General features: G+C 32.7%; 1 protein-coding gene across 1 annotated transcript; it reads left to right on the top strand.

Moving 5' to 3' along the window:
- Positions 1-52,834: 52,834 nt before the first annotated feature.
- On the top strand, positions 52,835-117,981 carry LOC118185590 (uncharacterized). The gene is made up of 3 exons (XM_035355476.2): positions 52,835-54,396; positions 85,052-85,224; positions 115,116-117,981. Exons 1-3 carry the CDS (start codon positions 53,853-53,855, stop codon positions 115,344-115,346), a joined length of 948 nt encoding a protein of 315 aa, XP_035211367.1. The 5' UTR covers positions 52,835-53,852; the 3' UTR covers positions 115,347-117,981.
- The last annotated feature ends 26,198 nt before the right edge of the window (positions 117,982-144,179 follow it).

A 144,179-nucleotide genomic window follows, 5' to 3' on the forward strand; every position in this document is an offset into this window, starting at 1 on the left:
CCGATCCCTTTTGCGTTTCTTATGAAAGATTCCGATTGAAACTTCATCATTGGGAAAAGGTTCTTTTCAGTCTTCTTGATAATTCAGCAGATAGAGATCAATCGGAATTAACGACTATATACCTACCAAAATGGAGAAGACGTATAAGATTTAAAAAATTCCAGAGACATATCAGAGAACACAGCAGGGAGTGAGGTCGAGGTTTTCTCATCCCTTTTCCTCTACCAACAACTACTCGAGAAGACCTTCATGACCGTTATTTTTATTGCCACCTTGCTGCAGACACACTGTATACATCTAAACATTCATGTCTTCTCCGGTATTTGAACCTGAGCCCAAGGAACGATACATCAGCCAAGAACACTAATAATTACATCTATCGGACGGCCACCAATAGAAAGGACAGGACAGGAACAAGTGTGTAAGGCACCATGACAACTCTGTAGGCAAAAGTGGCGTAGTACTACCACGCTATCTGTCTAGAGAAACTGGTATCCTCAGGGGCCCACAAGGGTCTTGCGTCAAGAGGTTATTGAAATTAAAATAAAGAAGAAGAAAAGAAGGTTTATACACCTACAGACATATTCCTAAAACATGTTCCAGGAGGAGAGAAGAGGACAACCAAATCTCCATATTTAAATTAAGTAAAATCAATTGCGAAACTTACTTTCTCATAGACTGCAAAAGTTGGCAGAGATTCCCCAAACCTGCACCAATCTTTCCGGTGAAGATTTGAATATTAGTTGAATCTTTATTTAGTCAGATAATCAGCAGATATAAGTTGAAGAGTGTGAAAAACTTAAATAATTTGTTGTACAGTCAATTTTAGAGCCCTTGGAAGATACTCGCTTGTCACAATATTTCACTCACATCGCAATTTCTTATCTGTTTTCAAATAAAGTCCCATCTCATGCCCATTAGTACAAGCTTTCTTTGATAACAAGATTTCGTAACTTACGCCATTGCAAATGGTTTCGTAGAAGACAATTCTCGAGTTTTAATGATTTTTTCAAAATGCGATGAAAAACAGAGAAATAACAGTTAACTCATATTCTTCTTTATAAAACCTTAATTGGTTCATTAAGGATTAATTGGGGTACATAAAGCCAAGGTGAAGATATCTTAAGTATACGCTCATCCACTATCGGCGATTATTTGGCGACTAGTTTTCGTTTATCTGTAATGGTCAACCAAAAAATACGTAACCACTTCATCTGATTGCATTAGAAAAATATACTTTTACAAGACTCGTTAAAATTTACTTCAATGGAGCAGTTATACTACTACCGCAAGTTTCTATGTAATCTGTTGCGTAAAATATCGCGTTATAACATTTATGCTAAGACTATAGAAGATCTTATATCTCCATTCTCACCAATAAATTAAATTTGTTCTTAAAATCCTCTTTTTCTCATTTTCTAAAATTTATCTTATGATGAAAACTATGCTATGACTTGACTATGGCTTTTATATTTAAACATTTGTTTATTAAAAACTAATTCTCGATTACTGAATTATACCATCTAACAAATTTTGTTCAACTTTATTGAATAATATTTGACAAACTGATTTTTTCTCATGAGTATAAAATTAAATTTACACATTACCAGTATATATATTTGTATATCAGCCAAAACAAGAACCATTCATTAACATTTGAAACTTTCTAGCAATGTATTATCTCATGTGAAAGAAAAACAGGGAAACACGAGATAAATGCAAAGGATCTATTTATTTTCCATTTAAGAGATAAAGTCGAGCACGTGCTCTTAATAGACCTTTTTTTCTCTCTCAAAGTGTTCGATCGGCCTTAAAACACCACAGCATTAAAGGACATTTCATTCTAATTAGGCGTGAACTCACAGTTTTTTTCCCGCACACTCGCCCTTGGATACACGTCATTAAATACTGGGAACAAAGAAACATTACTCTTTTGTTTTCCTCAACTAATGGAGCCTGAATTTTACAATACAAACTGGATTTCTGGATATCTTAAATCATGTATTAATAAGGCATTTGCCTCATTCCAGACGCTTAAACATTTTTGTAACGCGTAATGTAGTAATTGAACTTGAAATAACGCATTGCTCAAGAAATGATAATAGGTGTTTAATTGTATTTTGATTATAAAATATGTATTTTTTTCCAAGTTTTAAATTCTAATCTTATGACAGAGTGTAATGCAATAAAGAAATGATATAATGACTAAACTGGCATATTTTTTAAGAGCTGGGAGAGGGGGGGGAATGGAAATTGTTTAAAGACTTGTTTGTTATTTTAGTCGAGTCAAGTGCAGGTGATAAAATAAGTATGAGCAAAGAAACAAAAATAACAGATGAATAACTAGAATGTTCTAATTTTTATTATAAGAAGAAAGCCCGCTTAACGTGAATTCGATATTCCTTGTTTTCAATTAACGCGACTAGGTTAAATGATATCACGTCACGCTTTACGCAAGTGGCTAATTGACATGATTTGCTTTTAAGTCAGATTTGATTTAAAGATAATAAGTAAAATTTGATTGATTTAAATTTTTTACCACTGTTTTGCAGTGATGAATTTGTTTTAAATCTGGGTACAAATGAAATGAATTTAATTTACTAATTCAGAAGTCAAACAACAAAAATCAGCGTTATATTTACAAAATTTTCACACTGTGAAAAACTAATTAGTATTTATTCGGCGTGTTATTGTGTCTTAATTATGAATTTAATTTATTTGACAGTTATTTTTCTGATGTATAACACGTTCCGTATTTGTAGCCATAATATTAGACACCAGCAGATTTACACTGTTAAGCTTTTGCTTAAATTGCGTTTATTATATCAGGGCAAAGCACACTGGGTTTATCTGCCTAAAGGAAGAGATGCTTTCGTGCAAGACATTTTAAGAGAAACAGCTCGTATTTATGTAGCACTAAGAAAACCCCCGAAATACCTATGCAATCAGCTCTTTCGCTGAATCTGACGCAGTCAGAAAGTTGCTGGTGAAAACATCGCGGATGAAAACGTCGTGGGGAAAACAATACAAAGAGAAACATCACTGAACAAAACATCGTGGGAGAAAAGAAAGAACAGAAAGCATCCAAGAAGCACGGGAACGTCGCAGCGACGTTGCAAACTGGTTTCGGATGTCTTTGCAAAAACGTTGCAATATGTCGCCTTTAAGACGCCCAGATGTCTGCGAAACTCCACTGTTTTGCAACCGTTGCAAAGACGTGTTTATTACATCTTTGCAGATAAGGTTATGTTGGATAATAGACGTCGTTATTGCGTCTTTTTCACGTTATATTTTGGTTGTGAAAGCATCGTATCACGACGTCTTAACAACGCCTAAATGTTCGCAGAATTCAACTTTTTTTTGCAACAGTTGTGAAAACGTCGTTATGACGTCCCTGTGTTACACATTGATTTATGCAGAAAAATAAGCTTAATAATTAACGTATTTTCTTCTTTTTTTAAATTTTGTATTCCTTGTATTTTTCTAAAGTTTAAATATTTTATCATTACTTGAAAACCAGAAGATAATACAGTTTTTTCTCTTTAAACTAAATATGCATAATTGATAATAGCCTTAATTATTTTCAGTACTTTAAACTATATTTATTAAATAACTTAAATTCTAAGTTAAGATTATTTTAGATTTCATCATTTTTTTCTTCTTAATCATTTAGTATGTAAGTGAGAATAATTATGAAAGTGGTTATTATAAATATATAACATTAATAGTAGGTTTTAAGAAAATAAAACTCAATCAGACATAAATAAAAGTAAAGATATATACAAAAAAAAAAAAAAAAAGGAGTGGGTAAAAAAAAAGAGCGTTTCAGATTATAACAGACAGCATTATCACATTTATTTCTGTTAAATCTCAGAGACATTGAAAATTGCTCCCGTCGTGATAAATTAGGAAGTGGTTCTTAAGGTAGCATAATCAGTATTTTACCTGAATTTAAGTATAAATTTTTTCGCGTTTTATAGTAAAAAATATAACCATTAATTTCTATATCTCCAAGATATCCAAATGAAACACTGTATAAAGTAGTTAATAAATGTGATCAAAAGTTTTTCATACAAAAATATATCTAAATCTAATAACTAAAACAAACTTCCCATATTCACATCTAAAATGAAATAATAACCTAAAAACAACATACATGACAGCACTATTTAAGAAAAAACAGGAACTAGCAGTGCTTGAAAGTATAAATAACAGAAGGAAGGTAACAGAACTAAAATTTAGAATTAATAAAAATATTATTTACGCTTTTTAACTAGTAAGCATTTAAAAGTGCAATAATTATGAATTGCAGAATTTTCTAGTAATGTTGTTGTTTCTTAACACCATTTTTTTCGATCATATATATATGTATTTACTTATTATTAGTTTCTACATTTTAGAATAGTGGTAGTTTACAATGATCATTTCATGCACTTTTTATAATCAATAACTTTTCTTTTGATACTCTACAGAAATAATAGTAAGCTAAGTAAGTTAAAGTAAGCTCTTCGTTAAATAGCATACGATGAAATTTTTTGTTTCATTATGAATTTCTTTGTTATCACATGCACATAAAATGTAAGCGAAGAAAATAGAATATGCTTTATAAGTTAATAAAGAATATAGAAGTTAATAAAGGATAAAACCTAATTTCCAACATTCATTTATTGAAATAAGCTAATAGATATACATAACAGCAATATTTAAAAGAACGCGAATTACACAGTGCTTGGAAGAATAGCTACCAAACAACAAGTAATAAAACTGCAATTTGCAATCAATAAAAAAATATTTTGTGTTTTTCAATACTACACAATTAAATATGGCATAATTATAGATTACAATATTTCATAGTAATCCTGATGTTTCCTTAACACTATTTTTTCGATCATATGCGGAAAGTCTGAAAATCAACCTGTTCGTTTAATATGAGTGATATACGATATAGCACTTAGGACGTTATAACCGAATCCGTGTATCCAAATATTGCACCGCTGGATCACTGAAGATTGGAGAACACCACCATGTAAGTTTAACCACCAGAAACATAAAACACAAAAACAGAACACTATTTCACTATGCGGACGATTTTAGCACGTTGCATTGTACAACGCATTCACAAACAAAGTAAGCAGAAATTCGGCAGTACCACCATGATTTCTCCTCAATTCACAATAAACTGGCATCATTATATTCTTTTCCATCGTTCTCCTGCTGTATTGAAGCTCTACAGTACTTAATTCCGACGGTGAATTACAAAACCCTGAAGAAAACATTTCTAAAAATAAGATGGAGCCTGAAATTATTGAGCCGTTAACTAACTTGTTCGAATTTGGCAGCTAGCCGAAGCGTGCAAGCTTCGAGCTCAGAAGTTCGTTTATATAATCATCCAATAAATAATATGTACATGGAATGTCAATCTCTCGAACAGCCAGTTCAGTCTAAACTTTTCAGCGGTTTATACGATGGCATTAAACCTTTCGACGGTTCTTCTGATAATTTAATAGAATCTTTTTTAAATGGCATAGAAGAATTATTTCAACTGAATAGAATTACGAACAATTTTCACAAGATTATAATTACAAAAAAAAATGTTTATCGGACTCGCTAAAACATTTGTAATGACAATATCGCCAAATCGAGTGTAGCATACATTGGGATTAAACCAAGCATTTTTAAATGCATGGAGATGAACAAAAACGTAACAAACAGTTCATCAGAACTTTTATAGGTAATGAATTTCGTATTTTTGTTCACAGTTTCTCTAATTTTGATGCCAACATTTATTAGTAATTTATGAAAGCCATTAATTTTTTTTTTGTTTGTTTTCCATTGAAAGTGTTAATATTTATTTCTCCTTTTCCATTAATTTTTTCGTTCTGCCTCTCCTGACTGTCGGTGAGTTTTCCATCAGATATATTGGCCAACCGTTAAATATACATGGATATGCAACGTCATTTAACATTGGACGTTTTCTCAAAATTCTTAAAATGGCCCCATTTATAACCGTGAATATATCTTCACGCACAATCATATCTTCGCGAAAATTGTACTTTTTGCTGAGTATGCGGTAAAAATGTTTCATATTATGTCAGCATATTAATTCGAATAAATTCGTCGTTACCTCAAAAGTAATAAATAAAGTCATATTTCAGCAGTAAAATAATTGCTAACATGTGATTTGCATTGATTTCGGAAATATGATTTTTTAAAATATATAAAATTGCATAACTTACTTTATAGATTTGTTTCATTTTTAAATATTTTGCTATATTATTTATAAAAAAATATTTTAAGTATTAATCTTTTAGCAAAATTTTAACAATAATTTAGCACGTATTTTTAGTACTAATTAAATTTAACAAGTCAAGTATTTATATTAAATTTATATTTCATTAGATGAATCTAAATTAGATTAATATATTTAGATGAAATAAAGTAATGAAACATTGCAAAATAAATCTTATGCGGACTTCAGATTCTTGAAAGGACAGATTTAGTCTCTTTTCATTCTAAAAGTAACGCTGATGAACTATGAAAAAGATGCTAAAACGACCACGTCTAAAAGCAGTCATATCATGACGTTTCAGCGACGTCGACAAATTGCCAAGATGCAACGGCAAATATTTTGCGTCTTCGCAACGTAATGTAACACATTTAAAGTCTGAAAAAGTAAGATGTTATCACCATGTGATAATGTATAGAAGCTTTATTTTTCTACCACATTATTTTATGCTACGATGTTTTAAAAGGCTTTGAACCGCTTTATTTTTTACGACGATGTTTTATATCATGAAGTTTCATCCTTGCTTTCTTTTCTCCCGCGATGTTTTCTGTTTGCGTTGTTTTCTCCGAGACGTTTTCGTCAGCGGAGTTTTCGGCAAACTCTAGTCAAACTACCAGTATTCAGCGACCTTATCCTACTGGTTGCTGATAGGCCTTTAGATCCAGGTAATGTCAGAAAATCTATTAAAAATAAAAGGTAACTTTTATTACGAAGAGAGGTAGTACAAACATAATGGTTAAGGAGCTAATTTTGCCGTGAGAAAAAAAAATGAGCACTTTAGGCAGAAACTCTTTTATGAGGCTTAAAAGAATCAACATAAGTAACTCAAAGACCCGTAGTTTGACTCGCATACCAAATGTTGGCGGATCTTGCTACATAGATGTTTGCGTAGTTTTCCTCGTGAGTAAAATGTGATTACAAGACAATTACCTTTAGAAAACCTTCAAAGAAAGTCTCCATTTTTTAGGAAATTAACCTTTTCGATGCTTCACTGAATTCTAATCAGTCCACTCAGAAAAATAGCATAGATAATGTAAGCAAATGCAAACGATGATAAAGAAACGATGATGAAGGATATAAATTTGTGATTTTAACATGATACCAAAATTTATTAACTAGTCATGCAATCAACACCGTTATACAGAAAATGTATATCAGGAACGGCCGACAAATCAATTGCGAAAGGATACCTTTCCTATCGATCGCAGTCGATAGGAAAGGATTTCGATACACAAACGCAACTTAGTCGCGATTGATAGGAAAAAAACGGTCATAGCTGTTTTAGTATCATAGGACAACACAGCATTCGAGGCATGTGACAATGAGCCAGTAGTTAAAAGCTGGACTTTCATCAACAGTAGTTGAAGTTGATTAATTGATTTTTTGTCACCTGTCATCCACTCGCTGCTCAGCCCGCCGTTTAACGGGATCCTCGGAGAGTTCTTTCTTAATCCTTGGTCTCACAATACATAATACTGTTCGTATTATAAGTTCCTGTGCTCCTTGTTTAGTATTTAGTACCCATCATAGTGGTAACATTGTATTAGTAATTCTAGGAAAAGTATAGATTTTTCTTAATACTTCTGGTTGAAACAAATACTTCTTTCTATTTTTTAAATTAAAATTTTCTACTTGTATACTTATTTTGCTCTTTAGCACAGATTAAAATAAATAGTAAACCAAAAAACTAATCGAAGATTTATCATTTTCATCAAGAGTGGAAGCTTGATTATTTTTTACAGTGATGAAAGATAAATATTGTTACTTAATATACAATATCTCTGAAACCATTACTAAAAGCGGTAACAACCTGCAGCAGCATTTATTAGCTTCATGTAATAAATATCAAATATATTATCCACAAAATAGTGACTTGAGAAAAAATAAAATTAGAGATCTTAAGGTTTAATTAAGAGTTCATAAAACATGTTTTAAAAAGGCATGTTGAAATGAAGAGCAATTCAGAGTAAGCCATATTTTAGCAAAAAAAAAATGTAAACCATTTTCTGACCAGGAATTTATGAAAATAACTTGTCTGGAAATGTCATACTTGCTTTTTAATGATTTTAAGAACAAGGCTGATACTGTTCGTACAACTAAACATCTACAATACTGTAATACGGCGGATTAATGTAAGACAGATATGATGCCATTAATGGATGTTTTTGTTTTTATGTTCATTTCAATTAATGGATTAATAAAAATGGTAATGATGCCTTCTTGGAAGACATCCTAAGAGACACTGTCTTGTTTCACGTTACATATGGGTAATCTACCATGCACTTACGAAAACCATTCATGCGGCCAATCCGTTTGCCTGGGTTCGAATCCAAGCCGAATTCCAAGTATTCTGCGGTCTTAACCACTCGGCCACTGATGGGGCTCAAATCGTACGTTCAACAAAGAATTAATGTCCAATACACTATCAATGATATTTAAAAGATAACACTTAAATGGCGCATACAAAAAAGTAATAAAACTAGTTTGCTGTATCAACAATTTCCTGTTTACTGTATTATTAAAACAAATTTCGGAACTTAATACATTATAAAAATGCTTAAGAGTTAGGCAAACATTTTTCACCAAAAGTCGTAAAAGGATCGACTAGCCCTCCTATTTCTTTTTTCCTGTCAGTTGGCATGCTGCCAATGGCAAAGTGCTGAACATAAAACGAACTTGAAACATTAATCAGTTTGTTTTAGACAGAAATGTAAGTCAAGTATGTTAGCGATGATTTTAAATCAACGCAAGTCAATGATGTACTCGATAGAAAATCTAATTACTTAAATTCAGAAAAACAATAACATACACTCAGCACTGGTATGCATTAATTTCAAACATAACCTTACCCATCTTCATTCTTTGACCAAAATGTGCTGCCCGGCAAAGATATTTCTATTTAAAGTAACTACCTTTCCGAAAAAAAGTGCGCATACTCTATAATCTCAATGTCAGAGCTCATGCATCAGGAGCCGATTTGTGGAAGAATATACTCATTCAGATTAATTAACGTAACTGACGGGTACCTACAAACGTAATCCCATTCTGTGGTGACTCTTCTCATTGGCGTAGTAAGAACAGATAATATTGGGCAAAATAAAAATGAAGGAACATTCTCAAATAACTTTCTTATTAGAAGCTCAAAATATTTATTTTTATTTAGCAAGTAGAGACTCAGAATTTCAGACGAATAGATAAAAATGATGATACAATACATGTTGTCTGTAAAAGATCTCGTCATCCATCGATAAAACTCAAGAAATGAAGTATTAAAATTTCCCTCAAATAGAATTTTTTGGAAAAAATTAAACTAGATTATACATTTCACTGTCATCAAACACTACACTGCTGAAAGTGGAAAAGTGTTATACAGGTTACGAAAAGTGGGTCTTAAGATGACGTCTGAAGCTACTCTTTCATTGAACTTTATGCAATACTGTCATAATAAAAGAGAGAATTTCGACACGGTGGATTAAGCCACATTATGAGAATATAAAGATAAGATTATTGATCACCATTCAGATCTTCTTCGTAAAAGCTATTAAAGATATAAAACTACATTAACAATTACGTTGTGCATTGTAGCCGATATACCACCAATACACATATTAGAGAGAAAGACAGACAGACAAGTTGTGATGGAATATTATCAACATTGTCATGGAACATGCCTATAATGTTCCATATTCAACTTGTCATTTCTTTTCCTTTTTGACACTAACAACAAAACTACAAAACACAAGCTCCGTATGCACAGCATTCCTCAAAAAATATGAATCTTGTGGCAAAAATATGAAAAAATTTCAGCTCAGTAAATTAGTGTATCCAGAAATTTATACGAATTAATTAAAAATTAAGGGTCAAATAATAGGAAGTACATACATCTTATGCTAGACGCCAGATATAATCTATACTTGGAAAAGTCACCTCAACAGATTTTTCAAGCTGAAGTGACAAATAGCCGAACATTAATACAAGCAGTTTTCAACTATATATTTCTGTCTCCAATAATACAAGAAATCTGTAAATCACTTCAATCACAACATGAGAACTCTATGTCAAAATCTCTCATTTTCTCTCTCAGCAAAAACAGAATTTCCTCTGACTTCCTATTCAACCTTAATGAACATCGTGTCCACAAGAACGTGTGGTAAGAGTCCTTACCACATAAATTCCCAACCATTGATCATGCACATATATACTTACAATTATAAAAATGTTTTAAATAATTATTCATGTTGTGACATTTCTAAATATAAAGAAGTCAGCTTTGTAAAATTTACGAAATCTGATTTTTTATACGTTCCTGAGGTCCCTAAACTTGTATATCGGAAAATTTTGTACCCATTACAAAAAAATAAAACACAAAAAAATAAGACTTTCATACTATAATAAATTGGCCGAGATAATTTGATATAGGTCAGAGATCATACTCAAGAGCCATACACAAATCGAAGAGCGAAATATTTATATTTGTACGTAACTAAAATTAAATGTCACTTTAGAAAAATGTTTATGATGTTAAGAAAATAAGGAATAAACATTTTGATGCAGATTATTGTAAACAGTGTTGATCAATATAACTGTTTTCAAACTCGGATCTTAGTCGCAGAATGTTACAGAAATCGTGTTCTAGAAAACATCGGCAAGCTTCCGTATCAGCTCCTGACCAACTCGTAAAAATACATCCATTAATTAAAAATGAAAAATGTTTTTAATTTAATGAATTTTTGTATGATTACTAAATTATGATTCTCAAGTTAAAGATCAGCATGAGAATGTTAATAACATATTTGCAGATTTTGAAAATTTATGAATTACTTGTTTGAAAGTTTTCTCGACATACCAATTACAACAAAATTATAAATTAAAGGCACTAGTAAATCAGGGAGAATATCATGAATGACATTTAAGAGAGGAAAAATCAACCTCGAATTTTCCTAAGTTTTACTAACGTTTATTTTATTTTAAAACTGTACTATCACTTCTTATTTTCTACTTCCGGCCAGAATTAAATGCTTTAACTTGTTTATGCAAATTGTCTTGCTAACGCCCAGGTACTTAAGTTGTGGCTTTTTGCCGAGCGAGAGAGAGAAGGAGTTTTTAGGAAGCAAGCCGCTTGCCACTGTAGTTTTACGAGTTTTCACTCTGTTGCTGGTTGCCTTTAAGGCCAGAGGTTTAACCCTCTTGATATTTGCAGACGTATCGTAGTTTTAGCAGCTCAGCGTACTACATACGTACCTTTTTTAAATAAAGGCCAGTCTTAGTGCTAGGCATTTGTATACTAATTCAAAGTTAGCTTTTAGTTAGAGTTTTAGTTAGTAGTTTTTATATTCTTACGTTCAGACCACAAGTGGTTGGTCTCTGTATTCCGAAGTTCAGAAATACCTGTAAAGTATTGAAAATAAAGGGTTTCGTATACCCTTCCTGCTTGTGTTGTCTACTTCACACCTTCTTGAACATAGTTTGAATAAGCTCCCCGTTCCTATTCAGGATCATTCATGTTTCCAAAGCAAATCAAGAGAAACACAAGTCCTGACAACATAATACCCGGAGTGAAAACTAAAACCGCTCAATTTTGCATGTGCCATACAGAGGTGAGCTATTAATTATGCACAGGAGCTAACTGAGAGAAAAATTTAAGCAAGCACTAATTATGTACCCTATTAAATTCCATATGATTTCGATAATAAACTATCTTTTATATCGTCGAGCTAAGCAAGCTATTCTCATAAACGTGACCGTAAGACTAAAATAATATAAAAATTAGCCACTTTTACCTTCGGCGTATGTAATATACTATTAGATTTTTTGACTTCGTGAACTTGTATATTGCCTGTATGTATGCATCATATTGAATCGCTATGAATCTAAATGGTATATCACAAATTATGTAGTGCGTATCCTCAGATCTTTAAACCTCTGATTAAAATGTTTATTAACATATTAGAATGGCTCTTCATGTCCGTGTGAAATAACATACCTTAATTCATTATAATAGATTAGTATACCCAACACTAACTTAACCCTGCCCAATCATTTATGCATCGCTAAATCTATTTGGAACATTAGAGTGCCAGGGCTATACTTTGTCACTAATGGTAGAATTTGGGTGTTCTTCCATTTTCCATTTCCTGAGAAATGGTAGAGAAATACTATTTCAGGATGGCCAATGAAAACTTTTTTTTAAGGATGTGAAAAATTCCTAACTTGTTCATTTCTTACCTTTGCTTTTCGCTTTTGAGTAAACCTCACTGAATTTTCCGATTCCAGTGCAAGATCACCGCTGTGTCAGTCCACACAGTACGCTTAGGACCCCTTCCCGGAAGATCGCAGACTGATCCAGTTTTTCAAATTGGACGATTAAGCTCCGAATCGTGCAGTTATCGTCAAAATATATTGTGTTATAGTCAAAAATTAATCACACGGACATGATTTTACCTGAATTTGAATAATTGATCTTTCACTGGACTAGAGAAATTAAAGAGTTTTACTTATTGCTGGACATCATACGCAGCCATTTTAATCTCGAAGGTAGCGTGTCTAACCTACGATATATATCCTGAAAACAAACAGGTTACAAGTTTTACAAACTCTTAAATCAGGGGACATCCTTCTGGAATATCACATAATTTTGCTGAATTGTTGCTGGGTTTTTTTTTTCTATTGGAAAATGAGGAAACTACAGTACAAAAATTTGTGGCTTAATGTTAAAGCTGCTCACTGTTGAAGAAGCACGGTCTAAAGTCCATTTGGACGTATGTGAAAAATTGATTAACATAGCTAATAAACGTGGCTGATGAAATGGTAATGATAGCCTGAACCGTAGACACATCTTCCTGATTCTTTGACTCGTCTGAAGAAAACGGATCGTCGTGAACAGATGTACCGAACCTGGTGCATCTCCGTTTTTATATTAAAAAGTAGCTAAAATGTGTACTTAAATTGTCTCTTTATTAAACTTTGTAAGCAATATGCGTTATTTTTCGACTTTTTCATTTAAAATTTTTGAGAAAATGCTGATATTGTATTCAAATAACTTTTACAGGCAAATGGTTTCTACTTTAATATTTTATAAATCAATGAGCAACATACGGAAACATAACTAGAGAGTACGAAAAATCACAACAACGTTTTTTTTAAATGAAAATAACTAACATTCAAATAAGCAGAGCTATTTTCTCGATAACTTAGAACGAGTAAGGCAGTTTTAGCTGCCATGTCACAATGATAAATAGCTCCCCGTGGCAAAATTGCACATGCGCATCAAAGTCCCAATATCTTCCGTTCAAAATAGCCAGCCATTTCAAAGTAATCATCTTCCACACCCTTCTTTCGTCGCATTAAATACTCAGAAGTTCGATACTTAGTTTTATCATCAATCAGATCTTTAATTTAGACTTATCTGACTCATTTGATCTCAGAGTGAGGTATTCCAGAAGCTGCATATCATTTCAGTAAAACATATTCTAAAACAATTTAGAAACATATACCCAACCTTCCAAGTAGTAAAGATTTTGATTTTTGATGGATGTTCTGACAACAATATTTCTCAAATGATCGCCTAGATTGCTTCTGATGATAATGTTTATGCAAATGCTTTTGTATTTGTACCAAGAATCTCCACAGAGGACACTTCCAGTAATCATTCGTTGCTTATAAATCGCCTAAATTATTGTAATTAAGGCTTTTAAAAGCCCTATATCATGATTAATTCTCCCATTTTATTTGAAAAATTATAATGAGTTTATACTATAGAGGACTGCAAACGACAACACTGCGGTTTCGACATAAAAGGATTTATTATTCATATGCTTGAAGACGCTAGATGTTCACTGCAGAAGCATGCAACTAGAAAACATTATGGATAGTCTCTTGAAGATCTCTGATTGCAACATATATTTTAAATATATTTGGCCATTAAATATATTTGGAATATAGAGTATATAAACAAGAGATTGTAATTTTTTATTGGATATGCAATTCTTGTTTCTGGATAACAATCTATTGAAACTGAAGATCATTCTTTGGGTATTTAAGAATGTATTACTCTATATTGAAAATGGCAACATTTTTGTTTCGACAGAGGTACTTATTATTTAAAGTCAATAGTTTTTCATTGCAAAAACATATAATTAGAAGAATAAATATGCATAGATTCTTTTTTTAAATTCCAATAGTATAAAAGTACCGCAGAAAATAAAATATAGAATAGATGTTATCTTCACTCGCAGTAAAAAATTTTCATCATTGAAATTTATGTTATGCACGAAACTTTGATTTGCTTACTGTGAATAATGACTAATTGCAGTAGGAAATGAGAAAATGCAAATTAGCTAAACGTTAAAAAATATTGAAAGAATTAATGGCAAAATTAAAATTTTAAATGAAAATTTAAAATAGAATTACAGCATAAAGCTGAAACTAAATGCAAAATCAATTCAATTCAACTTCTTCAATTTAGTGCGATGAGCAATAGATTAATAATTTATACAAATTTTTAAATATGTATCGAAGAATAAGGAACAAAAATGTATGGCATGGAAAAAACTGCAAAGAAATAAATATATGAAATAGTAACGGAAATTTTTAAAAAGGCTAACTATAAAACTAAAATTTAAAAAAAATCAAAATCTTTAATCCTTCTAAAGGTTTCATATTGCTTATTTTTAATTGCATAATTCTCGTACATATGTATGAAGTATTTTAATTATTAGACCAAAAGGGACGTTAGTCCCGAGTGAGATATTAGTTTGAAACTTCATTTTGCGTTGAATAACTAAAAACGGCGTATCAGTTTTCAAATTGTTGCCACCAAAATCGAATCGCCCTGCATTATATTAAAAGAAATTAAATAATAAAGAATAAGTATGCGATGTATGCCATAATGTTTCCCTTTGTGAAAAAACAACGGTACCTAGGGCTATCAAATTTTGAATAACGTAGTCTTCTATTCACACATGGACACCTGGAACCCCGCATTTTGAATTTCGAATTTGTTTTTTTACTGATTTCATATTCTGTAAAATTTTAACACATTTCTGATTAACAATTTCAATGATTTCAAAGACAGCAGTGACACCACTGTACTGAATAAAACTTTTTTAGCTCCAGCGCTCGAGACTGTCTGTCGGAAATTTTTAAAGGTATGTTGTTTTTAAATATTCTGTTATTTTGCTGTTGAATCGAATTTTATTTGGCGTAAGCACCAAGAACATTATACTTAATAATTAAAGTAAACATACAAAACGTTAATCATAAAAAGGCAAAAAAAAAAAAAAATAGTTTTGTAAAGTCATCTTCGTAAGAAATCTGAACACTGATATGATGAACTGAAAGACTGGAAAAAAAAAGAAAAGTGTATGCCAACACTGAATTCTGCATCGGGAATTCTAAACCTATACTGCCTGCTAAGTTGCCTCTAAAATTTTTGTAATTGTTCTGTTTTAAATGGCATAAATGCGAAGAAAAGGTGCTTAAAGCTAGAAAAGAAAAAAAAAGGTGGTTAGTAGGCGTGAGTATGACTGTTAAACTAGGAGCTCAGCGAGAACGAAAGAACCATAAGAAACCTTTTTGGGCGGCCATCAAAATCTGAAATCTCTCATTTTTTTATTTAAAATTTGTTTACTAAATACATTAAATATCTGCACAAGGAAGTGTTAATTAGAGGAATGAGATATCAAATAAGTTTTCAGTAGGATCCTGAAGATTTACGTGTGCTAATTGCTGAACACAACAATTTTAAGAAAAACTTTCGATCTCGCGTCTCATGTCAAAGTTTAACACCTGGAAAGTAACAAAAACAAGTAAATCTGAAGTATAGACATGTGACCAAAACAATGAAATGAATTTCTTTTATTAGAAAAACTATTTACTGGCTCATATACTGAAAACGAAATTGAAGGTGCATGGGTTTGCAACACTTTAACATGATGGCGAGTGACTAAAAATACTTCCTGTTTATTTAAATATATGATAGCGCGTAAGTAAGTAATTATTGCAATATTAATTTTTATATATTATGGTGTTTTAATATTAAACATTACTATATTTTAATTGTCTGTTTTACTTGATGATTTCGCAGTCTTTTTTGTTTATTTATTTCTTCATTTCAGGCTACACACTTTTAAACTCTATTCTAAGGCAAACGTTTTAGAACGAATATTCCTTAAATAGTAATAAACTTATTTCTCAAGCTTCAAGATTCCCGTCCAAAAATTCTCGAAATTCTAAGAAACATTGTAAAGCTAAAAGGATTTTTAATAAATAAAAAAACAACCATAGGACGCTGGCTGCTATTCACTTTCAAACAGAAAATTTAACGTTATGCATTAATATACAATTATTTCATGTGTTATTTATAAAAATAGTTTTCTATAGGAAATTATTAAAAAAGTTATTGAAATTATTTTTCATTCTTCAGCTGCTATTAAGCTGGAGGCTGTCAAGAAAATCAATCAAATTCAAAGTTCATGTACAATGAAACTATTACGAAAACGTTTCAGGTCTCTAATACGTACAGGGTGCTTTTGAAAGATTCTTTTACGTGTGTTGCCAAATAGGAAAATTAAATATGCGGACTAACAATAAACAAGATGGGGTCAAAATTAGCACAACATTTGAAAACGAGCCTTTGCTTTTAAAAATCCAGAGATTAGTATGTGTTACATCGTCTCCTTTCTTCCTTGTGCTTTCCACCTGCTGTTGACTTGTCAATCATATTTTAGAAGCAGGTGAAGAGAAAATTAATTTTGCTTTTTTTTTTTTTTTTTTTCTCTGGCCAAAGACGGCAAAGCTTTTAGAACTGGCCTGTGTAAAATTTCAAAAAATATGTATCTTGATTTCGCTAGATTGCCCCCTTCTTGAGTCAAAGAAAACTATTTTCTACATTTATAAGCTTTTATTTAACTTACTCATGGCGTCTATTGTTATGGTCAAAAGTTTGTCATCAATTTTTAAACTATTTCCTGATAAGCTATCGAGCTCAAATTTTGTACACAAACTATTTTTCTGATAATAATACAGTGGTGAATAATTTATTCATTGTTAAATTCGGATTTATTTAATTTAATGTTGCTATGATTTTCGGTACCTATCTTTATTTAACGAACAAACTAAGTCGATTTTTTAGCTGTTTTACGTCCATTACTTTAAAATTTCAACATCTAAAAATGTACCTTCTCTGCTGTAAAGTTTTGAAGTTTTCACAGGGCCATTTCCCATAGTTAAAAAAAAACTTTGTGACGGCTTTGAATAGAAGGAGAAATTGCGTTTCATCTTTTAGCATCGTAGGATCTGCTTGGAATTTCGAAGTTACTATGTCAACCTGTCTATTGTACGTCACCCTGTTTTTCTTACTTCTGTACAGATTTCTCCGTCATTGGTTTTATTTATGTGTTTATTTACCCTATCTCCTGTTAGAAAGAATTATAAAGAAATTGAGCTTACTATAGGAGTCTTCTATTTTATGAATGCTGTTTCTTCCCCTCCTTTCTTTGTAGACAGATGAGACACTTATTATCAATGAGGAAATGAATTTGCAATTCATTTCCTTTTATAAATCTAAAAATAGCAGTGTTGAAGACTGATCAGCATTTAAAATTTAAGGGAGATGTTGGAAATAAAAGTGTGATTATTCATATCGAAAGCAAATTATTCATTTGAATAGCTTCATTGTTAACGTATAATTGAAATAAAAATAAAAAACATGATGCACTTTTATAAAATAAGCTTTCTGTTAAAATTGATAAAATAATTAATGAAGTAAAAGAAGAAAAATAATTTATCATCTAGTTTAAATAGAATAAGAAATTACACAATTATCTTTACAAAATTTGTCTATAATTTTATAACACGGATAATAAAAGCCTCACGAAATCTAATAATTCAAATGCATTGTCAAATGTACAAGCCATTATCTTAATAAATTTGTCAAGAGCACTCAACGCTTTTATTGTTCATGATATAAAATTATAGATAAATTTTGTAGAGAATGAGTATTGAAACATTAAACAGTTGCAGAATCATTAAAATAAATTTAAGTCTGTGTAAAATAATAATTAATGATTTAAAAAATGTTTTATTAAAAAGATATTATTAGAAACTGTTTTTAAAGCGCTTTTAATTATGGATTAATTAACCTGAATAAAAATCATAATTATGCCAAAGTGAGAAATCACAAATAAAAAAACGATACAATTATAATTCGGCTTAAATTATTATAAATGGTTAAATTAAAAATGATTTGTTAGAATTAAAATTATTTGGTCTTAATCATTTTGTTAAAATTAAAAATTATTTGGTCTTAATCATTTTGTTAAAATTAAAAATTATTTGGTCTTAATCATTTTGTTAAAAAAACGTTGCCATATGTTTAATCATAATTTTGGAATGAACTGGAAAATATCTCTAGAATCCACTGCATATGATTTCATTAACATCAGCAAAGATTTTTGTTGCTGAGTTTTTACGGCTAGGTCTGAAACTGTAAGTAAACACTCCGTGCACTTCAAGCAGCACAGCTTCACGCAACAATGCTTATGATCAGCGATAAAATAAAATAAATTCAATGCATTTCTTGTTTACAACGATGAAAAAGGTGAGAAACGGTCGGGTTTTGGCTAATCCTGGGCTTGCTCAGATAATGGGAAACTCCCTATCAAAATGGCGGACTGAGTACAGTATCACTACTGACAAGTGTATCATGGGTTCAAAACCACTATTATTCCAAAATAACAAAAAAAAAAAAAAAAAAAAGAAAGAAAGAAAATCTGAAAACTTTAAGATTTTAAATTACATCCAAAGGGGCGTTTTTTTAACATTTTGTTCTGTTTAGTTATTAAATATCACGTTCTTCGCACTTAAACCATAAAATTTAATTCAATAGCAATATCGCAAAATAGTTTTAAATTGAGCATATCTTTAGAATTTCCGATACGCAGTCTCGCGCGCTGGAAATAAAAAATGTTGTTTCTGTACAACGTTGCCATTGTTCGCTTTGAAATCCTCGAGTTTGTTAATCAAAAATTCTTTAAAATTTTACAAACTATGATTTTAAATTTTGGCTTCCACATGCTCATATTCGCAGCAGGATTATGTCATTCAAAATTCGATGCTTCTATGTGTTTTAGCACAAAGCGAGAAATATACATACATTTATGCAGATTTTTCATTATTTAATTTCTTCAAATATAATGCAAGACTCCAACATTTGGTGGTAACAATTTGAAAAGTAAAACGTACATTTATAATGAGCCAATGCAAAATCGCAAAACGAAAGCAATAGTCCTTCAGGGACAAAGCCCCTTTGGACTAATAAAGTGAGTTTCCGATAAAACGAACATAAAATTTCATGATGCATTTCTGGTTTTACACTGCACGCTTGAGCGACTTAACTGATTTATCCAGAAGTCCGTAATATATCACCTGTAGCAATCGACTTTCTACGTAACAAAGTAATCGCCATCTGCCTATCATATCTGCGAAATTTTAATACATACGTGCGACTTGGGATATCACTAATAAGGGAAAGGTAGACATAAAGTATAAAACAGATTAAGTTGCACTCATAAATAGCTCATCAATTCCCCAGTGGTTAAAAGCTCTAAATAGTAGTAGTTCGATCCGGGTTCAAACCTCTGCGAACTGGCTGACTGCTGTTTGAACAAACCTATTGCTACGAGCCAGTTTTCCTTAGAAAGTCTTCTCCAAAAGCATTATTTTTCTTAGGCCTTTGTGTATATTGTCGTATTCAAATAATGCAACTTAATCTGAATTGATAGTAAAATGTTGTATTTTGCATATGCTGTTTCGATATGTATATCAGTACATGTATAGTCATATAGGATGACACACGATTACGTGTATTCATTAATTGTCATCTTCTGCATTATTGCGCCAGTGTTTCATTTCTTTTAATGTATAAGTGTTTATTGTTTGCCTATCTCATTAACCCCTTAGACCAATATACATATGTATCCAATGTACCTATACCACCAATGTACCTATGTATGAAACTTTTTATTAATTGTATACTGAAGCATATATATGCACACGCCCTTGTTTGGCCACGTCAATACCACATATTCTCCATTAATATATTTCCGATGCAGCCCTTTCAGGAAGTCGCCAGGGTTGTGTTGTTCTAAATAGGTGCAGGTACCGGACGACACCCGATTTGTCATATTAAGCCGTCCGGGTGTCCGGGCCCTGCATTCACCTGTCACCTGTATATCAGTACAAAACAGAGAGTTTTATAAATGGTGATACAAAATTATTTTACTGTGAAACGTTTAATACACCTTTATAATTATAGTGATCCTAGAACTGCAGGTCTATTAGTCCAAGGATAAAGGTTCCTCTGTGCATGTTAAAGTAAGTTACATAGATTTGAAGTAGATAGATTTCTAAATGAATAACTAATTACTCAATAATTAGTGATAAGTTTGAGCAGAATTTACTTCTTTGCGGCAGAATTTACTTTTTTATCAAGTAAAACATATGACATTTTTCAAATGATGACCCCGCTACACTACACACTCTGCCCAGTAGCGTCAGAAGCTAACGTAGTTAACATGTAGCCAGGCATACTGTACTACACGTGGATATGGTCATTTTTGGTTCCAACAAGATAGGGCAACCGTCAGAGTATGAACAAATATTTTGCGACAAGCATTTCCAAAAGATTAATTTCTAGTTATAATGAATGACATCTCTTGGTGGCCTTGATTGTAAGATATGATACGTGCTGATTTTATGTTATGAGGGTACAGCAAGAAGCTTCTTGAACGCATCATAAGAAACAAATATTCCACGGAAAGTTCGAACTGAAGAACTGTATGAGAGATGCTGTCCCTTGGTGACATAATTTCATGAAACATAGGTATAGATTAAGAGTCTAGGACACCAGAATTTCACCATGAGCTGTACAGATAAAGCCCGCAATAACTGTGAAACTCCGCCCCAGTTTCGATGCAGAACATCTCAGGGGGACAGTCCGAGGATCTCATACTCTTCTTCACCTATCACTAAACCACACGAGAGGTCTTTCGGCTCGCCAGTATTTTGACTGCTTATATGTCGCACAGAAGCACTTAAAAGCATCCATGAATCTAACCCGGGCTTATAACTACGGTAGTCAGCGTCGATAACCGCTATGCCAATTAAGGAGGCTTTCGTTAATGGACACCACTTGGATAAGCAAGTTTTAATTGAGCCTATCGTTTGACAAAGCATACATTAAAACTTTGGGTGATAAAGGGCATTCATATAACTACTCTTTAACATAAAAAATAATAAATAAAACGCAATTAAAATTATCTTACTCATACGCTATGAAATATGCCACATTCTGTATTTCCATTTGCTCATATTTAATGAGAAGTAGGATGTTGACTGTATTATCAATAGAATTCTTAATAATCACAAATTCAAAAAGTTTACAATATAGGCACTAAGTTAAATAATTTTGCCTCTCTAAACTAAAGTTTTCTGAATTTTTTTAAGTTCTCTAGATCAGTACTACTAGATAATATTCACTAAGTTGTGAGCAATAATTCTGAGGGGTGTAGTTTAGATTTATGATATTTCCAATTTACAATGGGCTTATTAAGACGTAATACCATCTTTAACTCGTGTACTTTATTCATGTTTTTAACATTACGTTGTGTCTGTAAAAGAAATAAAAAAATCTTTAAAAACCTTCTTTTAAATACAATGGAATATTTATACTAAATGATTGATGAATCTTATAATTAAAGCGGTTCGCCAAGCGTAACTTCTGCTAAAATTATTCCATCTGACACATTCGAGGAACCATAGTCAGTCTAAGCCATAAAATAAATAATAGATTACGGTTAAGAAAATTAAAACATGTTAAAAAAATGAAACAAACAAATGGGAAAACACCACCAGATCGTTCCGTGAAGCAAATTTCTCATCCCTCTAAACAATTTAGAATCCGAGCAAGTGACAAAAGAGAGAAAAAAAAAAAGAAAGCGTTCCTTTTTGTTCACCTATTACTTCAATCGCCAGCTGCATTACACATGCTAATGACCCTATTAAAGCCATTGAAAACAGTAGGTCCTGGAACGACTTCTCTTTCAGTCTGCCTCATGAACTCTTTTTCTTCCTAATTTCATTCGACGTTGCTTTTTCTTTTTCATCATCGTTTTATTACCATTCTTTAAGTCTGTTCTTCCTTAAACTCTTCTTTACAAACCTGTCAGGTGAAACAGGGATCGTGCGCAAATTGAAAATGAGCTATAAAAGTTTTATTTAGTAAAATATTTACATTTTTAAACCTAAAATTTGTTAATCTATCAAGCATATTAATCTACTACGTACCTTTTTATATAATTTTAAAGCAATAGACATTGAAACTGTTTTGGTCAATAGCAATTAAGTGGGGTACGTAAACGAGCATTTATATGCAAATACTTTGTCATTCTTAACACTTTAGTTTAAGATAATTGCATCCACATAAAATAATTGAAAAAACAACGAAGTATATGTTATTATTGTTTTTATATGTGCAGAACATAAGAAAAATGCAAGCAATAAACCACAATAAAACCTCTTCAATTATTTCAGAATGAGTGATGATTAATTTAATGATGTGAAGAATGACCTTAAATAATTATCATTAAGATAAAATAAAAAGCTGTTATTTTTAAAACGCAGTAATGACAATAGCTGTAGTTTGTTGCATGTACCTTGAAATACATATTGTCATCACCGAAAAAAAACTGGCGTTATACTGTTATACTTTTTCGTCATCTGTTAAAAAATATTCTTTGAAACTTTTAAATAATCAAGTTTTTTAATATCACATATATAAATGCATCATTTTATTGTTATGCAGTATTTAAGTGTTATTTGATAATAATAATAATAAAAAAAAAGATTTAAAATTACGTAAAACTTTTAACGTGTTAATGGATAGCTTAGAAATGAAATAGCTCTTTGTTTTATTAGTTTACGTTACTCTGTACAGTTAATCTGCATGTTATTGTATATTAACTCCTATTATTGATTCTATGCAGTTATATTATTACTTTTTTTCCAGTTTATTTCTATACAGTTTCAGTGCAATCTGTTAGTTTTTATGATAGGTACCCCAAAAGCTGATTTTTCAATTTTTTATTGCACCATTTACTACATTATTATTGTTCTTGTTGTCAACGGGTGTCGCACTCAATGGTATTTGCCAAAGGAAGGGATGTCCCATGAAGGGCTTACAAGAGAAACTGGCTCGTATCCACATTTCACATGGGGAAAACCACGAAAACGCCCATGCAGCCAGCCTGTTTGCTGGGATTCGAAACCAGGACCGAACTACCAGCGTTCAGCGACTTCACCTCTCCTCCACTGGATAAATTACACATCTTTCTTCTCTGTGATAACCCAATAAATTTTACTATGCGCATTTAAAATGCAAAATGAGAATTACTGAATTTTCACTCTTTGACGGTTGCGAGATTAAACAATTTTTTCTTCCCGAATGTGCACAGTAGCCCACCAGCGGCCGAGCGGTAAAAGCCGCTGAACACTGGTAGTTCGTTCCGGGTTTTGAGTCCCGGCGGCGCAATGGGAGACCACACATTGAGTTGAACACTGTTAAGCGAATTCCGCTTACTGCGCATGCCTGATGGTGTACATTTGGCGCGGGGCGAAATATTGGCGACTAAGAAACCCTACGCTAGCTTATTCGTGATTTCCATGGCTGTCGAGTGATTTGTACAGCTGCAATGTTGTAGAACTTTGTTTATTAGATATTTTAACCTCCATAACGATTGCACTTGCGTATTTTTCTTTATTTTAGTTTGTCAATAACAGTGCATTTAATATTTGTTAACGTACGTTGTGCGGCGTAATAATTCGTTATTTAGATGTAATTTGTTTACATGTTATAATTCAGTAATTGTAAACTGGATTTTCTCGCTAAGTTTGTTAACGTATATTCCGCTTTCGTTTTCTTATTTCAAAGAATTAAATAAACAGCATTAAGGAAAAGTAAAATTTCTTCAATGTTATGTACAAACACTTGCTATATTCCTCCGCGTTTCTTTACGTATGTACGAATGGAACGTATGATAAATCCTGTATTTAAGCTGACTTCCTTTACCCATTTTTTTCACTCTTTAGTCGAATTTATACTTGATCGTATCATTCAACTTTCCAGCTGTTGGAGCAGTTCAGGAAAAAAAATCTTATTTTAACACAGTAATTACTTTACACTGCACATATACTCTACGAAGACTTAAACGCCAAATTTGTTTACAATCAGATGGCGGTTCATCTACCATATACCGTATTTATCTTCTTTTCAAATTGCGCCAACATAATAATTACGCCAAATTTTTTTCTGGGCATACGCAGTATGCGACATTCGTTTAACACTGTTCAATTCAATGTGCGGTCTGCCATTACGCGTCCCGGCGAACGGGCTGGCTGCATGGGCGTTTTCGTGGTTTTCTCCATGTGCAACGTGGATACGAGCCAGTTTCCCTTAAAAAGACCTCCACGGGGCATCCCTCCCTTTCCGTGTAGTGCCTAAGGGCGGAGCACGTAATAAGTAAAAAAATGTGCACAGTATCTATCAGGCGTTAATTTCTAATACCAGCTGTGTTCATTTGTACCTACTGCGGTGAGTAGCTGGGATGAAAGATGAGAAAGTTGATGACTATCAAAAAATCAAAAAATTATTTTAAACAAATTTAAACCTGTGTAACCAGAAGTGAATCCTAATGACCTAATGAGTAATCCTAAAGTGTGAAAAATTACGAGGTCTTTGAAACGCTTGATAGTAATTCTTTTGATTTATGGCGGAAAAGTTTTATACTCTGCTTTATAAATATACAAAATGCGGAAGATTTTGTAAAATTGTTTAATGCAAATTGTCAAAATATCAATAACAAGAAAGCCTCGGGCATCGATGGAATCTGCAACCAAATCGTTAAACGTATCCACCATTCCAACTCCGACATAAGTTTACAGTTTTGCAACAAATGCCTCGAATTTAACGCCTTCCCGAAATATCTTAAAACTGGAGGACAAATCTGACAAATCTTCCCGTTCTTAAAGAAAAAAAAAAAAAAAAAAGCAAAAGAAATCGCTCGACAGTCTAAATGCTTATTGCCCAATAAATCTGATTCCTGCTCTGGAAGGCTGTGTTGTTGGAAACCTAATGTACCACTTTCATTATAAAGACTACAGTAATTTTTTTTTTTTTTTTTTTTTTTTTTTTTTTTTTTTTTTTTTTTTTTTTTTTTTTAAAAGCAGAAGACATGCGCCCTCTCCGGGACTTGAGCCTGGACCTCTCGAATACATGCCGAATGTGCTATTGTCACACCAAGAAAGCATGCTGGAAGTATTGAGGAAATACCTAATATACCCCCCTTTAAAAGTGAGACTAGGGGTTAGGGGAGCCAATCTCCAAATCTTGGTGGTGTCCTCAAATCTTGGCAGCGTCCGATCTAAAATGTTGTGTCCACCATCTTTTAGATCGGATGCCATTTGAAGAAACACTAGTTTTTTTTTTTTTTTTTTAAATGTGAGAGGTGAAAAATGAGCAATGCTCTCCCCAGAACTCAACCTCGATCTCTCGTATACGCGCCGAGTGTGCTACCATTACAGCACGAAGGCATGCTGCGAGGAAGGAGAAAATAACATTATACACTTTCTTTTAAAGTGCGGTTTCTCAAAATAAACAACTCGGAACTCTTATACGGTTAATAGAAGTGCGAGCGTTTGTTGCTGTAGCTTCCCTGTGTGAAATAAAGCATTTCACTAAAATGCGTCACTCATTGGCCTCTCTGCATGAACACCGCTCCCACTGCATAATCTAAGGCGTCTGCTGAAATTTTTAAGTTTTTATCGTCTTCTGGAAATTTTAACACGGGGGTTTTCATTAGGACCTTCTCTTTATTTTTTTATTTTTTATTTTTTTTTTTTTTTTTTATTTTTTTTTTTTGTATTTGTTTTAATTTTTCAAACGCCGTATTGGCGGTATTGGTCAAGTAAACCGGGTTTTCCTTCTCTTTGATTGTAACACTGGTTCGGCTATTTGAGCAAAGTCTTCAATGAAAGTCCATGAATATGAACACATAGCTAAGATGGGTTTTTTCCCCAATATTTGGCATAGGGTGGTTTTTAATCGCAATTATTTTTTAATCTTCTGTTTCTATGCCTTTGCCGGATGTTTTTTATCTTAAGTAACGAAGTTATGGAGCAGCGAACTTACATTTGGCGGCATTATTTTTAATCCGGATTCATTTAGGAGCGAAATTACTTCACGTAAACCCTTAATATGCTGGTCAGTTGTCTCAGTTGTTATTGTTATATCGCCTAAATAAATGAAAGATTGTTTTCTTAAGGTAGCAAAATTATATCCATTGCACGTTTCAAAGTGGCAGTGTCCCCCCCCCGCATTATTCAAACGGTATTCTCGAATTCGAAACTTGCCAGCTGTTAGCTGAATGCATTGACTACTACGAAGACTCATAGAAGGAGTGAATTAGTTGTTTTCGACATGTCTCTCAAAAATTATGCTTGTTGCATCAACCAAATAGCGCTTTTGAGTACAAGTGAAAAGAATCAACCTAATAAAATTAAGTTTGGTTGTTGATGATTTAAATATATTTGTTTATTAGGGTTACAAGTTAAATTATACATAATCAGACCAGAGCTGTTATTCCATTCTGAGCATAAATAAGAAGGATGAGTTCCTCCTCTATCCACATGCTCAAAGATTCCTCAGCTCCACAGAAGCTATCAGAGGCAATTGAAGGGCGTTGCTCGAGGAGTTACAATGTGTTCGAAAGGCAATAAGTAGCAGCATCAGGCGGACTATCTGATATGCATCTGGTCGCACCCTAAATCTCAGTAATTGCGACACTATTAAAAAATAGCAAGAAACTTGAACGAATCGGTGATTGGTCGCTTAATACCTAAGCTTTTATCGAGGAGTAATGTCATTATTTTGAAGCTATTTGGAAAACCGTACTTAGCAATTAAAGGAATTGCTTGTTACTTTTTTTATATGCGAGAATCAAAATTCTTTCATTTAAAGTGTAGATCTGCATAAGTTCAAAATATTTTCCTGCTTCTGTCATTAATGAGCCGCCTAAAGAGTTTTTAATGCAGATAAGTTATTAAAAATGTCAATATCTAATAACTAGTGTGATCCGGAACATTATGCGTTTTGTTTATTTTTTTTTTTTTGTGATAAATTCAAATGAGTAGTACAAAAAACATGAAATAATTTCATTGAATCACATAAGCACCATTTTGTTTTATGGCTTTCTGCCATCTATCCAGCAGCTAAAAATTTCCTTTTTCAAAACAATAATTATTATTATTTATTTAATTTATCTTAATTAATTATTATTAATTTTATCTGTAAAGAAATTACCAAGGCACTATTTGACAGTCTCCAAAGAAATTAACTCCGGACCATTCAGTGAATTTTGAAGTGACTTGAAAAGACAAAACTCCAAGGGGGTAAAGTGTAGTGAATATATGGGAGGTTATACAAAACATCCTATCATGCTCAATAAGTCTTTATTAGACATTCATCGAAATGTGGTGCCGAGTATTGTCATAATGGAAGACAGCACTTGACAATTGATCAGTTCTGTGCGGTTTTCTTCGATTTATGCTTTTAAAAATGTCATTTGGAATTAATATTTCTCCAAATTTATTGGCTGATTTGTTGGCAACAATTCGTAGTATACAATTCCTTTGTAACCCAAATGCATTTTGTTTTGGATGCAGCCCTCTATCAGCATTACTAAAAGAAGGTATTTTGGTTTACCCCCTTTATTGTACAGTATCTAGTTCTATCTCCAGTAGTGAGCTATCTCAGGAAAGGAACTCCTTTATTTCTTTTCAGCAAAAGAAACGCATGGTAAAACTCGAGCAAGTAAATTCTGCTCTGTTAAAATATGTGAAACCTAAACGTTGTAGCAGCTTACGCACCCATTCTTCTTTAAATGACCATGTAACTGTAGTTTTTGAAATATTTGTTCTGTCGAATAGCTCCTGATCCGCATAATATGGATTTTCAGATAGGTTCTTGTTTGCTGAGAAGGGATGTCCAAATCGGATACCATCTTTGAGGCTAAAATTTCCTCGTTTAAACTTTCAAAACCGTCATCGAACTGAGTTAACAGAAACAACACTCTGTCCATATAAATCGCAAATTTTATCATTGGTTTAACTAACACTATTCCTCTTTTGAATTATGAGAGCATAATTTGACAAAATTAAAAATTAACCTTTGGGTTCTGTATACTTAGCACTGCACTGAAACAAAAATGATGCTGTAAGAGACCATATTTAAACATTCACTTAGATCAAGACCTCTCCTTATTAGAATAACAAAATAAGTAGAAGAAAAATCTTTTAATAACATATATTTATATATTCATGTTGTAGAGGCATTAGGTATTTTTGGAAGCAGGAAAGATGAAAAATTAGCAACCGCTTTCGCCGGGAATCGAACCACGGACCTCTGGAATACCGGCCCAGTGTGCAGAACCACTACACCACGAAGACACGCTAGGAAAGTTGGAGAAAAACCTTATATACTCCCCTTTTTAAAGGCCAACTGGGGTTTTTAGGAGACCCAATCGCCAAATCCTGGATGTGGAGAGTCATCATTCACAACTCTTTTAGTTCGGGCGCCACTAGAGACACATTAAGTATTTTTGAAAGCAGGAAAGATGAAAAATTAGCAACCGCCTTCGCCGGGAATCGAACCACGGACCTCTGGAATACCGGCCCAGAGTGCAGAACCACTACACCACGAAGGCACGCTAGGAAAGTGGGAGAAATACCTTATAATGTATATTTTATATTTATATATTCATGTATATTTATATTTGTATATTCTTGTATATTTGACATTTGTATTTTCATGTATATTTATATTCATTTATGTATTCTTACATATTTATATATCCACATGTTCATACATGAAAATATATTTCGAAACCAAAGAAAAGTGTCACAATTATTAGGGCAATATTGCATCATCAGATGTAAACTTTCTGTTATTTACAAATGCATGTAGAAAATTGCACTCACAGAAGGAAATTTGAAAAGAATTAAATAAAGTACACTAAATATTTGAATACTTTTTTTACATTTATCTATAAGGAAATTTAAAAAGGCCTTTCAAAGATATCTGATAGTTCAAATGTTTGAAAATACATTTATAGTAGTTAATTATTTACCGACTTTACACTTTCGCTATTCGGCATTGATTGGAGATATAGCTCTAATTCCTTCAGGAAATAATAAACAATATGTCATTTGGGATAACTTTTTAGATGATGATTTAAGCGTATAAAAATTTCTTTCGGTTATTGCAAATCTTATTAAATGCAACAGTAGAAGAAAATAATATAATCTTAATTCAGTATTTGTTTATGAATAAGCAGACGATGTTTTATACACTTGGCAATTGCTTTGAAGTTTAAATGATGAAGTATTTTTGACCTTTGAGTGCAAAAAAAATGTTTACTAAAATGCATTTCATAATTATTTTTAGAAATGTTAGTAAACAGAGATCACTGAAACATATTAGCTTAAGTCGAAAGATTGTAAGAAAATTTTTAAAAACTGGATGCTGAGGAATAGGAGAGGCTGAGTTTCATTTCAGAATATGAGAATAATGCAAGCATAATAAAAAAATTTTTACATTCCGTTCACTTTGAAGAAATAAAACATACTGTTATTTAAACTTTATTTCCATTTAATTCCCCCTTCCTTGTTTATTAATTGAAATGGAAACGAAAATAAGTTTATTTAATTTCCGCACCTCTGAATCTGCGTCATTGTAGAGCTCATATTCTTTTTATTTATTCTCGTTTAATACTATAGTGGACTAAATTTATAAAATGACAATTCATTAATGGAAAATATCAATGGGACACAGCGAAATTGAAAATCTAAAATCTAAATCTTCCTTAACTCATGTTGTAATTTCTTGTACGAAGTAAAGAAAGTATTGTAATCGCGAAATATTTCTGGTATCTTATTTCAAGGAAAATATCTATTTTGACCTCTTTCGAAACCATTCGAACGAAGTTTTTCCTTGACATCTGCATGTACGGACAGAATAAATGCCATTTTTGTTTTCAAAACGGATTGTAAAATGGATTTAAAATGGCCTCAGAAGAAATGATACGTGTCTTTATGTACGTGCATACCTACGTATGTATCTTGCATAACCCAAAAACGAGTCGTCTTAGAACAATATAGGAACGTACAGACGCCGCGATAAAAATCCCTTTTGAATTCATTTTAAATCCATTTTGGGGAAAAAAAAGTCCTTTATTCTGTCCGTACGTCCAGACGTCACTCAAGAAACGATCAAAATCGATATTTCCGTTGCTATATGATACCCAAAATATTTCGTACAAAGACTAGTAACTAGTAACTTGGAAAATGTACTAAGTTGTTCTAGAACGTTAGTATCGTTTGCGTATATCTCCCGCGCACCTGGATAGCCCTGTCGCATCTGCATTACATCGTTAAACTCGAGTACGAAATAGCCTAATTATTTTGTCTGTTTACGTTAACGTTTAAAGTCAGTATCGGTAATTATCAAGTTTTTTAATGCAATAAATGTTCGACCTTGTAAAATTTATCTTCAGATAAGTGAAACTTACGAAGAGAACGTGATGAGTGAAGATTTGGTACGAAAGTGTGTTAGGATGTTTAACGAAGGATGGGAAAATGTCCACGACGAGGAGCGTAGTGGACGCCCGTCGTTGATCACTTATGAATTGGTGCTCTGCATTAACGAAAAAGTTTATTCCAATAGCTGATTCGTGATTTCTGACTTTTCAATGCATTTTCAAAACATTTTACGTTCTTTATTACGTGAAAATATGATTGCACATTTATTTACGCAACAAAAAACTGTGTCTCGTTGGGTGCCGAAAACACCGCCGGTCGTTCAAAAGCGGAACGACAGCCTTGGAATTTTTGCAACGTTATGTAATAGAAGGAAATATTTTTTTAAAAGGATTGTCACAGGCAATAAAGCATGGATTTCTTACGAGACACCTATAACGAAACGACAGCCACTAGAATGGCGGCATCCTGGTTTCCCGAAACCCAGCAAAGCAAAATCACCGAATTCTTCAAGAAAAGTTATGTGCACTGTGTTTTGGCACTGTCAAAGAATTTTACTAGTGGATTGGATGGAATGAGGCACAAAAATCAAAGCTACAGCTAACTGTGAGACACTGAAGAAATTATGGCGCGGGATACAGGACAAAAGGCGTGGACTACTGACTCCTGACATTGTGTTCTTGCATAGCATACTGCAAGCATTATAATGACGCTGCTTGATTCATTTCACTGGGAACAGTTCTGTAACTCTTCTCATAGTCCGGACTTATCTCCAGTCGACTTCCATTAGTTTTCTCGTCTTGAGAAATTCCTTGCTGGCAGTACTTTGCAAGCTATGAAGAGATCAAAGTAAATGTCCAGAACAGGTTCAGATTACAGGCAGCCGAATTCTACGAAGGGGACATATTCCAATTAGTACCAGGATATGACACATGCCTTAATTTCTATGGTCTATGTCGAAAAGTAGTTTAAAGTGTGTAGATGTCTCTGTAATAAAAGACAAATAAAAAATTGCTAATCTTTTTTAATACCCAGAAGGTACATACTTAGGAAGGAGTTTGTATATTGCACAAGTCACAGAGAAAAAAATCATAGTAGATACCAAAACTTCAGAATAAACAAAATTGCCCAAATTTAATAAATGTGTAGTTGTTAAAAATAAAATTCCAAAATATTTTTTAAAATTTAGATTAAGGAATAAATAGTTAGCAAAATAAATAAAGGGGAATTATTTTTTAATAGCTAAAACATACCATTTTTCTCTTTTTTTAAACATATCTTTCAGTATCTTTAAAACATAACTTTTCTGAAATTTTACAGCTGTTAATATTATTTTGTACAACTTAATGTTTTATCGCATAGTTTCGATGAAATCTATATTTGAATTCATGTCGTTGTTTCAATATATTCCCAGCTTAAACAGTTCGTTTATAGAAAGGGATGTAAGTTTTAGAACTTTTCTTTTTTTCCCTGCTCTTCCTTTCCCCCTTTCTTTTTCAATTTATTTTTCTCTTCTTGCTCTAAATTTCGTTAGAATATAAATTTCTATGATAACAGTATATTTTATTCCTTAACCGCATAATTTTGGAAGGACGTAAAATGCTTTAAAGCAATACACACATAGTATCCAAAACATCTGTGTATCGACCCTTAGGGAGCATTATATTTCTTTTGGCTGGAAAGAAATACAACGAAATGTGTTGTGATCGAGAAAGTTCTTTAACGACTCCATGGGAAATTGTTTTTCCCCTCACCTTTCTGTAAAAGCGGACAGTGAACCTTTTTCTTTTACAGCAGTATTCTTTTTTTTAATTCCGTGAAAATAAAAGGACTAGAAAGACATTAACTATCATTTAAAACCCAGACGATAATGCTCGCTCTGATTTAATTGCCACAAACTTCTCGCATTCACTAGCAATTATATGCAGATTAAGTTATTGTTCCATTTGATAAATTATTATGAAAGACAAGACTATTTTGAAGGAAAAAATAGCGTAAAAATGGAGTTATCAAATTACAGGTCGGAAGGCCGCCATTTTTGTTGGTAAACATTCACTTTGCCTAGTAGAGGAGGAGTTGTCAATTTTTTTTTTCGGCAATCAGCATTAAAGAATCGTTAGCAGACGATAACAAACGACGCTATGTGGTGTTGCGAAATAAACTAGCACGGATACTTCGAATACTTCTTTTGTCATTTAAAGCCTAGGCTCTTTTTTTTTAATCTCTTGTCACGCGCAACAGGTTTTAATTTTCACGGATAATTGATGAAGGTTCGATTTCAGTTTTTTTTTTTTTTTTCCATAATTTCTTTGCCTGTGTTATTGATTTGATTCGTAGTCGCTTAGACTTAGCGTGACTAGAAGTAATGCCCGATACAATTATGCTGCCGTTGATATTTAAAAATATATAGTTTACGGCCGCACGTAAAGGAAATAAAGCAATTATTCCATTGAAACAAGTGTAATTATCGGATTTAGGAGCGGAAAATTACATCAAATTATTTAATGCCTGTCAACTCGAAAACTCCGTATTGAATTTTCGGTAGTGAAGTACCTAAAATAATAATGCAGTTCTTCTTTCTTTCCCTTGGGAAAAGTAAAATATTTAAAATAACATTAAATGATATCGCAGGTGATGTATTTCCTTTTTTCCTTTTAACTTTAAATGATACCTTTAAAATCGCTATTTTGATATATAATGAGAAGTTAATCAAACGTAAAAGTTATACGAGGGCTATCCAGAAAGTAGATTACGTTTTGGAATAAAAAAATAAACAAAGTATAGGAAACAAATTTTATTATATACAGATGAAAGCCACACTCAAATACTACTTTTCTACATAGTCACCATACAAATTAAGGCATTTATCGTAGCGATGTACGAGCTTGGAAATTCCTTCGTCGAAAAATTCGGCCGCCTGCGCCTTCAACCACTTCGTTACCTCTCCTTGCAGCTGTGCGTCGTCATCAAAACGCTGCATAGCCAGCCACTTCTTCATTGCTGGGAATAGGTGGAAGTCGCTCGGTGCCAGGTCGGGACTGTACGGCGGATGAGGAAACAACTCCCACTTAAAAGATTCAAGAACTTTACGAGTGACATTTGCCGTGTGGGGCCGGGCGTTGTCGTGAATCAACAAGATCTTAGAGCTCAACATTCCTCTGCGCTTGTTTTGAATTGCTCTTCTGAGTTTTTGGAGAGTTTGGCAATACCTTTGAGAGTTTATTGTAGTGCCTCTTTCCAGGAAGTCCACCAAAATTACACCTTTTCTGTCCCAAAAAACAGTCGCCATCATCTTCCTTGCCGACATTGTTTGCATGCATTTCTTGGGTTTTTGGGGAGAACTTGTGTGCCCCCACTGCATTGATTGCAATTTCGTTTCACAGTTCACATGTTTCACCCATGTTTCGTCACCAGTAACGATGCGATCGAGTAAAGAGTCACCATCCTTATGGTAAGCGTCCAAAAAGTTCAACGCTGCAGCCATTCGCTGATTTTTGTGGTCCTCTGTCAAGATTTTTGGAATCCATCTTGCACAAAACTTGTGGTAACCAAGCTTCTCGCTGATGATTTCGTGCAACAAACTTCGCGAAATTTGTGGAAAACTCAAAGAAAGTTCCGTTATTGTGAAATTTCGATTTTCACGGACTTTAGCATCGACTTTTTCGAGAAGTTCGGCGGTCACTATGCTGGGTCTCCCACTTCGATCTTCGTCGTGAACATTGGTTCGGCCATTTTGAAATCTTATGACCCACTGACGCACTCCACCTTCAGTGATAATGTTGTCCCCATACACTTCACGAAGCTGCCGATAGATTTCTATCGGTTTACAGTTTTTTGCAGTCAGAAACCTTATTACTGAGCGCACCTCGCAGCTCGCGGGATTTTCAATTAACGCAGACATTTCAAACCGTCACAGTATCTGAACGGAGCACAGCACGAACCTCTCACTAGCACGGCTAGATGCAGACTGAGCTGCGCAACGCTCTGACCCCAAGATGGCCGCGCTAGCCCCGCCCCTAGCGGACACAGACGGAAACGTAATCTACTTCCTGGATGGCCCTCGTAATTATAAATTTTAGGAAAACCTTACACTAGAGCAGATGACCCATTTTATAATTTCAAGCGACCCAATTAAATTCCGAAAACGAAGTGTAATATATAAAAGTAAATTACAGCACATAAATATGAAACGAAAAACATGAAAATAATCAGTTGAAAATATATAATAGCAGTAACAATTTTGTTTGATTGCAAAGTTGCAATAACGAATATGCAATTTTAAAAATTGTGATATAATTCCAAAGAGAATTTGATAAATTTGGCAACAGCAATCCATAATCCATAGTTCTAAAAAACTGGCTTTGCCAATTTATCCACATTCGGTTTTGCGAGCAAATGTTTTCACACATGAAATTTATTTGAAGTCAGAATAGGAGCATCTTAATTACAGAAAAAAAAATATTTGCATTCATCTTAAGACGAATAACTATAAGATTAAGACTCCATGTTTGACTAAATTGACATCGGACGTTCAGCATAAGGGAAGCCATCGATATCGGAGAGAAAAATAAAGTTCATTCATTTATATTTGTTTTCATAATAATTAGAATTAGAATTTAATTTTTTGTGTTTAAAGTGTATTTCATTACTTGGTCAATAAAATTTATCCTGTTATTCACCAAAAGAGACCCTTTTAAAGTGAAAATACCACTAACCAGAAACATCTTAATACATACATTTTGGTTGATTTTGACCCACAACCCAAAAAAAGTTACCGAAGCCTGCATAAGCCTATGTTCAGATTCATTTCATTAGCCACTTGAATCTCCCTGATTAATCTGTAAAATTTATTTAATGTTTGGCTCAGTGCCGACTCAAAATATTATCAACTCGACTTTGATAATTCTATTCGCATTTCAGCCTTAAAAGGAAGGTTCAAATATTATATTCCTAATTGAACCCGACAAATATATCTTCGTTTCATTTTTTAACACAATCTGACTCCATTTTATAAATATTTTTTATAAATTTTATAAATGAAAGAAGGTAAAGTCAGTGTCTTCAACTACATACACTTTTTTAATAGTAGTTTGTCTTGTAGGATACCACAGTACCTATAAACAATATTTCAAAACCATTCTGGTTTAAATTGTATTCCTTATTTGTTTACAAACATATAAGAGTAAAGAAACTGAGATCACTGAGCCGTTTAACAGAATGGATATATATATACATATATTTATATACTTTGGTACGGCCGATTGCAACCAAAATAGGTGTTGCACACCTACATGTTATAGCAGTCCTACATAGAAAATTTCAACGTTCTGAGGCTATTCATTTTTTAGTTATGAGAGATACATACATACGTACCTACAGACGCCGCGAAAAAATCTCTTCTGAATCTATTTTAAATCAGTTTTATAATTCGTTTGGCGAAAAAGAGTCCTTCATGCTATCCTTAGGTATATATGTCAAGCAAAAGCATCTGTAACTTGCATTCGATAGCGGTCGAAATGGATATTTTCGTGGAAATATTGTATCAGGAATTTTTCGTGATTACAAAATTTCCTTTAGTTAAGGAAATAATAAAGTATAAGTAGTGAATTAGTTAAGGGAATAATAAAGCATTTATGTTCGTCATCAAATCTTTTCGTAACTGTTTTGCAATATCCTTTTCTCCAAGTATACAGCTACCTGCTTAAAGAAGCATCATATAATTGCAGCAAACCTCGATAACATCGGCTATCTACCGATTACATCCCTGTAGAAATTTTGTGGCAAAATTCTGTATTCCTACAAAAATTTTACCGAAGTTTCTTCCATTGCTGGCAAAGTTCCAAGCGCATAATTTAAAACGAAGGCAAAAAGTATCATGGTTTTTTTATAAAATCCGTTGGAACTTGGAATAAGACAAAACGCGTAGGAAAATGGCGACATTGCTTGGATGAAGGATAGTTCTAAGAATGGTTACCTGAAGAATGGTTATGCTCATGGTTGACAGAGTTTGGCACATTCTGAAATTTCGGCGATTTCTACTAAAGTTGTTGCGATAACATGTAAGTACGATCATCTGCTGTGACATAGAACTTCATTTGGTGCATCTGCCTTGGATATTAAGTTTCGTTTTATGAGCATTTATGTGAGTAACGCACATTTAGCACATTCTTTTTAAAAAGTGGCCGTATTTATAATGTTTCTCCTTTGCTTTATTTAAGGCCAAATATAAATTCAAAAGTACATTTATTACAGTCCCATGAAATGAATTTTTCTACCTTCTAATGACATAAATGAATTGGAAATGATAGATTGTGTTGTTAAGAATGTATCAGTGACGTTTTAAAGCAAACAATGAATTTATTTTTACACGAAGGAATTTATTTTCCATGAATTTATTTTTCCTTAATTCTTCTATGAATTTATTTTTCCTTTATGATACAAACAGCACTCGTGCATGCAGTTAGATATCAATCATTCATACCTCCGAGTCTAGTACGTGTCGTATCTTCTCAAAACAAAAAGAAGGATGGGAAGAGACAGATGTGTTTACTGTTGCAAATGTGGAAAGGGTAGAATAAATCAGCAGTTCTATATTCAGTAGGAAGGAAAGTATTCAGCAATGTTGTTGTTAGTGTGAACCGTACAATAATTCAGCAATGCTGTTGTTAGGGTGAACCGCAATACTTAGCATTAGTAAAGTCGAGATCCTCGGACATTCGGATTTGTTCGGGACAATACTACATTTTAATGCAGTATCAGACTTTAGTCTATGCCCCGAAAATGTTCCGCATTCCGTAAATTTTTATGTATTTTGTAAATACAGTAGACATGACTGTTATTGACTTTCCATACAGTCATGAAAATGTTTACTGCGGGATCATGAGTACGTTGAGGAATTAAATAAGTTGCCTAAGTTGCCTTGTACGAGTGTGTGTGTGTGTGTGTGTGTGTGATTATGGCAAAGCCGCGAGGGCTATCTGCCTAAGGGGAGGGATGCCTTCGTGGAGGATTTTCTAAGGGAAACTGGCTCGTATACACGTTACACATGGGGAAAACCACGAAAACGCCCATGCAGCCAGCCCATTCGCGGGATTCGAAACTCGGACTAAACTACCAGTGTTCAGCGACTTTACCGCTCGGCCGCTGGTGGGCCCTGCCTTGTACGAAGTAAAGGAAGTTTAACTTTCAGGCATCATATTTCAACGGAAATATCTGTACATCTGTACTGACCGTGACATCTGTACTGACGAACAGAATAAAGGACTCTTTTTTTTTCCGAAACGGATTGTAAAATGGATTTAAAATGTATTCAAGAAGGATTTTTCTTAATGTCTCTACGTATCTAAAAACGTATGTATGTATAAATGTATCTCGCATATCTCAAAAACAATTAGCCGTAGAACGATGAAATTTTGTATGTGGGACTGCTATAACATCTGATTGGACACCTCCTATTTTTATTGCAATCGGATGTTCTAAATATATATATATATATATATCCTCCCTCTTACCCGTATTAAAAGTCCATACTCGCTCTCTATTTTCGCAATCGTTGGTCGTAGTCATATACTTCCAGTCATAGAAGTGTTTAAATGACAAAAATAGTCGTGATTTGGCAATGTCAAGTTTTTTTTTTTTTTTTTTTTTTTTTTAAAGTTAGTTTGGACTAACAATGAAAACTAACTACATATGTAACAACAATTTATATATATATAGTTATTCTAATAATAAATATCTAACGATATTTAATATCAGTTTAGTCTTGTAAATATGTAACAATATTTAATACAGTTTATTGCTCTTCTAAAATGTATATTTAATAGGCCGTATAAGGAAGTCTCATGTCCACATCAGATTTTTTTAGATATTCAATTTAGGTAAGATTACTAGACGTCCGGAAGATTTCAAAGTAGGAGATGTGAAGATTATGGATTTGAGATCAGGGTCATGTGAACGTTAGGTCGCATTTCGGAATTTATAATTCCGTCTGAGTTTTTGTCAAGGATTGAAAAATATCCAGGATCAATGAGACTGACCGCACTTATAAAAGGTCAATTTCTCAGGTCATCAAAAAATATTTTCTACTAAAGGATTTTTCCAACAATGAACAATATTTGGTCACCAAAAAGAAGCCAGTTATAAAGGATCAGTAATAAAACACTATTACATGAAAGCGAGTTCGAAGTATTGACACTTACGTATTAACGCAACCCTCTTGGCGATTTTTATGGATGAAAATGTAAATATTACTGATCGGGTCTAGCAATTTTCGCCACATTTCTTAAAAAAGATTTGAAAGCTGTCGATATTTATCATAAGTCGGCAAACATAGCAATTTAAAATCCAAATTTTACTTATTAAATCAAATTGATTAATTGATTCATTAAAAAGAAAAGTGCTTATATTTTTTGCGAAATCTTTTCGTAATATTTACCGTTGTTCTTCTTCCCATGTACACAGCGATCTATTTTCCCTTAAAAGAAATATAGCAGAGTTTCAGAAACTTAGCATTGCGCAGGATCTAAGCATTGCACATTGGATATCTACCAACGCATTTCATTATTGTTCTCTTTAGCTATTTAGTGTCAAACTGCTACCGCAGCTTCTTTCTTTACCGGCAAATTATACAAGCGCATATTATAAAATTGAGCTGAAGACAAAAAACGTCACACTTTATCTATGAAAACCATTGGAACTTGGTATAGAAAAAAAAAAAAAAAAGAGAGAGAGAGAAGAAGAAGAAGAACGCTTACGAAAAGGAAAACGTTGCTTATCTGAAGGACTGCTAATGAGCATGGTTGCCTGAAGAATGTTTGGGAGCAAGGTTCACCGTTTGGCTCTATCTGAAAATTTTCTGACTTCTTCTAAGGTTGTAGAGTCATTAGGTTAATTGGAAGCAGAAAAGATGAAAAATATGCAACCGCCTTCGCAGGAATCGAACCACGGACCTCTGGAATACCGGCCCAGCATGCTACCGTTACACCACGAAGGCACGCTAGGAAAGTGGGAGAAATACCTTATATACTCCCCTTTTTAAAGGGCGACTAGGGTTTTAGGGAACCTAGTCGCCAAATCCTGGGTGCGGAGAATCATCATCCACAACCCTTTTAGTTCGGGCGCCACTTGTAGAGTCATTAGGATTTTTTAGAAGACCGGAGAGATGAAAAATCACCAACCGCCTCCGCCGAAAATCGAACCACGGACCTCTGGAATACCGGCCCCGTGTGCAGAACCACTACACCACGAAGGCACGCTAGGAAAGTGGGAGAAATACCTTATAATGTGGTTGCGATAACACGTAGGTACCGAAATATTCATGTAGTATGAACATATAGAATTCAACAAAGTGTTTCTAAAAGAAATATTAGCTAATGGAAGGTAAAGCAAGAGTGGAACTAGAAAAAAATTCAGCCAAACATATCAAATTTAGAGTAGAAATGCTGCAAAAGCGATGCAGTCCAGGCTTTAATATCTTGAATATTTTGTTGTTATTTCTGCAAAGTTTACTTTTATCTCTTTACACCAACTTTTATTGTTAATCAGGCTTATGCAGCATACATGTAAGAGCCTTTATACTTACTGAAATGAATTGCTCATGGATTTTTCTGGACATGGACACACGCAGAAAATTTCTGAGGACAACTGGGCACAAATAATTGTATCAACAAGTTTTATTTAATTCTTAAATTGGAAATTTACAAGCAAATTATAGACTATAGTATTACATCAATTGAAAAAACACTTATGAGTTTTGTATATACTTTTCATGCATCAATACAATTAGCCATTTCTTACTGGTTTCAGCAGAGAGAATGAAGTTAAACCAAAAGTACGAGTAACTCATTCTGGATTGGGTTTTCATCTTACACACGTCGCATTCCCGTTCTCGCTTGCTGTCCTGCCGAGATATCGCCCCTTATCTCTTAGTGATTAATTGCATTGCGTTAATAATGCAAAAAGGCAAAAACGTGATCGAGAATACTGTTCCGAATCAGCAGTATCTACAACTATTGCTTTATGCACATATGTCTCAACCTCATCTAGATTATTATAGTTAAATATTCTGCAGTCATTACACACACACATGCATATATCTTTCATCTTAAAAAGGATTAACCTGAGATTAAGATGTTTCATTGAATTTAGATTAGAAAGCATATAAAATCGAATGCAAAATTATTGAATTTAAGTATACTACGAGTATTACAAGTTGTTGAAGATGCTGCTGCTGATCTCTCCTAAAAGATTACAGAAATGTACGGTAGGAGATTGATTTACTTAAACTACTCTAGAAAAGGAAGATATTGACCAAAAAGAAAAGAAAATCAAGAAGGCACCCTTTCGTTTAACGAGTATCTTAATAAGCCGGATGAATGTTTTTTAAATTACTGAACACAGTTTATGATGTAAGGTTTTTTTTTTTTTTTTTTTTTTTTTTTTTTTTTGCAATGTTTTTCTTACTTTGTTTAGTGAAATGTACTACCATACTTATGTTACTGTATTTTGTTAGCAAGTTAAAACAATGAAGTCATAATCTGGCAAGCAATAACTGACATAGTTGATTTACTTTTGTTTTAAATTATTTTAATAAAGGAAGTGATATAAGAAAAAAAATCAAATAATCAGACTTCACTAGATAATTCAGTAATATCCACATCAATTTAATAGATATTTTTAGTGAATACTTTTAAAATTGCTGAATAAAATTTATAATGTAAATTTTCGGCCGCTTTACAGCATAAGACCCATTTTTCGTATTTTAAAATATTATTATGTTACACTTAAGGTACTTCAGATAATTAAAATAATTTGTTTTTCCGAAATTTGTGTGACACATTATTCGATGCTTAATTTGTAACGTTCGTTATGTTAATGTAACCAGGTAGTATGATTTAAATCTTTACTGTCACTTCGTGTATGATTTAAATCTTTATTGTCACTTCGTGTATACGAGCCAGTTGCCCTTAGAAAGTCCTCCACAAAGGTATTCCTCCCATTGGGCAGATAGCCCTAGCGTGCTTTGCCGTATTCTCAATACACACCACACTTTACTGTCACTTCAAATCAACTTTGAGAGTATTTAAAGTGAGGTTTTCGATTGTAAGAGAGAGTGTGCTTCTTCCCCACTCAATTACTAGGTTTCGCTTGCTCTGATAAGATTATAATTCATTGGATTTGCGTTATAGTTGCAGTCATTTAAATTTTACGCCGGTGAGAGGTTTTTAGCCAACTTCGCGTTAAATCAATTGTGTAATCCTTGGCTACTAGAATTGGTTTTAAATTTGAAATTCACTGTTACTTTAAGGTACATTATAGGGTACTTCTCGGGCTATCTTAGCGATCCTTCGTGGTGCAGTGGTCTGCACGCTCAGTGCGTAATTGAGAGGACCGTGGTTCGATTCCCGGCGAAGGCATTGCATATTTTTCATCTTGCCTGCTTCCAAAAAAATACCTAATATCTCTACAGTGGCGCCCGAACTAAAAGGGTGTTGGATGATGATTCTCCTCACCGAGGATTTGGCGATTGGGTCCCCTAAAAATTGCAGTCGCCCTTTAAAAGGGGGAGTATATAAGGTATTTCTCCCGCCTTTTTAACAAGCCTTCGTGGTCAGTGCGTAATTGAAAGGTCCGCAGTTCGATTCCAAGCTGGTGCTAATTTTTCATCTTGCCCGCTTCCAAAAATACCTAATGTCTCTACAGCATGGTCAAAGTGGTGGTTGAATTGTATACTGTTTATGATGAAGTTCTGATTTAATAAAAAGATTTGATTTTAAACCTTCTTAAGACTCTGCAGTTTTTTATCAGATACAGCAATAATTCGCTTAAGTCTGTTAGGAGTTTGGATTTAGTTTATGCTACTACGTTAGGAGTTTGGACTTAGTTTATGCTATTATGTTAGGAGTTTGGACTTTCTACCAAAGAATACCAAACTCTAAACCGTCTTTGCAACAAATTTCTAATTTTGTTAAAAAATTGTTAATACACTGATAACATTTCTACTTCTTTATTTTTCTTCAACAAATTTGAAGAGCATTGAATAAGGTACATGCATTATACAAACTGATACTCATCTTTTCTAAAGCGACCAATTCTACAATAAATCAAAACTGTCTAAGATCGTGGGCGGTCATCTTAGAAAAGCTGCACTATATGCTCAAGCATTTTCACAAATTTATTATACCTTGTCGTTTTTTATTCTTGGAGGATCTGAAAATGGGGAATCGAATTATTACACTAAGTTCAAAATCAAATTGACTACAAGGTCAAAATCAGAAATATCCTGATTGATTGTCTTGCTCCAATGTAATTCAAATATTAGCTTCGCTAGATTACTCGGGGGAATATCCCCAATAATCCCTCCTAATTGCAAGAATTCCTTTTTAAGGCGAGAAAGCATCTAAAGATTATCATTACCCGTAGAGTGAAACCAATCGGTGTAATACGTCCTATTAGAAAATAACCTAAGAACCATTAACCTATTGATGGTTCCCCAAAGGAATTATCTGTGGTTGTATCTAATCTTAAACGCATATCAGAATGATAATAGAGACGTAAGATTTCGTCAAAATAATTCAAGATACTGCTTTAAAAAATGATATTGGAAGTGTATTATGATCTCATCGATTAAAAAAAAGTTAAGATACGATAAAAATCTTAATAGATGTTGAAGTAATAAATTTTGTATTGAAGTAGAGGAACGTATTAAATGACTTCTGCTGCTGATTTTGACAGTTATTAACAAAAGTAGTTTTTGTAAGGAAGCACATAAAAATTTCACATTTCAGATTTTGAGTTGTCTTCTCCTAAATAAACATGCATTTCATTTTGTGGTTGATTTTTTTTAAAGCTAAAATTACTAATTTGTCTGTACCTCAATACTCAAAGTCAGTAAAAGTATTCAATTCCGTTTAAGCGATGATGGCATAACATGAATATTTAATGACCCAGTAAATCACTTTAAACCTTGAATTCTAAAAAACGAAGATTACCTCAAAGGAGCTGCAACAGTATAAGTAGTTAAAATTTATCTTAAGTCGGTGCGACATCACTGTGAAACAAGCATGCACCACTTTTCAAAATAAATGCATAAAAGTTCTTTCTTCTACCATCATCGAAAGAAATCTCAAAAGCAACAATTTATGTGAAAATTTAGTTTGTAGCATTATCGAAATGTTCTTCAGTTCGATTTAATCACAATCCATCATCAAAGAGCAATAAATATTACGAAAAGTAGTGAAACATATTTTTTAATATTTTAAAAACCACTAGAATAATAATAAGCAAGGTGGAATTCGTATAATAATATACCAGTTAGAGCCTGTGCATTCTATTTATTCTATTCCCACATATTACAGGGCTTAATTTCTAAAAGTAGAAGTGCCGGAGCCCTATGAAAGACCACCACGAAAGAGGAACAAGGCTAAATAAACAAAATGACTATTAAAATCATTAATAATTTTAAAATTAAACAGTTAATGAGTATCAAATTAATTAACTATTTAATTGTTATTAATAATTAATATTAATTTATTATTAGTTAACTTGTAATTATTGTTTAATTAATTCAAAATTTATTATTAATTTATTATTATTTATTAAAGATTAAAGTAATTAAATAATTAAAATTAAATAAAATGTAAATAGATAAATTAAATTTTAATAAGCGTAAGATAAATTAAAATTTAATAAGCGATTTTTTATGTAATTTTATTGCTAAAAATAAAATTTTCTAGATCAAATCTCTACTAAAATAATTATTACGTCACGTAAAAAAGCGCCGGAGCCTTCTTGTTTAGGGCTCCGGTACGCTCCGACTAGAATTAGAATATATCCCGAAAACTAAGAAGTACCGGAGGGTTACAGCCGAAAACATCGCAGACGAAAACGTCGCGTAGAAAACAACACAAGGCGAAAACGTCGTGCTACAAAACATTGTGGGAGAAAGCATCGCAAAGAGAAAACATCGCAGTTCTAAAACATCGTGGTACAAAACATCGTCGTCGAAAATAAAGCGGTTCAAAAACTTCGCAGTTTAGAAACATCGTCGTCGAAAATATCGTTGTAAAAAATAAAGTATCTAGAAATCATCGCATGACGATAACATCGTAGACATGCTTTTTTCAGGCTTTGATAAATGTAAATAGATATTCCCGTAATGATTTTTGTGGGCAAGATGGAAAGAAGGATAATTTTTACTTTCATATTTTTTATTAATCAATACATTTTTGCTGAGAAAATAAAAAGGAAACTTAAGCATAGAAAATTAATGCAACTAATAGCACTTAATAGAATTTTAAACCGACATAGTTAACTAACAAAGGCCATTAATAAATTATTTTTTATAAAGTTCTTACTGGTAATTTTCATGAAAAGTATAATCTATAAGATGCATTTAATTTTCTATGCTTAAGTTTCCTTCTTACTTTTTCAGAAAAAATTTTGTTAGTTAATAAAAAAATGTGAAAGTAAAAATTATCCTTCTTTACATCTTGCGCTCACAAATCACTATCGGAATATCCATTTACAATTATTAAAACCTGAAAAAAGTATGCCTGCGATGTTATCGTCATGCGATGATTTCTAGATACTTTATTTTTTACAACGATATTTTCGACGACGATGTTTTTAAACTGAGAAGTTTTTGAACTGCTTTATTTTCGACGACGATGTTTTGTACCGCGATGTTTTGGAACTGCGATGTTTTCTCTTTGTGACGTTTTCTCCCACGATGTTTTGTAGCACGACGTTTTCGCCTTGCGTTGTTTTCTCCGCGACGTTTTCGTCCGCGATGTTTTTGCCGCGATGTTATCGGCGGACACCGTACCGGAGCCGGGCTCCGATGGGCTCCGGCACAATTTTTAAGCTCTGATTAGAGCATATAGAAATAGAATATATTAATTAGACTTATAATAATACGATTAACGTTTTAATTTTTTATTATTAGCATATAGAAATAGAATATATGAATTAGACTTATAATAATACGATTAACGTTTTAATTCTTTATTATTCGTATTGAAAATAATGAGTTTAATTATTTCTGAATAATAAAATTTATCCAGTTAAGAAAAAGCGCAAAATAAATGAAATAAATCTGAAAGGTTTCAGATTTTAACAGTCGCCTAGAAGGGTTTGTTAAGTTTTCTCACGCTCTTGTGTTAAGCTCTCTACCAATGTACTGTTACACTCACTCACACTAACACATTTTGTTCTTGGCTTAAGAGCTTTAAGAGCTTATTTAGCTTTAAGAGCTTTCATTTTTTTAAGTTTTTGCTTTTCTAGCTTTTTACTAAAGCTTTTTAGCTTTAGTGAGTGTGAATTTCTTCTTCCCACTTACGCCATACACAATTCAACAGCAAAATCACAAAAATTTTGAAAATAGCATAGTAGTATACATTTAGAATTCCCGATGCAGCGTTAAGTATCGGCATACATTTTTCTGTTCTCCTTCGATCTTTTTTCATTTCATCGTATGAATGTTCAGTTTTCTTACTAAGATGGCTTTAGAAAACTTTTTTTTAAATTTTATTTTTAACATTTTGTGGGTTTATTTATTAAATATCATGTTTTTTGCATTTGCACTTTATCAAATTCCATTCAACAGCAAAATCGCAAAATATTTTTAAAAAAGCATATCTTTAGAAGTTTCTATAGACAGTTTAGCGCACTGTAAGTAAAAATGTTTTATTCCGTACAGTGCGTTGCCACTAATCACTTTGAAATTGTTGAGTTTGTTAATCAGAAAAATTCGTTAAAGTTTTCCAAAATATAAAATAGGTAATAAAACAAATTCGAAATTCAAAACTCGGTTTTCCAGGGGCCCATGTCCGGATGGAGGACTACGTTATTCAGAATTTGATAACTCTAGGTACCGTTGTTTCTTCACAATGCGAGAAACATTCATACATTCATGCAGATTCTTCAGTATTTAATTTCTTTGAATATAATACATGGCGTTAATATTTGGTGGCAAAATTTGGAAAAGTGATACAACGCTTTTAATTATTCAACACAAAATAACTTTTCGAGACTAAAAACTCTTCTGGGCTAACGGTGTTTTGAGCTAAAATTATAGATTTGACATCTGCATATGTAAGAAATTCTTTAAAGAAATTAAAGTTTAGACTACCTTCGAGCAAATTTATTACACTAGTAACCGAAAGTCAGTGATATATTTATTATTACAGTTTCAGCCCGAATCTCGTATTAACTAAATTGTCATAAGAAGTCCTGGGTAATTCGGTAAACAATATTTCACCATGCTTAAATTAATCTCATTTGCTACGCATTATGCAAGTGATAAACTGTTATTTTTTTTAATTTAAAAAAAAATGAGACTTCTAACCCCAATAGACCTCAGCTAGTTGATGTCGGTTGATATTAAATCAGTGATACAAGGCAAAGTTATGCGTTTGCAGTAAAATAAAAGAAAACTGCTAATTTTTATGAACTTATATAAAGAGAAATTTTATTTATATAAATAATAATCATTCAAAAATATTTGTAAGATCCAAATCTATGAAATCTAGAAAACATTTAAAGATCTTAAGAAATTTGAAGATCTTAAAATTTTATGTTACTTTCTCACCTATTTTATACAAGAAACTTGGACATAAAATTCTCGAAAATGTTCAGTTACCCTAGTTTTTTCCACTCGAATTTCTCAATGCCAATAACAAGCTTTAAAATTCTTTCAAGAAAGCCCAATAAAGGAAATAAATGCTAACTTTATCTGACAAATATTTTATTATAAATTTCTACGCATTATTAATAATAATTTATAAGTTAATCTGTTGTAAAACATTTCCTTTTCAGACAATATCAGAATTTGATTTTTCTAATCCGTCGATATCTACACCTTAATATCTGAGATGGCTCCAGTGAATAAATTAAATTTATTCTTTATAATATACTATCTTTTAAACTTAGAGCGCTGGTGATGCCATATTTTAAAATTAAAAAGTAAATAAATAGCAATTGAAAGCTCTAGTTTCTGAGTACGTTTGTGTAATAACCTAACAAAAAAAAGTTAACGACGAAAATTTTTAAAAATTAGAAAATAAATGTAAAACCATAAAGGCATAGAAAATTATTATAATTCTATACTAATTTTGTAAATCATATACAATTAGATTAATTTTACTAATTAGCATTATTACTCTCATTAAATCTGCCAAATGTTCGTAAAAGTTTTCAGTTGCATATATAAGCAGACTTTAATTTATATAATATAGATACATTATTAAACAAAATCTGATGTGTACACCACATGACTTCCTTGTACGGAATATTAAATTATACGCATTTTTTCTTGCATTTTATTTAAACTTATCTGATTGAATTAAATCTACTTCGTCGATAACGCATAAACCACAATAGAATAAATGCAATCTTTAAAATTTACTATATTTGTTTACCATAAGGACACTCTGACGCTAAGTTCCCTTAACAGCGTTACATTTCATTCAGAATGCACAAAATTTATATTATCTGAAGAATTATCTAATCGTTGCCACATGTTCTATTCAAATAAATGTAAAGCGATGTATAAAAAAAATTAAACGAACAAAAAAAAAAAAAAAAGAAAGAAAGAAAGAAAGAAAGAAACAGTTTTTCACAGGTAATTCAGTATTTCTCATTCAATTAATTCAATCTTCAGTTCGCAACAAGGCAAAAATAATAAAACTGAAAATATCTGTACCGAAAATTATGAAGTAAATCTTAAACACTTATTTGATCGAATAAATTGCAGAATGGATTAAACATGATTTAATTCGCAATAATAAAAGAAGGCGCTATCTTTGTTATTTCGAAGCTTACTTTCTCTAGATTGGCAACAAATTTATATTCTGCTGTTTCAAATGTCAATAAATATGGCCACCTTGGTTAAAATAATTAGGCTTAGCGGCATATAAACGACTTTTAAATTGTTGGTAATTGTAAAAATATTCCATGCAGATTTACTAAAGGCATAAAAACCTTAACCGCAAGATAAGAACAACATAATTCAATCATTTTTAAAGCAAAAAGTGCACAATTTACAAACATATAAGAATAAAGAAACTGAGATTACTGAGCCAAGTAACAGAGTGGATATTAATATACATATATTTTTATACTTTTGGCTCGATCGATTGCAACCAAAATATGAGGTACACATTTACATATTATAGCAATCTCATATACAAAATTTCAACGTTCCGAGGCTACTCGTTTTTGAGTTATGCGAGATACATACATACGTACGTACAGACACCACGAAAAATTCTCTTCAGAATTCATTTTAAATCAGTTTTATATATATATATATATATATATATATATATATATATATATTTTTTTTTTTTTTTTTTTTTTTTTGGTGGAAAAGAGTCTTTTATTCTATCCTTACGTACATATGTCACGCAAAAACGTCGTTAAATTGCATTCGATAGCGGTCAAAATGGATATTTTCGTTGAAATACGATGCATGAAAATTTTCGCGATTACAATACTTCCTTTTTACTTCGTAGAAGGAAGTAAAAAGGAGAATAATGAAATTTGAAAATATGAACTATTTAACCTTAGCGGACGACTTTTTATTAAACAACTGCAGTAGTGTAGAACAAATTTTAGGCGGAAAGAAAAATGGAGCTAACGAGCGTACATTACCGCACTGAGATTTTCTATGGTTTTAAAGTGGGGTTATGTCAAGAAGAATGTGTTCAACTTCTATAATTAGCATTTGGAAATGAAGGACTATGTCGTAGTACTGTGTTCAGATGGTTTACAGAATTTTATAGAGGTCGCAGCCTCTCTTCAAGATGAAGAACACAGGAAAGCCATTGTCAATAGTAATCTCGGATAATGTGTTTGTCATACGGAAAATGAAAATCGATGATAATCATTCCCATAATTAACTGAGCACCAAAAAGAAGAGTTCCAGAATCACTAAAGAAACCCTTAAATTAGTTGAAGATGGTGGTCACAGCATTATTTCTAAAATCGTAACTGGTCATGGAATGTACATATCATTTTTTGACGTTTCAACACGTAAAGAAGGTAAATTATGAGTCTTTCAACACGTAAAGAAAGCAAATTATGAATCTTTCAAGTAAACAAAGTAAATTTTTTCTTTGAACATTGTAAGATTTATCTTAATTTTTCTAACAGTTAATTTTTAGTTAAAAGTTATTTTCCTATCTTCCTGAATTCCAGCTTATAACTTCCGGCCAGAACGTATTTTCAGAATTGCGGTTGAATGCAAGTGAGGAGAAGAAGTATTCAACTGCGAAGTTCTACTGACTTCGTCAGAGAGCCAGAGATTCTGACTAGCGCGCGTTTGCCTTTTTAGGCTACTCTCTCTCTCTCTTAAGCTATTATTACGCTCAGCCGTACTTTAGGCCCTTGATAGCTTCACAGTTAGTTAGCGTTAAGAGACCAACTATGTTAGAATTTTGATAGCTTTAGCTATATCTTTTTATTTAAGTTTTATTGATTATTATTATTGAGTTCAAACCCAAGTGGAGGCTTTATTGTAACTCCAAGCTGGAGTCGATTATTAATCTTTATTTGGAATAATAAAGGGTAATTAACCCTTCTCGAGTTTCTGCTCTCTGTCTACTGAACTAAAGTGATTTTTCGCTTACCTGTTCTTAAGGCTCCTCAACTTAAGCTGTAGATTAAAACATAGGAATCTTACGAGGTGATCCCACGCCCCCAATGGTGAAAAATAAGGAACTATATAAAAACGTAATGCATGCCTTTTTCTTCAGAAGTACAGAACTGGTCAAAGTCATCAAGCTGGAAGGACAGATGACAGTCACAGCTAACTGTTACACCACTGTCTTTTAGAAATTCTTCATGAAGTGAATGTTACAGGAGCATACCATGACAATGCATCATCTCATTCAGCAAGATTGACAGTTGAGTTTCTTGAATAAAACACTTCAAAGGTATGGAATATCCCCCCTATTCATCCGATCCAGCTATATGTGGCTTTGGACCGCTTTTTAATCTTAAAAAGAACTTACGTGGACGTCGTTTTCCTACCGAAAATGAGATTGATGATGCTATAAATGTTTGTTTTCTGCGATTCCCAGAAATAAATAGCTTGAGGAAATTAATCTTTGGAAAATTCCCCTACAGAAGTGCATTGATGCTAAAGGAGACTACTTTGAACACTCCTAAAATTTCGTAAGTACAATTTTAAAAATTCATGTGTATCTGAAAAATTTCAGAGTGACCCTCGCGTGTATGACATAGCTTCTAAACATATGCCGATGTGTTTCTTTTGAAATGTTTGTGATTTTGGTGTTGAATTGTATATAGCATAAGTGCGAAGAAAACGCTGCTTAATGAACCAAAAATGAACCAACAAATAAAAAAAATTAAAAAAAAAAAAAAAAAGACTTTAGATTTCAGATTTTATATTGCTCCCAAAGAAACTTTACCCCCTCCCATTTACACGCACATACACGTTTTGTGAGCATTTAGGCTAAAAATATTTACAAACAGCATATCCTTAGAATTTCCGATAGACAGTCTGGCGCGTTGGAGATAAAAGTGTCTTATTCCTCGCCACTGTTCGCTCTGAAATCTTTGAGTATTTTATTCAAAAAGTCTTTTAAGTTTTACAAAATATAATATAAAATATAATAAAACAAGTTCAAAATTCATAATTCGGACTTCCAGGTGCCCATGTTTGGTTTGAGGACTACGTTATTCAAAATTTGATGGCTTTAGGTACCGTTGTTTTTTTACAATGTGAAAAACATACATTCATGAAAATTCTTCATTAAATTTCTTTAAATATAATAAAGGGCGATAATATTTGGCGGCAAGAATTTAAAAAATGATACGCCTTTTATAGTGAAACGCCACAAAATGCAGTTTTGAGGCAAGTAGCCCTTTTGAGCTAACATTCCTTTGGACTAATAAATGAATAAAAAAAAGAAAAAGAAAAAATCTGAAAGCTTTCGGGTTTTATAGTGTAGAGATATTAGGATTATTTTTAAACAGGAGATATGAAAAATATGCAATGCCTTCGCCGGAAATCGAACCTGGACCTCAAGGAAAACAACTATGCTATATTAACAATTATTTTTTTATATTAACAATTATTTGCAATTGTATTATAATATTAACAGTTAATTGACCATTTAACTCAGTTGTACTAAAATCTCATTCTTTAAGTTAGTATAATCTTTATATTTATTTGATAAAACACGATATTAAGAGTTAGAGATTTACTAAGTTCAGTAGAGATCATACATAAAATTAAGTAAAAATATGTCTTAGATTGGAAATCGACATTGCGGAAATATTTGTTGATTTTAAGGAAATCGGGCGACGAAGTCCCTATTTTCTTCAAAAAGCAAAAAGGTAATTTTGACTCGAAATTGATACAGTCATTTTTTTATAAAATAAATTCTAAAAATTAGGAAGATTTTTACTTTATTTCAGACTTGACATAGCGTGCGTCTCTTCAGTCATTGGTTTCTATAGTTAAAATTACTTTAGAAAAAATTATCATTTTTGCAAAAGAAAAGGAAACTTTTCGAAAGCGTAGAATAAACGGAATTTTATATTATTTCAGAAAATGCTTTATGGTGCTCCTCTCTTTTTTTAACACTTCCTGAACAAGAAACTAAATACTGAAAGTTTACAAAAGTAATTATACGAACAAACTACTGTAATATCTTACACAATTTATATTACAGTCATCGGAGTTAATTACTTCCTCTAAATCCTGTTCTACCTGGTGACCGCAACGCTTATTACCTTTCACCATAGCAATCATTACCACCTAAGGTCATTCTTCTACGAAAGTGCTCTGAATCAGTTTGCTTTCTTTCGTACAGATGGCGCCACACAATCCATTTTCGAAACCATGGGCAAGTGAATTATTCATCGGCTGACTCTCTTCACTTGTTGCTTTTCGCAGCTTGGGTTCATCTACCAATCGCGCCTGGGGAAAAGCAGTTAACTTTTCGCCTTTCAATCGCGCCTGCGTCGAAGATTTCACGCACTTGGCAGAACTTTTCTTCCCGCGGTTACCGTTACTTCACCGGCTCATAGAGACGCGGACCTGCGCTGCTACTCGTGCGCAAGGATTTTTTTCTCGCTGGCGGTGAGTTCGGATTTTTTAAAAAATATGTCTGCACTGAAATAATGAATGCCGAAATTACTGGTTGCTATATTTTAAGTAACAAATTTAGAAGATATTTTAGAGACTAAAAAAAAAAAAAAAAAAAAAAAACAAGCTAGTCTTAGCTATAAATTGTTTTAACATCTTGGAAATCCTTCATCTGCATACAAGTTGATATATGTAATTATGTTGGAGCATCATATATGCTGCAGCGCTATTAAAGTTGAAGGATACAGAAAGAACAGCATTTTCTAATTTCATTCTGAGTTAATTTTTCATGCTTCGTGAATAAAAGCCGTGAAAAGGAAATTTTATCCACTTGAAGAACTTTCGCTTTTTTTTAAACCAAGAACATGTAAGGAAATTTGAGATTTTATAAAAGTATCCAAATTCTAAGGGAAAAACATATCAGAGTTTTATCTTCATGCACATTTAGGTGGCATATGAAAATTTAGCGCGTTTGGAAAATTGAGAATATTCCTTGAAATTCCTGTGGTAGAAACTTCAGCAGTGGAAGCATTATCAAAATTCGGTAGAAGCAGCAAGTTTATTTGACATACGTGTTACTTTCCATTACGAAAATGATATTTTTTCCTCCTGAATTTACAGAATCCAATTTGACGCCCTAAGGATTAATCTTCCATGAAATTCTCTGTATATGTTATCCTTGTTCAAACACAAACTACGAAGTGAAGCATATAAAATAGCCATAAATTTAATTCAGTGTTTTCTGTTCTGAGCTATACTCTCGGGAACTTGCTGTGGTAACCAGACAGAGAAGGAACATTGTCGATGAGAGGTGATCTGAAGACCAGCATGATGCCAGTGGCTCCAGCAGCCATGTTGCCTCCACATAGAACGACCTCTTCTAGTAAACCCAAATTGGGTTTTTCCATAGAGTCTATTGTTGGCCTTCAAGCAACAACCAGGAACAAGGGTTCTGCCTCTCCTGAAGATGATGATCGATGTTCTGATGGTGAAGTGACAACCATCACTCCGCCACCAGCTCATACTCATAATAAAATGCCAACATCAAGTAGTCCTCCTTATTATAGGACTTCTAGTGAGGACATTTATTCCAATTACAGTCACTACTGCCCCCCAAGGGTTCTGCCAACAAGAACCTCGGACTATACTCATAGAGGTGATCTTGTGCAACCTCAAGCAAGCGGGCCTCTTGCTTATCCTTCTGTGATGTCTCACTATGGTTCAGCATTGTCTTTAGGCCACTGCCATGGACAGTACCCATTAGCTTCATATCTGGTCAACAGAGACTATCCTGCATATCCCTGGGTGATGGCAAGACAACCCAGGATTTTACCATACAGGCCGCAAGGTAAGCTCAAAAATGTTTTATTTTGATTTTGAATGGTATCACAAAACTATAGCTTGTAATTTATATATTTTTAATTAACAGTTCGTGTGCTGAACTAAGTTTTCAGGACTCAGAATAATTAATCCTTAGCTCAATATCTTCGTACATAATAGCAGTTAAAATCAACAGTAGCACGTGTTTATCTATAAGAATAGTAAAAATGATACTCTGTCGGTTTTAGCTACGTTGTCGGCTAGTCTTTGCGCATGTGCATCATTCTCTTGTTTCCTTCTGTTTTATTTACTCTTAAATTTCAAGATATAAGATTCTAAGTTGCTTCTGATATCTTAATTATCTTGAAAGAAAGCGGAAGTAAATGTAAATTCAGCCTTTGGAAATAACGGGCCTTTAAATGCGTTTCTCTCGAAACAAGAGGTTTGCCGATTCGCAGTTCTGGCGACAATGGATTTTCGATTCTAGGGAGGGTTGAGAGGAGAATGTTATAAAAATTAAGTGTTTAAAGTTCGTAAAAGAAAAGCAACATTTCTGAAATCAAATCCCCTAACTCAAGTGTCGTAAACAAGAAAGGGAAAAGTATTCTAATCCGCAAACCGAAAGCTGATAAAAGTACGTGTGTTACGAATGTGACTACCAAAATTTGCAAATTTTTCTTGCTGTAAATTGCAGTAAGTCTTCTTAAAATCTCTTGAAATAAATTATTTATTTATTTTGAGTTTTCTTGGAATAAATTTAATTTACTATTCAATTAAAGTTATGAATTATTTTGAATACAAGATTCAATTACTCATGGGTAAGGTTTTGCACTTAATTACAGCATGCTTCTTCGAATGTAATAAATTACTTATGTACGTTAAGAAAGTAAAATTGATATATATGTACTTTATAGAACTGTAAGTGAACTATAGTAGTGTTACTAGTTTATTAAAGGGACTAAACGTTAAAGTGAACGCTTTAATCAAATGATTGAGATCGGTAGGTATCGTGTTAAGGTCTTGTAAACAGGTTTAGTCATATATTGACTCTGCTCTAAACTTTTAATCTGATACCGAAAATAGATTTCCATCGTATAAATAAACCTTTTTTAAAATTATCTAAATAAATACATTTGAAATGTTACTAAATGTACTTTACTCTTATTCATAATGTATTATTTTCAGAGTTGCTTCGAAAAACATTTTTTCTTTCCCCTATTTGTGCATTTATCTGTGTATTGCACAAAGTCATCATTCGGTTTTTGTTGCTTACGGTAAATTATAAAAATGAGTATCACAATATTTCATATTATGAAAAATCATAGCATTTCATTTTTCAAAGTAATAAATAAAACATAGGAAGTAAATTCTAACGAATTTTTAAGCAACTGAATTCGGAAATCATTATTTATATAAATGTAAAGTATTACAACTTTTGAATTGTACATTCATTTATGATCCGCGTTTTGCCACAGCTGGTTTTATGATAATATCTTTACAATTTTTGGTATTCATAAGGCATTGGCATTCCTTGAATGAATAACTCTTTAATAGCAAGATTGTTAGTTAATTTTTTTTAATATCTGGGAGAACTTAATGTTTTGAAGAATTTAAATACACATCTCCTTTTGCGTTTATCTTGTTCTTTCAAATACATTCAATTATTAGATAAATTATTGACAAATCCTAAGTTAAAATTTCGCTTTCTAAATGTCCTTTATACAATCGGTAAAAATTAAACAATCTTTCGAAACAGAAACGCACTCGATGAAACGAAAACCATTTTAAAATTTGTTTGGAAAAAAACTTTGCTTTTTCTGATATTCTGATTATTTGCGATCTGAAAGCATTTATTATCGCTTTACCATGAAATGAAAACATATCTTTTACACTTGACTTAGGACCAAATATCTCATTTGGTGTTAAAAGGAACTTCTTGGATCATTTTTACAGACAAATAAATATATAAGTAAATATTGCAAAATCGAGGAACTGCTAAACTTTCTGTTTCAGAACTGTTACTACGCATCAAATTTGAGCAGTTCTGAAGTTTTTTTTCACGAGAGCAAGGGGCTAAATTTATGAGCAATTGTAAAAGACTCTGTGTTTGTTTAAAAATACTATGAATCTTCCTATACTGCCCACTTCTCCTACACACGTGTGAAAGCGACCAATAATTCTTAGACTGTAAATAAATATCGACATTAAATATATCCTTTTTAAAGTTACCACTTCCACACAAGATCAGAAGTTACTGGAATCGCTAGGCTGTCTTAGGGAGATTTCTTTCTTTTCATATTTTACGAATATGTAAAAAAAGAATCACATATATAAATAAAATCAAGAAAAAAAGAAAAGAAAATCTGAAAGGTTCCAGATTTTAAATTACCTCCAAAGAGGTGTTTTTTTAACGTTTTGTGTGTTACCTTTATTTATTACATATCATGTTCTTTACACTTAAACCATAAAATTTAATTCAATAGCAATATCGCATAATAATTTAAAAATGAGCATATCTTAAGATCGAATCCGATATCTTGTATCGGAAATTCTTAATTTCCGATACACAGTCTCTCGCGCTTGGAGATAAAAATGTTTCTTTCCGTAGTGTTGCCATTGCTCGCTTTGAAATCGTTGAGTTTGTTAATCAAAAATTCGTTAAAGTTTGAAATAGATAATAAAACAAATTCGAAATTCAAAATTCAAGCTTCCAAGTGCCCATGTTCGGTTGGAGGACTACGTTATTCAAAATTGGATGGCTCTATGTACCATTGTTTTTTCACAATGCGAGAAACATAGTTTCTTTAAATATAATACATGGTAAATATAATACATGATAATATAATACATAGCTGATGGCAACAGTTTGAAAAGTGAACCAATGCAAAAGGTGAAAGGGCGCAAAATACCGTTTCGAGATTAATAGCCCTCTGGGTCTAACGCCCCTTTGGAGTAATAAATCAGATGTATTGCAATTCTGCCTTAATATATATAGTTTCTCTGTTATGAGGATTAAGAAAACATCAATGAAATAAATTAAATGCTTCTTCTTGGGTTAATAAGAAAACATTTTTAGTATATTTGTACAGACATACAACAGCTTAATTACGTCTAAAATATATCTTTCTGCAATATTATTATTCGAGACACCAGATCCGGTAAAAAGGAATTTTCATTGGAGCATTTTATATTCTCCGAATAAAAATTCGAATTTTAACTAAGAATTCTGTTTTGCTTTTTTAACCTGAATCTACAAAACCTTAACCAAGTACTAATTTTGTTTTTATTTTCCCTTAAATTTCATTGCTGGGAAAATTTACCCATTTTAAAATAATTTTAATATTTTATTATTTTAAAAATTAACTAATGTTACTTTTTGTTCCTTTTCTTATATGACATTTAAAGTATAATTTTCTCTTAGTGTTTTAAATTTCTTAAATTCAGAACACCGCAGTGGTTTCCACTTTTAAAATTAAACGAAAATTTGGGAAAGTTACTGTTATTTTTCATTCGCCATGTGGCCATGGTTTTCATAAATAAAAGTTCTTTGTCGCTAAGTAAAATTCCATTAGCCTAGATATCTGCTGTATAAATTAGGCTTAGAATTTCTTCATCGTAAACAGTAACTCAAATTTTTATCCAATTTAAAAAATTCTCCAAATACTACTCAGAAATGAAAAATATATATATATATCACTTCATTTTCTCTCTCTCTCTCTTTTTTTTTTTTTTTTTACTTTCTCGTTCTTTAATATCAAAACACTTAATTGAATTGAAGAAATGTTACTTTATAAAATATTGCTTTCTAACTAGTGAATAGTATTTTTCGCTTCCAGATTGTAATATCTTTTATAAATAAATACTTGCAGTTTTCCAAAATTCCTAGAGGATTAAATAGAAACGTTTAAAACTGCTCTTTTACATTCTTTCTGAAGTACTTGTCATTTTTCAATCATCATAATTGAAGCAGTTGTGATGTTTTCCTTTTACCCTATTGCCGAGAAATAACATAATTTTCATTATGTGCTGCATTAAACTGATAAAGCTGTAATTTTTAAGTCGAACTAACATTTACATAACTCTGCCTTTTCTCGCAAATTATGCTAAAAACTGTACCATATTTATTTTTCCCACACCCATCTTATTTTTCCACTTACAGTTTTAATGGCTAAATTGAGCATTTATAATGGTAACTCAAAAGCGAAATAAATGCATGTATAGATAGAATCCTAGCATTTATACTGAAACTCATTGTTTAGCAAACATATAAAGAAAGCAATGAATTTCTAAATAAGAAGCTTCTAACTAGAAAAAGTTTAACTTTGCATTTTTGATGTTTTCTTAAATGGCAGCGGGGAAAAAACATTATTTCGTTATTTCCTATATTGTTGTGTCTTATCTTGCAAGCAAATGTATTTTGTACTGTAGAAATGATGCACCTTTAAAATTTACTGAATTCTGTTTTGTTAATTTAAATTTTAAAGATTAAAAATAAAGTCTAAAAAGTTTTAAAAGAGATAAATGTATGTGAAATAACATCCAAAAATAGAAATCTCTCTTTCGCAAACTGTTTCAGCTTGCTAAAAATGATCGAATGGGTAAGCCCATCATCCAGCAGTATCTAAAGCTGAAAGTTACTGTGCAATGTCGAAAGGGTCCATCTTTGTTTACACTTACTACTTGCGGACCAAACTAAATGTTCGTTTCTCTCTTATTTATGACGTAAGTAAGATACATTTCTTGCCGAAAATATTTCACATTAGATACATAATTTAGAATATTTTGACTTAATTAATAAACCAACCAACCACCTGTTAAATTTACTAATATGCTCCGGATTTTCATAGAATAACCCCAATTATCAATTTGTTTTTAAATTGTTTTATTAAGCACGATTTTTATTCGCAATTATGCCTTTCTATCGCACTTTATCGATGAAAATTTTCAAGGTACCTGATATAAGTCTCACCATCGTTCTTAAACATTGCCTGAAGATGATACTGCCTATGGACAACCGAAACAACATTTGTATGTGAATTATTGGTACATGTCCATCATCATCTAACTTCGCTTTGTATTGCCAGTGACGTTAGATGGATTACAAGACAAACTCTGGAGTGAGAGTTCATTACTCTATTTTCGCTTTAAGTTAAAATTAAAAGAGACGCCATGTAAGATGGATGATACACCATTCTTGCAGAATTATCATTTAAGTCAATACTTGCGTTATGCGACGGTTAAGTAATAATCGCATTCCGTAACGAGCTTTCTAAGTTTTGACGTGGGTTGTTCAGAAAGTAGAGCCTATATTCTGGACTTCGAGGTTCGCCATGTCTGATAGACAAAAATACATTAAAAAATATCATCCGTTAAATTTTTCTAATCTTCCGATAAATCCATGTAATTCTGCATTAATTGTGCTCCTGTACATTATAAATTCAATGAAAAACAGAATTTTTAAATAATACCTGCAGAGTTTTGCATCACGTCGTATTCTGAGTGTTGGACCGAACTTATTTTATGGGTATGTTTGTAATTTTTCTCATGTATTTAACATAAATACAAAAGACATTTCTCTCAGAATCATTCAAAGAAGTTAATTTGAGTTACCTTAAATATAGTTTCAAATGGCTACCCATTATTTTTAAGGCATTCCTTATGTTATTTTAGAAGGCATCCCTCTCCTTAGGCAAAAAGCACTTTTATGCTTTCCGTATCACAATAACCTTACCTAATCTCCGAAGTTATCTTTTATTTTCGGCATCAATATGATATGAAATTAGCTTATTTCCCGATTGGTTTTTATAAAAATATAAATAGTTAAAATTCGTTACTTTCAAAGGTATGTCAGTTTAAAAAATTCAGAGGAGAATATATGGCCGCTACATGTTTGGGGAGATGGAATTCCGTGCTAAGTGTAATGCTAAGTGCTTTGTGATTTTAGGAGTATATTCACTATTCTTTTTATAATAGCAGCTGCATAACACTTAATAACCAACCATAATTTACTAGGGGATAATATCTTACTTGATTACAGAATGTGGGGATTTATTTAAGTTACTTAGCACTGAATTTTATTTTGAAGCAAACTTTCCTATTACTCTTGCTTTCAATCCCATATTTTTTTGCCAAAATGTAAATGAGTGTATTCAAATGAGGTAGAAAGAAGTTAGTATTTAAGAGACGATTTTGCAAGGTGAGTTTTGTGTGTTCTGCATGCCTTAAGACCACGTTGTTATCTTTGATTTCCTCGTGATTAGATCCCTGTAACGCTGAGCGCTTTTCCCATTGAGCTTGTTTACGCCGACTTCTGCGAGTCAGAGCCTGGCTGCGAGTTAGGTAATTTGTGAAAAGCCTTTAGGTTAACTTAATTCTAATCTATTTTAAGCTACTTGTAACCTTGAGTGTCTTACCAAAAGTGTTGACGTTTGCGAGCACTAGTCGGTAACATTTGTGAATAACTTCAATTTAATAAAGGTTTCTTTACACCCTTTTTCTGGACTTTGTCGTACTTAAGGATAATTTCTTACATAGTCTGTTAACGTTTAGTTAGATTATGCTAACTAAGAATACGAGACGTTATAAGATAACGAAGAGGAAAGGCAGAATACTAGCAATAAAAACAATATATATTAAAAGGTATGAATTTTTAATACAATTATCATACTGAAGATTCATTAAAATAAAACTAATAGAAAAATCTTTTTTAATTGATTCATGAATGAAAATTAAAGAAAAGTTTTACTGTAGGAGAAAAGAAGGAAAATATCTTACTAAATTTCGCCTTGGATTAGAGCTTATAGCGAACAAACGAATATAACGAATGATTTTACTTAAGTTTCCATCTCAATGTCTTCTCCGTTAAACCGATTTACTGAGCCATATAATTCTTTATAACTCATCCTATTTAATCAAATGTGTACCCATTTATCTTAACGTGGTTTATTATTTTTATATTCTCTACTACTACGAAATTAAATATTATAAAAAATTTTATTGCTTTAGTTTCGATTTAAATGTCACGTTTTCGCCATTTTAAATTCATTTGGTCTTTTTTTTTTTTTTTTTTGTGATGATGTAAATGTTTATACGAGATATTAATTTTTACTTCCTTGCACGAAGTAAAAAAGAAGTATTGTAATCGCGAAAATTTCAAGCAGCATATTTCAACAAAAATATTCATTTTGACCGCTATCGAATGCAATTTAAGGATGTTTTTGCGTGATATCTGTACGTAAGGACAGAATAAAAGACTTGTTTCCTCTAAAAAAATTATTAAACTGCTTTAAAATTAATTCTGAAGAGAATTTTTCGTGGCGTCTGTACGAACGTATGTACGTACGTACGTACGTATCTCGCATAACTCAAAAACGAGTAGCCTCAAGAACGTTGAAATTTTGTATATAGGACTGCTATAACATGTAGATGTGCACCTCGTATTTTGGTTACAATCGAGGTACCAAACGTATATAAATATATTTATATATATATCCACTCTGTTACCCGGCTCAGTGATCTCAGTTTCTTTACTCTTATATGTTTGTAAATTGTACATTTTTTGCTTTAAAAATGATTGTATTATGTTGTTCTTATCTTCCGGTTAAGGTCTTTATACCTTTAGTAAATCTGTCTGCAGTATTTTTAGAATTATCAACAATTTTGAAGTTGTCTAAGTGCCGCTAAGCCTTTTTTTTATTGCAGCCATTGATGTTTACATTTGAAACAGGAGACTAGTGGATTTGTTGCCAATCTAGAGAAACTTAGCTTCGCAACAACAAAGATAACTCATTCGTTTATTATTGCCAATTAAATCATGCTTAATCCTTTCTGAAATATCTATATTAAAATTTATTTTGAGTTTTTATGTATTTTTGCCTTCTCGCGAAGTGAGAACTGAATTAATCGAATGAGAAATACTCAATCGTCTGTGAAAAACTGTTTCTTTTTTGTTTTGTTTGCTTAATTTCTTTTATACATCATTCTAGCTTTATTATAGTATTTGAATAGAACATGTGGCAACGATTAGATAATTCTATTCTTTAAATGATATAAATTTTGTGCGTTATGAGTTATGAACGAAATATAATACTGTTAAGTAAATCTAGCGCCAGAGTGTCGCTATGGTAAACACATACTAGAGTGAATTTTAAAGAATGCATTTATTCTATTGTGGTTTATGCACTGTCGGCGAAGAAGACTTAATTCAATCCAATAAGTTTAAATGAAATGCAAGAAAAAATGCGTATAATTTAATATTCCGTACAAGGAAGTCATGTGGCGTACACATCAGATTTTTTTTCTTCAGTTTCCTTTCCTTAGTCTCTCTGAACATTTTTTTCGGAGGACTGAGGGTTAAATTGCATATTTATTTATATGTTTTACTGTATTTTATTTATTCATTTTTGAATGGATTATCTCTTCCTATTGCAGCCATTCCTTCGCAAGTTGTTGCAAATTACATACTTAATTCTTTTCATAAAGTTTCATTTAGTTCACTCATGATGTTTGTCGCATTGTGAAAAGTTTGCCATCAATTTTAACCTACTCCATGATAAACTATTGACTTCGAATTTTGTACACAGACTGTTTTGGGGTGATTATGCAATGTGATGAATGGATTTTCTTCAAAATTCGATTAACGTTTTTTAATTTAATGTTTAAACAATATTTCATGATTCAAAAAGTGTGATTGAGACTTGAAAAAAAAAAAAAAAAAAAGAGAGAGAGAGAAAAGAAAAACATACATTTAAGAAAATCGTTTATATCATATAGTTAAATGAGAGCAATATACTAAATAATTAATTTACAAAGTTCACCTGCAATTTTATATCACTCATAAACATGTAGGCATCTAAATAAGAAATCTAAATTTACACTGTCAAAGGTATGTGTAATTTTTAAATTTATGAAGAGCATTAATCTCTTATAGACAAGATTGCTGCAAAAAACTTGGTAATTTGAAAATTGTTTAAATTAAGTAATGGTTTCCGAAGTTATTCAAAAGAAATCATTATAAATGGGAAATGTATGAGAATTGCGTTTGTTTTTAAATTCCTAGCTTATAGTCTGCATATAAAAAAGACAGCCTTTGGTCTAATAACTAAATTGCATACTTAGTACGCAGGATGTAATTCGAGCTTTGATTGCTGCTTTAGCTAGTTGATTAATGAGGTGGAAGTTTATTATTTATTATTCACATAAGTGTTTTAAAAGTATTTGTTTTTAAATTCTTACCTTACTCCGCATTAAAAAAAATCAACGGTCTGTGATTAAATAAATTAGCAACTTGTGTGTTTTGAGCTTTGATGCCTGCTTTAGGTAATTAATTTGTTGGATGTTTTATTATTCCAACGAAAGATTAGAGTGAAAAAGATGTTAAAAACTCTTGTTTATTGCTTGTATTTCAGAAATTCCACTTAAAGTGGTTTTGTGATTGCGTTTCAGTATTTTTTAATTACATCCATTTAATCTAAAACCCTTAATTTTAATTGTTAGCTTTAAATCTCCGTTATTAATCTCAGGACGGCTAGGGGTAAGTTGGGCTTTCACTTTCATTCAATCGAGATAATTCTTGCATTTTATAAATGCTTTATTATTACAGTAAATATATACATATATACATATCATTATGGAACATGCTTAACCTTAATCACATTCCCTCGCTTCCCGTTTCTCGATTGATATCGTGCGCCCCCTATCAACGGCTTTTCTACAATGCCATCTATCGGCTGATAACATAATGTATGCAAGTGTTTCTTCAAACTTGGATCCCTTGCACTTTCCAATTTAGACAAAGCATACAAGCGCTATTTGCCGTAATAAATTTTGAAGAGTTAGGGTATAGAAACGGTGAATGATTATATCGCTCTTTACCTCTCAGCCATCTGTAGAGAGGATTTGAGGATCGACAGGTTTTAAGTACGCCCAAAAGCATGTACAGTCATCTTTTGCTAATTACTATACCGTACGAAGCGACAGTCGAAGTTGTGTAAGAAACTGGAAGTATTCGAAAATAGTGTATTTAACTCCGATCTATTTTATTTTAATGTTTTTCTTTGTCGATGCTGCCATTGTTTTTATATCAAATATTATTTGGCAGAGTTTAACTAATAATTGTCGCTTCTGTATTCAGACGGCCATCAGCGGCCTAGCGGATAAGGTCATTGAGCACTGGTAGTTCCAGCTGGATTAAAATTCATGCAAAAGAACTGGCTGTATGGATCTTCTCATGGATTTCCTCATGCGTAACGTGAATAAGCGCCAATTTCTCTTAGAAAGGCTTCCACGAAGATATCCCTTTACTTAAACAGGTAGCCATTGCGGGCTTAGCCTTAGTCGTTTATATCTTACCTTCTTTACTTACACTTCTCTTGAAGGGTACCATTGCAAAACGTACCATTTTCTATAATGGAGTGAAAGAAAAGAATTAGTATCGTGAAATTGACTCATTCAGTTGGAATTTAAGAGAAGTAAAGTGCAGAATCAGGTCAGCTCTGTTGTGCCTAGATCTTCGAAAGGCATTCAATTCCCTCTGGTGGCCGGAGATTCTAGGGACACTGAAAGTCCACCTATTCAGATAACATCTACGAAATATTTCAAGATTACTTCAGCAACAAATGCAACGTAATTATAACTAATAACCGCACTACTGAAAAAGTACAAATCAGGGATTATTCGCAGGGCTCATGTCTAAGCGTAGACTTTTGGAATCTGGTGTTTAACAAAATCATAAAGCACAAATCTCCCCAACGCTCTAAATATATCGCTTTCGATGCGGCTTTTGTCATGAGTGGTAGCTTCAGAGACGAGGTACAAAGAAATGTAAACAATACTCCAGAAATTTTCAACTCTGTTTGTAAACAGCTGAAACTAATAATTTCTCAAAAAAACTTCCGAGCCCTAATTATCCACAAACCCTCACAAAAGATAACAAGACTTACAAGATTCGAAATCGCAGTAAACAAAACAAAAATAGTTACCTCCCTAAAACACCACGGCGTTATCACTCATAAAAAGCTTAACTTTGTAGACCATCTAGAACAGCGGTCGCCAACCGATGGTCCATAATAACTTTTTGCTGGTCCGCAGAAAAATTGGGACATTATTTATATTTTTATGAAGATTCAGTTTAAAAAATGACGAGTAACAAAACCTATTATGGAATATAGATTGTACTTTTTTTTTTAATTTTAGCTACTGCTTTTAGCGAAATTCCTTCTGAATTTAGCGTTTTTTAACTACTTTTGCAGGTGTATCTAGCGACAATTGAAAGTGAGTGTTGGCATCCATGGATATGCTGCTGTTATAATATTAGCGCAAACTGGAATTCTCTTTCCTTTTGAATTACGAACAGTCGTTAATAACACAGTTTTTCTCCGTATCAGTGATGGATTTTTTGGCTGAAACTTGATGGAATTATAAACAAGAATGCAGATGGTTCATCCGCATTCTTGTTTATAATTGCATCGCTAGAAGTTTCCGTTTTTGTTTTGTCTAACTGGTGATCGATGGTGCCATTGCTGAGTAAGCGATGATTATTATGTTTATAATAATTAAAAATTGGTGGCATAGCACTATCAGTTTATTGATATTGCTTTGCGTTTGCCAATTTGTTCTTGCTTTTCGTGAAGTTCCTCTTCAGTGATACGGAAATGTGATGCTTTCTGTACAAGAAGTTAAGATTTTTGTACTTTTCATGCAATTTTTCAATGTGAACGAAATGTATGTAGTTTGCTTATTATTAGTGTATAAATGTATTTGCCTTTATTTTAATTCATATTAGTGGTCCGCCAAATATAAAATTATATATGTAGTGGTCCATGAAGTTCTAAGGGTTGACGACCGTTGATCTAGAAGGTAAAAGAAATCTGCCTAGACTTGAACTCGACAACTGTGAAAATGTTCCACTTAGATCAGCAAATTAGCATATTCCAGGCGGAATCAATAGCGTTCCTGCAAGCAAAAAAATACAAAATCAGGAACTCTCTAAAAGCATCACATATCTTCATAGACAGCGATGCACGCCATAGTAAACCGGCACCACAGATCAAAATTAATCCGAGAGCTTACAGAAGGAACTTCAACATCATAAAAACAACACTTCTTTGTCTCCTAATTGAAAAAATGCAGGGAGAAAAGATGATGAGAGGCTGACATCGTAGGGGTAAAAATGAGCAAAACTTATCAGTCCCATGCCTGGCTCTCACCTCAAGAAACTCATAACTAACGAATCTAATGCTGAATAGCAGAACTGGTGGGACAACGCCGAACCAGGGAGAAGGATCTATTAACTGTTCCTAAAAGTATGCACTGGACCCAGTTCAGTAACAAGAGAAATAACGTGGTTAATATCGTGGAAAGGTCCCTTTCCAACGTACTTTTATGAAAGTAACTTTTTTACGTCAGATCAGTGTACATGTGGAGAAATAGGGTAACCCCAAACGTTACTTATTTAATTGCTCCCTGACAGCTGAACATGATCTAAAAATTCCGAACTCAAAAAGTTAATAAATCCTCAGTAGAAAATCCTCAATGGGTAATCATCGAGGATTTTCTACTGAACTTTCGTGGAACCCAAGTTCAGAAATATATCTTTAGAACGATGGCTTGCTGAATTCGATATCAATAATGAATCAACCACCGTGGATGCCACTCCTCTCATCGCAGTATCTCTGGCGGATCCCATAGCCATCTTCCACAAAGCCCATGCCAAGACGTCGTTTCTAGAGCGTTTTTATGATAGATTAACTGTTGCATAATCTACTCAGTGTAGTTAGTATCCTTCGCATAACTGTATTTTTTGCGAATTTAATAGTGACCTTTCACCGAACCCCAGATGGCAAGCATTGTTTAATGACAAAAAGATATATGTTCTAATGAAAAAGTATAATTTAGTTACATACATGTTTATTGCTGATTTGGGATATTTGTTAATTGATTGATTTTATTGGAGATTTTGAACTCTAACCGATCTTAAACTGGAAAAGATGCACTCCAATGCTAAATTTTAAATAAGGCAAAAAATAAACTTGATTTAGTGCAGGTTTTTTGATAGAATTTTATTGTGTATCTTGAAAAAAAAAATATCTGTTTCTGATTAAAAGTGACCTGTAGGTTCTGATCACATTCGATATCGATTGCATTTTGTTCAAAATCTATGCCAAATTCAGGTTTCCTCCCCGCCTTTTTCAACCCAATTTTAAATCTAACTGATCTGTTTGAATGACATCTAAGAATGCAAAGACTTTAGTAGCTGAAGACTTTTATCTGCGATGAACTTGCTTCGTATGATTGAAAGCTGCAAAATCGATGCCAAAATATTTAGTATTTAGATATTATTTAAAATAATTACAATTACTAATTACTCTCAACCTGGAAGGGAAAAAAACTGAAATAAATTAGATACAAAACCTATGATTCGAATAATTGGGATTGTGACGGCCGAAATGGTAATCAGAATGTTTTCAGCTTATTCGGAGAAGCATATTCAAGTGCCCTTCCGTCACCATTACCATAATAAGGGTTAAATTAACTACCCGCACATACCTATTCTCAGTTATCGTGCTCACGATTAGGCACTTAGGTCTGACTAATTGCTCACCGAGTGATGACTGTTGAGCATCTTCTGTGAAAGAACTAACTATTGCGGTATGATTGTTCCTTGACATATACATCACAATTTATGTGCCTATCGGAGAAGCTGAGTGAGGTTTAAACTTGTTTGATAGGGGATTTTCTAGAGAATGCCGAATGCCTTACGTCTGCATACTGGAGGATGACTTTTAATACTTGCTCATTTTGCAAAGTTTTCTCCTCCCATTTTAGAAGCCTAGCTGTAATAACACGACGCATGCTTTTTTTTAATTTTTTTTTTTTTTACCTTTTTGGAAATGATTTTCAGGTGACAGCTTGCTCCAGTGGATATGCAAAGCGAGATCACTTTTTCACGCATGAAAAGCTAAAAATTACTTATAGGGTGAAAACTGGTGGTTTTCGCGCCTTTTTTAGAAAGATTCCCACACTATCGATATTTATTTATCGGAAGTCGATAAACATTATCAGCATATCAAAAGAAAACTTACTTTAGCAATTTAGAATGCAAATTTTAATTAATAAGGATAACATGATACATTAAAAAATTAAACACTTACATTCTTCTTCAAATCTTTCTGTAATTTATTTACACTGTTCTTCTCCTGAAGTACACATCGATCTGTTTTTTGCTTAAAAAATATCAGAGAACTGAGACTCAGATTCCTGCAGCCCTCGGCAACAGCAGCTACCTAATAAGAGCATTTCTTCATTGTTGCCTTTAGAATATTTTCAAGAAAATTCTGTACTCTTGAAGAAATTTTACCGCAGGTTCTTCCATTGCTGGCAAATTTTACAAGCTCATATTTTAATATTAATTTTAAGGCAAAAAAAATATCATGATTTGTTCATAAAAACCACTAGAACTTTGAATACAATAAAAAAGAATGCATACGAAAATGGCGGCGTTGCTATACAGAAGGATTGTTATAAGCATAGTTGGCGGAAGAATAGATATGCACTTGGTTGCCTGAGTTTGACACATTCTGAAGACTGGGCCACTTCTACTAAGGTGGTTGCGTTAATACGTAAGTTTTTTCATATGTTTCAAGCTCTATATAGCGTTAATTTTCGAGATAAGAATATGCCATTTTCGATATATTTTTCATGAGCTCATAGCAAGAGTTTCATGAATTCGTAGATTATTTTTAACGACCTCATAGCAAATGGAAACAAGCTGAGGAAGCTTACGTGAGTAGTCAGCAAGCAGAAAAAAGAAGAGGCCTTTATATAACAATGCAGTTATTATTTGTGTAATAAAAACAAAATGTGTCTTCACAGGACGTGCTTTTATGTAAAATTATAGAAACCATTCGGCATTTTATTTTGAAGCAGGAGACTTGAAAAATGTGCAATAACCTCGCCGGAATTCGAACTTGGGACCTGTAAACTGTTAGCCGGACATGCTTTTCATTTACGCCAAAAGGGCACGCGATGAGAAGGGAGAAAATGCCTTACAAATAGCATCAGTCAAAGTTAGAAAAATATGCCCTTAATATTATATATGTATCATAAAGAAAAATTTAGTAACTTTTTTTTTAATTCCTGAAAATTTGGGTACATTAATTTTTCCATTTTTACAAAAATGTTAATTTCTTGTCTGATTTTTAAAGAAAATGCTGCAAATAATACTTTTTCACTACAATCGGAAGCATAAATGCGTATGTGCGATCAAAACCTTTGTATTTACATAACAGAAATATTATGTGTCATTATTATAATTTTTATTTCTTCATTTCCTCAATATAACTTTTAATGAGAGAAAACATATTATTCAATAATAAATGCAGAAAAAACTGCAGCTACGATATTACTATACTGAGCTCTAAACTACTAGCTACTAAAAAAGCCAATTCCTGTATTCTCAAAATATACTTGATATTCTACTTAGCACCCGTTGTGTACTCCTTATAATGAAGAAAGCATTCCTGCAGAACGCTAATTAGACATGCACTATCTATTGCCAGATAAGAATTAATGCCCTTTTTTGCTCTGAATATATTTCAATCGTATCCACAAAGTAGCTTGATATATCCTCCTCTGTTTGTTTTCCTCGTGAGTTAAGTTAATAAGGGCCACTTTTCTGAAATTCCTTGAGGAATATATCTATTTGACAGTAGGTTGTTCTGGAGGTTGACAGCAGATTCTATGATAAAACTGCTACCTAACAGTTCTTTAATCGCAAATCAAATAGAGCTATTTCTAGCTTCATTTCTTTCACATTTCGCTTTTTCCTCGAAAACAACCGGAAAATGATTATTAACGAAATATTCCAAAAATTTCTTAATGAAATATTTTATATCTTTTACATAATAAATTATAATTATATAATTTTTCTAAATAATTTTTTACACAAATCGAATGCCTTGAAACAGAATATTCATTGTAGAATACCTTGAATACAGAATACTCGAATACTTCTTATAGATTTAACCCCTTAATTAACTTAATTTCTTGATCCCTTCTACCACACACAGGCGAGTTATTGGCCGTCTATGATACCGAAATAACAGCTGAATCAGAGGAAGGTTTAAAACAATACTTTGCGTGATTTCAGTTAGCAGATAGGTGACCTTAAATTTCAAATTAAATATATGCTGGAGACTACAGTTCAAACTGCTTAACAAACCTTGGCTCAAATTCTAACTAAGGCGCCACTGAATTCGGCTAACAAAATGGCTAACGCCGATACATAATTTGCCTTGCTGAAGAGAAAATAATACCTCGCTGCCGCAGACTTGCTCTCTACACTTTCAAGAATTCTTAAATGTATGTACAGTGTACTCTGAATTATCTGGGGTAATGCTGGGGAAGTACGTCACGGAATAATTGAAAAAGACGGCTAATATAAATTATCAGTTATCATGAATATTGTATGTGTTAGTTTCTTAAAAAAAGACAATAACTTTTGAGGCGTTTAAATATTTGTCGAATTTTACTGCGTATTTTTCGAAGGGCTATTTTTTTACTGTATTCGAATCCCTTTGGTCGACGAAGTCGAAAGTGTCTGGTCGACCAAAGAGTTTCAACGAAAGTCATTGCTGTCTCGGGACTAATATAATTGTTAGTATCTTCTTCGCTTGTATTTTCGTTATCACATAAAAATATGCACAAGAATGCGCATAAAACAAAATAATCGCAGTGATCAACCGAAATGATGCCTTCGACTCTGCACATGCAGAAGGAATTGTTACGAGGTAGTCGTTGAAACTAAACCTAAAGACGCAATTCAGCGGTTTTTAGACAATGCCTGGAATTGCGCTTTCTTATTTCTTACACACTTTCACTCACAGCGTTAAGTTTGCGTACATGGGCACCGTCATGCACGGAAAATTCGCAAACCTGATAATCCGTCTCCGGATAATCGAGAGTCAATTGTATTTCCTTTACATTCTGGTGAGAGATTGTAGAAACATTAGGTTTCTTTGAAAGCAGGCAAGATGAAAAATTAGCAACGCCTTCGCCGGGAATCGAACCACGGACCTCTGGAATACTCGCCTAGCGGGCAGACCACCACACCACGAAGGCATGTCAAGAAGGCGGGAGAAATACCTTATAAGATAACGAAAAGAAAAAGTAATAGTATAATTTAAAATCATAAGATAATTAACATAAAATATCTTACACCTGTTGTCTCAGCCTGGTCGCTCCAAGGTCATTTCCGAAGATTAATAAGCATTATTATGACAAGAAAAGTTTAAATATTTTAATGATTTGGAGTCCAGTTTTACATTACTTTAATTACCATTAAAAAATAAACGTGAGTAATATCCCATAAAAGCTACAAATTAAGCTAATTAATTTACACTGCGATTTAAAGCTTATCCAAAGGTTTGAAGATACAGATTAGGGTCCACCAGCGGCCGAGCGGTAAAGTCGCTGAACACTGGTAGTTCGTTCCGAGGTTCGAATCCCGCGAACGGGCTGGCTGCATGGGCGTTTTCGTGGTTTTCCCCATGTGTGACATGTATACGAGCCAGTTCCCTTAGAAAGTCCTCCCCGAAGGCATTCCTATCCTTAGGCAGAGAGCCCTCGAGGCTTTGGCATAATCACACACACACACACACAGAGAAGATACAGATTAGCTTTTTTTCTTAATTGCCAAAAGCTTAACACCCTCAATTATGAAATTTTCCTATTAGAATAAACGCTTTGTTTCGGAATGCATTTGTATGTTAACTCCCCACCCCCACACACAAACACACAGTTGAAAATAAATATGTTTAAAAGAAAAGGAACCAGACTGACCGATGAGACCGAATCGCGATAAAGATACAGCATACTCTCGATTATCCGGTTTGCGGATTTTCGAGGCGGCGCGGTGTGGATGCAGGCACACTTAACTCTAGAGTAAAATATAAAACACGCACACATCTGACAATGGAAAAAGGATCTTTTTAGTTCTAAAATAAGATATTAATTTAGTTGTGAAGAAGTCAAGGCAATAGGTGAAACTGCATGCCAAAAATAATTTTAAATATAGAATTCTTTGACTATGTCGGTAGAGAAAACATCAAGGAATGATTCGATGGCGATTCAATTGAGCCGAGCTTTCAGTGCTTGAATGATGCAGATATCGTTTCCAATGTCCCACGAACAGACGAGGCAGGGAATGATATTTAAAATACAAGCGAAAAAGATACTGAAAAATTACATTAATACCGAGACAACAATGATTTCTCTAAATTCGTTAAACATTGTAGATCAAAGGAAATACGAATACAGTGATAAAATAGCACTTCGAAAAATTAAAAATACGCAGAAAAATTCGGTAAATATACAAACACTCTCAAGAACAAAGTAAAATTACTGATTTTTTAAAAGAAATAAACACGTACAATATGCATGCAAATCGATAATTTGGATTATCTGTGACCTACTTTACCGCCATTAAACCGAACAGTCGAGAGTACACTGTAGTTTCTAGTAATTTTTCTCCAAGGTTAAAAACTTTATCAAAACCAGAATGCCATGATCGCTTGTAGCTGAAAGTTGTAGCAAGAATAATATTATAATTATTTGTATACACCTACATATATTTGTTTTTCTATTCAGTCTCAAAATTTAATATTTAGACACCAATGCATTTGAAATGCAAAATATAACCGAGTAAAATTTCCTAGAGATGTCAACATTTTTCAGATTTCAGACAAGAAATAAATCAATTGGAATTTTCTTCCTTTGAGTTGTAATAATTATTATTGTTTATACATGTTTCAATAAATATTTAGTAAATAAAATATAAAATTTAGTTTAGTTTTCTTAAAAAAAACCTTTTCATTTTGGTTAAAACGATCGGCCCGTTATCTGCATTGAAATCGTGCATTCGGCCAACAAGCTATTTTAGTTTGACACTAACTACAGTGGCAGAAATATTCAAATGCTTTTTTGCCTAGTATATGCATTGCAATTTGCAAAACAATTTCTTTTAAATAGCTTTCTGTGTATATATGTGTAGATTAGATATTTTTAAGGTTAAAAAAGGTCCCGCGAGCCCCAGAATTTTCCTGGCATGGAAGCAATTCGAGAACAACGTCTTTGCCGCATGGGTTAATTTTGCAGACGCTTTTTTTTTTATTCTCTCACTAGCTAAACTGTCGAGAAGCGCTAGGGAACGGCTCCTGCATAGTAATTGCTACTCGGGTCGGCCATCTGTTGCGTGTATCAATAATCTCCTGCAGAATCCTTACGTGAAATATCCGGGCTCTGTTTGTTTGCTGACAGATGCCTCCCCTCCCTGGACAACACCTGTTGACAACATATCAGTCCCGGGCATTATTAAGTCTCCATTAAACGAATAAACAGGTTGAGTACGAATCGTGACAAACTAATATGGATTTTTTGCTCTGCCTTACCGTGGTCTTCAAGATCGGAGCTGAAAGTCCAAGAATTGTTGAAGGAAAGAAAAGAAATTACCGTCCTTCTGCTTGCTTTCTCCGTCATCTTATCGAACATCTGATCTTTATGTAAATATTCAAACGTTTTTATTGTGTCACAAATCTCCTATAAAAGAGAAATAATTCACGTTTGAGGTTGGTATTTTACGTAGCGCTGTAGATTTTGCAGGTGCGTTGGAGACAGAGATAGTAATCAGAAGTTGACAAAAGTTAAGTTATTAGCTTAATATATTTAATATTTTTATTAATTTTGCATGTTGTAGTCAACTGTCAATGCAAACTAAGTTCTAATTCCGAGAAACAGAATCAGATTTCTATCACTAGCGTTAGTTTATGCTGCGATGCGGGTTGGAACTATTTGTAAAAAGAAAGAATTAATTAGAAAGAATTAACGGTAACCCTTTCATTCTTTCTCTGTATTCTAAAAATAATAATATCTTTTCTGGACTGCGCCATTTATTGATTAATATATATCGCATAGTTGGCGTAACGCTAATGACGTAGTTCATTCGGAGCCTAAATTCTGAGAACTGGAACCTTTCTAACCTGATAGACTGCCATACTGTATAAATGCACACTTTAGCTGCAGCTTCTGTGCTCTTAGATGCTATTTCGTTATGCTCTCTTCCTACTGCAATAATATCAAAAATGTAAATGTTCTGGAAATAGCCACGATTAGATGTCAAGTAAATTTTGGTCACATATGTCAATTGAAATAAAAATGAATATTTAATATTACTTGGCTGCCAAGTTTCCTAATCACTATGGATTCAGCATTTTAATATATATATATATATTACAGATCAGAAATCTGAAAAAATTTTCGATAATTAATAATGATTATTAATGTCGAACTAATTGTTAACCAGTTAATTAAATGATAAAGAAAGAAGTAACCTGAGCAGAATTAATGTCTATTATAGTGACAAAATTATTAACTGGAAAGCATAAGGTTACACAGTATATTCCAAAAACTTTTAAATGGGAGCTGAAATAAAATAAAGCAAAAATAAAATCCCCAGAATATTAAATAATAATTTAAAACTCTTCCGCAGTTCAAACTTCCAATTCAAACTGCATAAATAATTATGCTTGAAGAAGTGATAATTCTATGTAAGAATTAATATATTATCTTGCAGTATATAACATATTATTTTGCAATCACTAGCTGGATGTGTTAACCCTTCCGTCGAGAGAAGTCGAAAGGGGGGATGTGATATTTATTCCTTATATTTTGTCCAACTTAAGGAGGTACTGGTGAGAGGCATGCGACGCAGTCTGCCAAGTGCTGCCTAGTTATTGCCTACTGCATTTTAATTCAAGCACTACTATAAAGAATATTAAGATCTTCGCAACGAGAAATATGCAAGGAAAAAGGCCGTCGCTAGAAGTCGAACCACGGATCCTCATTTGCTAGCTGGACGAGCTAACCATTTGTACCATGAAAACACGCAAGAAGAAATTCAATGAATTCAATTCATGAAAGCATGCAATAATTCCTTAAAAACGGCAACAAACAATCGTTTAACTCCTTCTTTTAATCGCTTTTCGCTTAATTTTGTATACTCATGCAATGAGGCATGAGACGCAGTCCATGTCTCATTATATCATGCCCATTATATCATTTTATATACCCATGTAACTAAATATCACAAAAACACCTTAACTGGTAGAAAAATATACATATTTAATTTCAGTGACAGAAAGACTACTAGATTCGCATGTTTTAACTCTGCATTACACCGCCAAGATGCCATCTGTTCTAGATGAGTCACATAAACAAGCATAAAAAATTACATACATAGATTCTGAAGTGTTTCACGGCAACGGTATTACAAACTGAGCAAAATCAACGTTATTAATCAATATCATTAATTTGAGTTGTGCAATACCAGCTCATACTATTACGCATATTTTTAATTAGAACATCCTGCTTGTCATAGATATTTCCTAGTATCACTCTATGCAAATGGGCATTAGAAATTAACATAAAAGAGTGCTTAAGAACAAATTTGAATGTGCATAGGAACTATGATACAATACACGGGAAATAAAGAAAAAGTATAATACAAAATGCATAACAATACATATACAAAATAAAATTCATAATAGCATACATATACCTATATAATAACATGCAAGTGCATACACAATGATACAAAATATGCAAATTACATAACGTATATAATATTACGTAAAACAAAATACATATTAATGCTTTATAAAATGTATTAATACAAAATGCATAAAATTAGATAAATAGTGCGAGAAGATACTTTTCTTATAGGTCACAGTTTTTACTGACGATGCGAAATTCTAGAATAGATGTCGAAGCACAGTAATTAATAGCTTTATCAGCCCTAAGCTGTGCAGCTTTATTAAAGAGCGTATTCTTTGTCCAAGCCATCCAGTATTCAGGAGCCAATAATTTGATATGATGCTCCCGAGTTAAAGAACATTCGAATGTTTAGTGATCAGGGTTGCTGAGCTCGCCACCGTGGCAGGTGTCTTGCGTCACTATACCCAAATCGGCGTAGATAGGACAGAAAGAACTCAAAAGCATCTCTCACTCAACCTTTTGAGTAAGAGATGCTTTTGAGTGATCGATTTTTATGTAGCATGAGTCGTGAAATAGCAATTTGTTGGCATATTTTGAGCAATTATTGGCATGTAATTTTGAGGTTTGTGAGTTAGCAGTGCTGTCTTAACTTTTGGCGTCAGCTGATGGATACGCTTGCCTGTCGCAGCTGAGTTCAGCGTTCCTGTCACTACGCAAGAAGGTATTTGCGAGTGGGACTGTATCAGAAATGTGACTGAAAATAAAACGGGATGCTCCGAAACGGATGGATCATTGGCAGCATTCTTCGCAATGATATTTGTTTGCTCATTTCCCAGTTTTAACTCTAGAGGTAACATGATGAAATTTGTTACATTTTATTACACAGCAAGCAAATTTTAAAGGGCTAAAACTTTGAAAAGTGGAAATTAATTTAGCATAGATGCCAAAAATTTTAAGCCATAACATAATGCTAATTAAACTAATCTAAATGGATAAAATAAAACATGATATTTTTGTAAAATATGCGAGAAGTATTACCAAGAATAAAACAATTATATTAAAAAAATTAAGAAAATCTGAAAGGTTTCAGATTTCAAATTACGTCCAAAGGGGCGTTTTTTTTAACATTTTAAGTCAGAGCTTTATTTATTAAATATCACGTTCTTCACACTTAAACCATAAAACTCGGTTCAAGAATAAGCAATATTGCAAAATAACTTTAAATTGAGCATATCTTTATAATTTCCGATACAAAGTCTCACGTCCTGGAGATAAAAATGTTTTTTTCTGTACAACGTTGCCATTGCTCGGTTTGAAATCCTCGAGTTTATTTATCAAAAATTTGTTAAACTTTTACAAAATATTAAATCGATAATAAAACAAATTCCAGATTTCAAATTTGGACTTCCAAATGCTCATATTCGCAGTAGGATTACGTCATTCAAAAGTGGATCGTTCTAGGTACCGTTGTTTTATCACAGTGCGAGAACAATACATACATTTATGCAGATTCTTCATTATTTAATTTCTTCAAATAAAATACAGGACGATAATATTTGATGGCAACAGTTTGAAAAGTGAAACGCACATTCAGAATGATTCGACGCAAAATTGCAAAACGAAAACAATAGTCCCTCTGGGACAAAGCCCCTTTGGACTAAATATTAGCAAAAGTCAGTGATAAATATACCACTTTTGTAATTAATTTTTAATGGAAATTGGAAGAAAAAAGAGGCTAACAACAACAACAATTATAGAATCCACTGTATTTTTTTAACTTATTCTAAATTTACAGCAAGAAAGCTGCCAATAAACAAATCATACCGTCGTTTTAACGAAACATTTTTATCGTTAGTGACAGCCTAATGCTTAAATGTGAAAGAAAATGTTCAAAATAGTTATTTCAGTTGCTTAAAATACACGGAGGGTAAATTCACAAAAGTTTTAAAAACTATTTAAAAACTAGGCGATATTTTTCTCTCTAAAGTTATTTAAATTAAATGTCAATCAAAAGGAATAATAATTTCTGATAAACCGACTTTCAAAAGTGATTAGCATCAATTACAGAAAAATTATAAGAAAATTTTGCATTTGCATTTAAGAGAATGAGTTTAAAAAATTACCTATATTCGAATTCCTTGCTCAACGTCATATCTGCAGTTATGTTTTACTCTTAAGCGCTCAAGAGGATAAACTAAAAAATATTCTAACCCGCTTTAGTAATAGCATAAATGATAATTAGATAATAAGTTAATTTTAAATCAAGGACATAATAAAAACTTCAGATTAATATTTTTTTTCCTAGTTGTTAACTGTGAGGAAAGTACTTCTCAAACATATTGGGTACAAAAAAATAAACAAATAAAACTCATTTTCTTTGTATCTCTGAGTCACATGAACTGTTTTAACAGCAGCAACGAATGATAATTGAACATCCTTATCCTGTATGATTCACTCACTAAAGAACGCTCACAATTTAAACATTCCTTGATGTCAAAATGAAAAATGGTTTTGCATTCCTTTTTTAAATTAAGATATCTATCTCAAATTAGAGAAAGAGGGCTGCTGAACTAATTAAATAATGTAATGAGGAAAGTCAAGACTTAAATGTCTTTCTTCGTGCTTTTGTCGACATTAATTATAAGAGAAAAACATTCTTTTTCATAAGTGCAAATAGTTTTTTTTTCACCTCTTAATTTTCTTTTACGCGCACTTTTATTTTTTGAACGAAATGTATTTAAAACAATCGAATTTTCATGTGCAGTGACTTTATCAAATTTTCATATGTAGGTTTCTTTCTTTTCTTCTTTTCTTTTTTTCTTTTTAGCCCAAAGAGGCAATTTGACCAGAGGAGCTATTAATTTCGTTTTGGTATTTTGCGTTGTGCTTCACTTTTCAAATTGATGCCACCAAATATTATCGCCCTGTATTATATTTAAAGAAATTAAATAATGAAGAATCTGCATAAATTTATGTTTTTCGCATTGTGATAAAACAACGGTACCTAGAGACATCACATTTTGTATAACGTAGACCTGCACTCGAATATGGGCATCTGGAAACCCAAATTTGGAATTTGTTTTATTATCTACTAGCAGCTACGTGGCCAGCCTTCGTCTGACTTTTAAATGTACCGTAAAACTGCCTGAAGGAAATACTAAACGTTAAATTTAAAAACTGCACAGAATTTTACTCTGCAGAACAACTTCATAAAAAAAAATTTTAAATAAATGCATTACATATAACAAAATGACAATTAAATAAGGAATATCCCTTAATACAAATATTAATTATCCTAATAAATAAATTAAACACAGCTTCCCGATGCCTTCTCTCAACAAACGTCCAGTATCCAAGAGAGACATTAAATTTAAAAACTGCACAGAATTGTTGCCCTCATTTTTCCAAGTGGCAACAGTGATGATTTTCAACAGTCATCAGTCCAGTATACAATTGAATGAAAAACTGTTGCCAAAACCCCATTTCTATAAGAATGAATCTATTCAAAATGATGCGATAAAATAAAAAAAAAAAATCTGATTCTAATTCTGAAAAAAATCGCTTGGAGGTGCACTGGCTCTTGTCTAGATGCACCTATATACCAAATTGCGTAGCCCTGGGTCTATCAGCTTGCGCAAACGAAAGACACACAGACTCTTTCTTTTATTATGTGTAGAGATTTCATATTTTGTAAAACTTTAACGAATTTTTGATTAACAAACTGAGCTATTTCAAAAAGAGCAATGGCAACACTGTAAAAAAAAAATTAATCTTCAGCCTGCGAGACTGTGTATCAGAAATTCTGAAGGTACACTCTTTTTAAATTATTTTGTTATATGGCTGTTGAGCAGATTCAGATTTGTATTTATTTTCTTCCATGTAATTCATATAATGAATTTCGTATTTACTTAATCAGTTTGCAGATTTGAACCTCGCTTTGTAGGAAATATAGTAGTGAATAATTTAGTATGATTATCAAATATTTGTAAATATTATCAAGCGAACAAATAATGAGGAAGTATGTGCGTTCCTCATTCTGTAGAAAGACGATGACACCTACAGCCATCACATTTTGAATATACTTAATCTTGCACCCGAACATGTACATTTCAAAGCCCTGAATTTAGTATTTTGAATTTTTTAAAATTTCTTTAATATTATAGTGGAATTTAATGAATTTTATACTTAAAAGGATTGACAAAATTAATGCATATGTTATTTCAGCATGGGCGCTATATAAGGATGCAGTGTCTTTTATGAGAGCGAGTACGAAAGATTAATTTTAAAATACTAGCTTTATTATATTCTATTTAAAATTATGATACAACTTTTATCAAAATAGCATCCTAAAAATTTAAACATTAATCCGTAAAGTATTATCTACCTCCTTAACTCTTACGTTCGTCGTATAATTGGAAGCACATCTGGTTAGCAATGCGAACGTTCGGACTCCGAATCCTGAGGATGACATTGTTCATTTTTTAGGTGACTCTACAAACCATTGCGAAACGGATGTCTTGGTACACCCGTTTTTTTTTTCCTCAAAAAAATAAAAATATGTAGAAAATTGCTTAGTGTGTCCTTTGTGTACTGACATAATAACAGTATAAAAGTATTATTTGACTTTATATTCCTAATTTCATTTGCAAATAAATTCTGCTTTGCGTTTTATGAAACAAAAAAAAATCACTTAGGAAACTGCTAAAACAACTATGTGCAATGATTATCTTCTACCTATAGCATCATTAACTGAAGAAATATTATCAAAATATGCACAAGCGCTGTTTCTGATTAATAAGCTTTGAAACTTTGGATTGCTTCTTAAATGGTCATAGATTATTAAATCTTTCTTACCTTATTAGTAAATAGTATGAACATGAGTATTTATTTCGCATTTTATAGAAGGAATTCATTTATATGGTGGTTTTGGGAATCACAATGCGAACAATAGAAACCTATATCATTATATGAGAGGACAACAGCGGCCAAAAGTTAAAAATCACTGGTTAGTGGAACAGATTTCAAATCCATATATCCAATCCGATACAGAATCAAATCCCGAAAAACGGGCTTCATGCATGGGAATTTTTTTTTTTTTTTTTTTTCATTTGTAACGTAGATAGGAGAATGTTCTCCACGAAGGCGTTCCTCTTAGTTACGCAGATAGCCTTTGTGTGTTTTGCCCATAATCTAAATGATTTTAATTCATACATAGTTGCATACCTTTTTTATGGTGAATTAGCGTTTCTCATTAATTTTTTTAAATGCATTTACATTCTTTTCTGTTTCAAAGTTTTTTTTTATTATTTTTTATTTATTTATTTGTGTGTATTTTTTTTTCTAAAATTAGTCGGTATTTAAGTTCTTTAAATTAAGGACTATTTTATTTTAAAGATTTAAAATTATTCAAAACCAGATTTATTATAAACGGGCATTTGTATAATAAATGTTTGCTTTCGTTAAAGTTTGGCAGACTATGAAAATAGCTTTTGAGTATCTACTTGTAATGCTGTACATTTACAACACTGCGTATCAGATATATTGCCCTATAACCCGCAAATTGCTTATTTGCGAATAGCAACATTTTGTTTTTGTAGTTGGTAACATAATTATCGTTTTCTTGCCATCACCTTGAAGTGTTACGTAATTATGTGTGTTGTTGGTATCATAATTTTGGTTTGTAACGTTTAAACATTGCAATAAAAGGCCTTTTTGTGGAAAACTTCTTTTGATTTTTCATGAAAAGCTCCATATTTGACCTATTCAGTGACAGAAATATCTTTAGCTCAGTCTTTCTATTTTTCATGATGTGTAACGCTTCAAGATATTTCTCATTTACGCCGCCTTGCAAAGGTCTTTTTCTATAAGAGGCGTTGTAAATTCATTCATCCTAAGTTCTTTCATTTACGTATTAAAGAAATTGTTTAATTTATGTATTAAATTTAAGTTCTTTAATTTATGCATTAAACTACGCAATACTTAATATAAAGCAATATGTGACTATAAAGCTTAATACTTTATATATTATCTGATGTAATCCATAACGCACTCAACTAGGCCAAAGTCTAACGCACTTTACTGATATTTTTACAAATATTTGCAGCTTTATTGTGCTTAGAAAATATGTTTCATACACTTTATATTATAAACCGCAGTACAGTACAGAATCGTCATCTTGAGATGCCACAAAGAGCTTGCAACTATTATAACAACGAGTTTTTGCAATTCTATTCTTTTTATGGCTCTTTTATGGCTATATAATCAAATTCCAAATAAAAATTGTTACAAACTTAGGATTGCAAAATCTTGTGAAAAGTTAAGATTCCAAAAGTCATAGTTTCTTAGTAAATTTGCCACATCTGCTGTTTTTGAATCAGAGGCCAAGGACATCTCAATTTAGCTTAAGCTGTAATAAAATTCTCTTCTGTATTATTTATAGCCTTCCAGTTTATCTTTAATTATGATCCTCACCAAGCTATGATTTTTACTTTTTAATCTGACATTGAAATCATGAAATATGCGTAGCGTTAGCAACCCATTAATCTCGCTCAGAATCATATTTCTCAATCTTGAATTGGTCATAAAAACCAGCAGCAGTTACTCTGATAGTAAATCATTTAAAAGCGAGGCAAATTAACTGTGAAGTTTTGATTTTTAATGATAATACCAACTGCGAAATATATGATAATTGGCATAGCAGGATTACTATATAATATACAGGATGTTATTTCAAATAGTAAAATCACTTGAATTGGTAAGTAGTGAACATGAAAGTTAATGAATTTGAAAGACCTAAGAAGGAAAAGTTTTATTTTACACTGTATTTTTTCCATTAGAGCAAGGGTAGTCAACCTTTTTATACTTACCGCCTACTTTGTAGATAGTAAAATTTCCTTCCCGCCCACCGGTTTCGCAGTCACTTAGTTTAGCTTAAATGCAAAGTAATTTTTTGAGTGAAGGCTTAGTAAAAATATATATATTTTTAAATTTATCCATTGATTATAAGAGACATAAAATTTGTGTCCGCACAGCTAGCCGAGACATCGGTTCAAGTGAAACTGGGAAACCTTCTGTGGTAAGATGTAATAATCCCTTGCTTTGGTAAGATGTAATAATCCCATTATACCCTCTATAGTCACAGAACAACACCTAAGAGAAGTGGCAGAGCCTTATAAAAATATGGAAACTGGAAAGAGCTGAGCACGAGAGAACGGACTTTCAACATCGGATAGACAAAATCCTCTACCAACTACCATTAAAGCTTAAATCGCCCACTGGCTATCCCTGTACTAGGACTATAAATAATTTATGTTTATAATATTGTTACGAATTTTGTATATGTGTAAGTAGTTTAAGTCTTTTCTAGCCTCTCGAATAAACTGGCGCGGTTAGTACAGCGGCCTTTTTATCCAAACGGGTATGAGTTGCAATTAACTCAATTAGCTTTTTAATTTTCTTTCTGGTGCGCTTAGTTTGACTAATCTTCTGCGCTGAGTGAATTTACGTAATGTGAATCAGGAGTTAAATTAAGCTTAACTTTTAGATAAATTTTAATTAGTTACAAGGTCGTAAAAACTTTTAGTAGCACAGAATAAAAAAATCAGTGCGCAGAATTAAAATGTTGTATATATTTTTACATTTTAGTTACACAGAATTAAAACTTTTATTAAATAATCTTTGTAAAAAAATAACGATGAGATAAACATTTTCTGTGCCTGAGTTAGTGAAAACAAATGAGGGGGAAAATTTTTATATTACATAATAATATATAAAAATTTGTAAAATATGTATAAAAATTTGTAAGATATAAATTAAATGAATTATTTGACATGCTTTAAACATGTGAAATTTGTGCCTTATATTAAAGATATTTAAATAATAACTGGAATATATCTATGAGTAGAAACAAAAACTTGTTTTGTTCGCTACCAAGGTTATCCAAGTGCGATTTAAATTTTTTTATGTGAAACATAAGCTGAAGAAAATCTGAGTTAAAATAACACGTCGAATGACAATTATTAGAAGATATAAGGTAGCAAGAATCAGTGTAATATTCGTAAATTTGTAGAATTATTTCGTTTGTAGAATTATTAAGTTTAAATATAGAAACTTCTTCTTCAGTTGCAGAAGTGCAAATAGTTTGCAGTGCTGCAGAAGTTTTGCACCTTGCAGCTGAAGGAAGTTCTATATTTAAACCCTCGAAACTAGTCCTTCAAATTTACAAATATTACACTGACTCTGCAATAAACTAAAAATTTATACAGATTTTCAATGGCAACAGCTTTTAAAACTATATTCCCTTGGACATCCATAGACAAAATTTCATTCATGTGTTGTGTTTCATTGAAGTGCTGTATGGAATTGAAGTTCTGTATGTATTTATTGCACGAACTTTTACATGCTCGATGGTTTTCTTTAAGTCTGAAATAGTTATCAAAACGCTATTATTGTTTACATTAATTTTATTATAAGTCCAAATTACTATTAACTACATTCCCTAATTGATTGACCTGCAAGAACAAATCTAATTAATCCATGCACAGTAAGAGGACCATAAAATAAAGTTTTTTCTTTTGCATTTCCTTAATAGGAATTTACTTTTGCTATACCTAAACGTGAACATTTAACAAAGAATTCTACAAAAAACTTTCGTTTATCTCAGTTATGCTCGGTTATAAATATGTAAGGTAATATGCTGGATTATAGTGTTTATATGAATGCCATTAAATTTAATGACTCACTGTATATGTATCAAATATTGTCTTCTGGCTGATTCATACTCTTTTTTATATCTGTATTTAATTCAATGAAGTTGTATTTAGTTCAGTATCGCTTGTCGAGATTTGTTTTCTGTAGACCATGGCATATTTTTGGGCATTTGAAAGCGTCTCGGACAATGAAACGAAGAGCTGCCTATTTAAAAAAAAATTACTGTTGCAAAGCAAAAAATAGAAAAGCATGCGAATATTTTCATAACGTTTGCAATTTTTATTCAAAAAAAAAAAAAAAATCTGGCTAAAGTAAAACATTAGAGCTGTAAAGTACTAGAAGCGGGAAAATCTTCAACAGCGAAGCAACTTAAAATTGTCGACAAATTTCTGTGATATTAAAATTTCTTTTCTTCTTTGAATTTTCAGGTCCACAGAATGCCAGCTTCATTCTGCACCAGTTCCGTAAACCCAAAAGGATTCGCACAGCCTTCTCTCCTTCCCAACTGCTGACGCTGGAACACGCTTTCGAGAAGAACCATTACGTCGTGGGTACCGAAAGGAAGCAACTTGCCCAAAGTCTCAACCTCACCGAAACACAGGTAATTGTCTCAGATAATGGTTTCCGGAAAATAATATGCACCCTTTTCCCTTTGTGTAGTCCCTCATGACCTTCTCACCTGTGATATATTATGATCGGTATCGTTCCTTATAGGTCTGTGGCTTTCTAAATGTTATTAAGGAAACGAGTACTAGACTTTCAGGGCATTTAAAAAATAATATTTTTTTCGGTTTAGATGATGCGAAATATGTTTTACTTTATAGCAAGTTTACAGAACAGGAAAAAATTTCGACATCATAATGTTGTCTGAGTCCCCCCTTTTTTATTATTATTATTTTATTATCATCTTATTCATCAGCCAACAGCAACCACAATATTATTATTGTTATTTGGGTTGTATCATTAAGCCTTTTGGGTTACGATAGAAAATCGGCTTTTTTTTTTTTTTTTTTTTTTTTTTTTTAATAATATCTAAACCATCATATGCAGATTAGGTTTATAATGGCATTAACTGAAGGATTTTGGCCAACTAAAAACTTCGCCTAATAATCAAATTTTTGGTTATGTAAGGTAGGCCGTGCCTCTACTGTACTTCTTTCTCAATATTATGCTTTTAAGAAAATTATTGCACATTTCAACTAAACATGCTTATTTTCGATTTAGTTATAGGTTATGTTTCATCAGAAAAATCTAAAATTTAATTATGTAAACTAAAATGTAATGTCATTACATGATGGATAATTAGGGATAATAAAAATCGTTTTGAAATGACATAACTTGTATTAGTTACAACGATGCTGAAAATGTTCACAGTTATCAAATAGATATATGATAATTTAAATGTATTTTTAGCTCATGCATGTAGCATCACAAAAGTAAAATTGAACACTAAATTAGTAAGAAGTGCTTTAATCCTTGAAATCGTCTAACTTGTTAAAATGTTAACTTGTTAAACTAGTTTTGTAGTCACTGAGTTTGACGAAGCAGGAGTATGAAAAATGTGTTATACCTCTGCCGGTGTTTAAAGTCCGGACCTCCCGATTGCCAGCTGGGCGGGCTTACAATTAATTACACAATAAAGCATAAGAAAGAGAAAATACTTTGCATTCTCCCCCACTTAAAGATGTCTGGGGAGGCAAAGATCTAATCATCAAATATTCGTGGTGAGTTCGAGCTCGCTGTAGAGTCATCTGGAATTTTTCGCAACAGGAAACGTGAAAAATGTGCAGTACCCTCTTCGAGATTCGAACTTCTGATTCCTGATTGCTAGCCCGATGGGGTTCCAGTTACTCCACGAATGCAGGCGGTAAGAAAGGAAGGAAATATATTACAAATTATACTTTGAAAGGTAAATCAAATACATCATTTCATGTGGAATGGCTTTCTCTTAGGGAGCAAAGAAGATGAAGACCACGTGCCTTATACTGTCACAATACCCCCTCCCCGCCTTTGACTGAATATTTATCCTGACTCTAATTTACAGTCACGTTTGACAGGTTTCTTCGATAATAAATATGACGTAACTGCTAAAATTATAGAAAGCGTTAATTAAAGACAAGCCATTTCTGATGGTAATACAGGGTTAATCAAAATGATTGAGCCTATTTTAGATAAATACGTATAATTTCTCTTTGTTATCAGTGTATTAATTTTATGTATTTCGAAAGAAATCCCGGAATTTTACATAATGTTCTTAAAATTTTACAAAATAGTATGTAATAAATGTTCTCTTAACACGGTGATCCTTCGGCTTGCATGCACATTGGGTAAATCACAATGGATCTTGTGAGATTTTACAACTGGACTCTTACGTCCAATGGATCAACAAACATAAGACATTTTTTTTTTTTGATACGTTGTGTTATGTTCATGAGACTTTTATTCATAAGCAGCGTGATCTCAATGTGTGCATTGTCGTTGCTGTAAATACTATAGCAAAAAATATTTGTGACAAGTATAATATGAGTCTGATTGAATGTGAAATCACATAGAACGTTCGGAAGTAAAACGTAAAAGAGTTTTACTTCCATTTCATGCATTATTGTCCCTCGCTAAAAGTATAAATTTTATACGCGAAGCCAGATGAAATTGCGTTAATCATTAACTAATTATTTTTAGTTGCTTAATGGTTCTTCACAGTCGAATTCCATCTGTTTCCATTTTTCTATCTTCGCTTAACAGATTTCTGTTTTTTCTCTGTTACTTTATATTTCAATAAAATGAAATTTCATGTTATTTCGTTGTATGAATGATATTGTTGCGAGATGCCCAGCTGCGGTGAGAAAGCTTCCCCGCAAAGTGAGTTCGGGTTGCCAGAAATTGGCAGGAAAATACACTTGATTTTGCCAAATTTTGCGTGAAATCGCCCATTTGGTGATATTTTGCGAAAATATTGGCGATATGCATAGACGGAGTGAGAACGTTCTAAAACGCATTTTTAGCTGTTTTCTCGGAAATATTCTCGAAGGTAGGTCAGAGCTATATGTACCCTGCCTGCAAGGGGATTAAGTAGCGTCTTGAGTTCAGAGATTACTTTGAGAACGATCGACCGAGTCGGGAGCTGTACTTTAGTACTATGCCATGAAGCTATCTTTACCGTTATAGCCTGAAGTTTGTGTTTCTGGTTGTTTCATTGTATTTATCGTAGTTTTTCGACAGCTGTAAACGTGTCTTTAAGAACTATCCTGTGTTATGCTGGCGAATAAATTGTGTGTTGGATTTTCATCAAGTGTTATCATCAATTACTCCAAGCCCACGAACCCGTAGAATGTATCAATATTATTCTTGCTAAACCTAGAATTTAAAAAAATGTTGTATGAACATACTAATGCTTTTGAAATATGATATAAAAGGATATCCGAAATAATGCTGTTAACGAAATAAAAGCTTTTCCTCAATGAAAAATTCGATTAACATTTAATAATATCTCTTTGACGTCGCTGTAAATTTCAACTATTAAATCTAAAATATAAGTATAATAATTTTAAAATATTTTAGAAAATTAATACTTTAGTATTTGATTAAATGTGGATGAATGTTTTGCAAATAATGCCTTTCAAGTTCTTAAGTTTCTTGCATTTTTTTTTTCATTCATAAATGTGGCAGTTTACACCTTTATCGTTAAAATAAAACCTCTTTAAGATGATCACCTACGGCTCTACACAATTTTTGATCTGCTGTGACGATATTCTTCGTGAGATTCTTTACTTTTAGAAGAGAAATCTTGTGCATAATTTTGTTGCGAAGCGCTATTTTAATAAACCTTATAATATGTACGAGCAAAGGGAAATCTAATTAGCAACATATAAAAGCAAGTTTACAACTTGACAAAAGTTAAAAAAACATTTTGCATTGTACACATACATAAAAATAGATAATGTTATAGTTAAAATATATTAATAGGGATATTTAACAGTTAAAATCATTACGTTTTAAAGATTTTCGTAAAGTTTGGATTCAGCTATCTCTAGGAATGTAGAAAAAATCATTATGGCTTCTACTTGAGATAAAAACCACGTTTAGTTTTTATTTACTATCACAGCTAAGGATTTTGCATTGATAATACTATAAAAGATGATATTTTGTTATCTTTACTGCTGCAGAAGAGAAGTCACAACGAGGTTCTTATCCTGATGAACCGAAAACAGAAATCAGATAATTGATACTCATAATTTTTGCTTGCAGGTAAATCAAATCATTTGTACCGCCACACACATTTTTTGTGCTTATTTTCTAGAATTAAGACCTAAAAACGAAACAAATTCCACGAAAAGATATGACATGTCTGGAATGTTATCAATACTCACATTTATCAGTAACAATCTCACGTCCCAGGGTGAAATGGCTTCTAGGTTGACAAGATCATTCTGTGTGACAATCTTAAACATGTTTCTCTGATGCAAGAACGATGTTTTGCTACATGTATTAGCTCTCGATATTTTGAGAAATAAGGGAAATCTAAAATTAAAGGAAGAAAATATAATCATCCCTTATCGAACGCTGAGTGTTTTTCCAGTTTTTCGCGCCTTTTCTACTCATTTTGAATAAATAATGAGACTAAAGCACTGAAAATATCTGGTGATATCTCTTGCGAATTAAACCACTTAACTTCCCGTGCTATTATATTGTTTGTAAAAAGCTTACCGAACTTTTAAAAAGGAAGGGAATTGTTTACATAAGATTACTCAGTCAGAAAATGACAGTAATACGAAACAATTAGTTGCAAAGAATATTCGTTGTCTTTTCTTCTCCCCCCCCCTCCAGAAAAAGGGCTCATAATTCAAATACTTGCGCTGCATAAAATTTATCTAATTTTGTTTTAAATATAAATGCATAAAATGACAGCAGACTTTTTAATATGCTAGCATCATTCTAGAAATTTCAAGTCGTACTTTTGGCATTTATGGACATTTTAAAGGAGAGTGAAATTATAATGATGGTACAAGAAAATAATTTTTAATTCTTTTCTGGAAAATTTAAAATAATTAAAAAAAATCATACCAACGTGCACCTTAATTTAAGCATTGATTACAGACATTGTTATCGATAGGGTTGCTGCAATGCCATTTTCGTTCAATAAAGGCGAAGATTTATTTTTCGTTCTATATCACGTGTTTTGACTTATGTTCCGTGTGTTTAATCCCCTTTTGCGTTTATATAATGATCAAATATTACTTAAAATTTCATAAAATTTCCAACCTGAGGACGATTATTTGAAAACGAGCGTTCTATCGAACAATTCGAAAGTTTTCAGTAATCAATTAAAGAAGGAATTCAAATATTGGTGTTTAAATTAAAATGCATAAAATGAGATTAAGATATTTCTTTTGTAAACGGAAATTATTGCTTTTCTTTCGCATAATACTGCTTTCTTAGAGCGAAATATTATGTTAGTTAACGCTCAGAAGTCAAAAGTTATGAGAAGAGCAGTCAGAGAGGAATGAGCGTGCTTTACACATAATTAATGAGCTAGATGTCAGTCGTAGGATGATTTCCTAGTCGATTTCAAATTCTGCATTCATTTCATAATCGGTGTTCGTTCATTCATCTCGGTTGCACGCCATGTTATCTGCCTTCGAATATGGCAGGGTTACCTGTGCTAGAAGCAGGTGTCATGCAATATCGGAATTTTCCCCAAAGCTATGATATCCAGAGCTTATGATAAATGTATCGATCTACAAATAAGAGTCAGCCTTGTACAATCGACTTACGGAGCTCTCGTCACCTGTCAGGATTGGTGATAACAAAAAATGGCAACTTTCGAGGAAATCAAGGCAAATTAAAATGTAATGTAAAAAAGTAAAAATATAAAATTTCTAAAGGAACTGTACTTCGCCGCCTATTCCCTTAGTAATTTCTAAAGCGTTGGATTTCGATAACGGAATAGGGAACTCATCTATGTATATTCTGAAAAAAAAAAAATAAATGTGAAAAAAGATTTTAGGAAGAAAACGATGTAATAGTCGAATAATAACAAATAAACCAAAATAATTATAAACAATTAATTGATAATTATAAATTAACTCTTGTTTACAAGTAAAGATATATTATTACACTATGTCCACGAATCAAAGTCCTGTTGTTTCGCGTTGATGACCGCATTAGAACTGTGGAATAGGTCCCATAAAGTCATGTTTTTTTACATGTCCAAGGCATTTTTCGGAGTGGTGATACAGAATGTGTTTACATATTCTTCATTAGGCTTTTTATTATCAGCAGCCGTCGCTCACAAAGAGGATGATGATATTCTCATAGATAATGAGCAAGTCTTCATATCACTTGAACATCGAATTGGCGAGTGAGTATTCCACCAAAATAAGGAAATATGTTACTAAGTTTTGTTAATGGGAGATAGACGTAACATTTCGATGACATAAATTCTGTGATTTCATTTTGCCATACCTTCTTGAGAGGCATTAATATTTATGAGCCAAAATGGTTATAAATCTACGATCCGTGACCCAGCATCTTGCAGTGCAGTGCAATGCAATGCATAACACTACCCTCCACTATGCGTTGCGGAATTCGTTATGGCTACTCTCCTGCGGACCGTTACGGGCAATTCATTGACTCCATATCTTGAAATACAGCTCATTGTTGAGAGCTCGAGGAGTATCAACATTTTTCTACCTGGTATTATGATTTTAGGCCTTTTGGTGTAGAAGTGCATAATGAAATATGCGTATGAATTTAGATATTAAGCTAAAGTTCTTGAAGTTGAAGCATATGTCCACAACTTTTATTATAAATGCAGAAATTCCAATTATTTTTAACTGTTTGCGAATGTTTATTACATAATGTCAAATTGTAAGGTGACCGAATGTTCTCATACTGAGAAGCACAAAAATTAGATTTTCAAGGTGTATATTTAATTTTTGTGCGTTATATTATATTATCTGCAAATTAAGGCTGTTCACAAAATGTTTTGAGGTAAATTCAGTTGCAAAACATAAAAAGATTCTACCTCAAAGTAAAATACTATATTGATACCCGCAAGTTACTATATACATACCTTTGACTGAATGAAACTTATTTTATCTTTCAAAATTGTTTTTACTTGTTTAGATGTTTTCTATACGTTTCTAAAAAAATGTTTTAAGTAGTTTTGGATGTTTGTCAACCGCTGTTTAATCAGAACTGATAGAACTCCGTTTATCCGGACTCTAGATACCCGAAACTGTTGTCATCCAAATCAGTTTCTTTTTCAAGATTTTAATTTTTTCTTTAATTTATGTATTACAAAAGGATTGTAGATTTTTGTTGCATATTTTTAAGAAGCTATTATGCTGATTTTGTGAATAAAATTTTCCCACGTAGATTGCTCTATTCACTAAACATGTCACTCAATAAATATAAATGGAATAGCATTATTTTTTGTATATAGGCATACTCATCTTTCACTGCTTATTTACAGCAAATGATCTACTTCTAAATACAGACAATACAGAAGAACTAAAGACTAACATTACTACTATGCGTTATATTGTTAATTTTACTATGCAATCGGTGCTCGTTATAACGTTCCCTTTCATTCTAAAGAAAAAGGCATTATAATATTGTATTATTATATAAGAAAGATGATTTAATATTGTTATAGTTTTTGTATTTAGTTTGCTATTCTTAGTAGAATTGTTATTCGATTGTTTTATATCCCCGTGCAATACAGCACGAGGCTTATTTGAAGAGAAAGCTACGCCAGAAAAGTTATAATACAGGAGCACGCGCATTTAATAAATTGATATCTAATTGTACTCTTTTGCTATCCAGAAAAATCGAGAAAATACCAGAATGTTCTCGTGCAGGATTAAAAAGCTTATAAAAGCCGGATTAAAACATCTCAATTCAGTTGTTGTTCTGTTGTCTATTTCTCTTTACTGTACTAATTGTTTTCTTTTACTGTGTGTGTAGTTCTTGTTATTGACTGTAGCGAATTCGCGGTGAGATCGGATTAGCTTTCTCTGTGTTTTGAATTTAATTCTATTTATATTTTAGTAGTTTAAAGTATAACTACTGTGAGATATTGCGATATTGTACGAATATCTTTGAGGAAATTTCAACATTTTGTTTTATTTCTTGGGATAAGAATAAATTTTATTTACTTTTTATCGACTTGTGCATTCAATCCATTACGAACCGTACGCACGCAACAATATGTTTCTATCAGTTAGGACAATTTTCACGGGTTATAATGTGCACTGAGTATATTAATAAAAGTATCTTAATCTCAAATAAAAGTATCTTAATTTAATTTTAGCTGAGCATAAATAACTGGTGTGGTTTTACTTTACATAGTAGAAGTTCTGTGCTTAATTTTGGCGTATTAAAACAAACCTTCTGATTTGTTTTAGAGTTTGAAACGTCGTTAGGTTGTTTTAAAGCAAGAGACGTGAAAAATATGCAGTGCCGTGATAAAACCTCGAATACGAGTCGAATATGCTTCCAATTACACGCGAAAACATACGGGAAAGAGGAAATCTCGGTGGTGCTGAATTATCTCTTGTCACCTTTTAGTTCGAACGCCAGTTGTACAGTCATTTAGAAATTTTCGAAGCAAGGAAACCGAATAAATCACAAATGTCATTGCCAGGTTCGAACTACGGACCTCCCGAATACGCGTCAAGTATGCTTCCAGTTATACCACAAAGGTAAGTGAAAAGGAGAAAGAGCATACCTTATAAGCTTACGTGAACGATATATTTATTGTATTATTTCATTTTGGTTGAAATAGAAATATACTGTTCGTTTTTAAGAAATAAATAATTTTTCTTACTCGGTGGGGGAAAAAAAAAAAAAAAAAAAAAAAAAAAAGGTTTTCGAATTGTAGTTAATGGAAATATAATTTTTCGTTTTTTGTTTTTTTTTATAAGTTTAACTTTTAATCTTCATTGAAACATGCAGTGATTATGTTTCAATGAAGTTGTTGAATGAATTCACACATAAATAAATATAATTCCTTCTGTTGCTCATTTACTCATAACTGGCCAACAGCTACAATCCAATTATCCGGATTTCATGGAAACCAAGATAAGTTGTAATCCTGTTTGATTCAGATATTTACACTCATGTCCATAAATTAAGGATAATGCAGAATCAGACAAAGGAAGAGTTAGAAGCAAAACAAATTTGACTTATTTGTAAAGCTTATTTATTAAACAAAAGGCAAAGAGCAAAACAAGATGCTATATGTTTGATATTAATAAAAAAATTAGTGATTTTTTCTCCCTGGAGCAAATTACAAAAAAAAAAAAAAACCTATTTACGAAAAAACAATATTACATGGTCGGTATGATTGTTAATACATTGTATGTGTCCCAGACGATGAAATACAGTCCGTACAACGCCTATGCATGCTGAGTATCAAATTATCGATCTGATCTTGGGGGCTATCACACCACTCAAAAAGCAATGCTCTCCGAAGTTCCGGTAGACATGTAGGAGGAGGTTGACGGGCTGCAACTCGTCGGCCAAGGATGTCCCACACGTGCTCTACCGGATTCAAGTCCAGTGAGAATGCTGGCCAGTCCATACGGGTGATAGCTTCCGATTGAAGGCATTTCCTTACGATGTTTGCACGGTAAGGACGGGCGTTGTCTTCTATATATAAACACAAATTGTGCGCCCATGGCGCCCCGAAACAAACGTACATGTTGTTCCAGAATGACGTTCCGATAGATTTGGCTTGTCATGGTTTCAATTTGAACATGCAGGTCAGTTCTGGAACCCAGAATAATTCCACCTCAAACGAGCACTCCTACACCACCGTAACGGTGTCGTTCAATGATGTTTTCTTGGTGATAACGGGTACCTGGAGCTCTCCATATGAAAGTCCGGCGAGAATCAGACTGCAAGCTAAGCCTGGACTCGTCGGAAAGCATCACACAAGCCCACTGTTGCGGTGTCCACAATGCATGGTCTCTACTCCAGGATAACCGCAGGCGACAATGAGTTGCAGTAAGTGGAACGCATCTGACAGGTCTACGAGCATATAGACCAATCTGCCCTAAGCGTCTGCACACGGTCTGCCTTGAAATTGTCGTACCAGTGGCTGAAGAGAGCTGACGAGACAGGTTTGAGGCTGTGCTCAGCCTGTTTCTTTTGGCAGTAACTGCCAAATACCGGTCCTCATTCGGCGTTGTAACTCTGGGGCGATCTGTGCTGTAACGTCTACTCACATTACCATCGTCTTGGAATCGTTGCCAAAGCTTGGAGAGGACACTCTAGGCAATTCCAAGTTCGTCTGATAGAATTATCGGCCGTCTGGAATGGGTACGCCCACATTCCGGACGGCCGATAATCCTACCACATAAAAAATCATCCAAATGCGTCCTTTGTGTCATAATTATTCGGTTATTGCACTGAAATGCTTATAAAGCGCTTGCGAACAATTTTACTTCTTTGTCTGTATTCCTTATATATCACTCTCTTACACTCTCGTCATTGTGACGTACCATCGGTGTCATCTGGTTACTTCCTGAAATTTGCATATGATTCTTGAAGATGTGTGTAGTGATTTTACATGTGTTATTTTATTTTAGAGTTCGATTTCCGCGTGACTCCGAATTATCCTTAATTTGTGGACATGAGTGTAAATTTCAACTGTTTATGAAACAAGGCATCGAAACTGTAACGCTTTGCGAATCCTGTCATATTAGAAAGAGAAATATCCACAAGAAATTTCAAATACCAAATTGCATGAGCTCTAGCTGTTCAAGTTAATCATTCCCTTACTTTCATAGTAAATGTGAATAACAAAATCATTTTCATTTCAGTTTTATTTATAAATGTCCATTTCTTTTCATCGTTTATATCTGTTTTTTAAACGCAGGTAATCTCACTCGGAGGCTCCATAATTAATGTCTTAAGTATGGAAGAACTAATAACCATCAAACTTACGGTAAGAAAAAGGTACGGTTTAAAAAAAAAAATGGGCTTTCGACAAGACTGTGTTATCTTTGCGACGAGCATAACTAACGGTTCCTGCATATGAATCGGTGCATTAGTCTGGTAATTTCAACTTTTGAATACTTACTTTTTTATCTAAATATAGATAGTATGTTCTGCCGTTAGAGCGTATTGCTTATGGCAAACAAACTCATAAAAAGTCTGAAACATAGTCTGACATTAGTTTTCTGCCTTTTCCATTGTAACCAGATGTTTTCTCTGCAAATAATACTTACTCATGACATGACACGCGAACTTTGCTCCGCACGTACAGGTATGGAGATTTGCTGTTAGGTGTCTTTATGTAATTGGTTTTAGACAGAAATTACGTGTTCCTAACCCAAGCCGTATACGCATCATAGCCAATCAAACATTTTTAATTTGCAAAATATACAACCGTTTTCATTTTGAACATGAGAATTCTTATGCGGTTTTGATATAGCATGATTTTAGAAGGGGGGACAGCGAAATTACAAAAATTTTAAACTTAGCATTTTACGTTTAGAATTCCCAATGCAGTGTTAGTGTTCAACACATTTGTTTCTTTTTTTTCAGTTTTTTTTTATCAGTTTATCATATCAATATTCAGTTTTCTTAGTAACATGATTTTTTTTTCTTTTCCTTAATAACGTTTTGTGTATTAACTTTATTTATTAAATATCACGTTTTTCGCCCTTACGCCACATAAAATTCAATTCAACAGCAAACTCACAAAATTCACAAAATATTTAAAAACAGCATGTCTTTAGAATTTCAAACTGAGAGTCTCTATTGTCGGAGATAAAAATGTTTAAATCCGTACAGTGTTGTCACTACTCGCTTTTAAATCCTTTAAATAGTACAGTTCTGTTAATCAAAAAATTTCAGTAAAGATTTACAAAACATGAAATATAAAACTAGAAATTCAAAATTCAGGCTTTCAGGGTCAAATGTTCGAGTGGAGGACTACGTTATTCAAAATATGATGGCTCTAGGTGCGGACGTGTTTTCACAATGCAAGGCCCATGAATACATTACATGCAGGCTCTTCATTATTTAATTTATTTAAAAATACTACAGGTCGATAATATTTGGTGGCAGCAATTTGAAAAGTACTTATAATGAACTAGCATCAAAATCCCGTTTCGAGACTGATAGTCCCTTCTGGGCTAAAAGTTCTTTCCTTTGTTAATAAAATTTAATTTTTAATATATTAGAGTAATAATATTTATTAAAACAAAGTTTTAATTACATAATTTGTTTCTTTTTTGTTGTATAAAATCAAAATAAAATTCCTTTATTTATTTTCAAAATTTTACTAAATGAGGTTAACAGATTTAAGCGTATGATGAGCAGTAGCAATAAGTAAACAAACTTTAAATTTTATAAGATTATTTTAATACGGAAATAATGTATGAAACTGAATTTATTTCCAAGGAAATAACAGCTTTGATTTACAAAGAACTCCCCTTAATACTATCTACTTATCTGAATTTCATAACTTTTAACACTGATATAGTCTTAATATCATCTGTATTTTGGTCAAACCTGGGTCATTTGCTACGATTCAATCTTTCGTTATTGTAGCCAACTTCGTTATAGTTTGAAAACTTTTGCTAAGGATACTCAAATAAAAACTGTAAATCAACTGATAGTTTGAAAAATTTGAATTTGTTAATCAAAAGAAATCATTTTTGTTTCTCAATAGTTACCATCACTAATAACCGGAATCGTTCTATTCTGCCGAATATACTGTCCTATTCAATATCAGTTATACTTAATTGATAATTAGTATACTCTAAAGCGGAACCTCGTAACATTTTACTTAATTTCACAGCAATGCATAAGGTATTCTCTACTTAAAGAAAGACTAGTAATTTATTTTGCATTATTAAATTTATAATTTAATTTATTACGCTATAAATTAATCATAAGTTTTGTATATAGATTCTCTTTTGATCGAAAAACTAAATATGAGCTTCTTTACTGTAAAAAGGTTGAAACCGGTTGTAAACCAAATGTGGTTATGATCTAAGTCTACAGCCAGAAATTAATATTCAAATGATAGTATACCTTTTAGGATTTGAATGTCCTTTGGTATTTGGTGTTTATTTGCTCTTTCTGAGATTTTGAAAACATTAAAAATTGAGATTAAAATTTCACATCTGAGTTCTCCACCTTCTGTCTTTTTATTTACTATTTTGCAGCCCTTTGCACCATATCCTGAAAATAATTCCTTCACTATGCGAACAGAACAATAGTTCTCGGAGGAGTTCTTGAGAGAATCGCTATATTTCCGAGGCGATGATTGCATGTTTTTACCTAGATATTAACACCTTTTCTCCTTCATAATGGTCCAACTTTGAAAAATAACTTGCCATTCCCTACTTCCTTTTGATGTTTAGTTACCATACCCATCTACACCCTCCCCTTGATGACTGCGGTGAAATAGTTCTCAAGTGTGTCGTGAGATCGAAGCTAGAAAACTTTTCGAACCACATTCGGGATGTTGCTGATGATATAGCCATGCTGTTTACAACAGCTATTCAGAATGCTGCAAGAAGATTGCTTGATTTAACATTACTTGAATGGTGGATCGTAAATCTAAACTTCCAATCTAGGAATTTTGGCCGCTTGACACCTTTTAGCAAAAATGTATCAAGTTTAAATTTCCATATACAGCACTAGGATAAAGAAGGTCGAAATTTAATTTTCATACCTAATTAGGCGAAACTGAAATTAATTGCCTAATTAGATTAGCTAATAATAATCAAAATTTTAAATAGCAATTTGATAGTAGGTAAATCCATTCTTAAACCAATAAAACTCAGACGACATATCGTTACTTAAAATTTTTGAAGACCTATACACAAATATTGCTGCAGTATTTTACATTTCCGAATGTCTGCATCTAATATTTGTAATAAACAAGTTTTACGTTATAAAATATGAATGCAGATGCATCGGTTCCTTTTGTACCTAATAAAATGTTTTTTGTATCTATTTATTATAGGACTATTAAAGTTAATATTTTTGTAAATCTTTTTAAAGTGCATGTATAAATTTCATTTAATTTTTTTCGTGCTATCCGTCGAATTAGTTGACTATTGTAAATTTCACAACACAAACTTCAATATACGGAATTACTTACAATTACAGTTTTATAGTTTCCTGTCGAGAACTAAAGAAAACAGCTCTTTTCATGGCTGCTCAGATAATCTCAACTGACAGAGAGCAGTGTTGCCACTAAAGTTCAAAGAAGTAAATGTTAGCAGCAAGAAGAATTTCAGGTTCGTGACAGTGTGAAAGTTACTAGTTATGTGATAAATTTTGGCAGCAAGCGTTACGAAATCTGCAATTGCAAATGCGTAAGATAAAATGAACAACCTTACTTTTAATATGCAATGATAATTTTAGATGTAGATATTAATTAATGCCTTATGTTTATTAAGTTTTGAGATTTATAATGATGATTTGATTCGATTCATTAAACTGCAAGAGCAAATTTTTAAGTTTTATTTTAAAGCAAATTATTTTTCCTTTAACTGATTTGATTATAAATTAAATATACGATACCAGGTATACTATAAAAATTTTGATATCATAACAATTAAAGAAGAAGAATTTTGAGCCTGAAAGACAAAATTTGTTATTGCTATTGATTCCTGTTTCGTTGTTTTGGGGACATATCTCAAAACTGATGTTTTTGCTTTCCACTTTAGTATTTTGTTTCTTATTAGCTTTAGCAACATGCCTTTCAGACCTCTGTTGCAACTAAATTTGCAGAACATTTTAAAATGTACGTATGGTATTCTTTAATTCTAACGCTGATATTATGTTATTATGTATTTCTTTTGTGTGTGTTTCACAACAAATGTTTTACTCAATAAATGTGATAAAGGAGGCGGTCACATGGACATTTTAAGTAGCATTATGGTGCAATTTTTCTTAGATCTTTGAAGTAAAAGATTAAAATTGGAAATGCTTCATTTCCTAAAGACTAAATCAATCCATTACCTATCTGTACTTGCAATCTATACTTGCAACTGTAATAGCCGCTCAAGTGGGATATTGATTAGCGACGGTGACTGCCGTACCGAAGGGTCCAGATTTGAATCGCGAAGAAGGCTTGTATATTTGTAAGTGTATAGTGTCTGTGCGATATGGGGGTCCGTCTAACTATGCAGTGAGTCGAAAGTCCTCTCGAGAGGTTGTTGATTGAAAAAGAGGGCTGGGGATATCCTCGGGCCTGTCCACAATGGATGCTTTCTCTCAAAACTTGCGACGAAATTACATTTCTAGATATCTTTCTGTCATGCATTTTGCTTTCTTAAATTCGTCTCCGATATTAAGCTTGATTAGAATTCATGGCATTTTCCGCGACTTCAATTTGTAAACATAATGCGTATTTTTCGAATGCAAGCAAAATACAAAATTTGCCGTCTGAATATAACTTACTTCTTATCTATATTATTATTACGTAGGTACTTCCTCTATTAAACATTTAGCACAGATTGCCGAAGGTTATCACTTGCTCATAAATTGTTTGGTAATGTTCATTTAATAACGAAGTTTCCAAGAAGGAGAGATAATATCATTTCCTCTATGAACGTGATAATACTTCAAAACTCTCCAAAGATCATCTAAAGTTTGACGTAATCTAAATTCTGAAGAATTTATAACAAACATTATAGTATTTAAGGGAATAAGAGAAATCTTACCTGTCCAATTTTGGTAAAGTTTTGGCAAAATTGTTTTATTGGCTGGTGGAAAAGTTTATTAATATCTTTAAATTCATATTTTAATACATTTGCTTTATTTAATGCATTTGCCTTATTACAAGTTGTTGTAAATTTTTATAGAATTACAATGAAAGCTAGGAAATTAATTAACATCTACTTAAAAAATGTGTAAGTTTTCGAAAGATTTAAATAATTTTTTTCTTTTAAGTTTGCATCTATAGAAATACTCTTCAAATAAATGCCCTTAATTTATATCTTTAAAAGCTTCATCGATGTTTTATAAGGGTTTAAATCATCTGAAATTTTATATTTATTTTTGAAATTTTGAAGAATTTTTGTAATTCTGATTGACAAACACTCGTTATCTCCAATTTACCAACTTTTTTTTTTTCGAACAGAGAAAAGCGTGATCGTTCGTCAGGATTTGAAAGCAGTTTTATAAATTGCAGTTCAACGTGTTTTCAGAACTTAATTTAGCAAAAATTAACCTGTATGAGAATCATAACAAAGACGGCCTGATATCTTTGAAATGTAGAGACGCATTTAAAATAAGCAACAATGGTTTTTCACGTACGAATATATAACGAGGTACTATGCAGACGATATATTCGATGGATTTTGAAAGCAGCTTGCAGGAGCACCTTCATTATACTTTGAATACATTTTCTGTTTTAAAGAATACTAATTACAAATGTATTATTGTAATTAAGGTATTATAAAATACCGAAAGTGTATCGATGATTTTGTCAATACGATAATTGTTGTTACTAAATATTTACAAATATTTCTTTTAAGAGTTTGATCAGATACAAATAATATTATGGATCACATATTATGTAAATTTCTGTTCGTAGCTCCAGAGCAGCTTGCTCACTTAAAGATATACCTAATCTAAAATTTTGATATTATCAGAACAGGCTGAGAAAATAGGCGAGTTTTCGAAAATTTAGCCTCTAGCTTCTGGATACCTTCATTATGAATCGAATTGAGTTTTCTCTGATTACACCATCTCCAGTCTGACCTCGCAATACGTGAGATATGAAGATAATGCGTATCATTGTTTGTTGAATAATGATAATTTTTAACAAAAGTGTTGAGTAAAATGATAATTACGTTTTGGTTTAATATCAAGAAGCTTCATTGGACTTGAAGATTGTGATCTTGGGAAATCCATTAAATTAAATAAATTTTCCTCACTTTTATGAAGAATTATTCGTGACACAGTCAATGAACAAAATTAGTTAGATTCGCCGTTGACTGGTGATTTTAATTCATACTTGACTGGTTCGATGAAATTCAGTTTTCAATGAAGGTGTAGGTGTGTATTTATAAAAAATATATGCAATGAAATTTAATGCTATGCTATATTATTTTAAGATTTTTTAATTGATTTTCACTTTAATATTTGATGCATTTTGTCGTTCATTTCAGGCAGCTTGCTATTCTAAATTTTTTCATCATTGCAAGATTTTTCACTATTAAACTCATGCATAGAATAAAACCAGTTTTAATAAGAGTTCGTAGCTTATTTCATTAATACAGAGGCGGACCTACAACTATAGAAGCCCTGATAGGATTCTTCCTGGAGCTCCTTTATTGGAATGGTCATTATGTAAAATCGCACCACAAATATATAATTAACTTTAATAAAATGATTTGGGAAACAAAAAATTTCCCTGCATCAATCTATTCAATCATTGTATTAAAATTGTAAATTATACTGAACTTTTCAGAACTAGCTCTTACATTTAGAAAATTTATTAAACTTGTTTAGTTTGCAATAGTATTTTGACGCACATACTTTCTGCATATAGAGCCGCATCTGCCAACGGGCACGCGAATGACGGCGGGCGCATAATTAGAGAAGGGGAACTGCTCATGTCTCATAAAATTGTAGCATTAGCATTTTTAACATAAACATTTAATATATACATGGCACATTTATGCGTAATCACTCTAGCAGAATAAAAAGTCCCTTTTTTATATATCTACACATAGGTAGATATGTATGTTTAAGGTTCTTCAGAGGCCCCTGCCCTGATCAGAGACTTAGAGCGGTTACTAACTCAAGTAAGGGACAATAAAGAGCTAATTTTTGCTAAAAAAACTGCATACTTGAATTAAAATTTTAATTTAGATATTGCTCAATATAAGTGTAATGATATTAAATTCAATTTTCGCTCGCAGTCTGCAGGAAATATACTCTAAGAATCACCGAAATGTATTTAAACGCACGGATTTTTTAAACTAAAAAGGTAATATAATATCTTTCTAATGGTTGATGGCAGAACTAAATTTAGATGACAATAGAAATTTTGGTTTGTTTCGAATAATTTTGTTAAGATGTTACTCTGAATAATTTTGTCTAGATATAGGTATTCGTAACGGCACTTTGCTAAAATAAATATTTTTAAATAAGACGATGGCTGCCACAAATGGTAAATGTCATCAGAAGCTGCTTTCTTAATTTATTGAAGTTTGTTGGTTTAGTTGATAACGGCAAAATAGTATATGAGGGTTTTTTGCCTAATGGGGGGGGTCTACTGTCGTAGAGTATTTTTTAAGGGAACTGTCTTGTATTCCTGCCACACGTGAGTAAAAACACGAAAAGCTAATGCAACCAACTTCTTTGCTGGAACTGAACTCGTGTCGAACTACTAATGTTCCAGTTTTATCCATTCGGCCAATGGTGAGCGGCATAGTTATTTACAATTCAAATGATAGTTAACTTGAAAGGCAGAAACCGTAAGTATAAAATGCCACACAGCGAATATGCAACAAGGTTCTTTGTCATGTCTGTTATTCACTTCCATGCAAATGATATATTAAATTTTCAAAAAATCATTTCTTCTTAGTTCGCTGATATCATAAAACTGCTGTTATTTGAAATAAAGCTGATGCATAGATGTACGAGAAATATTCCAAACGGAATGGCAAAATTCAGTTGCAGATTGGCACTGATTGAAAAGAAAAAACTTTAAAAATACATATCTGTATATTTGCAACTGAATTTCATTACTTCTGATGCACCCTTTGTTGTAAATTGATAGCTCGCGCCGTTAGGTGGCTCTCCGGGCGTCTTATCTCTGTTGATATTCTATAACTTAAATTTAGTTTGATGTAAGATCGAAGGTAATCGAAAGCCTAATAATGATGAAGACGTGTGCCTAATAATAATCCTTGTAACTATTGTATTATAATGTAAATAAATTTGAGTGTATTAATAACGAAACGGAATAATCACTTACCTCTGGATTTAATGCTCTCTGAATGGTAATGGAATTAGTTCATACGCCCTTTGCAAAATTTGTTGCTAAATTCTCGCTAAAAATGTGAGCTAGTGTAATTAAAGTAAGTGCATGACCTTTTCATCGTCAACATCTCCCAAACTCTACATAGTTGTAGCAAACCTCAAAAGTTATGCATTTACATTTACAAAAGCCTAGCTCGCACCTTTCCTAAAGTAGTAAGCAAAATTAATCTCCAAATCTAATTTATATTAGATTATTTGAGTTTAGTTGACTGCCAGAATCCTTGTCATTCGTAACATCAGAACACCTCCGCGGACTTTATCTTAACGAGGAACGGAGTTATGCTCTCATTGGGATTAGGCAAGCGTTTTATTGACGACAGCACGTTTTTCGTAGTTCCATCCCAAATTTGAAGGAGAATCCTTTGGGGACGGATCCAAGGATCATCCATTCCTCTTTCCTTACCACCGAACCATTCGAGAGAACTTCCATCTCGCTGCATATTTCAAGTGTGCTCACGCTGCACAAACTCTGTACACTTTCAAACGTCCAAACCTTCTCCCGGATTCGAACCCAAGCCTACCGATACACTACCGGCAACGCTAACCTCTATACCGCTCAGAGCACCGCTGTTAATCTTCATTTCTGCGTATCATTCAATAACTAAAATGCGGAAACCTCGGAATATAATAAATGGTTGACTTAAGGATAGAAAAGTTAAAAGTAAAAATCAAAAACAAAGTTGCAACTGTTATTTTCTGCCAGAGAGATAATCACCTTATTAGACATGACGTCTTCTTATGGTTATCCATATTAATATTAACCGCGCAGTGCTTCTGTTAAATATTTTAAATACAAAGCTAACCTTCATAAGCATAACTAGATGCCACTGGTTCCGGAAGACAAAAAAGAAGTTATTTTGCAGTTCATCAGGAATAGACCTTAATATACTTTATTTATACTCTTTTTATCATTGATGGAACTTCCAAATTTATATTAAAATTGTTTTTAATTTTTCTGGATTGAATTAATTTTCAATTGCAATAGTTGCAATAGCTTCGTTCGTCTGTTTTGTGATTCAAACTGGCATTTGACATCTGGCCTTTCTCTGAATGGATACACTTGAGATTTTGATTCATATTCTGAAATATTTCTTAAATTGTGTAGTTATAAGAAGCATTTATAATGCATGGAGATAAATTATATAATTTTTTGTTGTCTAAAGATATGAATTCATACTTGCTTAATAATAATATAAATTAGATAGATTTTACTGGCACAAGAATAACAAAATAAATAGGTATGACTCGCATTAAATTTTAATGCTGTGGAGCAATCAAAAATACCTGTAATTTGCCATACTTACTTTGTAATCGTGCCGGAAACTGACAGGATTAATCTATCATCATTTATTCCATTTCATAAACCTGTTTAACATTCATCATTCTTAAAAGATAAAAAGCTCTTTGTTGTCACTTAACAGAAAAGAAAAAAGTAAAAATCCATAAATAAAATTTAAATAACCATGCATTTTTATCTCAGTACCCATCATAATTTAATTGGGACATTTAATACATGGTTCATTAATTGTTGATGATAAATAACCTCTAGGAAAATGCAGAATTTTTAAGACTTCTAAGGTCTAGTCCTTCAGAGTTTCACTTTTGACACAAGATAAAAGCCGAAATTGCTTACTATTGGCGATTTATCACCGATACTGCCATTTACTTCAGAAATGAAAAAAGAACAAACATACATCTAGTTATAGTTAAAGTGATCCGTAGTAGTATTTCTTACATTTAAATATAGTTTTTATATATATATAACGGATTAACGATGTACAGACGTTATGTAACAGATTAACGATGGTTCTCTTGAGATTTAATCCTGGGGGGGAGTACTTCACTACGTAGTTAGAAAGATAAAACTCGAAGGAGAGACTTGTAGACAGGCGTGGCCGAATTGAATGTAATTTTTATTGCTGGATACGAACTAATTATCGAAAATATATTCTTCATCACATGTGATCATGGACGCAATACTCACCTCACAGTTTCATATAAAGTATCACATTTTAGATAATGGCACTGCTGGAGAGTGGAGGCTAAAGTGAGCAATTATCCAATATGGAGACTCACCAAGAGAATGTTTTGGTTTAAATTAGAAAGGTTTCAGTTCTCAAAATTTTGAGTTTAGGTTCCGAGTTACCTACGTCATCATCATCATGCAAGCCATGCAAGATGGATTGATCTAAAAATGACGCACTCCAGAAAAGCTATTATTACGATTTTTAGAATACAGAGGGGGAATTAAGGAGCTATCGATAGTTTAAATTGTAATTTTGATTTGCATTAAATAAATTTAAATAATTAATTTTGATACATCTCTAATTTGGAATGAACAGAAACATACCCAGTAAAAAATGATCGACTTCTGTTTTAGCCCTGATGGACAATGCGTTACAATCAATCGTAAAGATTGCTGAATGGGGACTACTATACATATTTTTGTAAATCACTTAAATTAAATTTAGTATACATACTAGAAATGAAAACGCAATATAATGTACTTCTCCCGCCTTCTTAGAATGCCTTAGTGGTGTAATGGTCAGCACGCTCGGCGCGTATTCGAGAGGTCCGAGGTTCGAGCCCCGGTGAGGGCACTGCTCATTTTTCATCTCTTCTGCTTGGAAATAACCTAATATCGCTGCAGTGGCGTCCGAACTAAAAAAGGGTGGTGGATGATGATTCTCCATCACCAGCGTTTGGCAACTGAGTCCCCTAATGCCTAGTCGCCCTTTAAATGTGGAGTATATAATGTATTTCCCCCGCCTTCTTAGCATGACTTCGAGATGTAATCGTCAGCACACTCGGTGCGTATTCGAGAGGACATTACTCATTTTTCATCTCTCCTGCTTCGAAATAACCTAACGTCTGTACAGCAATTCTAAAATCATTGCTTTACTAATTGAATGAGTATTTGGTCACTTTATAAGGAGTTTTTGCATTCCTTCGTGCATATTATGGCAGTATAAGTTAGCTACTGGAAAATGCGTGTTCGAACACCGATGAGAGAAACTTAGTTTTTTTTAATTGTCCCTTGCTTTCAAAAAGCTACCAATCGCTGCATGTTTAATTTTTCATGCCTTGTTTCTTTTCTTAAAGTGCTAATATTCGAATCAGCTTTTAGACTGAACAATTTGAATAACTGTTTCGCTATCTAAATAAACGATAAAATGACTTGTTTAGTAACAATAAAATGCCTGAACAAAAACTAAAATTCAGTTATAATAAGCGGTTCGCCGAACTAAAGATATTTTAGGAACTGGTTCCTCCGAACCGGGACAGATTGTCTCAAACTTATTCAAAAATACCTCTGAACAAGAACGCTTCTAAATATCTTTGCTATAATTACGTTTATGGCTTTCTTTGATATCCATATGTAATTTTACAAAATCAAAAAGAAATCATTATTGCTCTTTTATAAACGTGAATCACCGCAAAAATACGATGTAATCGTGTAAAACTTCCAAACCGCCATTTCATGTAGCACACTTTACAGAATATGTAAGAAAAGTGTGGTTTTACTTTTTCCGTTATCTGATAAACCCCGAGGTACAATAGAAAATGAGATCCCGTTGCGGCTTTCTCAGTAGTGGCTCTATTCTGCATGATCAAAAACTGGAAACTACTACTCCCCTAATACCCTCCGTCACTTCCTATCATCATCGCCTAAAAGTGGCCCAATCATTCTAATGCAAATGCGGCATTTCCGCCTGCTATTTGAGATTCCCCATCGTACGCGGCGGTAGTCAAGTATGGTTCGACTCCAAGCAGATTTTTTTTTTTCCATCTCGCTTGAAAGACGAGTGACTTTTTATGTAACAGTAGCAATCATATTTCCTGTTCCTCACTTATTCTCCATGCATCATTATTTTCATTTTAACTTAGGCATCACTTTACTTCGGCACTTGTGAAGAAGTGTTCTGTGATGTTTTTTAAAGGTATTTCTGAGTACTATAGTGAAAGGTATATACGTCTATTGTAATGTAATTTGTACATAATTTACTTCAACAAATAATGGATAGGTAGCTAATATTTATTACTGCTATATTGTGCTGTTAATGAAAGGCTGGAATGAAACAGTTCCGCTTTATTAAAAAACCGTACATCCGGGAAAGAGAAATAACATCTCAAAGGAAAGCTAACATAGATCCAGTTACACTCAGGAGAAAAAAACAGAGAATTTTGATTTAAAAAAATTTATTATTCAATAAACAATAAAAATCAGACAAGAATATTTAATATGTAAAATGTCTACGTCTTTCTAAATTTTAGAAATAAAGGAATAACAATATAATATTTGTGTTATGAGAAAAAGTGAAGTTCTCATGAAGAACAATTCAGGATCCTTTGAAATTAATTTTATCCACGTCATAATATGCGATTAGTGTAAGGAAAGCTACAAAATTCCTATTCAAAGAATTACTTTATTTCCTTTGAAGTACCAGAGTGGACTCTCGTTTTCACAAATCACCAGTCGACGAATTGTACGTTTTCTCGAACCACAATTTTGGTTCCAAAACCTTTGTCAGGACTTGTGTTTCTCTTGATTTGCTTTGGAAACAAACTAAATGAAAGCAACGTTATCCAAATTGAATATTAATTTCCAGTTGCATGTTATCGTAAGAAAATGCATCATAAAAATTTATGAAAAAAATATCTCATCCAATCGTCAAAGAAGTAAATGTCATTGAACTTTTGATATAAAAGAACATAGCGTAGAAAACATGAAAGAAATTACTTAAAAATCATTTCTAAGGGGTAGGATAAAAAACTACTTAAAAAAAAACGAGTAACAAAATGAAAAGCTTAAAGGAAGAAATGATCCAAGCCATTATACAAGGAAATGACGTCACATTATAGAAAAATATAACACTAATTTCTGAAAGCAGAGAATAATGATTTTACTGAAGGTTGAATGGATGAGAGAAGACTAGGATATGATCATAAATTCGATCGCTTAGCGGAATGAATTTCATAACGTATCTCCTGTATAAAAGTAATTTTCATTCCAGAATCCTCCCTTTCAGGAAAGATATTCTTCATGTACTATAAAACGGTTGATAAGTTTCTATTTTTTTGTTGATTTAAACAATATTAAAAGATAATATATTACTGTGTATATTTTTATAAGCTGTTTAAGCTAATTCAATTAAATGGATTCTATGCCTGCAGAATTCGATAAATATGAAACGTAGAAAAATTAATCGAGAACTTTCCTTTACGTGCTCCGTTAACCATTTCCTAGCCGCATCAAACAAGGGATTTATGTTATGTCAACTTTCTCCGTTCGCAAGTAATTTTTGCCTCATAATATTTAATGCACGCTGTAATTAGTTAATTGCATTATAAGGAATTAAGACGTTTCTCCCAAGAAGAGGGATGGAAATAAAAACATTACTCTCATATACTTTTTACTAGTTTTTGCCGTATGTTTCTTTTCTGCGAGTGTGATTTCTTAGGTTTGAGAATAAAATGATATTTTTTTTTTCTTTGCAGCTGAAATTCGTTCTTGATTTTTTTCCGTCTCTTGTTTTAGTCATTAATGATCTGTAAATAAAAAAGATTTTTCATTTTGAGGTTAATATGCATTATACAAGCATCGTATACAATATAGGTATGAATGTGTAGAATTATACTATGCGAGACATTTAGCAAAAGTAAATAATTTTATAAAATAATTGTGAGTTAAAATGTAGTATATTTGTTGAAAAGAACTATAAGACATTCTTGAATTTACCTTGTAAGGTGCAGCTATACTTTGGAAAGTATTAAGTGATTATGCATATATACATGCATGTGTTATGTCCGCCTGGTCTTCCGAAAGGTGATGCGTGCTATTCTGAAGGTAAGGTTCTGAAGCTTGCTGTTCTTTATGCGCATTTGATAGCTTTTTGTTGTTGTTGTCGCGTCCATATTACATGGAACAATGGTAATATTGTTCCATGTAATATGGAACCCCCAATTTTGAGGGTTATGAATTATTTTCCACCCCGAATTTTGGAGGGAGAGCACCCCTCTCGACTCCCACCAGTCCACACGAGAGGACTTTCGGCTCGCCGCATATTTAAAGTGCCGCCATGCTGCATCGACATCATACATTTGCAAACATCCATGTCATCTCCGGGATTCGAACTCGAGCCCTCCGATACCCTAGTAGGCTCCGCTAACCACTATACCGTCTGGGCGACGTATGATAGCTTCTTCAAGTGAAATGCATCTGCCAATCAAATATTATAATAAAGCATTGACTGGTTCCCAAGAATCAATTTTCTTGGTTTTATCAGAATATTTCAGAACAAGAGTGCATTCTACGCCAAATTTCGAAACACTTTTAGAAACATTATAATTTTCTATGTATTAAATAAAAAAACGTTTAAAGCATGCTAAATGCTGTTATATTGACACAAATTCTCTGCTTCGACAGTTTGCAAGCAATATCAAGATATTCGTAGAATTCTAATTTTTGCTGTGCCCTACATCTATAATTTAATCTTTGAAAATTTTGTGTTTACATATAGTGAAAAAACTCTAATTGGTCTATCTAATCTTTTTGTATGTGGTGACATTTACGTCGTAATTAATGCGAAACGCGAAACACTATTATATTAAAAGTAAATAAGCTGTTTGTCATCTGAACGTGCATGGTGGTTAGCGATGCCGACTGCAATAATCTTGGTTCGAATTTCGGAAAAGGTGTATACGTGTATACGAGCTAGTTTCCCTTAGAAACCCTCCACGAAAGCATCTCTCTCCTTAGACATATAGCCTTAGAATGCTTTACCATGATCAAATAAAATACTGTTTAAACTTTTCTCTGACTTTCTATTTACTTTAATCTATAGCAATAATTCGCTTAACTTCTGTTAGGGATTTTGGACCGATTAAATTTTACGAAATCATGTAAAACTCCATAAACGTTTTTTTCGTTTATTTTTAGTATATTTTTCGGATGTGCTTCGGGAATACTGTCGAAATTCGAGGTTCTTATTGGCTTATATCTTAATTCGACTCACTACCTATCTCTAAGCTAAGTCCATTTGCCTGCTGGTATTCGCGTGATTGTGTAATGCGTATTCGGGAAATGTTCCGCTTTTAAGATTTATTACTAACAATACATCTAATATCTTTTAATCGTTCAAAGAAAAAGATTAGGTTTTTCTCATAAACAGTGTTTGCTAGTATCCAGTCTGTTAATTCCTTCATAGCGCTGACCTACTAAACATATCTTTTCCCCCTCCTAATACTTTCGTGATTCGAAGGTAATTGACTGCTGAAGCTATCAATCTTCATGCCGTTATTTTATTCAAATCCAGCCTAATCATACACGTCGAGTATTTCACGGTTTGTACTAGATTTGTAAAGTTGACTAACGGTTCATAAATATTTTATGAATTTTCACGAGTAATTATAGATAATGTATAGTTTCTAACGCATTGTCTTACATCTCCTTCCTCCCCCAAAGAAGTCGTTTCATTGTTCTTTCCGCAGCATTCAACTTTGACTTCCTCTCTGTTTTTATTTTTCTTTTAATTATCATTATGTACTCCATTTAAAGACCTATGTGGTACACAGAAATGAATAATGATTGAAGTGGTTTACTTAATCTTCATTATAGTTATTAAAAGTTTAGTCAGTAGAAAATTTTAACTAAATTAACGATAGTTTTGAATTAAGAAAGTACGGAAAATACGTAGGTAGAAAATGTTTGCTTAAAGAAGGTCACATCTCTCATTTTCAATGAATTTATGAAATACCAGATATATGAAATTAAACACGATTTCATAATAGTATTCACGCTAAAATTAAACTGCAGATTAATAGGAAAATGTTTCCGATAAAGCCAGTGTAATCTGTGATTGAATATTACTTAATTTTGAATTTCAATTTCACTTAATTTTTCTTTTATGTATTGTCTTTGTGTTGCTTAATGGAATAGGAAAAAGAAATTTTTTAATGTTGCGGGTCAGATTCAATTTTCATATTGCATTTATGATATAAAAATAATGTTATATTTTTAACTATTAATTTCAAAAATCTCGTGCAGAAAAAAAACAATTGATAGAAGTTTCCTGTGAACGAACTCTAATTAAAGATTTCAAAAATAGCACACCTGTTAACTTTTGGCTGAACCCCCCCCCCAAAAAAAAGAAATTAAATACATTTCAAATAAAACTATTAAATTTTCATTGCCTTTTTGCACAACCTATTTGAGTGAACAAGTATTTTCTTCCGCGTTTTATTTGAAAAAGAAATATAGAACAAAATTAAAATTGGATTTTAATTTACGGTTAAAGTTAAGTGAAATAAGATCAGGTATAAAGAAATTGATCTCTCATAAACAGGCCCGAATGGTACACTAAGTTTTAGAATTAAACTATTGTAATTTAAATTTTGATAATTAAAATGGTAACCAATTATTAATCTGATATTTTTTATGTCTGTATATTTAATATAGCCAACAGGTTGTACAAATGGCAAAATATATTTTTTTAATATTTCTACTGAGAAATTGAAAAATAATCATTGTAAATGAAAGTGTATCATTGTAAATAAAATGTAGTGGTAGTACTAAAGTTTTTCATTTTTTGTTTAAATGGTACGCGTTTAGTCAAAAGGTTGAGAACCGCTGTTATAGACTCTTTGCTGTGTAAATTTATATAAATACGGAACAATACACGTGCTGATAATGTAAAACTTGTAGATAAATGCAATATAATTAAATTAACGTATTTACTGCACTTTTAAAATTACAACACTGGTGTTTTCATGTAATATAGTAACACTTTTTTTTTTTTTTAAATTTTATTTCCAGAATATTTTTGTGCAATTACTGTATTTATCTTTATTTTGGTATGTAGAGGAATAAACGTTATTCTAAAGAGTTAAAACTTGTGCACTATTTTTAGATTTAAAATGTATTATTTGGACATCGTTTTGATGCTCTAATTATTAATAACTCTTATATTAAGCAATTTTTTTAATAATTATATCTCCATCTAACACTCAGCTTTAAATTCGAAGATATTAAAAAAAAAGTCATATTTATATTGTTGGTTGCAAATTTAAATGTTTTGAAGAATGGGCTGTAAATTATCAATAACAATTAAATTTCTTGCGTAGACCATCTCTTAAATAGACCGGTATTCTGAAAATGTTATTAAGTGATTTTTGACAATCCCAATAAGCATACTGTTTAAGGCTTACCACCTCCACGAAAACTAAATTTTGTGTATTTATAAATAAAGTACTATTATATACTCTTGTTGGATTTCAAAACAATGTAGTTTGTATTTTGTATTTACTTTACTTTAATGTTATACTTATAATTTTACAATACTTATTACTTTTACCTTTTGGCCACTAATAATTGTTGTTAGTTTGGTTTCATGAGAGTGGCAACAGGGCAATTCTTAGAATTAGGAAAACATGTTTCTGTAATTAGTTAGGCTTATTGAAGATTAATTGTATGTTATATACCTGAGTGATGTTTATTAAATAAATGAATACTTTAGAATATAGTAGTCTCTTTAGAGTCCTTAATACGCTGGTAGCGTAATAGTTTGACGCATAAGCGAACAACTCTCCTTCTCAATGCTGTTCAACTTATTTCTTTATATAATTTTTCATAGTGGTATATAAATGTATCGAATTACTACTTTTATGGAAACGATGCGATTAAGAAAATGTATGCGTCGTTTCATTCGCTTCTGCCTTTTCTTCCCCTCCTCTTCATTTTCTCTGCACCATTTCCTTAATTTCTTTTCCTATTTCTGTTTTTGCTTGTCGGATTTTATAAAAATATGTTTTGCTTTTCCTTTATGGAGTAAACCTTCTTTAAGTATACGTTGTTGTTGGATGTATTGAGTGTACAAATGAGAAGAATGGTATCAGACGATCGATGCTGTAATCTGTCTCAGCTAATTTAACAGGATCCATAATGCCATCTATATATTTCGTTTCTCTGTGTACGGAGATAAACATTTTTATTTATGAAAACTTGAAAACTGGTAAAATAAAGACCACCATATATAGACCTAGAACATTTTGTTTCCCTTTTCTAGAATAATAATAATAAAAAAAAAAAAAAAACAGCATTTTAATGTACCAAATAAAATTCAAACAAATAAAGCATTCAATTATCCGATTACTTCTTACGTGACATTTTAATTACTTAATTTAAACTTAATATACTACATAATTTTTTATTTTAGACTTTAAAGATACACAAATGCACTTCTATGCAAAGATACACTAATGCGTTCTATTTTGTTACCCCGCTTAATCGAGATTTGACAATGTATACAGTTTTGTTATCGTTTAGAATATGAATATACACTCTGCACGCCCACACAAAAAAAGGGGGACAGTTCTATATATTCCTTTTTACTGGGTGGATTGACGAAATTTAACTTGCATTTTTCATGTCTCGGAAGTGCGACTTAGGCTATATATTAGATTTATATATAGTATTGTTCTAACATAATTATTTTGACAAAAAACCAGACTTTTCTGAAATGGCATACTGATTTTTTTCCAAATTTCGATTTTACGACTCAGATTATGGCTAAATATTTAATTTTGTAAATTTTAATGAGAACCTTACCGAGGAATTCAAAAATTTAACTTGGTACACTTTTTTCAGTTTACGTTAACGCTTCTAACCGTTAAGAATAATTCACTTGGCGATACTTATAATTTTTGGTAACCTATTTTCCTTTCCCTTTCATTTTGCACGATCTGAAAAAAAGGTTCACGTTAAAATTCGTAAACCACATTTGGCGTTATTATTGCTTAAAACAAAGATGCCAACTTTCAGAACGCACCACTATACAAATTCAAGTATATCTTAAGAAATTTCTAATAAAAAACCTCTGATATTTCGCGAGTTCCCTTAGAAATACATTTACTTTAAAATGGATTTTATGGGTTATAATTGAAACATTTCTTCAAAAATAGTGAAAGAAGGAATCAAGTTTAATAAAAAAACATTTATATATACATATATATATATATAATATCAAATTCAATTAATACTGAAGAGTTTAAAGTTTGAGAGCTAGTTTTTTATAATTACCTGTGCGCTTTTTACAGAACTTGGCATTTTGGCATAATTTGAGTAGTAGAATAGAAGTATGGAAAAAGAGCGATATGTCATGTCAGAAGTGTCAAAATGCATGTGTCTGAACACTGTTATACATAAATCTATTAAATACCCTAAGTCGCGCTTTCGAGACATGAAAAACGTAAGTTAGGTTTCGTCAATCGGCCAAGCAGAACGACAAAGAACTGCTCCTCCCCCCTTTTTTTCGTGTGTATGTGTGGAGAGTATGCATGTTATAGTCCTGTCTTACAGTATTTCTGCAGTTAATAGCAATTTGTATAAACTCTTTAAAATTTATAATTTCAACTAGTGTTGCCATCTTTATTAAGTCTAATTTCTTGCTTATTTTTTAGGTGAAAGTATGGTTTCAAAACAGAAGAACTAAACACAAGCGGCAGAAGCAGGAAGAAGAGCAACAGTCACGCCCCTCCGATGGTCAGTCGAGCTCAAAGAATGAGTCTGATTCCAAAGAGGGTCATCCTACCTCCTTGTCTTCTACCATGGAAGACTCCGAAGAATCAATGTGCGAAGACGAAGACGATTGTGATTCTATCTGTGATGAGTCACGAGACCAGAATTCGTGATTGTTATACCTGGATGTTTTTAAATAATTAATGAAGGGTAAATATTCAAGGACTAATATGCTCTGAAGCCAAAGAACTTTGAATAAATTTCCTTTAGTTTGATAATTTATAGACTGCTGACTATCTTCATGCATGATCATGATTTTTCATTTGGTTATTTAAACTGATTAAGCAGTTAACAACTAAATAAATATTAATCTAGTGATTTCGGGAAGAAAACTATTTTACTCAAGGAAATCAGCAAGATTCAGAAGCAAGCAAGCGCAAGTCATTCCATATAACTCTTAAATACAGCCTTCTTTGTATATAATCAGTCATTTGCTCTTTGCGATTCGTCATTACATCTAGAAATTTTAAACTTATCTCAGAAAGAGCATTTATGTAAGACGAAAAACAACGTTGTCAGCTTTCAGCTGTATCGAAGTTTTCATTTATTCATTATTGTAATATTTTATTAATTTTAACTGTAACTTTTTTAATATAACTTATGCAATATTTTTTTCATAAATTTTCCATTGCAGAAGATCTTATGGAAATAAAATAAAGCCCTGTAAGAAACTCATTTTTTTTAAATACTTTAATTAAGTAAAACACATGAGATGCTAAATTGTGCACTTGCAGAACTTTTTTCCCCTCAGTAAAATGGTTTTTCAGCAATTCTGCCATTCTTTGAGAATTTTTGTAGTACAAATACATGTCTAAGTTCAATATATAAGGGAATAAAACCTATAGACACATTTTTGAACACCCTGTTTATTTTTTTGCAATGACAATTAACTAGCTGAGATATATGATTCAAATGAGAGTGAAAATTTAAAAATTTTGGAATAAATTTTAAGGTCATAAAATTTATATAGCTCTCAGTATATAGAAAACTTAGAAAATTTAAAAACTCGGAGTAGGTGAAATATATTAACTTTGAACTGAATCAAATTGATATTTTAATGGCATTACTCTCATAACACAGTTAGAGTATGGTAAAATAGGTAAAGGGGTCTTTTGCATTGTGATAATATTTTCATTTGTTAGCGATAAGTACAACATGAATATTTCAAATCATAACGTTTAATTAGCATTCTATAATTGTTAAAAATTATTTCTCTAATTTTTTATCTAATTCTTTGTTCAATATATATATTTGTTCAACATATTTTTGCATTTTATACTTTGTAAATCTAAATGCAGGTTATATGTATTTAAGCCAAACTTAAATACGAGTATATATTGAGAAATTATTTCGTGTGTTGCGATTGTGGAAATTGATTAAATTAGTACGCATCAAGTTTTAACATGTCTTCCCCATTTTCCCAAACAAATTATGTTGTATTGTACTACTTCTGTATTGATTATCTTTTCTACTTAGAAGATATTCAATTGTGGGATTTGTAGCTATCTCCGAGGCAAAAAAAATTTAATTTAGTTTTCAAATTATAGCAGTACTTGCTTGCCGGTAATAATAAACTGAGTGATTTAAAAGGACTTGCACACCTTAAATGTTTTATCTAATTCATATAATTAATATTGCATTTAGTAATTAATATTTAATATACGTAATTGATATAATTTATAATGCACTAAATTGACATTTTTATTAACGCATTTTATTAGTTAAGTTAGCAAAAAAAAAAAAAAAAAAAACTTTCTAATGCCTTATATTAAGCATTTTCTTTGTAGAGTTTCATTTTTCAATTAAACACTTTTCTAACTCTTTTTTATTAAAATTCAAATATCTATATTTTGTGAAATGTGGTAGATAAGAAATGATTTCCATTTTATGTATTATTCTACAAAGACTTCCAGCTTTGTAGAATAATAGACTTCAAAGAATATACAGCAGCAAAAATTGCATTTTCTGTTGTCTTAATCATTTGAATAACCTCTAGCAGCCTTCAAAAACAACAAGATATTTCGCTATTTGACACTAAACCTAAATGATAATTTCGATAATTTTATTTTTTGTTAAGCGAACATGGCTGATTTAGATATCGTTGATTTCGTGTAGGTAAACGAAATCATGTATTTATTACATAATAAATGTTTGTTAGAGCCATTTTAGAATCAGATACTCACGTGATTATCATTGCAAAAACAGTCTTTCATGACAGTCGATACATATATTCCACGATAATTAGACCGCTAGTATGATATCTGAATTGTTACTTGTTATTTCCAGTATCAGGCCTGTTTTCTTCCAATTACCGGTAACTAAAGAAATATTTTGACTGTAAATACAGTGTAAAGATTGATATCCTGTTTCATAACTAATCAATCTGCTCTAGCAGAACAGTTGCTGATTGTCACACGCCACTTTGAACAGACTGATTGACTTTCAACTAACAGTGTAATCGAAAGTCTAATTATGCATTATATTTATGTATGGACTTTGCACGAGGTGAATCGATTAAAGGTAATCACTGTGTTTGCTGGTTACCTCTCAGTAGATTAATGATGCCAGCCAATGACTCTAAATGTTGTTCTTTGTTGTTTTATTATTTTGTACTTCAATCATTGACTGGTGGACATTTCAATGTCATTGTTCTATGTAATTATTTTCTTCTGTTTTCTTTTGTACAGAAAGTTTCATTGTATTTTTGCTTGTAATATTGAAAATTAAAAGTTTTGTGTTGATACGAAAGACTATTTTTTCTCTTAATGTGCTCATATTGTATTTTTTATAGTATTGTGAATATTCAATGGGAAAAAAAGCTTTAACTGGAGTATTTTAGCAGTCTGAGACAGTTTTCTTTTTTATATGAGAGACTGTTATTTATATAAAGGCAAAAATATGATTTAAACTGGAGTGAGAATAAAAAGATAAAGTTTTTGAAAGTACCCTAGATTATTGTAAAAAATGTCATAAAAACATTTCTACTTTCTGAAATATATGTTCATTTTTCTCAATCACAAATAATATAACAGCACTTGAAATATAAGTGTTAAAGAAGCATTCATTGACATCTGATCTACTCCTTATAATGGTTCAAATAGGGATAACAAAAGGAACATTGCTGCAATATATGTCAAATACCAAGAACGAATAAATTCATCTAGTGCGATGAAAGATGCAAATGATAGCATCCGTTATAAATTTAATAGGAACTTACCCACTGAGAAAAATCATTGCTGCCAAGGAAATTAACACCTAATGAGATATGTTGATAAGAATGAACTGAACAAATAAATACTTACAGCTAATTAATGATAAAACAAACTGAAATAACTTAAGAGAATTTATGATATTAATTGTCCAATATTGCTGACGTAAGAGTTAATTATTCCTTAAAAACTTCCGTCATTATTGGCAACAGAAAGAAATTTATCTCCACTGTATAGCATTTTAAAATTGGAAAATATGCAAAAAAAAATGTATCAATTATAAAAAAGATATTTAAAAATATCTATTTGAAGTAAAAGATTTTTAAAAATATCTATTTTAAATATCAAATTTGAAGTTTCAAGTACAAAAAAAGCGTAATGCAGTGACAATTATCATTTGTGATAAGTTAGATAATTTATAATAAACCAGATAATAACAGATTCATAGTAAAATTCAGAGAGTTAATATCTGGATTGCTCAAGATATGAGATAAAATGGGAAAATTATGAAATCCACCATCAGAAAACGTCTGATAATTCAACAGTAATTTTATTTTTAATAACAGGATGGCAAAATTGAATATAAAACAATAATTAGTAGTGATGTAGCTGATGATAATTATATCGGTGAAACCAGGCCGAGAATTATTTTACAAATAATTGAATTAAATATATTAACACAACTTTGGTAATATATACACCAGGGAGCCAGAACTGGTGACGGTAACTACATATATCGAGGAGGCAGAACTGTTCGCACTGGTAAACAACCTATTAAACGGTGATGTAAAGCACAGTCCATGAGATATGTGCACTTAAGGAAGTAGTAAAGTAGAATTTTTAGAATGTGTATTGTTGAAATCAAGGTGGGGGAAATTTTTTTTGATAAATATTAGAAGAATTATTTCCTTTATAATAATTTAGTTACAAATTTTAAATAATATTAACAAACCCCCTTCCCTTTCAGAAATAATTAAGTTAAGTACATATGATAAAGTTAAGTACTTTATTATATGTACTAAGAAATAATAAAGTTAAGTACATGCAAATCAGAAATCAGCAACAATATTTAAAGTATTAAAGAATAAAGAAAAAGGTGGAAAAAAATGAAAATCTGAAAAGTCTCAGATTTTACATTACGCCCAAAGGAGCGTTTTTTTTTAACGTTTTATGTGTTACCTTTATTTATTAAATATCATGTTCTTCGAACATAAACCATAAAAACTTTAAATTAACCATAAAACAAAAAAATTTTAAAATGAGCCTATCTTTAGAATTTCCGATACACAGTCCCGCGCGCTGGAGATAAAAAGTCCCTCCCCCCCCCGCAGAATGTTGCCGTTGCTCGCTTTTAAATCGTTGAGTTTCTTAATTAATTCTTTAAAGTTTTACAAAATATGAAATAGTTAATAAAACAAATTCCAAATTTAGGCGTCCAGATGCCCGTATTCGCGAAGAAACGTACCTTATTCAAAATTTGATGGCTCTAGGTACCGTTTTATCACAATGCGAGAAATACATTTATGCAGATTTTCATTATTCAGTTTCTTTAAATGTAATACAGGGCTCTAATATTTGATGGCAGCAATTTGAAAAGTGAACTGACATTTATAGTGAACCAACGCAAAATGCCAAAACGAAATTAATATTCCTTCTGGCCAGATTTTCTCCTTCGACTAATAAAAGGTGTTCTAATTGGAAGTGAATCAAACAGAGCATTAATTATGCTGTGAAGAATATGTTGAATGAATTTTGATCTGAAGCTTCCTTAAAAGCTCAAAATCATCTCATATTTGAGAAAGTATTTCAGTAAGAAGCTATGTAAACAGAAAAGAAATAATACGTTATTTTAATAATAATAATACAATAAATTTTAATTTTTGTAATCGTTAATCGAATAAAATAAAATTACCTGTAAATTTCTTTCTAATGTAATTAGCGATAACCCGTGAAAACATATCATTCAAATTAAAACTGTTCTGGGAAAAATACAGCATTTTATTCTGTTTAGATTCAAATGCTGTTTATAACTGTATTCTTTCACATACTTTCAAATAATGTAGAAAAGAAAATATATACATTTGCACATATACTTACGACATAATTAAAAATTTTTTACCTCTGAGCATGTCAAAACTAGTTCTTCCTTAATGGCAAGTCACTGAATGTTCTGGTCACCAAGAGGGATGAGTCATTGCTTCAAAAGGGTGTACGGGAAAAAACAGTTCAGGCGTCTCCTCTCCTTCTTACCTCCATGAATCAAACTCAAACATAATGTTTCACATCGTGTCATAATGATCATAATATTATCATTATTCATAATATTTGGGAGGAATTTCGCGAAGAGAATATGATTCAGTACCTAAAATGCAAAGGATGAGTACACGACTTTTGTGCTGGAGTTAAAAAGAAAATGAAAACATATATGTGTGATCATTGTGATATAATTAACTGCATAAATAAATTAATTTTAGAAAAAGAAACCTGTATTATAATTGTCCAATTTTAAGCGTAATATGACTTAAGCTATAGTTGGTACTACTTAGAATTTTGGTTTTCTAAGCGGTATTAAATTCGTGTTCATAAATTTTATCCAAGATGTGATATTGTAATAAATATCACATATTATTGCCACACACAATATTTATTTTTAATGGATATTTTCATATATCATCCCTAAGTAAAAATAAGTATTCTATTGATTCTTATTTTTCTTAGGAGGTACGACATACGCAGCCTTACCCTATACTATGAAATATCGAATTGTTTGTTCGAACGAAATCGTTTCAGACATATTTGAATACATATGTCTGAAACAAATGAGCAAATACTGAAATCCTTTAGTAAAACTGAAATCGTTAGTTATCTTAAAAACCTATAGAAATGTATCAAAGAGAACAGAAATTAAGAAAAACTTAGGTAAGTTTGTTTAGTATTCGTAACACAATACGAATACGCCTAAATAAATTTAATATGGCAATTAAATATTACGTACGTGATTTAAGTACTACAGTTATATAAAGTTTTGTTTTAATTTAGATTCAGAATATTTACAAAGCTTTCAGATCAAAAATTTTAGTTATTGAAAGATAGAAAATAAATTCAACTCTTTCATAGCTAAAATGGACTCTTCGAAATATTCTCGACTTTATCCGGGCAAACCTATTTCACTAGCGTAAAAAAATATTTTATTCTTACAGTATAGAATTCTATACATACAGTCTTTTAAACAAAATGTAGAATTTTAATTACTATAAACAAGAATATAAATAAAACTCTTTTATAGCTAAAATGAACTCTTCAAAATATTTTCAACTTTATGAGGGTAAAATTATTTCACTGAGGTAAAACAATTGCATTTTTACAGAGTAGAGATATATCCGATTTAGGACACCACTTCTTCATTTTTTGAATTCTGTTTACCCAGAAAGGAATTCAAACATACGTGATCTAAAGGACGAATGTAAAAGATTATCATACTCTACCCAAGTCATATAATGATGTTAAGAATAAGAATTACAAATGCAATCTTCGCATACATTTGTGCTAATTGCAACCCTTATTTTAATTTTGCTCTTCTCCAAATCATTCTTCTTTTCCCTTTTGCAACTTTGGCCTATAAACGTTTTTTCATAACTTGGGCTTTTTGTTGTGCATTTTGAACCTACCTTTTTATTTAAACTTCCTATTTCGAATGGAAGACTATGAAATTATTTTTGCTCTTAAAAATAATTTCTCTCTATCTACATTCTTTCTTCTCAGATTTAATTTCTTCCCTACGAACAGAAACAGAGGGTAAGTAAGATTCTTATCTTCTTCGTCTGTCTGTGAAATCTGGCGCCAGTTTGGCCTTCAATAAATTTCTGCAGCATTTCTTTACTAGTCCGCAAGTGATATTCGCAAACGAGTCCATCACAATCTCAAAACGCTTGAAGCTCTTAGGGTGCAGATATTTCTGCTCTATATAGGTACAATATCACAAATTTTTGTCACCTTTCACCTAAAAGGAGAGTTGCTACCTCCTTTCCATACAGATCCAAATTAGCAAACTAAAAAATCACACGGACTTTTTAATTTAAAAATTATTATTTTATTTATCATTTTGCACTGAAATTCTTGAATAAAAAGTAAAACATATTTTCTAAACGAGTTTTTCAAACAAAACTATATTCGTTATAGCCATAAGGAATTATCACATTCTTCCCCTACTAAACCTGTTGGTTAGCATGAGTGCTTAGCATGAATGGTTAGCACATCTAACGAACAATTGGAAAATGTGTATTTTTAATCCTGGCTAGTGAAACATTGTTTATTTTTCATATTTCCCGTCTCTAGAATCTTAGAAGTTTCTTCTCGAAATTAACTAACTAGGAATTATCACATTCTTCCCCTACTAAACCTGTTGGTTAGCATGAGTGCTTAGCATGAATGGTTAGCATGAGTGCTTAGCATGAATGGTTAGCACATCTAACGAACAATTGGAAAATGTTTATTTTTAATCCTGGCTAGTGAAACATTGTTTATTTTTCATATTTCCCGTCTCTAGAATCTTAGAAGTTTCTTCTCGAAATTAACTAACTATCTTCATGAAATAAAAATATGGGAGACGAGAACTCATCATCAGCTGGATTCTTGTACACTGGAGTCGCCTTTTAAGTGGGGCAGAATGCAAGAAATTATGACATTACCCTTGTGTGCCCTCATGTTGTATATTAACACGTCCAATCAGCAGTCAGCTGAAACTGAATCCTTGCGAGCACAAAGTTAGTCTTTCGTTTTTCCGCTCAGAGAAGAGGGCTAAAAATTAATCTTCTCTACAAAATTTCCGGGCAGAAATTTGCTTTTTACAAAGAAAAATCGTTTGTACAATGAATTGCTCTCCTTTGTTGAAGAGGCCCACCAGCGGCCGAGCAGTAAAGTCGCTGAACACTGGTAGTTCGATCTGAGGTTCGAGTCCCGCGAATGGGCTGGCTGCATGTGTGTTTTCGTGGTTTTCCCCATGTGTAACGTGTATACGAGCCAGTTTCCCTTAGAAAGTCCTCCACGAAGGCATCCCTCCCCTTAGGCAGATAGCCCTAGTGTGCTTTGCCATAATTAAATACACCACACCACACCACCTTTGTTGAAGAAGTCAACGATTGGCAAACGTACGAAAGATTTGCTCTTTTATATTACATTTATTTAAAAATATGAATCTATATCTACACCCATGATTTTGAGAAATCTTATTCATATTGCCTACCGAATCATCCATCAATTCCATTAATTTCAATTACCCTTTCAATTAAAATTCAATCTGTCACCCATCTTTGCCCTTTATGCTCATAAAATTCCATCAAGAAGACGACGTATTTGCAAATTACTAGTTATAACTAGCGACCAAGCTGTAAAGTCTTATATACTGCCCGGTCAAAGGAAATAATTTAAATGAAGGGCAGGAAAAAAGTGTGTAAAATTTAATAGGCCATACAAGGAAGTCATTAGGTTTTTAAAGACTAAAGGAGAAATAAATGCATATGAAAATTTGCTACAGTTTTTTTTTAATACATTGTTCTTGCGAGAATGTATTATTAAGACTTTAAAAGTGTTGTACACATCTTTGAATCATCTGCTCGCTTAATAAAATTTACGTCACTTCAGACATTTCAAATTAATTGAATCATTTTAAAAGTCCTCTTAATTGAACCATTTCAAAGTCCTTTCTCTAAAAGTACTCTAAGTATTATAACAACTGGTGTTCTTTACGGTGTAATTCCCTATCCAAATATTAAAATTTGACTTAATTAACAAGCACACAAACAGACATTCTTCTTTATGCGTAGAGATAAATTAGTACGTCCATTGCATAAATACTTTTATTGAAATCACTTTACGCAAAAGGGCTAAATAACAGTCTTTTGTATTTTAATTTTAATATATTTCAATAAATCTTTATTAAAACAATTTTAAAATGTTTGAAAAAATCGTTATTATATAATTACGTCTTAAAGTGATAACTTTAAAAGATGTATCTTCGAAAGATTAAGAAGCAGTAAAATTAACTGTTGCTTTCTCAATTTTTTAAAATTAACTGTTGCTTTCTCAATGATTAAGGTTCCCTTACAGCAGTGGAAGTATACGGATTGCTGCCGTGTACTTCCACTGCTGTAAGGGCTTCGTGGAGCATGTGTCGCTAAGTTTTTTACGTATCAAAATCATTAAATTAAATTACAATTAAAACAAATTCATGATAAGTTTTTAATCACATGCTCCATACGAAAATTGAAAGTTAGGTTTCGCATTATTTCATCTTAAAAGCTTTCTGCTCGAAGCGTAAAAGTATTTTCATTCATCCTAACTGCTACGAAATATTCAAAAGCTGCAAGAATTATTTAGAAAAACATTTGGCAGAAAACTTTCATGCATTTTAGATTTAAAATATCAAAAATAAATGGCATTACTGCTTATAAAAATGTTAATTCTTTCGCGTGTCATCGAAAACGCTTTGAAAAATTTCATGCATAAGAATATTTAAAAATAAATTGAAATTATGGAAATATGTTATTCTTTGAATTTTTTTAAAAGCCGCTGTTATTATAAATGCAAAAATATTTTCATACGGAACTTTCACTGTGCTGAAATGTTTCTGGTTGATCGAATGTAACTGAAAACGCAGTATTTCAAAAAAATTAAATTCATATCTTAGGCCTAAAATAATATTTAAAAGGTGACAGGAAGTTATTTAGAAAACAACAACTTACACCGATAACTCAGATACATATGAAACTTTTACAGAAAGCATACATAACAATTTCGCGGTTAGTCCAGGTATGATAGAGGTAAAATTTTAGTTTTAAATCCTCATACTTAACTGTTGCAAACACTCTAAAGGTTATTATGAGTAAAGATTTTAAATGTTAAGTTAATTAAATTATACAAGCACAGAAAAGCAATAGAAGACAGTGAGAATTAATATTTATTATCAGAATAACGAGCATTATCAGTTTACTGAAGACATAAATACATGTTGTATACGAACACAATATAGAGCTGTAATGCGTTAAGTCTGTAATATAATTTGAATAATACCTTACAAATTTGGATGGCACCTAATGCGTAGAATTTAGGTAGAAATTAAGAAGTAGTTAACAATTTTAGTATTTTAAAGAATCATCAATATATCAGGGAATGGATTGCGACAAAGCACATAAGGGGAGAAATATCTTCGTGGAGGAATTTTTTAAAGGAAGTTTACTCGTATTCATGTTCAACACGAGGAAAAGCCCTACATTTTAAAATAGAATACTCAAGAATTTTAAAATAGATCGAACTTCTGAATCAGTGGCTAAGTGATCTGAACACTCAGCCACTCAGTTCATCATACAAAGAATCCTCAAAATAAATTCCTGATTAAATTTTTATATACACTCTAAAATTCAGTAAATATTTAAACAAACTGAAATCTTTCAGAAAATCTGAAATTTAAAACAAAGCAATAAGCACAGAAGTGCATACAATCAAAGAATAATTTAAGAATTTTATTATGCAAATTTTTAACGTAAACTTTTGTGCGCTATATAGCGCTTTGCTTTTAAAAGGACACAAAATACTTCATAGTAATGGTAAGTGGAAACCGTCTTTATTGAAAACTAGCTGAACTAGTCAAGATGAATAAAATGGCAGAAGGAGTTCTTCTCTTTAGGAATAGTTTAACTTAGAACATTAAAACTAATTTCCAGTCATGATTAACAGCCTTTCTGGAGATGAATTCTAATGTATTTCTCTAACTGCAGATGTAGAAATAACTATCTGCCTATCAAGTTGTAGAGTCATTAGGTTAATTGGAAGCAGAAAAGATGAAAAATGAGCAAACGCCTTCGCTGGGAACCGAACCACGGATCTCTGGAATACCGGCCCAACGTGCTACCGTTACACCACGAAGGCACGCTAGGGAAGTGAGAGAAATACCTTATAAAGTAAACCATAACTTATTTTTAAATATGCATTAGTGGAAATGAATGTTTGTAAATAAAGCATTAAAACAAAGAATAATTTAAAATTCTATTCCGTAAAGTCTTTTATTATGTTACAAAATTAGGAAAAAAAACTTTTTTAATTAGATGCATAGTGTGGTGTGCAACTTGAACTTCTTATCTTCACTTAACTCGCTCAGTACTTGGAGTTCGACCCGGGCACGATTCCAGACGAACAGAATGGTTCCATGGTTAGTTTTCTTGTTTTCCTTATGTGTAATACCTCTTTTAGGCCAGCTGCTTTTAGAAAATCCACCGAGAAGGATAGTTATTACACGTGATTTAGTTACACGTGATACACGTGATTTAGTTAGACAGCCCTTGTGTGCTTTGCCGTAGTCCACTAATCATAACAATTTATGCTACAAGAAGTTGCTGGAAAAATTAAGAGGAGAATTGTTGAGACAAATACTCTGTGATGTTTCACGATTTTCTTCAGGTTAAGTGACTTGAAATTCAGACGGTCAAGCGGAAAACTTCCAGAGACAAAGATTTGAAATAACTGATGAAATCTTATAAGGGTTTTAATCTACAAGCAACTGCGTGATGATATAAGATGAATAGGCAACTGAACTCTGTGTGTGTTATACTGAAACTTTTTCATCATTCTTTCTTTCTCTTTTTTTTTCCTGTCCCTAATTGTTTTAAAGATTTCATTAAAAGTTTTTGCTGGTTATCGAAACCAGCAAAAACTTTACATTCATTCACGTATTACCTACAGGGCATTATTAAAATGTAAATTTTAAGTATCTACAATTTTGGGGGAATGTTTTCAGGATTTATATCGCTTATTTTCTATGATATAAAAATGGGAATGTTGCTCACAAATGTAAAAAGTCCGTCCAATAACACTGCTTTAAGTTTCGGTAGCTATACAATAAGCTATTCTTCTTCAATTTATCTCAATTTAAAAGTAATTGTTGCTCCCATGCAATACGAAACCATTAAAACCAACTATTTCTTTGGCGGTGAGTAAAATTCTATCATATATAACGACGTTTAATCAAATTCAAGATAGCCGCCTATGCTAGTTAAACAGCGATTTAAATGATTTTTCCCACCACTTATAGGAAGGCTATCAGATATATCGAAAACAAGAAAAATCTTTAAATCAAGCCATTACTTGGGCGTGCGGCAAGGTAAGTGTATGTACCATGTAATATTACACATCTGGGCACCTTAAAAGCTACTTAAGCAATTTAAAGTAGTGAATAACAGAGAGGAGGAATACGACTCTTAACTTTAACCTGTTCGAAACACCGCGCACGTCTACACACACCCTGAATTATATTCGACGCGCACCTTTTTTATTATGCCAAGAAATCTAAATAATAAGATCTAATGGTGGAGAAATTTAAAAAAGAAAAATAATAAATGGAATTTCATACCTTTGTTATGTGGTAGAATACCGGTCGTTACGTTTAAACGTTGCTCACCTTGGTCAAGTACGACAATAATTGAGGGGACGTCAGGAAACCTACGGAGGTTGATTTTTAAGTTATGAGTAAATAGCTAACATAATTTTTAAGAATATTCAATGCTGTCTTCATTCAGTGCTTATAAATTTACATTATATATGTAAAATATGGGAACTTAAATGGGAATGAAATCAGTTCATTCTTTCCTAGGAACAACCAATTCGTAAATAGCTTTTTTGTTGTCAAACCAGGAAAAAACATTTTTTTTGACGATTCAGGTTAATACGTATACGTATGATGTCGTGATTTAATTTTAATGTAATATAACAACTTTTTCTCAATATCAATTATAACGTTGCGCGCCTCCAACAACCAAGGGGTGACCGTGGAAACTGTATAAAAGATAGAGTCTTGTGAAGGGTTTAAGTCCCTTTTTATTCAACGTAATAAATTACAATTGCGTGCTCTTGACGCTTACAGACGGTGCCAACTCGGCAGTCAAATAAAAATAATAACCTGAAAGTAAAGACAAGATTCTAACTACGAGGCTCTCTAAAATAACTAACTCACCGCGTTTTACAATACCGCTGCTACTTCAGCAGACTTGAAGCTCACTGGAACGATTAACACTACTTCCCGCCAAGCACATAGGCCGCAATGCGGGGTTCTTCAATTCTCGCTAACTACCTCCGCGCTCGTTAAGTAAGAATATCACACACCGAACTTGTTTCCTTCCTATTTAAATCATAATACTTCCGCTGATAATTTGAATGCTTGCGCGTTCTACTCAATTTACATATTCTGACATTGGCAGTTCCAGGGGAAAGTAAGGCTTGACAGGAAAGATAGTTTAAACTTAAAATAAATGTTAGTTAAAATAAATATAAACCCTACATTTGCCGCTGCCAGAATTTGGAAAACTTGGAAGCAGGTCCTACAAACGACCTGTTGTAAGTTTCTCTAATTCTGAACTAATTGGCGAGAACCTCGTTTACACAAAAAAAATATCTTATGTAACCATTTGTATACTAAAATTCTGTTGCTCGTTATAACTTTCTTCTTACAGCAACTTTTCCTGGACTTCATCAATCAATCTTGGTCTTTCCTTCCAGCATCTGGAAGGAATAAGTATCAGTATCTTTCTAAATACATTATAATTTACACTTTCTTGACACAATAAATTTTTGTTTTTAAACGATTCGTTTTTCTTAGTTATTGCTTACTTCACATTCATTCAATTTTTCAAGCATTAATTTAACTTTACCCTGGCTCTCCACCATGTGCGGTGTCAAACGGGAATATTCGTGTTTTAGTCTTACAACACTTCCCCTAACCACCATGATTTGTTAGAATTCAACGACCAAATAGACACACCTTACTCGACATTCTACAACTCAATGAGCTACTTTAATATTCTTAAAAATTCAAATGTAGGTGGAGAACCCTACAAAACACATTCATTCTAACTTCCCCCTCATTCATCTTTAAACATGCAGGCTTTCGCTCTAAAGCATGACTTTACAGTTTAATACTTAAATTTTGACTTCATTGCTTTTAAGCATTCACTTTTAGCATCTACAATTTTATGCTTCTAGACTAAATTCTACTTTTACATAACCTTCAAGTATTTACATACATTTACAAATTTTTAATACATATGCTTTTTACAATTTACCATAAAATGAATAAGAGAAAATAAATTTTTACTTTACTCATTCTTCGCCAAGCTGGCGGCACTGAAAGTGAAATTCTTATTAATACAAGAATACGAAGTTATTTTTATCTTCGGCCAAATTTTGGCTTTAACATAACAGAATTAATCTTTCGACCAACAGAAAATGCTTGTTTTTAGCTTTTACACTTAAAGAAAATAATACTTTTGCCTTAGCTAAATAAAGTAAAACAAAACTAAGTCTCAACCGAGACATATTGACTTTCGTCAAAACATAGAACTTCGTACTTATGCATAACATTTCGGAACAAAAGAGAAAAAAAAATTATAGAAGGTTTTAACTTATCTTTGAGTTTTCGATGCTTGAAACTCCGTCATCCGTTTTTGGCAAAATTGATCCCAAGTTAGAGGTTTCATGGATGTCAATCTTCTCCTTATTGATCTCCGAGTGTCGTCCACGTTGCTTTTTCTTTTGCGTCCTCTACATGCTGGCCTCTTGACGGAGTAATCGTCTGGTTGTTGGCCTTTCCGTTTCTGCCTGGGACGGCTGGTCTTGACGTCCTCCGGTCTGGAGTCCTTCTTGAATTTCTTCTGTTCCTCGTATTTTTGTGCCTCCTGCTGGCGTTTCAGTTTCCGGAACGGCGGCCTTGCTGGCACCTGACTTTGTGGCCGTGTGCGCGTTCTCCTTGATGTGTAATTTCTCCTGCCATCCTTTGTAGGTGGTGTTTTTCTCTTTACCACGGTTTCTTTACCCGGTTCATCTGTATTTTTGTTTTTCTTAAACGCCGGAGTTTGAAAATCATTTTTTCTTTTTGATACCGACGTCCGGGTTGTAGAAGTGCTAGGTCTCTCTTCAGTTCTCTGTTTCTTGGGTGGTGGAATAGTTGTTGTAGTCTCTGATTCTTCTACTTCGTTTAGACTTGAGTCCTGCAAGAAACTTTTAAGGATTTCAAAATCATTTGTATTATAGTATTTTTTCACCTGGTCGGGACTTGCTTTACAGATTTCCCCTCTCTCGTTCTTAAGATATAAGACTACCCCTTTGATTTCCTGAATTACATAGGGGCCTTCAAACTTTGGAGCTAGCTTTGCCATAAAATTGTCTGGGGCACTTGATAAAGAAAATTTCCGCTTCAATACTTTATCCCCAACTTTAAAATCTGCTTCACGGCGTTTTCTATCGTAATATAGTTTCTGCCTATTTCTTGCCGTATCCGAGGTTTTAAGCGCCTGATCAATCAACTTTTGCACATCTTTTTGTTTAAACTCCTGCTCTCTTTGTTGCACAAAGAATAATTTATCTAAAGGCGTAATTAATTTTCGGCCTAAGAATAATTCTGCTGGAGTTTTTCCCGTAGTATCATGATGTGCCGTTCTTAAAGCATAAGCTAATTCATTTATGTAGCCATCCCAGCGCTTGTGATGTGTGCTCACGTAACTGCGAATTATTTTTACTATGTTTTTATTAACTCTTTCTGCTATGTTAGCCTGTGGTCTATACGGAACCATTTTGATATGGCGTATGCCAAGTCCATTGCATATGTTTTCAAATATTTGACTAATGAATTGTTTTCCGTTATCGCTAATGACTTTTATCGGTGCACCGTATTTTAAAATGTATCTGTGTAAGAATGCATCTGCGACTGTTTTGGCTGACGCGCGTTTAAGTGGAACAATTTCTATCCATTTTGAAAAATGATCTACTATTACTAAAAGAAAACGATTTTTATTTAATTCGCTCTGGGGGAAGGGACCAAGGAGATCTATGCCTAAAATTTCATTCGGAAATGTAGCGCGAATGCTATTTAAGTACCCGGCCGGGCTGTAATTAATATCATTTATTAACTGACATTGATTGCAGGACCTGACATACGCCGTTACTATTTTGTATAATTGCGGGAAATATACCGCCTCGCATACCCTTTTTAAAGTCTTTCTGACCCCTAGGTGGCCCGCTGTTTTTTTTTCGTGCAACTCCTTCAAAATGCTTAATCGAAGCGAGGCTGGGATGACTGGCTTATACTCAAGATTTTCGTTTGTTGTTTTCGTATAAAATAATAAATTATCTATTATTTCATAGTTTTTTGCTCTATTTCTTATCGCATCGATATCTGTATGCTCAAAGCTTTCGGGGTCTTTCAAATAAGCATAGATATTTCCAAATTCAGGATCAGCTTTCAGTTCAGTAATAACCGTATCTCTAGAATCTAAAATTTTTGAAGTCAACACAGCGCATTTAAGTTCATTTCCTTCATCGTCCAGTTTTATACGAGAAAGTGCGTCAGCTACATTGTTTTCCTTACCCGGATTATATTTTATTGTGATATTATATTCTTGGAGTTTTAAAGCCCATCTTATTAACCTGGGCGTTAGATTTTTCCCCGAGTAAAGTCTACCAACAGCCGCATGATCCGAAAAGACTGTTACTGGCGATTTGCCGAAATAAACTCGAAATTTGTGTACAGCCATTAATACGGCTAATGTTTCTCTTTCTGTAGCTGTATAATTCCTTTGTGTCTGATTCAATGTTTTACTAAAAAATGCCAGCGGATGGTTATTTTGCATAAGAACCGCACCCACCGCATAGTCTGACGCATCTGCTGCAATTTCCAGGTTTTCGTCCCCCTCAGGGAATTTTAAAACAGGGGCATTAATAAGCGCTTCTTTTAATCTTTCAAAAGCTGTGTTAGCTTCCGCTGTCCACGTAAATTTACTCTTTTTTCTTTTGATTACTAAGAGTGGTTCAAAAATATTAGCGAAATCTTTTATGAAAGATCGATAGTAAGAACATAATCCAAGGAAAGAAGAAAGTTTCTTGGCGGTGTTGGGCGGTGGGAAATTCTTAATAGCTTTTATTTTTGAATCTTGCGTTTCTATACCCTTTTGCGAAATTTTATAACCGAGATATTTAAGTTCTTTAGTTGCGAACTTGCATTTTGAGGCGTTAATTGTAAGACCGGCCTCTTTTAATAATTTAAAAACTTGTTCGAGGTCATTAATGTGTTGTTCCAACGTACTACTCGTTATAATTATATCATCTAGATAAATTAAAGTTGATTTTCCTAGGACAGGCTTTAGAACAATGTCCATAGCTCTCTGGAATGTTGATGGGGCCCCACACAACCCAAAGGGCATGCGTAAAAATGCATAAGTGCCCGATTTTGTTATAAACGCGGTTTTGTGTATATCTTCGGGTCTCATAGCTATTTGATAGTAGCCAGACGTTAAGTCCAAAGTAGACATATATCTTGTCGATTTGATCTGCCTAATGATCTCGTCTATAACCGGCAAAGGGTAAACTGGAAATTTAGTAATACTATTTAGTTTTCTGTAATCAATAGCAAACCTCCAAGCCCTTTTATCCGAAGGAGGAAACTCGTTCTTTTTCCTACATAGTACGACTGGACTCGCGTACTCACTATTTATGGGCGTTATTATTTTATTCTTTAACATCTCCTGAATATGTTCTTCGATGATTAGGTCTTTTTGTTTATCATAACGATACGGTTTAGTCCTACAAGGTTTTTCGGCATTTAATTGAATCTTGTGAGTCACGATTTGGCAGTTTCCTGGTTTTTCTGAAAACAAATGAGAAAAATTACTCACCACTTGCTGTATTGCTTTACTTTCATGGTCTTTCAGATGGCTAAGGTCCAATTCAGGTGTCTCCACAGGTTCCACCACCCTCTGGTTCATCTCCAACACCACGGAACTATCTTGAAAATTTAATTTGGCCCTCGCGGCCCTTAAAAAGTCCATACCTAAAATAAGAGAGTGTTGTAGGTCTTTCACCACAAAAATTAATACTTTGAGATTTTCCTCTTTTACCTGTAAGTTTAATGATAATTTCCCGATGCAGTGACATGTTTTTCCTTGCGCCGCTATAATTTCCGTATTTTTGGTTTTAAATAGTCGTATCCTATAAAATTTCTTTTTGAAGAACTTTTCACTCATAAAATTTCCTTCTGCTCCTGTATCGATGAGGGCTTCTACTGGTACATCGCGAACCAGGACTTGTATAATTGGTAGCTGTGAGTTTTTTACGATGACCGTGTTTAAATGTCTATTTGTGGGTTTTTTTAAAACTTCCGGGGTCTGGACCCTCCCTTTCACAGGCCCCTCTAGTCGTTTAAAGCTTTCCTTTCAATCTGTGTCTTCTGGGTACGCGGATGTTTATTTTCAAATTTTCTTTTTGGGCCTTGACCTTCGAGTTTCGATGCGTTAGCTTGATAGCTTTTTCCCCCATAAGAGCGATTTCCATTTCTGGTTTCCTCCTTCCTTCGGGTACTTTGAGAATATGTTTCCCCTCTCGCTTTTTCCGCTATTCTGCGATTTTGAAACTTCACCGCCAATTCGAAGAGTTCCTGCAATGTGCTGGGGTTTCTAATTTCAAAGTAGTCTTGGACAGCGGGTAACAATCTTGGTAATATTATTTCAATTATCTCCTTATCGGGTTTTTTTCCATACAGCATATCCGTTAGCTTGATTTTTCGTAAAATAAAGTCCGTCAATTCTGCTGTATCCCGTTGATAGAAACTATATAGTTCGGCTTCCAGCCGTGCGCGATCTTTCACTATGGGGAAGGCCTTTACTAACGATTTTTTGAAATTTTCAAATGTATACGTCGGGCTTCCAAATTCCCCTAATAGAAATTTGCCAATGTTTTTCCACCATAGCGCGGCCTGTCCTCTTAGTGCTGACGTGGCGATGGCAACTTTTTGTCTTTCAGGCACAGGGTAGAGCTGAAAGTGATTTTCTAGACCTTCTAAAAATACCGCCACCGAATTTTTTCCGTCAAAATGGACGTTTGGCTTGATTGATGCTCGCAAAGTCTGGACCAGGTATCCAAATCCTTCTAACTGAGTTGTCATTTCTTGGTGTTGTCCAGCGGCTTCCATCCAATTTTCGGCCATTTCAGTTCGATAATTGTTCGGGCGCCAATATAACGTTGCGCGCCTCCAACTTGCACGCAACCAAGGGGTGACCGTGGAAACTGTATAAAAGATAGAGTCTTGTGAAGGGTTTAAGTCCCTTTTTATTCAACGTAATAAATTACAATTGCGTGCTCTTGACGCTTACAGACGGTGCCAACTCGGCAGTCAAATAAAAATAATAACCTGAAAGTAAAGACAAGATTCTAACTACGAGGCTCTCTAAAATAACTAACTCACCGCGTTTTACAATACCGCTGCTACTTCAGCAGACTTGAAGCTCACTGGAACGATTAACACTACTTCCCGCCAAGCACATAGGCCGCAATGCGGGGTTCTTCAATTCTCGCTAACTACCTCCGCGCTCGTTAAGTAAGAATATCACACACCGAACTTGTTTCCTTCCTATTTAAATCATAATACTTCCACTGATAATTTGAATGCTTGCGCGTTCTACTCAAATTTACATATTCTGACATTGGCAGTTCCAGGGGAAAGTAAGGCTTGACAGGAAAGATAGTTTAAACTTAAAATAAATGTTAGTTAAAATAAATATAAACCCTACACAATAATAGAAATAACGTGGCAATAGCATACCGTATCAATTATCCTAACCTGAAACAAAAAAATTTCCAACAACAGCAATTTATTCAGAATGCTGATATTAACGAAACATTTTCGACAAACAATGACGTCACGTGCAATCACGTGCTTTCTTCAACGTTAAAATATAACCTTGTATAATAATAATATATTTAATGTTTGGAAACGCTATTTCTATTTCATATTTTGTAAAAATTACAAATTCTTGATTAAAAAACTCTACAATTTGAAAGCGAGCAATAGCAACACCTTTTGAAATAAAGCAAATTTTTATCTCCAGAGTTATTGTTGCCATTCAGAAAAATTGCATGATCTAACCTTCTTAGCAATCATACAGTAATTGTGATCTTCCGATGAAACCTGGTGACTTCTCGCACCCCTATAACTCTTCTATAACTCTATCTCTCTTCTATAACTCTGTAAATGTGAAACTGAAATTGCTATCCTCACCCGCAATAGACCCTTCTTCCATCACTGCACCATTGACTCGCCCAGCATTTGTTTCCACTGCCCCCAGCACTCGTCTTGAGCACAATATGCACCAAAGTGTGTTATGTGGACCAATTTAATTCCGTCAGCAGTTAGCATATCTGCTAACTGCCCCAGTGGATCGGCTGCCTCGCTATTGGCGGAATGAAAGAAAGGGACTTCTAGCGCAGGCGTGAATAATACCAGCACAGAAAACGGGTAAAACAAACTCTTTACTGTTCTTCAGACTCTTAACACAAATGCATGTACTTCGTGCTCGCAATAAAACAGACGACTTGAGGTGGGAATTTATGAATAATGTAACAATAAATTCAGAGATGATTAGTAGTGCTGGTTCACTTAACTTTAAATTTTCATCCTGGCGAGGATATGCACGGGGAAAACGAGAGTTTCGTGATACCAAACTTAAAGTAACTTGTTACGTAAACTAAGGGAAACCCTACAAAGTGAGTGATAAAATTAGTATTTTCAGAGTTTTTAATTAATATCTCGGCTGATTCTGCCGTTCCCCAGGAGATGATGTCACAAACAAATAAACGAACAGAGAGACAGGCACGCCTAAACTTTAATAGTATAGACCATAATAGTATAATAATAGTATTTTGCTTTGGCTGCGGCCAAAGCAAAATTTGTACATTGAAAAGAAAGTGCATAAAACATTTCAATATGAGTGAAATCAATTCATTCTTTCCAAGCAACAACCACTTCGTAAATAATTTTTTTGTTGCCAAGCAAGGAAACAGAAACTTTTGACACATTAGATTACTACTTGTACGTATGAAAGATTTAAATTTTAATATAACAACTTTAATTCATTATCAATAAAAGAATTATTGTGACAATAATATACCGTATCAGTTATCCTAATCTAAAACAAAAAAGTTGCCAACAGCAACTATTTATTTAGGATCTTTTTGTTTAACGATTTGTGCGTTACTCTTATTTATTAAATATCATGTTCTTAAACCATAAAACTCAGTTCAACATCAATATCGCAAAACAATTTTAACATGAGCAAAGCTTTAGAATTTCCGATACACAGGCTCGCGCACTGAAGATATTTTTTTCCCTATACAGTGTTGCCATTGCTCGCTTTGACATCATTGAGTTTGTTAATCAAAAATTCGTTAAAGTGTTACAAAATATGAAATCGGTAATGAAAAAAATTTTAAATTCCAAATTAGGGCTACCAGATGACCATATTCGGCAGAAGATTACGTTATTCAAAATTTGATGGCTCTAGGTGCCGTTGTTTTATTCCAATGCGAGAAACCTACATGCATCCCCGTGCATTCTTCATTATTTAATTTCTTTAAATATAACACAGGGCGATAATATTTGGTGGCAACAATTTGAAAAGTGAACCGACATTTATAGTGAATCAACGCAAAATGCCAAAACGAAATTAATAGCCCTTCTGGGCTAAAAGTTTTCGACATACAGTGACGTCGCATACAATTGCGAGCTTTCTTCACCTAACAGAACATAACCTTATATAATAATAGTAATACATTTAATATTTGGTAATCTTATTTTTATTTCATACTTTGTAAAACTTACAACTTTTTGACTAACAAACATGACGATTTGAAAGCGAGCAGTCACAACACTTTTCGAAATAAAGCAGACTTTAAATCTCCAGCGCGCGAGATTGTTGCCACTCGGAAGAATGAGTCCGAAAATTAGCAGAGCTTTTTTATTAATATCTCTGCTGATTAAAGTCGTACGAAGGTGAGAATGGTCGAAATGGCTTTCAACGAATTTTTGGAATCTGAAAGTTCCTCTCTCGAAACGTAACTCGTCGCCGTTACGAAGGAGATCATGCCACAAACAAACTAACAAATAAACAGACAAACGCGCACAGATATTAGTAGTATAGATAACTGTGTGTAATCTGCAGTGCTTGAAATTATATTACTGTGAATAATATAAGAGCCTAGCGAAGTACGAACTTGTGCACCATGTAATATTTTATGTAACATAACAATGCGTAACTTAATATGCTTGAAGTTGTTTCATTAAATGTGTGTTTTCTGATCGGTTATTTTTCATCGAGATGACATAAACCCGTCACGTACTCCAGCCTTAAGTCAGATATCATCTCGACGACGAGAAGTGATGAGAAGTTTAACTTTAACATAACCACTTTTTTCTTTTTCTTCTTCTTACATTCAGAAAGTTAATTCCAAAATTATCTGAGAATTTACTATAGCATTTCATGAATTATGAAACTACAAAGACTTTTTTAAAATTTCATGCTTCTGGGAAATAATAGACCTTATTAAATTATATGCTTTTATAGACTATCCTTTAATTCTTCACTTCATTGCTCTTATAGTTTAAAATTCCCTAACACATCTAATCTTGCAATGCTTCTCAACAGTGTTGGAATTCCAGATGTTTCTAACCGTTAAATTACAGTAATAAGTAGCCTTTAAATAAAAAAAAGGTTCACATTAATACAAAAAATAAAGCCTTCTAATGAGATGAATAAGAATCATTTTTGAGAAAGAAAAATAATTTCTAATAAGCAGAATGATTTTTAAAAATTTAAAAAATGATATCTAAGCTATTAAATTAAAAATATTTACATCAGAGTACACGATACGCAACTTGCTGAGAAAAGGAGGTCATCAGAATAAATCAGCATCATTTTTAAATAAAGATGCTTAACTTTTCCTCCTTAAAATTGCAGTAATTTATTGCTACTACGAGCGAAGTAGCATGACTTGCGTAAAAACATTCGCTGTTAAGACTTCATTTGCTAGCAAACTGCTATCTATGTAAAATAGTTTGTGTCATTCATTAAAGTTTTGAAGCATATTTTGTCGTCGTATCTCAATTTGAATAGCGAAAGATGTTTTTTTTTAAATGATATAAAAATGTAAATAAGTGATTATGAATAAAGGAAGATGACATGCAATTTTTTTAATTGTAAAATATTTTGGTTGAACGTATTTATAAGAATATTAATGGAAGTTAAGGAATAGAAAACTATTGCGTTAAGTCTAATGACATAGCACAAAAAGTCTTCTTTTAATTCTTATGAGACATCACAAATTCCAGTTCAAAGTTTTCGTTGCTAACTATTTAGCTTTTTATTTTAAATAATCCACAAAAAAAAAAATCATATAATATATCCGGCTGTAACGAAAGATTTTCGCCAAAAGACGTTCTTAACAAAGTTGGAAAAAAAACATGAAGGCAGAACCTTTAGTGCGAGTAGTAGCCGCTGTCCCAAGCTTATTTCAGACGTTCTCTGCAGAATGGAAGATAGCGTCAACAAGATGTAGCTGCATGTGTGAAAAAAGGTAGATATCCCGAAAGAGTGATGTCGGGGCTATATGGCGGGTGCGGCAATAGATCCCATTCGAGTCCGTACAGAGTCAAGCCGATGAATGCAGATACATGTGGTTTCGCATTATCTTGATGGAACATTACTTTTTGCGCCCGAACTCAGTTCGATATTTTTCCTTAATAGCAGCGTCAACACGGACTTTCATCTCACTAGCCGCAAAAAGTATCTGGCTAAGGTAAAACCCTCGAAAGTAAGGGAGTACATCTTATTGTTGAGGGTTTTACCCTCTTCCAGATATTTTTTGTGGATAATACCTCGGCAATCCCACCAACTACATAGCATGATCTTTCTGTTAGTCAAATTGCACTTTGCGCCGCTACCGACGGGCTCACCGGGCGCAGGCCAACCCGTATTCGGTCTCGGTTGTTGAAATCAATCCACTTTTCATCGCAAGTAACGATCTGGTGCAGAATTTTTTCCTCCCTTTGATATTCGAGCAGATTAGTGCAGGCAAGAACACGTCTGACCTTATCTGCTAGTCAGCTTATGCAGCACGCAGCGATTGAACTTGAACGTCAATCTTGTAAGTAACTTGTTCGTAATGCATGTTTATGCGATGCAATACGCAACTAATGGACATGGCACTCATGTCTAACTCCTTAGAAAGGTCTTGAGTGAATGCATACTGCGATGCATAACGGAACTAATGGACATGACACTAACGTCTAACTCCGTGTTTCCCAACGTGGGGCCCACGCTCCACAAGGGGCCAATGTGACTGTTAAGAGGGGCAATTTGAAAATGGACTCTTTTTTTTTTTTTTTTTTTTTACAAATTTCACAACACAATGAATGCTCTAAAGCAAGTCTCTCTCAAATGCCAAAAATCGTTTGACAAAATATGATTAAACATGCCAATGCGAACTGTTTGCGTAGACGATACTTGAGGCGGAGGGAGCTCTTTAAAACCCGATACAATTATCCTAATGGAGTACATACTGGTTGCTTTAGTTCAGTTTATACTAGCTATATATTCATATAACGTTAGTGTTTGTTACATGATTCCTTTCGTAATTACACTGTTAAATTTTTCTATAGATCGCAAGGTTTTTCTCGCTTGTTACCGCTTGCCTTCGTAGCGTAACTGGAAAGAACTTTCGGCTTGCAATCGGAAGGTCCGGATTTCGAGTCTAATAATAAATAAAAATTCGAAATAAGCCTAATAATTTTACGAAATAATATTACTTTTTAAGAAATTATTGCCTTTTGCATCATTTTAAGATACCATTCTGAAACATTCATAAAAACAAATCTTTGCCAAAATTAGTCAGCGCCATATGGGGGACGTATGATATTTTCTCCCTTCTTACACATGCATTTGTAAATAAATATAAGTGGAAGCGATCGGGAAGAGTGGAGTTCGAATCTCGACGAAAGCACTGTTAATCTATCATGTTTTCTCCTCGGATAAACCTAATGGATCTTCACCAGTAATGTTTTGAGTACGATTTAAATACGCAATGATTCATGTTTTTCCAATGAATAGGAGCCAGTTTTTCTTAGAAAGTCTTCCACGAAGGCATTCTTCACCTTAGGCATACAACCCTTGTGTGCTTTGCCATATTCAGAAGGCCTAACAGAAGTTAGATTATATAATCAATGGCTCATTCGATCCTGAGTACTCAATGGCCCTCACAAACAGAGGCTGAATCAAGTAAGTATGGATAGAGACTTGAAAAGCTTAATCGAATTTGATAACCTAATTTTAATAGGCATATATGCAAATATACACTCGTGTGAAAAATTCAGAGAATCGTCCTATTATGTAGAATTTCTCAAAAGCTAATGGACAGATTTTAATGACGTTTGCTATGAATATGCATTTATAACAGAGAAAAATATACCATTTAAAAGTCATTTTGTGTAAGCATGATTATCAGCAAAGTTCATATTGTCTGCACCATGCTAAACGTGCTATCTTGAGCTTTATAGACAACTTGCGCTTAAGATTGACCAGCTTCCAATCTACCCATAATTCTCCGTTTCATTTCCACATCCAAATGTTCGTAGCTACTCTTTTTACCTGATACCTTGCAAAATTCCCCAACTCGTGCTAGAAATATGGGGAATTTCGGGAAGGACAACGAGCATACAAATCGCAACCTTTTATCTTTCCCACGATCACAGCTGAGCAGGCATGCACGTGTACGTTTACGTACTCGATTTTAAGGCTTTAGATCATTCTGCGGCGACATAATTAGTATACCTATTGTTCAATGCTCTTTACAAGAACAGACATAATTTGCAAATTTTGTTAATTTTGCACACGAGTGTACATGGGCCCCTCTAGTGGCCGAGTGCTTAAAAATTGCTGATTGTTAGGAACTCGAAACGGGTTCGATCCTAGAGGAACGGGTTGGTTACATAGTTGGTTTTTGTGGTTTTCTCCATGTGCAACACTAGCCAGTTTCCTTAAAAAGACATCCGCGAAGGCATGCCTCTTAGGCTGATAGCACTCATGTGTTTTTCATACTAAAATAACCTAACCTAAGCAAATGTTTATGAAACATATTCTATATTTTCCTGACTAATTAATTTCTATCATCAACATGTTTGCTACTGAATAACATTGAGTAAAATGTAGAAACATAAAGCACACTTAATTGATATGATGGGAAATTTTAAATTATGTTCATTGCCATTCTGTAAATAAGTCAAATGTTTTTCGTTATATTTATGACACAGCTGTATCAAGTGTTTGAAATGATGGGTTGAAAAGTATTTCTCCGAGTATATTCTGCTGAGTAAGCTAATATAATTTTCTTTGAAGAATCGCTGTATTTTTTCAATAAAATTTTCGATAAGCAATTTGTTTTAAGAAAGATTATTTTAAAGGCATATAAAAGTTATGTAGCATAAATCACATCATATATATTTGATTTCTAAAAACCCAAAATCCGCTATAGGTTCTTAATCAGTGATAATTGTTCAAAATAATTAAAGATTTTAGCAAAACATGTTATTTTATTTTGTTGCAATTCTTTTACTGAATGTTAATAATTTTCTTGTTCAGTAAGATACATTCTGGTTTATTAACTGTCAAGAATTACTAGCATGTTATGATCAACGACTCCATGTAAATAAGCATATTAATTAATTCGTAAATACCGTTTTATGACTTAAAATTGACAACTGTTTTTAACTTAAAACTGATAAAATATTCTACCCTTTTAGAAACCAGCACTGGCCATCATATTGGTAACAAACGTTCAAAACTACCAAGGACAGATATTATGGTTGGCAGACAAATCACGAATTTTTTCTGCGATGGCGTCAATATCGTTAATCCAAAATTCTATAAAACTTTTCTTTTAAAATCTAACATACCTAGAGGCTTATTAAGCAGGCTTTGACTCGGGTGCTTTGACTCAGCAGGGATGGAGCACAAAACGTTTATCACCAGAAAAACAAAATATTGAAGAGGGCAAGAAGCAAGCAGAAAATTCAAAGAAATGAGCAGGCCTCTCGCTTTTAGTTTTGCCCTACTGAAAACAAGGGAAACGAATGGAAAAAGTTGTAGTTTTTTAGAGTTTCATAATTAAAAATGATACCAAAATTTGCAGATTAAATTTTTCTAGTTGGGTTGTAGAATGTCACTTTCCTAATAGGAGACCACCAGCGGCCGAGCGGTAAAGTCGCTGAACACTGGTAGTTCGGTCTGAGGTTCGAATCCCGCGAAAGGGCTGGCTGCATGAGCGTTTTCGTGGTTTTCCCCATGTGTAACGTGTGTACGAGACAGTTTTCCTTAGAAAGTCCTCCACGAAGGCATCCCTTCCCTTAGGCAGATATCCCTCGAGGCTTTGTCATAATCCCACACACACACACACTTTCCCATTATGAGAAAATTTATCGACGATTTCTTCAGGTATTCAATAAGGTTCATGTTATGAAGTCTGATAAAGTCTGATAATGTATCTTTCAGGGCGACTTTCTCGTGAATAAATATATCAATAAAGCAACTGCTATGTGAAAATTAATGGGAGAGGTCTGTTCCTTTTATTTACTAAACGGTTGCTGCGATAGACATCATGCACGTAATACAGCATAATGCAGAAAATAATAAAGTCCTCTCGTATTCCTTCCTTCTCGACATTAATTTATGTCTATTTATAGTTGAAAGGAAACATTCACCTCAGTTTGATAAAATTTAATAAAAAAATTTCGAGATATATTTTATTGCGAGATAGTTAAGCCCTTCTGGCAAATTTGCTGTATAGCAATTACCGATGGGAAAGTATATTACCTCTGCACGATTTAGAATCAGTAATTTATGAAATCCAGCAAGTTTCCGACAAAAATTTGCAAATAGCTACCTAACAGAAATCTTTATAAGTATTGTATTTTAAAGGCGGGATATTCAAATATTATATAATTATGAAGGAAGCAATAAAACAGTATGATGGCCTTTCGCATGCTCAAAGATAAACCGCCGCAATTTGATCGGTAATTGCAATTTTCGAACTTCATCTTTACGAATTGTGGGAGTGGCAAAGTCATTTTCCGACAACCACTTGCCAGGCAAATCACGGACAAAGCCAGCGATTAGAAGAACACGCCGCTACTTGCTGCCGAAACGTACAATTAGGATATGTTTCGATCACACAATTCCCCTCTTTTAAAACGTGGGATTTAATTGAATTCTTAATCTGCACACGTGCATCGCGAATTAAGTGATTCTCTTTTTTTTCCTTAAATATTTTATAGTATTTTCATTTAGAATCGAAGGTGTGGCAACACTATCTTTATTCGCATTGAAGAAATTTAAAGCAGCATTTTTAACAGCAATCGTGTTTCCTTGAAAAGAAATGGATGCGTTTTTAATGCGAAATGTCCGTAAAAATTTTTAATTAAATAAAAGAGCAAGAATTCTTCAAATTGTAAGTTCCTTTTCCTAATTTAGATTTAAAGACATGTTTAGAATAATAAAGCGAAAGCACTATATTTTTAATTTGTACAACAAAAAAATTAGGAATGTTTTAGTTTCAATTTCAGAATTTAAGTATTAGGTTGGAATTAAGCTCTAGTGATATCCAAAGCATAAGGAATTTACATATTTATCTAGTAACAGAATTTTTCAATTATTTTAAACAAACTCTGGAAATAATTATAATTTTTCACAGCCATTTTTAAACTTCAGATGTGCATTCAACGCATCAAATTGTTAATGGTATTTTAATATGCCTTTTTGACTGTATAATTCATAAAGGATAATGCATTCATATGCCTATACATATATTCCTGTAAATAACAGCAAG

Source organism: Stegodyphus dumicola, chromosome 4 (genome assembly GCF_044657685.1).
Source record: "Stegodyphus dumicola isolate Sdum_Otavi_A_Nest chromosome 4, ASM4465768v1".
NCBI lineage: Eukaryota > Metazoa > Arthropoda > Arachnida > Araneae > Eresidae > Stegodyphus > Stegodyphus dumicola.

Bases quoted from the DNA above. Each gene is read 5' to 3' on its own strand.
- LOC118185590 (XM_035355476.2), top strand. From the start codon at position 53,853: ATGAGAGGTGATCTGAAGACCAGCATGATGCCAGTGGCTCCAGCAGCC. The intron at 54,397-85,051 runs GTAAGCTCAAAA...TTGAATTTTCAG, and splicing joins TTTACCATACAGGCCGCAAG to GTCCACAGAATGCCAGCTTC. The intron at 85,225-115,115 runs GTAATTGTCTCA...CTTATTTTTTAG, and splicing joins TCAACCTCACCGAAACACAG to GTGAAAGTATGGTTTCAAAA.